At 36.8% G+C, this 120,732-nt stretch overlaps 3 protein-coding genes across 4 annotated transcripts; 2 read left to right on the forward strand and 1 right to left on the reverse strand.

Annotated features, from left to right (window-relative positions):
* Window positions 1–993: 993 nt before the first annotated feature.
* Window positions 994–24,942, reverse strand: LOC121411865 (RNA-binding protein FUS-like). The gene is made up of 8 exons (XM_041604748.1): window positions 24,859–24,942; window positions 8,740–10,140; window positions 7,820–7,942; window positions 7,019–7,201; window positions 6,326–6,466; window positions 5,096–5,233; window positions 3,611–3,732; window positions 994–2,106 (listed from the first exon to the last, which is right to left on the reverse strand). Exons 2-8 carry the CDS (start codon window positions 10,082–10,084, stop codon window positions 2,053–2,055), a joined length of 2,106 nt encoding a protein of 701 aa, XP_041460682.1. The 5' UTR covers window positions 10,085–10,140; window positions 24,859–24,942; the 3' UTR covers window positions 994–2,052.
* Window positions 24,943–25,033: 91 nt separating this feature from the next.
* On the forward strand, window positions 25,034–30,492 carry LOC121411866. Of its 2 annotated transcripts, none has more exons than XM_041604749.1 (3): window positions 25,034–25,326; window positions 27,614–27,828; window positions 28,192–30,492. In XM_041604749.1, exons 1-3 carry the CDS (start codon window positions 25,155–25,157, stop codon window positions 28,804–28,806), a joined length of 1,002 nt encoding a protein of 333 aa, XP_041460683.1. In that variant the 5' UTR covers window positions 25,034–25,154; the 3' UTR covers window positions 28,807–30,492. The 2 variants fall into 2 exon arrangements, with proteins under 2 accessions (XP_041460683.1, XP_041460684.1); XM_041604750.1 differs by lacking the exon at window positions 25,034–25,326 and adding an exon at window positions 26,354–27,322.
* Window positions 30,493–41,575: 11,083 nt separating this feature from the next.
* Window positions 41,576–118,348, forward strand: LOC121411867 (E3 ubiquitin-protein ligase HUWE1-like). Its single transcript, XM_041604751.1, is given in 80 exon segments — window positions 41,576–41,641; window positions 45,932–46,011; window positions 47,312–47,404; window positions 53,589–53,795; window positions 54,080–54,153; window positions 54,762–54,903; window positions 55,311–55,391; window positions 55,969–56,016; window positions 56,392–56,460; window positions 57,748–57,847; window positions 58,137–58,237; window positions 58,819–58,880; window positions 61,082–61,173; window positions 61,945–62,025; window positions 62,302–62,390; window positions 63,044–63,145; window positions 63,623–63,845; window positions 63,996–64,097; window positions 65,169–65,249; window positions 65,504–65,610; window positions 66,354–66,531; window positions 67,151–67,242; window positions 67,663–67,865; window positions 68,292–68,349; window positions 68,491–68,667; window positions 69,904–70,149; window positions 70,745–71,403; window positions 71,716–71,838; window positions 72,412–72,485; window positions 73,022–73,179; window positions 73,743–74,066; window positions 74,440–74,550; window positions 74,875–74,967; window positions 75,337–75,533; window positions 75,947–76,028; window positions 76,352–76,492; window positions 77,323–77,441; window positions 78,220–78,298; window positions 79,033–79,200; window positions 79,752–79,908; window positions 80,244–80,346; window positions 80,704–80,944; window positions 81,310–81,496; window positions 82,007–82,165; window positions 82,554–82,810; window positions 83,248–83,502; window positions 84,139–84,367; window positions 84,769–85,104; window positions 87,791–87,855; window positions 88,228–88,366; window positions 88,719–88,835; window positions 89,443–89,552; window positions 89,804–90,017; window positions 90,756–90,833; window positions 91,376–91,589; window positions 92,332–92,597; window positions 93,005–93,249; window positions 93,886–93,976; window positions 94,925–95,132; window positions 96,383–96,474; window positions 97,069–97,386; window positions 99,347–99,404; window positions 101,718–101,764; window positions 102,192–102,415; window positions 102,726–103,026; window positions 103,387–104,462; window positions 105,418–105,610; window positions 106,222–106,334; window positions 107,209–107,357; window positions 107,779–108,131; window positions 108,537–108,679; window positions 109,264–109,509; window positions 109,999–110,317; window positions 110,320–110,409; window positions 110,655–110,988; window positions 111,763–111,975; window positions 112,770–112,875; window positions 113,923–114,222; window positions 114,605–114,795; window positions 115,403–118,348. Coding segments are annotated over 79 exon segments (13,821 nt in total). The 5' UTR covers window positions 41,576–41,641; window positions 45,932–45,966; the 3' UTR covers window positions 115,506–118,348.
* Window positions 118,349–120,732: the final 2,384 nt, after the last annotated feature.

Here is a 120,732-nt window from a genome sequence, read left to right on the forward strand (position 1 = left end):
CATGAAATCTAAGCTGGAAAACGATCACACTGTAAATCACCAATACAGATAAGCACATGTGGAACAGCGTATCATTATTGCTTGGAAAAAGTGCCGACAATTTCCTTGAATGCCATGATTATTGCGCTAATTTCTAAGCAATTACACAATTTCTTTCCAGAATCATATCTTTTATCTATGCAAATGGACACCTGGGTGGTCATTTTATTGGATTCTGTAGGAACCCATTATGAAATCATTACCACAAATGACATCTATCTTTAAACCGGAACCAACTATTCTAATCTCAAGCTGTAATGATAGCATTTACAGCCCAGTTCAGAAGGCCGTTCTAAAGTGCATCTTGACGGTTACAAATATACAAAGAAATTCACTTTATGAGGACTTGTAAATAATAAAACATTCTTTTCTCATACACAGACAAGTAAAAACAATATAAATTTTAAACATGTAATTTTGTACATGTATTTCATGATGTTGTTAAAATATATAACAAGAAATACTGAATAATGATTTTGGTATGAGATCTAAAAAAAAAATTCATATGAAACCTGCCCAACTTTCTTTGTGACTGTGTACTTAATACAATATATCAACCATGAAGTCAGCATTTTCCTTAAAAAATGTTATCTTAATTGTGAATTGAGAGAACTTCAGAATTTGATATTTTTTTTCTCACTCAAATTTTTGTCATACAGCCTTTGCAACCAGAATCATCCAGAATTTGATCCAATATGTCATCAAATACATCATTCTAAAGCAACTATATAGAAGGACCACCTGTACCAAAAATTTGGTTTCCTTCGAAAAGAATTTCCGATTGAAACGTGCATTAAAGAAACTTGTCTATAAAGACAATATGCTCATACAGACTTCTTTTTGTGTATCTCTTCCAGGATGGTCTTCATCCAGGGCCCTGTTGTACAAAGAGTTACAATTGATCCGATCAATCGTAACTCTATTGAAATCCATAAGTGTCATAATTTTTTCTACGAAAAATTTGCACAATGTCCTTTTTATCAATCGTAACTCTTTGTACAACAGGGCCCAGGTTTCACTCTATTCAAAGGTACCATGGCATTTTAAAAATCTAATAACGAGACTAGATCAAATGAACTGGTTTGGAAAGCAAACAAATCAGATGAGGTTTTTTAAGAAGCACAGTGAGAGAGAGTTTATAGGTTGAAGCCTAGCCATAAAGTAAGATGTTTTCATTTGCAAGCTTCATGATGCCAGAATCAGCTGGATCAAATCTTTCCCACATGTATTCAGGTGTGGTTTTTATGATTCTTGTCACCAGAGAGTGAAATAAAAGCAAAGGATAACTGATCTACATCTAACCGAGTACTTATTTAAGATACCAACTCACATAATAGACTTACACAAAAACATTTCCACATTCACAAAACAAATGAGTCAACAGTTCAGTAATGCATGTAATATATTCTTTACGTGTCTTCAGGTAGATGAAGGAGGATGAAATCATTTCCATCTGAAAATACTATTACTCATCTCAAGCGACCTGAATAAAATACGGCTAAGCAAAGCCAATGATTGAGATCCTGAAAAACTGTAGGTTTATTTTTTTCCTTACTGGCAAACAACATGCTTGGAATTGGCTCTTGTGATATTTACAATTCTGTGCAATCTATAATATCACTTTTCTGAATTTAGGCTTCTTTTTATCATCAGCCTGCTTAGAAATTATTTTAAAGCAGCACTGTCTTAACATGTTCATCATAAAAATCGCACTTACAAATATCCCAAAATATCATACAAAACTATACATTGAATAGAATCAATACGGAAGCTTTAAAAAGCCAATGACTTGATGAGATAGTAAGATAAGTAGCCTCATTATATCGACATGGCAAGATAAGATATCTTACCATCTCATCAAGATGATGTCACTTTAAAGCTTCCATATCTCAGTACATTAAGATAAATCCGATCTAGCTGGTTTCTTCAACCATTTAGAATTGGAGAGGTGGCATATCGGCTGTACTTTCTTGTAGGCTTTGCTGTATGGATGAATTTATATCAGCATCTTGTTTAGTCACAGATCTCGAACCTGGGTGTGTCCATCGCTGTTTCTGTTTCAAAGAGCTATAAACATAAACAGACAGAACCACTTCATTTGACGATCATAAAGTAAATTTGAATTTCATTAAAATCAGGTGCACATTATGAAAGCATTTTGAAATATTTGTATCGAATAGTTTATGGTATAAGAAAGACAGATTGTATTTGTAAGGAAATACCCACTAATCATTTTATATTATGTATATCATGAAATCTCAAATATCCTTTGCTTTGAAAATATTGCTTGATTCTTTGTGAAATATAGTCAATTGGGTGTTTTAAGTAAGAACAATCAAATTAACAACAAGTGGAATGCCTCTGGCCATCTCACCTGCACACGCGATTCAACGTAGCAGCAGTGCTGACTTTGAAAACTACTATAACTCGCACAAGATGTTCAGTGATACTTGGTTGCTCTTATTTCCACGTTTTATGAACTAGACCAATACACTTACAGAGATAGGATGGTAATTCAACAAATACCCCCAATGTGGCCAAAGTTCATTGACCTCAAATGACCGTTGACCTTGATCATGTGACCTGAAACTTGCACAGGATATTCAGTGATACTTGATAACTCTTATGTCCAAGTTTCAAAAGTCAGATCAATAAACTTGCAAAGTTATGATGGTAATTCGACAGATACCCCCATTATGGCCAAAGTTCATTGACCTTTGACCTTGGTCATGTGACCTAAAATGCGCACAGGATGTTCAGTGATACTTGATTACTCTTATGTCCAAGTTTTATGAACTAGACCAACATACTTTCAAAGTTATGATGAAAATTCAACAAATACCCCCAATTCGGTCAAAGTTCATTGACCCTAAATGACCTTTGACCTTGATCATGTGACATGAAACTTGCACAGAATGTTCAGTGATACTTGATTACTATTATGTCCAAGTTTCATGAATCAGATCCAAAAACTTTTAAAGTTATGATGGTAATTCAACAAATACCCCCAAATCGGTCAAATTTCATTGACCCTGAATGACCTTTGACCTTGGTCGTGTGACGTGAAACTCATGCAGGATGTTTGATGATACTTGATTAACCTTATGTATAAGTTTCATGAACTAGGGTCCATATATTTTTTAAGTTATGATGACATTTCAAAAACTTAACCTTAGGTTAAGATTTGATGTTGACGCCGTCGCCGTCGGAAAAGCGGCGCCTATAGTCTCACTCTGCTATGCAGGTGAGACAAAAATAAAGACAAGGATGGCTCGAGGCGCTCGATATATTTTAGTGCTATGGTTCTTTTATTTCTTTATTTGTTCAAATTAACTTGTTGGTTGGGTGGACTCCACCACTCACAAAATGGACAAGGAAAGTGGAATGAGAAAAGGCGGAACAAGAGTAGGATGAGACAAAGCAGGATGAGAAAAAATTGAATGAGACAAAGTGAGACAAGAGACAAAGTTGGACAAGACAAAGTGGGAATGAGATTAAGTAGGATGAGGCCAAGGGGGCAAATATATAATTCTTAGATTTATCTCATGGTATAAACACTCATTGTAATTACCTCTTCATTTTCTGGATTCAAAGGTGTCTTATCAGTTTGATTCTGTGATGTTGGTTTTGACTTCATCATTGGCCGTGGTTTCCGAGGTTTGCTTTGCTCCATCTTTTTCATGTGTTTTTTGCCTGATTACAAGAATAATACAATGATATCATGATATTCTTATGCCAGTAATTCAGATGAAATATAACAACTTGATGACTCTATATAACTACACTACTGATTCATTTATAAAAGCTCTGGCAACCTTGATAGTGATTCAAAGTGTTATTCCTACTGGAAAACCATTTACTTGATTATACGGGTATAGTTCAAAACAATGGCATGATTTCTTGCTGAAGAAATAAAACATCGTGGCAAGTAACATTTAGAATTTTCAACACATTGAATAAAGTATTTAGTCCTGTGAGGAAGCTGTAGACCAGATTCTACACTTTCAATTTAACAACACATGGTGAAAATATATATCACTTTATTCCATTTATTATCAGTGTAACAAAATAAACAACAAAAGAGCACAGAACATCAAAGACTATTCTTTCAGAGGTCATTTCGTCATATCCGTCTCCTTTGACTATGCAATGTAGTGGACAGACAGTTACAGACCTCTGTGTTTTTAAAGAGTTAAGTTATTTTTATATAATATTGCATAAATTATATCTGTTTCAATCCACCAACTACTTATGTTGATTGTATAATCTTTATCTTAAGAGTAAGATTCGTGTTTGGATGCAGCTGCAAGTGCAATGACTAGCTGGTCAACTACTGTCTGAGAAGCTGATATTTTGTGGCTGCTATACACAGGGTTTACAATAATAATAATAATCATAATTGGCATTTATATCGCGCTTTATCAATCTACGACTGTTCAAAGCGCTTCACGCTTTCCAAGCAGCCTGTTAGGCGCAAACTTGCTAAACCAACTACAATGACGGTTGTTTCCTACCGGTACCCAATTAGCACCTGGGTGAGAGTGGCAAAGTGTGGATTGACACCTCTGATTACAAGACGAGGGTCAGAACCGCTACACCACCGGGCTTACAACACATGAATTTCCTGCGGAGGAATTCGAAGTGGCTGCTATAGGCAGTAGGCTACTATAGACAGGTGTTCACTAAGACAGGTTTGACTGTATGTAGCTCATGAACAAGAAAAGATCTAAAGCCTTGTTATTAAACAAGACAATTATAATTCTCTATCTTCTTTTAAATTAGTTAGTAGAATTAATAAAGAAGGTTTAGAATTACCTTCAACTAAACAACAATAATATGATGAAATAGAATGTCAGATATGATAGTAAATATGATTCCTAACAATTTACCATTCAGTTCTAATTCTGAAACTTCTAAAGGGTGCCGTAAAACTGAAATCATCATGAAATTAAACTCATGAAATTAAACTTATGAAAGCAAAGACACCAAGGTGTACTAAACACATTATAAGAACAAAAATATTCCATCAAAGTTTAAGGAAAGATTCATGACTTACCAACCAAATGCAGATTCAGCGTATAGGTGTCTGTAGCTCTGATGTTACATAGCTGACACATAAACATGCTGTCCGCCTTCGTGGTGCACGATTTGTTTGTTCTCTCAATATTTTGCACTGTTAACTTGTGTTTTTTGCCTGAATGCAGTATATTGAAATGAGAAATCAAGGAATGCAAATGGCACTTGGACAGAGAATCAGAACAAAAACGATTAGATCTTATCCAATAATGATAATGCTGAAGAATTTACAATGAAGACAATTTAATAAGAATTCAACAATAAATAAATTAAAGACCCTGCATCACTGGCGGATCCGATTTTTATTGACATACTGACAGGTACAATACAAAACATTAATTTTCAGAGAAAATGACATTTAATAATTTTTACCATACAATGTACAAAAGCTGCTCCTATATGACGTCACAAATCAAATACCAGTAATTAAAAATTCTAATAACTTGTTTATTCTCTGATGGATTTTCCTCAAACATTCGCCAATATTTTGTAAATATTTTGTCTGCTTTTTTTACAATAAACTTTTTGTCAGGGTGAACTTCCCCTTAAATGATGGTGCTACTGTTTCACTGGGATGAGCAACCTTGGAAGTTTGACCAGTCAGAAAACACATTTCAGTCAAATTGGGAGTCGTAATGGGGGAAAATGCTATGCAAGATGACCTACATGGGCTTCAGAGCAGAGGATTATCTTTTGTATGGGGAGAGGGCAACAATAGACCCAGACCTGCCAACCTCTGGGAATGAAAAACTGTATTCTGTGATAAAAAAAATGTATTTTTCCCAAAAAAAGTGTTATTTCATAATAAAATGCTTGGCGCACTCGCTCATCGCAGCGCTCAAGCTGCATGCAAGCTAAAATGCGCACTGCTCTTGCTGATGAAAAACATAGAAACATGTGTATATCTTCACCCTGGTTTGAACAAAATAATTTTGAAAAAAAAACAAGTTACCTGAAATTACATGGATCTAATAACCATATTTGTGTACATTTTACGAAATAGAGATGATATTTCTCAATAAATTACGATTTTGTAAAAAAAAAAATTTCAAAAAAAAACGCACATTTTTAAAGAAAAAACGTACTGCTGTATTTTGGTTGCAAAAACTTACTAAATACGCCTAAAACGTACTGGTTGGCAGGTCTGTAGACCCCCCCCCAAAAAAAAAACAAAGGAAAATCCTCTGCGCTGATGCCCATAATTACCTACCAAGGAAATGGGCCTCAAGAAGCTCAGGAGATGTGGTGTTGATGTTGCACAGGTCACAATGGAAGTATCTAACTTCTCCTGGTACCTTGTCTGGATTGGCGGGTTTCCTCTTCTTTCTGGGGGGTTTCACATTTTCATGTTCTGTTGATGATAGGAAATGAACTTGACAACAATAATTCGTTTCATTCCAGCACGCTCAGGCTGGGGGAATTTTTGCATGATAAACACAGAATCTCATTAAAGAGTATTTCTTGCTCATCATCTTTTATTTTCAATTTTAATATACCTCAATCCAACCAAAGCCCTTGCTCTTTAAAAAAATACAGTAGGCATCAAGCTGCAAGCCACGTTGACAGGACCATGTCTAACTGAAACTGTAAAAAAGAAGGTAACAAGATTACCAGCAGACCATATATTTTGTAACTATTAAAGAAATACACATACAAATTCGGGAGGAAAGGGCCAAAACCAGAATGATAATTTTTCATGCTTACCTAACAGAAGACGTGTACAAAAAGCCTACATACATGGAAATATATATTTCCCTTTTGATATGAACAGCAAGTTAAAATGTCTGGTTCAAACAAAGACCCACATTTTTCAGTCAGGCAAACTTTATGTTTGCTTAAGTGTCATTTAGTAGTCAAAATTTCAAAGAGATAACCCGTCTATACCACCACTAAAACAGCTCACCAGGACGTTCGTTTGATGAAGCCTTTTCTCCTACATCGGGAGCATCCGTCTTATTCTCTGTGTCCACCTCTTGTTTCTTTTCATGAGGTACCTCTTGGTTTTCACCAGATGATGCTGCTGCAGCAGCTTCTCCTTTCTTCTCATCACCTGTTGGAATCGATCTTCCCTCAGCTTTAGCTTTGGCTACAAAAAGAACAAAAAAAAGAATCAGGGAGAGTTTCATCAAGCAACTTGCCGCCGATCATCACTGAATAAAATTTACTCTAAGACAATCAGAAGCAGGAATTGCAGTAGCTTATACAAGATGGCAATGAAAAATCCCTGACATTGCCAAAAGGTGTATGGCTGAGTGGCTTACCCGCACATCATGTATTTGAATATTTCTAGCACATTTCCTGTAAGACTATCCGACCTTACACCTGGTAAAAAAAAAATAATTTGAATGATTCCAGTGAAAAATAAGGCTAATGACAAATATTTAGCATGTGAGAAACCAAACTAGAACATGATTAGAATCACGAATGCTAATCACAGCCACGATCACAATAGTAATCATCATTAAAATGATGATTCAAGATTCAAATGTGAAAAGACCCTAAGAGTGCTTCACATTACCGAGGTCAATTGATAAAATTCTAGATTGTTTAGTTGTATCCCATGTAAAATCTGTATAATGCCTGATTAGGCTTAGCTCCATAAAAATGAATTAATAAGGAGTATATATCAGTGCCATATCAGTTATTTCCTGTGAATTGCCTATAAATCTATCCAGTAACATTTTAGAGAATTATAGCTTTATACCTTCTTCAACATTCCTTTTGTGCCTGCCTCCTGCCAGATGTGATGTAATTTGTTGAGGGGAGGTGTATACAACATCACATACCTCGCACTTCCCAGTGCTCAAATCAACAGTTTTCTTTAATTCTGAAAGAATATGTCAAAGAAATGATGTTACTGATAATAATACTTATAAAACAGCTCCATTGATCAAGGCACACAGATTCAAGCTCAAGCGGCTGTTTCCAGCAACAGATAAGAAAGGATACCCCCATTGGTACACGTACATGTACAAAAATAAAATGTCATTTCTGCAATATTTTGTCATACCAGAAAGGCTCACTTTGTTCATGAATGAATGAATGGTATGATACTATGATTCCCAAAATACATTCTAATTTTTCATCATATTATTATACAAAAAGGATGAGTTTATTCTGTAATCTGTATTGTTACATGGATGCATGCATTATATCTCTCAAGTCAAATTGTTTGCATTTGTAAATTTCCAGATGAAAATTTCTTCATAGACTGAGTTAGAGAAGATTGTAAAATGATTTCTTGAGGTTTAAATAATAAGCTACAAAATTCAGTCTCAATGACACTATCTGGCTTTGAAAGGTGCAGGAGTAGTAATTAAAAAAATAGCCCCTAAGACAAGTGCTTCTGCGTGTTGCCGGCATATTCTCCACTTCCTACAGGTAGTAAGGGATTACTAAAACGGTGAATTTTAAATTTCAACCAAGATATGACTTTCCACCATCCCCATAAAGCTATATCTAAGTTTATACAAGCCTGGCAGATATCAACAGACTCTCGTCCTCCTGTACTGGAGATGCATTGCAACTTTTATTGATGGCAAGTTGATGCTCCTAACACTGTGGGTTACCCTCCCCCCCAACATAAAAAACGGATAAAAAGAATTAAAAAAAAAAACAGCCTACCTTCTTTTTTCATATGAGCTTCAAGTTTCTTCAAGTGAGGCTTGCCTTTATAGTGGTCATTGGCACATCCAACGGAGTTGATTGTTATATTACAGATTTCACAGACTTTGAATTGTCCACGGGTCTTAGCGAACCTTTCTGGTCCAGCAAGTTTCCCATCAAATCCATATTCTACAGCATTTTCGCCAAGTTTGAATTTCTGAGGAGGTCCTCCTGCTCCTGGACGGCCTCTAGAACCCCTGCCACGTCCACGTTGTTCTTTGTTGTTTCCTCTCCATACCCGTTCTCGAGACCATCCTTGCTCTGCACCCCATCTTTGTTCATTAATCCCTGCTGTCCCCTGCTGATCGTTTTGCCATTTTGCTTTCTTTGCTGCAGGTCCAGACCCACCGGCTCCTTGAGGCATTCCCCTCTTTGCTGACCCTCTTCCTCTTCCCTCTGTTCCACGACCTCTTCCCCATGCGCTGCCTTCAGAACCTCTTCCTCTTCCGCGTGCACTGGAATTAGAAAATTGACCTCCACCTCCAAAAGGCATTCCCCTCTTTGCCGAGCCCCTTCCACGGGAATTATCACCACGACCGAATCCCTTCGAACCTCGACCTCTTCCTCGGTTGGAACTATCTGATCCTTGGCCCCCTGTTCCATGCCCTCGACCTCTTCCCCATGTGTTCCCGTTATAACCTGTATCTCCATACTCTTCAGCACCTCCATAGCTTCCCTGGGGCATTCTTCGCTTTGCTGCTCCCCTCCCGCTGGACTCATTTCCACCCCGCCCACGACCCCTTCCTCGACTGCTTCCTCCTCGACTGCTTCCTCCTTGACTGCTTGCTCCTCGACCTCTTTCCGGACTATTGAAACCCTTGCCCATTGTCCCATAACCTCCCTGAAAGCTGCTATCATAACCTTGGCCACCCGTCTCGCCATACCCCTCTTGATAACTGGACCCATCATTGTAGTTCTGACCTGATGACTTCCATCCGCCTTCGTTGCTGCTTTCACTATACTCTTGACCCCCATAATATCCACCTCCTCCTGTCTCAAAGGATGAATCAAATTGACCATACATCTCACTATCATATGCACCGCTTCCATAAGACTTACTACCATACATACTGTCCACAGTCCCACTGGTGCTATATCCTGCTAAGGTACTTAGTGTAGAAGCGGTTGCGCTATACTGCCCTTGAGCCATCTTTGGCTTCGTGTCTGATGCTGCCTTTGTATTCTGGTCGGTCAGTGTAGTTATTGCTTGTAAGCCTTGTAACAGATTCTGAAGATGCGCAGGTTGACTGTCAAACAAGTTTGATGCAAATGTTGTTAGTGAAGTGTCATACTGAGAGCTCATTTTTGGTGCAGATCTGTGGGATCCCTGACATCAACCCTCTGGGAAAGATTTCCTCTGTAGAATATGAAAATAAAATGAAGAATAAGAATAATGATATGATAGTGTTATACTTTATTCATGTAATTATTTCTATTTGATTTTATTAGATAGAGAATTCTCACATTAACATGCAATAAATTCAATAAAATTCAGTTGGATAAATTTACACATGAATCATTTCAAGATTTCTTTTATCTCATCAAAATGCAGTTTTGTATGCGTGTTTACTCTCAAACTCATTTTTCCAAAGGTTCTTCATGTACTGAAACAAAGTTGGCCAATCGAAAGTTATGTTGTTGCCATTTTATATTGTGATTGCGTGCACTGTAAAATTGTATTTTTGTTTATATTCTTTTCATTGAGAAAGAGATTGAGCTGCAAAATAGCATGATTTCAACATTTAAAGGAATTTGTGTAAATAATCTGGGTGTAGTGGCATGAATATAATTTGGTATATTTGCCAATATTATGTACTGTATACATGTATGTATATTGTATACAGAGTCAGAGGAAAGAGAAAGTAAAAAATGTCAATGCAAGATTGTACACAGCGCATTGCTTATTGTGCTCCTTGATTCAAAGAAGTTCAGAAGATGAGTCATATGGGTGAACATCACTTAAAGGGGAAGTTCACCCTGAAGAAAACTTTGTTGTAAAAATAGCAGAAAAAATAGTAAAAAATATTGGTGAAGGTTTGAGGAAAATCCGTTAAAGTGTAAGAAAGTTATTAGAGTTCAAAGTTTTGGATTTGTGACGTCATAAACGAGCAGCTGCCTCATGTGTTATGTAATATAAAATGTATGAATTTCAAATTTTGTATGGTTCCTGATGACTTAATTTTGTTTTCTTTTCATGATCGGATGTGAAATGATTGTCTATTGATATACAAAAGGTACAGTGAAAACTATTTTCAATTTTCTGAGAAAATGGCATTTTATTGTTTTTTTACCATTCGCTATGTAGGAATGCTGCTCGCATATGACGTCACAAATCAAATAATTGAAATTCTAATAACTTTTTATTATTTGATGAATTTTTCTCAAACCTTTGGCAATATTTTTTATTATTTTTTCTGCTATTTTTACAATAAACTTTTTGTCAGACTGAACTTCCCCTTTAAAGAATAGAACAAAGAAAGATTTAGAGAAATTTGGTATGTGCAATATAAAGGGATGAAACAATTATAGGCCATCACAGATCACTTCTAAACTTCCAAAAATGTGGAAATAGCACAATGCTGCATATTAAAAAGGAAAATATCGCAGAAAGGAAAGATTTTGAATAATCTTAAAAATCATATTGGGAGATGATTCAACATGTGAATTTTGAGCAAAATTCAGATTTGAAATCTCCTATAAACGGAGGAAATCGTAAAAGTGTGTGGGAAATATTGCTGTCCTCTTTTGCCTTTGTATTTCTTTAATGGCATTGACTTGGTCTATGTCATCAATTCATCATACACTTAACTTTAAATACCTGTATTTGTTTGTAAAAATTATCCCCCACTTCCACAAGATGCAAGGATATGACCCCCCCCCCCCCCCCCATTACACCAGTGTATTCAAAGGTTCTTCCTTTGATTTGTTTATGATCAAAGTTAATTGTAACCATATTTAAAAGTCACTGGTAACATGAAATTCATAAATGGATGTATCATAAGCATAAAGCAGTGTCCAACCATAACATGGAGTGAAATCAAGCCTCAAGGCTTAGCCTCAGCTGTAAGACTCCTGCTGAAGTCCTGCTTTTGCAGACTTTTTCTTGCTCTAACTTTAGTCTTCCCCAATACATTCAAAGCCTGTCCATCTAACTTAATTGGCGATAGCCTTGAGGACTCTGTGATGATATTTTGAAATATTTTACGTATACTTTTTCATCAGAGCCTTATTGGAACACCTTCCAATAGATGAATAAGCAAGCCTATACACCCACATGGATTTCTAGGCTAGGCTATACATTGGCACCCAGTTCCCTGCCTTATTAATCTCCCGGGGGTGCCACTTACATTGACGAGTGGATACCATGCGCGACCAAAAAAACACGTAAAAAGGATGTCTTTTTCACGATAGGGCACGTTACGTACGTAACGTGATAAGGGTGTCAAAAACACTAAAATAATGAAAAAAGGGTATCTATTTCGCTAGGAAAATTACGTGTTTAGGGTCGAATTTGCCGGGATGATAAAACAAAATTAAAATGTTTTATAAAGGATGTCCTTTTTGCCCCAACACTTTGTGTTTAGAGTCCGATTTGCGCGAGGTGTAGAAGTTGGGGTCGTACTTAACCAAATAACGTAAAGCTGACGACCGAAGGACCCCTAACAATAAAACATTCCTGTACTTGTTTAGGGGTTCATTTCAGGGAATATTTGCCAAGAGTATCGTTTTGTTTCCAATCCTTGTTAATTAAGGATAGGGTTTCACACGCCAATACTTGTTAAGGGGTGCATTTTCAGAATATGGAAATTACGTGTTTAGGGTGCTTTTTGAGACCCCATGGTCGCGCATGGTATCCACTCGTGAATGGAAGTGGCCCCCCGGATTAATCTCTCACCAGTAGAGGAGCACGGCCAATATGGGAGACTCTCCAAGAAGGGAGACAATTTCCAATATTGGAGACTTGCTTTGCAAAAGAACAAAATAAACAACATCAACAAAAGCATAATTTTTTCCACCCAAAATTTTGTCTCGCTGAGGTCGGAAGCCCATTTGTTTTGTTTGTGGATGACAACAAAAGTAGATGGTGAATTTTTAAAGTAGACTGTGAAAAGGGGTAATTTTTCATGAAAAACCTGCTTATGGGCAATTCCATGAGATGGGTGCCATGGGGTGAAAAAATAAATTCATATTTTAGAACTTGTCACCCACCTAATTTTGTTCAGTACACTTCTGGGCATATGGAACAGCAATTTTTTTCCAAAAATTCCATCAAGAATTGCAAATATTGATTTTTGAACTCAACTAACAACTTTATTGAGAAAAACAGTAAAAATTTACCTAAAGAATTCATTTGAATTAAAAAATAATTAAAGAATGGTCAGCAGTTGTTTAGTTGATTTTTAGAATGTATGGAGCATTAGTTTTGAGTTGCCAAAGACACAAAAGTGTCTTCCAATCCCATGAGTGGGTAAAAAGTATGCTACCCCATCGCTTGAACCAATGTAACATAACAAAAAAACTGAAAAAGTTAGATTTTTTAATATTCCCTTCCATTCAAAATGTGCCAATGGAAATTCTCTTCATACTCCTTGTACCTGATAGGAAAAATAAAATAGGAGCTGTATGATGGGGTGTCCAAACTTCGTGCACTTTTCAAAAATATTCATCAGGCTTAATTTTGTCCACAAATTATTCATAATTTATACAAAACCAATTCAAGAAATAGTAACCACATTGACGGCAAGATCGTAAACTATAAAATCATGGACGAAAATGTAAAGTAGGTCACTGGTTTCGCCGGTATCGCGATCTCAAAATTCTATTCCGATCGGCGAATGCGGGCTGTGCTGGAAAACCGTTCAGAAAAAGTGTGACCTAACTTCGCGCACCAAAGCTTTTGTGGAGATTTAAACAAAGACTCAAGCTCAAAAAGTGAAATATTTATATCAGACTGATGGCAAAATGCTATGGAATCGGTTAGTACCACATTTAACTCACATTTTTTATGATTTCTGCTTGTAAAATGGTGATATCGTGATGCTTATTGCTTTCTTCAAAACGGGCGCTAACGGTGACAAATTTGCCGATCTTTTGCCACTATTTTCATGAATACTGGACTAATCCTTAAAAAACTTTCAGCGAAGGGTAATTTTAGGTCGCTTTTCACATTGATGATGTCAGATTTTAAGGATATTGGCTAGATTTGGAGATAATGACCGTCCGCGAAGTTTGGACACGCGCGAAAGTTTGGACTCACTGCCATATACATGTCATGGTATTACAATAAATGAGGACCCAAATATGTAACATGAGTAACGATGGTGTAACGTGAGTTGATGTAATATTGTGATATGATATTGATGTTTTTCACAGGCTATGGACTATGGTACAGTATCCTTTAGTTTTACTGTAAACTATGACCAAGGGGTAAAAACAAAGAGTTTGGTCCATTAATGGGACACAGTCTAGTCTCCCATATTCTATTGGCCGTGCACCTCTACTGCTCAATCAGTGCAACTGCCACTGCTTACACTTTTATAGATGGTAGACTGTTAGTGTAGGCAGGACAACAAGAATTTCAAAATGTGTTTGTTGTCCCCAAGAATGATATCAAAAAATTTCTTAATATCTAATTTGTCATGTGAAACCACTTAAAACTTACGTAAAATTCATTAAAACTGCAAAAAAGAGCAATTTCATAGCACCAACATGGGTCGAATAAGTCATAGACATCGTGGGTCCCTGTTTATGCACTGTCCTTACTATCGATAGTTTTAAACGATCACGATGTGCTCGCTAAATGCGCGCGCCCGTCGGCGTCTGCTAGCCGTCCTCTGCTGTGACTCTCAAATAGCCCCGCATGTGCGATTTTTAGTCAGATCGTCCCATATGCTGTTTTTCATGTTAGTACATAGATGCGTGCGCGTTTTTTGCGGACGCAGATCATGTACCCATCTCCGTCGTCTGCTACGGCTCTCTATATCAGTCCAACTTGTGAAATGTGTTTTCTGGTGTATTTTCATTTGGTCTACATGCAGTTTGCCCACTTGTCATTTGGTCTAATGCCAAATGGGCTAAACCCATTTGGTCAACTAAATTGCCATTTGGTTTATACTTGGTCTAATTCTCATTTAGTGAAATGTCCAGTTGGTCTAATTTCAGCAATATTACCTACATAATTATATATTTTTTCAAATACTGGTACATAAAATTGGCTTTATATCATGCAGTTCCACATTGTAAATATGTATATTCATTTGGTTCACATGCAATTTGCCCACTTCTCATTTAGTCTATGCCGAATGAGCTAAAGTCCTAAACCCATTTGGTCTACACTTGGTCTAATTCTCATTTTGTGAAATGTCCAGTTGGTCTAATTTCAGCACAACCTAGGCTACTTAATTATATTTTTTTAACTTATATACATATATTTTAGTCTTTATACATATACCAAATGGGCTTGACCCATTTGGTTTAAAAAAAATTCTAATTGCCATTTGGTCTACACTTTGTCTAATTTACATTTGGTCTACACTACACTTGATCTAATTTGAGTCCAGTCCAGGGTCTAATTTCAACATGACCTACATCATTATGATTTTATACTTTGTGAAATATATTGTTTTTTTTTTATTTATAATTTCATTTCACCTTATAGTTTTAGCATTGGTTTCCAAATAAATAATACTTGAACAGTGGCATAATCATGATAATGGAGCCAAAAGTTTTGAAAGGTGTATCGGGTAAATTTATTAAGTTGCAAGCAGAAGCAAACAACAAAAAAATGTTGAAGCGAGGGGGGGGGGGGGCATAATAAGTTCCATCTTTTATATATATATTCCAGTTTTAATTAATTTCCTTTATTTTCCAATGCCAATCATTTGTTTTTGCTTGCTAAATTTTTTAAAAAATTATATGTTCTGTTCTATCTACAATTTTTACTAATGATCCTTATTTTACTTATTTTTCAGACACATTCGCACCCGAACCGACTCTACAAGGGAAGAGAAGGAATTATTGAACCCCTTGAGAATATACAGGTCAAGGGCTGTAATAGTATACAGGGGCACTTCCTGGGAGTTTAATTTCATTTTAATTATGTGTTTTCAGGATTTTTTTTAGGATATCTAACATTGCAGTGAAATTATTGCCCCTGCTGATAGTTTTTCAGCTGTGCATGCCCCTCCTTAATTTCAGTGAATAAGGTGGGCACTGCCCTCTATGATTCATTTTGAATTTTAATGGGCTCCAAAATGCAGTAATTTATAAATGATAGCATAATCTTATTTTGATAAAGCATTTTACTTAACGGGGGGGGGTGAATTTGACTACAAACCAGCCCCCCCCCCCCATGTCAAGGATTAAATTTTTGGAAAAAAAAGCATATATAAAATAGATATAGTTATTGCATATCAGAATATTATTTTTCTTCATGTTTTCTCAATAACTCTAAGCTGTTATTGATGAATTCTTTCTTTAACAAAAATAAGCAATTTATCCAAACATGTCAGTTTCATTTGGTAGACATATGCATTGAATTTACCAATTCAGAATATAAGGTATGCAATCTTTCATAAATGTTGATTTTTATCACTGGTGGATCTGGGGGAGGGCACATCTAGCTCAACCCCCCCCCCCTTGAGAGCTACAGTCAAGATGTAATGAAAATACGCAATTTTCATCAAAGAATGCCCCCCCGTAAGGCCCTTTTTTGCTTGACAAATTTTCATCCTGAAAATGTGCCCCCCCCCAGGATAAATCCTGGATCCACCACCCCTGGTTTTGATTAAGTTTACATGTATTTTCATTTTGAAAAAAAAAAATTCCTAGAGATTTATAAACAGCATGATTTACACTGAGCATTTCATACACTTTGTGCAGAAGAAATATTATCTTGAGAAATTTGGTTATTAAATTATGGAAGATACTTTGGAAATGAAATTACTTTATTGCAGTTATGTCTTACATTGTATTGTCATTTTACTTGATAGAAATTCATTATTTTTTATAACCATGACAGTGTTATAAATTCATATTTGCTAAATTGTAATAATCATTTTGATGTTCCTTCATCTTCATGAAAGTATGAATTCTAGTCATCTGCTTCAGTCTGCCCAATGAAATGGTTACAAAGGGCCTAAGCATCCCTTGTCATTTTTCAATAATTAAGTCAGTAGTCAAGTAAGGGGTCAGACAGTTTGGCTGTATTATATTTGTTTAATTGTCTTACTAGTGTCAATTTACTAAACTTTTTCTGCTTGTGATTGAACCACCAAATTGCCAGATAGTACCATTTTGTTGGGCAGACATTAATATTGACTAGAGGACTTACTTTCCAAACCAACCTAAAGATAATATGATACTTCATGTATTACAGGGGTATATTGCCTCCATTCCATTGTTGGGATGTATGCTATGGGCTGGGTAATATCATCTAACTTGTCCTGGAATAATCATTCTCTATAACAAGTTCACAGACAAACGGAGATTCCACTTCAGCAACTCTCAGTTGAACATCAACATTCCTGGCATTGGTGGGGGAAGCCAAAAATTTTAGGGGGGAACCGCCAAAATCTTTTGACCCCCCCCCCCCGAAAAAAAAAAAAGATAGTGACCAAATATTATCTGGGGGGACACAGGAAACAAAATTGAAAATTGACAAGCCAAAAAAAATTAAAAAATAAGGTTATCAACAAAAAATTGAGGGGATGGAATCGTCCCCTCCCCACCTCAAATTTAGGGGGATACTCCCCCCCCCCACTTCCGCCGCCTTCCTGGTGCTTGGAGATCTGCGAAAGGCATGCTATAACATCCACTTAAGTTCCATTTCCTTTCATGTTTTTTTCCTCTTCTTAGTGAGCATCTCCAAGTGTTCATATTTTTTCAGTGTCCTTTTTTAGATTTATCAAACTCAGTTTTATTACCTGATAAAATTCTATCCCAAGAATTGAACACTTTGATCAAATTTGGAAGTTCAACTTAATGTAACTGACAATATATAACTGAAAATAGAAAATAAAAGGCAAAAATAATAATTATGAGAAAAATAATAAAGAAAAACAGTTACTCAAATCAAATTCACTCAAAACCATACACTAATGTACTCTCCTCAAAAAATCAGTTCTCACTTTTAGGTATTGATCATTCATTCAGTCAATAAAATAATAAAAACAGAGACAGGAGGTCCTCCTCAAAATAAACACAACACAGAGTCTCACATACACACTACACATTAAGAGTAAAATCAGTTTGTATCTTTCGTGGGATTTGTTTTTATGTAAATCTGGATTCTTCTTGTTAGTAGGGCCTTAGGTCACTCTGACTTGAACTTAAAACTTCCAATCTCAAGAAGGCAAGATATCTCAGTAGATAGTCATTGTCAAGATGTTTAGGAGTTCAATCTGGAGGTGAGGTTATGGGTCATTTCACACTAAGTGTACACTTTTAGTCTCACTGGGGGTCAAAAATGAAAGTTGTTGTTGGGTGAAAAAACTTCACAGATTCTGAAACTTAAGGATATATACCTTTAATATCTAAAATTACAGAGCGTCAAGTCCATTTTTACATGTTTAAAAAGTTAACTGAAATACGGTAAGAAAAATAGGCGTCTGGAGAGGACATTTTGTTTAACAAGAAACACATCAACTTTATAACCCTGTAACTATTATACAAATGGTTTTGTGTTCATTTGTAGGCATCTGTATTGCTTATCAAATGTCAATATACTCATTTCACCTTCACGCATTCTGTATTCTGCCATGAAATTAGTGTGTGGTATGGCAAAATGAGAGACAAAGGGGTAAAATTTATGTAATAACATCATGGAATCCATTTTTTTTCTTTTGATATAGCTTCAAATTTGAATTACACTGTTTTATTTAGGTCTGAACTATTTATTTAGGGGTCTAATTATGAATTAAGTGGGAGACCTAATCAAACATGAGCTTCCAAACCTTCATTTATCTCAGTATACTGGAGAGGACAATTGTTTAACAATATTCCCTACATGTATGAACTCCAAGAATGTGAGTTAATATGTGAATAACTGTGCATCAATTATATTTTATATAACATGCCAAATGTTACTGCAATGTTACAGAGCAAAATGACACATTTGGGAATAATATAAACTACAAAGTTTTCACCTTAAATGCAACTTAAATATAACACGTCAGAAAATATGGCCCTAATTTGTTTAAGTTTTTAATAACACACACTGACATATCAAATAATCAGTATTTTATCATTAAAGTGATACCTCTGAAGTTTCTTGGTGTGTTCATTATTAATGTTATTTAGATTTTTGTAGTGTGAGCCCTCGAAGTGTTACTCATTGATAAGTTCTGGAGAGGACATTTTGTTTAACAGTTTATTTGAATGCAACTTTCTTGCTTGGAACTAAATCATTTGACATTCTTTGCTTAAGAGAAATGCAAAGTAAACATATATACCCTACATACAACAATATAAGTAGTATTTACAGGTGTAGGAATTTTATCTAAAACATCAGCATATATTATCCAAACCAACGTTCCTTGTATATTTAACAGCTGGTGCAGTAGTAAATGATGAATGCTTAAAACACTTAAAATGCAGCCCATTTGCCTACATGAAAACTTACACAGGTGTCCTGAAGTATTATAGGACAATGTTTAACAAAGTACATGTACTATTAATTATTAAAATACATGTAGGCCTACCTTTAATAATACTGGCATAGGCCTTTCTTTTTTCATAGTTATCAGGTCTTCATGAAAAATAACGTCACATAAGTGCACATTTAGCACCTGCTTTTCTTTGACTATGTTAAACAAGATTAATGAAACATTTTTTTTATTATTTACCATTATTACTATAATATTAGTAGTAGTTGTAGTAGTGTTTTATTATTATTATAAAAAATGGCATATTGCTGTTTTTTTGTTATCATTATCATTACTATTATTATTAATAACATTATTATAATTATTATGATTATTATTATTGCTATTGCATTCGAGTTCATATAGAACAGTTAAATGGCAGTATGGAAATGCAGAGAGTGACTTAATACCCCCGTCTTTGGTTTTTTTTAGCTGAAGGAACTTAATTATTTTAACCAACTTTAAGAAGAAACCCTGAAAAGTGTTGCACTGTAGAGAGAGAAAAAAAAAGAAGCTAAATCTGCAAAGAGGTCTCCTTTCGACAGTGCTAAAATTTATGCGATATAAACTACTAGGCTACTACTAAGTAGTAAACTCCCACATAATTTGTGCCTGTGGATTTTTCAAAAAACTATACATGTGTTGCCAAGATGATATTCAAAGTGCACACTGGAACCAAAGACAGAGGCAAAGTGGTCTGCAGGAAAACTTGACTCCTGATTGTATGTGACAACTTGAATCACACAAAGAACAAAGTGTTGGCAGTCTGATGGACTAGCAATGCTGTTTAAAAACAGTATATTTGCTGAAGCAATACCAGTTCTTAAAGCCAGACAACAGATCAATCTGAAGTAAAATTTCTTGCGACCTAGCAGGGAAAAGGTCCAGTTTTAAGGGATCAGGGTTTTATAAAGCATGATGTCTGAATGCAGGTAAAACACAAAAGGCAATTGTCACGAATGGTTCAATGTCTTCCACTCCTGTTGCTGCTGCATCAGGTATGATGAATTTCTGTGTTTCACTTATGAATCAAAGCGATCACAGAAACAGAAGCCTTATTCTGCAGTCATTTTTTCAGAAATCAAAGCCTATCAAATAGAATCTTTTCAAGGCGCATGGGGAGTTTGGCTGCATACCAGCTCCTGGAAGATGCTCCTCTTGATGAAAGTAGCATGCCCACATCACTATCAACCATGAGCCATGATACTGTCCATTTCGGTGAGACTGGCTGGTGCTTTGCTCTTGAGAATGAAGGGGTCCTTTACCCAGGAGAAGTAATTGCAGTAGGAAATATGGGTGACTACCAAGTCATAGTCACAGAACGAGTGCATTGATAGTGACCAAATCCTAGAGATAACATTTTCTACCGCAAGAAAAGCTTGAAGATCAAGTAAGATAAACCAGATTTAACCAAAAATCACAGCCATTTCAGGTCTTCTGATCACACCTTTCTCAGACTTTTCATCAATAATGATGAATGAAACTGTATCTTTCGTTATACAAGTCGATATGATTATTGCATATGGCCAAATGCTTACTACCAATAATTTCTACCATTTTGGTACTACATGTACATGAACATTGCTTTGAAGTAGAAATATAAATTAAATGATTAACCTGGGTGAGAATTACAAATGGATACCAACCAATATGCATGTACATCTGCATTTGATTTTAGTTTGGTAGAAGACAAAGGGTAGCACTTTCTGTTTTCACATTTTTTTTGATTGGGGTATATTTTCTTTCACCAAGAAATGCAATAGAGAAAATGTTTTGGTCAGAGTAATTTAATTATCTTTTACGAGATTATTTTGTTCTTCAAGAACATGTAGTTATAATGTACAAGTATCATCAGATAGGTTTGCTTGATTCACGTGTTTGGTTGGATAAGATTGCACAGTTGAGTCTAGATGTATTTTAAATACTCATTTTGCTAGTTGTTAAAAAACTAATTACTAAAATCTTAAAGGACTAACTACGGTTAAAATATAAGTGTCTCCTGAGTGAACCACAGAAACTTGCAAGTAATTTAATTTTTAAAGATAATAGAACAATATTTTTCACTCTGCACCACTTCACTTAATAAAATGTACTATAAGTAACAAAAATATTTTACTTGAATGTTGACGATTAACCATATAAAATACATGTAGGTTATAAGAAACAGTTTTACGCCCCAAATATTGAATAATTATTTATCTAAATATTCAGCTTCAAGCTGTTAAAGTTTCATGGTCAGGGGCATGACAATGATTATGTAATGTGTAACATGATGAGTAAAACTAATTTTGGTAAAATTGTCAATCATTATGTTTCTAAAATTTTGAACTTTTACATGTACACTTGTGAACCTCTGCCAGAAATCACATACCCATTGCCCACTGCTTAGTATGTACATACTGTACAGTGTATGAGGCCTTTTTTTAATAAAGACATGCTCTTATTAGTAACAAAAGTTTGTATAATTTCCAAATTTTCTGATAGACTTGTTGAATCAAATTATAATATACCAAGGTGTATTAAGAAATCACACACCTCGTACAGAAAAGAGATTGTCAAACTCCATGGTAAAAAATGTGGCAATTACAATATATTCTAGGGTGCCTACAATGTGTCATTTGAGCAACATGGAATTGCCCTGTAGTAAGAACCATAATGCCAATTAGCCACCCTACAACTTTGAAATAAAAATAAATCAGTACTTAGCTCTAGATATGTGTACAAGTGACCCAAGAGTAAATGAAACCATCGTGTTAAAATAAATGTCCTCTCCAGAATACATGAAACCATACAGTTTGCTGCTTGTAAGGGTAGTATATAAGTGCCAGGATCAGCAGATTTTGTCATTTACACAATTACAAATAGTATCACATTAAATTTTCTTGAATATCCAAACATGGTGTGGGAATGTTTTCGTCTGATCCTCCTATATTGCCCAATTATATTGATAATGTGAAATATAATTCAATTGAGAATGAAATTCTTATAAATAAAATGATATTTTATGAATTATATCTTAGTGACCAACAACAGATCATTATTTTCTTACATAAAAGAAGGGCTTTTCTTGTTAAAATTATTATTTCTGTGCATTGTTAAAAAATGATGAACCTTTGTGCTGGAGAGGACATTCCATTTAACATTGCATAAGTGTGAATTACTCACCATCTATATGAATTAAGAGGGAAAAATGAATCTCATTGTGTTGAACTGGAGTATACTATTAATTCTATACCACAACAATGGGTATCAGGTTCCTTAGTGCTTCAAAAAATGAAAAAGTCTTGCGTTCTGGAGAGGACGCACTTTTAACGGAGAAATGATACATCAAAATAGCCAAGAGATAAAAAGTATCCAGCAAAATAGAGTCAAAGATTTGACATATGTCTTGACTTACATGCATTCTGAAGATTGAATTAGCAGAGTTTTTGCACAAATTTATCAATTTTATTCACTGCTGATGACATATTTGTTCTGGAGAGGACATGTCCTTTTTGTTTAACGGAGAAAACACATTTTACAAGAATATTCATAAGTTTCTCAATTATAGGTCAAATTCGATCAAATAAAGTTTATTGTATTGCTTACTAGTTGTACTTTTCCATAACATTAATATTCAACACATCTCTCTTCAAATTTATCCAAGATATCAATTAACTTTTTTGAAAATGTTGAATGAGACTCCATTTTCTGTTAAAAATGCACAAAAAATGCCGAAAATTAACAGAAAAAGTACTTGAACCATCATGAAATTGCAACTGTAGATTGGAATAGATCAGGTGCATCAAACCAAACTGCAAGTACAATCAATTGAATGTTACAAATCAGCTAAAATAGGGGAAAGTCCATTTTTTCAAAAGTGTACACTTAATGTGAAATAGCCCTTATTCATGATGGCATCTGATATTCTGGCAGAAAGAATGAGAAATAAAAAAGTGCATAAATACAATTATTATTTTTTTTCAATGCAAATTAAATAAACGAGTCATTCAAGATAGTGTGTATTTTTTAGAGGGGGGGTGATGGCATATTTTAGTCCAAATTATTTTTACTTCATTTTTTTTCCACTTTGTATTACCATTTATTCAAAAATTGCAATAAACATATTAATATATAAATGAGTTTTAATCTAGTTGGCAAAAGAAAAAACCAGTGGCGGCGGCAGTGCAAAGAAAATGCCAGTAAAAGGCAGTAAAGCACTGTGTCTGAGTCACTGACACCACGGCACTGACAGTGAGGTGAATGTTCATTTTCCAGTGCATGCACATTATTGCCCCATCATATTCACTCATTTTCAGAAAATATTTAGTTATTCCTCATATGACCATGATTATCTCCTTCATGTCATTACTCTGGTGTTTATTCATGATTTTAAATTCAGGAAATCATTTAGCAAACAAAGAAAACAAAGCATTTCTTGACTGTGATTCCGTGTGATTCAAGTTCTATTTCATTTCTGTGTATCACACGTACGCACGTACGTGACGTAATCTTGATCTCTAATCTGCTAATTGTTATGTTAATTAATCATCCCGTGCGCGCGATTAAAATGGCTCGAAATTCGACCAAATTCAAGGGCAGCTCAGCTTGTAAACCTCACTGATATGAGAAGGGCTTCCACAGCCCTTGCGATTCCCCGCGCTGCAATTTAACTGCAAGACACAGAAAGGAAATCAATTCAAGTTTCACAATCAACGGAAAATCCAGAACACTTCGAGACCCATTTTGCAAGAAATACAACTAAATAAGGTAAGAATTGAGAGCAACTCACGACACTTTTGACTTACCGACACTTTCATGGTTATTTTTGGAAGATTTCATGGAATTTGGGGCACGAAAATGACTTCGGTAGCTCGCGAAAGTCCTATGCATTACGATGACATATTTTTCATCGCACGGGAGGACAATCACAAAGAGAAAATATCATATTCATCCGCGCTGACAGGGGCTTAATTTTGACGATATCGCATCGCTATGCGATTTCACTCATTGACAAGCGGACGAAACTTACGTACAAATTTTGAGCACTTCCGCGACAGCGCCATCTAGTGACTACGGCCGTGCCTAGTTAGTGTAAGACATGCTTATTGATAATTTATGGAAGTCATTCTAAGAATTGACGCTGCTATACAGTTAACCAGCAATTTAGCTCATGTGCGATTCGGATACATCCATCACAGAAACGTGATCGCGTACATCCGCTTGCGGGATTGAGAAATTATACACGCACAGACATGCATAGGGCATCAAAATACCGACCGTACATACACCCGCTAGTTAGCACAAGTAACACCCCCTCATCTAGGCTCACTCTAATTCAGGCTCAAAATCGTATACCGGTAAAGAGCCATCAGGAGCTCTATTTAACTTCAATCCTCCTTTAAAAACCCCGATGTGATTGTGACAAAGTCTGAGTTAATAATTACCTCTGACTCTGTCTGCCTCTGTGGAGTCTGTCTACTTCAGTCATCCAGCCGAATGCAGCGCAGTTTTCAATTCGTGCCGCGCCTAGCCTAGGCGCAGCTCAGGCACGTGTGGCGCGCGCCCGGCCGAGTCACGTCTTGGCCGAATTGCCTCGACCCTCGAGCTCGAGCAAGCTGCGGCGGCGGTGCGGGCCGGCCTCCCTAGCCTAGCCTTCGCCGATAGTCACTGCATGCCGTATAGTACGGTACCGGTACCCGTAATTGCTAGCCCTGTTCCGATCCGTATACTGACTAACGTTAGTTAGAGATGGCTACAGCAGACAACGGAAGGACTCTTTGGTGCACAGGGAAAGTTGATGAGCTCATTTCACATTTCAAAGCACATCCATGTTTATACAACAAGAAAATCAGAGCCTATAACGACAAGGCAGCAAGACTTGAAGCATTCCAAAGGATTGCTGCCGCAATGAAACTTCCATGTGAGTGTGTCTACTCTAATGATCAGGGGAGTGTTTCATCAACATTTTTGTCCGACAAGTTGTCAGATCTGACAACTTTCCTTGATGTTGATTGGCTGAGAAGCACTGTTACTATGGCAACTGTCGGATGAAATGTGACTTGTCGGATAAAACGTCTGACAACTCCTTTCATGAAACGCTCCCCAGGTCTAACCCAGGGAGCTCCCGCCCGCTGCTGAGCGGGAGCCCAGCAGCCGATTGCATGAAAGGGTCTTTCCAAGGACCGTCTTTCGTGTCTCCCATCTTTTACGCTATAAGCGGAGTACGACAATACACCAGACGGTGGACTGTACTGTTTCCAGAAGAAGAAGAGTGTTTCTGAAATTTATGATAAAAAATAAGATTCGTTAGCTTGTGCTTAAATCAAATTTCATGATATATTGCATCATTTTATAAACAAATATTTTGATTTTGTTTATTTTAACGGACGAATAGAATGTTTGCAGATGATTGGTTTAAAATGCGTTTTACATGGCGCATCATAAAAGATCGGCGACACGAAAGACGGTCCTTGCAAAGACCCATTCGTGCAATCGGTCCCAGGGGCTTACCGTGCATTTGACCATACTCACGGGACTAGCGTGATTTATGGTCTAAATATTTCTCCAAATGAATTGTGAAAATAGAAATTATGCACTTACCACGATTATATGGATGAAGGTCTAACGAGTGGCAGTTTCCTGACATATTGGCACAAACTGGAACCTCAAAAAACGAAAAGTTCTCTCCTACCCCTGTCTCGATCGGCCATTTTTGTTATGAATCTTAACAAAATGGCCGATCGAGACTGGGGTAGAAGGAGAGAACTTTTCGGTTTTTTGAGGTTCCAGTTTGTGCCCAGATGTAAGGAAACTGCCACTCGTTAGACCTTCATCCATATAATCGTGGTAAGTGCATAACTTCTATTTTCAGAATTCATTTGGAGAGATATTTAAACCATTAATCACGCTAGTCCCGTGAGTATGGTCAAATACACGGTAAGCCCCTGGGTTAGATCAGGTCTAGATTCAACTACCTCTTACATCACATGCTCACAAGATAACCTTAGGATTACATTTACATGTATTTACTGAATTAATTGAAAGTCAAGATGATGTTTTGTAGCTGTCAGATCTATTGCTCTATGCTTTCAACCAGCATTATATTAAATAAAGACAAAGCAATATGGGATATATTGTTTCTATATACATTTATTATAATGACTTGATGATGAATAATACAGGAGTAAGTCTGATGGTGACTGTACTCTGAAGATGAGGATAAAATAAACTGTAGACAGATGTAGTATAAAATGTAAACTCTTCTGAAGTTCTAAAACCCGATCTGAAGGCAATCTCCAATCTATCTGCATGCTGGAACCAATCTGACTGGAGTTCAGAAATGAGCCCTTTTTATAATGGTTGGTCAAGACTCTACAGCTGTTGGTCAGCCTTGAGTCATTGACCAAAACAGTCTGTATTTCGTAACTTTACTCTGAATTTAGGGAGTGGACTTTTAGTGAGAAGGATAGATGTACCGCAGTAAATGTGAAACCCCTAAAGTGTGGGTGTGTCCGAAGTTTAGCTGGAAGACAAATGAGTAATAATTTCTTAAGAAAGTTGGAGTTTGTAAACATACATTTTCCTGTTACACTTCCTGTAGAAGTATTGATTATGCATTGATATCAGCAATCTTTGAGCATAGTTTACACTCAAATTTACACTAGGGTCCAGAACAATAGAGTGACCAAGCCAGAACAATAGGAGAACAATAGATTCACTGGACCATTTCCTTTGTTCTTGCTCGAGTGTAAAATCGAGTGTAAATCATGCTCAAAGATTGCTGACTGGGTCTGTATTATTGAATATGTGAGACATGTCTTGTCATCACATAACATTGAATCAAAAGAAATGGGAGCAAATTAGTGACAATGCCAAATATTTCAAGTGCCAAGACTTTACTGTTTTTCCTCAGCTGTGTAAGATTGGAATAGATTCCCTCCGTCCCCTGACTCGTGTTCAAAAAATTATTTTTTTTTTACTAATTCAGCAAATGTCATGGACCAGTTCACACTGGCATGTTCAAGACTTAAGAGATGTGAGGACTAACCTCAGCATTTTGCTGATAAAAGAATCAGATCCAGACTAATGCTAAAGCGATGATACATGTACATGTAAGATCTATCAAATTAAAAATGTTGTGTCCTAATATTTGAAATAGAAGCAAAACATTTTTTAGTTCTTAATATATTGTGTTATTTGTTTTACAGACCATGATGTCTACAGGAAGATTGTTAACCTGCGCTCCCAGTTTAGGCGTGAAAAACATCGTGAAGTCAAGTTTGCAAGTGAAGGGAATGCACAAGATGCAGCATCTCAAATCAAATGGATACACTACAAACAACTCAAGTTTCTGGATGATTTTGTGGCTCTGAGAAACCAAAGGGTTGACTGCATGCAATACAGCCCTGGATACAGCCCAACGGTAAATTCATTTCTATTTTGCTTTGTCAATTTTTTTCTTCCAAATCAATTTCAATAGGTTTGATAAAATATAGATTTTATATTTTGCTCCACTGCTGGGGGGAGGGGGAATTAGTGAAATTCATGTGTTCACACTATTTTGAACTTCATGATATACTCAAGACTTGACTTTATTACTTCATGGACTAGTAATACATTTACATGTATATTAATCATGTGTATGCCACACAAGTCTCACCAAGAAAATCTTATCAAGACGATATAATATATTGTGACTTGATGACTTGCAATGTGCAGTGTCAATATTTAACCAAGAAAAATGTCTGTTTCTGATATCATAATGCATTCCTTGTTTTATTCCTAGAATGGATTTGGTGATTATGATGAAAGCCTAGAAGATGATGTGGAATACGATGGACTTGATGTGGACGATTACAAAGTGGGATTAGATGACAATACAAATGAACGAACAATCGATTTGACGGCCGGTGAAAGTCCTCAGAATGAGATGCAAGCTGTGCAGAGTGAGAACTATGATTTCCAAAGACGATCTCCAATGCAAGAAAGAGGCACTAAAAGAGTCCGTCACGGTTATGATACGCAGCATCAGGAACTATCCGAGAGACGGCATTACCAGGATTTTCACAGTCCTACGCCCGAAAGACCTCAGCACCAAGTTATCGAGAACTCGTTCACCCCGAGCGGAGAGGTTTTAGATCCCCCACAAAGTGCAATGATGCAGAGGGCCTCGTCACACATCCAAAAGGCATTGTCATGCTTTGAGAAAGCAGAAGGGAAGAGCAGGGCTTCCAGAAGATATGGCGATGGTGAAGATGATGATGACATGATCTTTGCCAGATATATTGCTACCGAGCTTAGACAACTGCCAAGTAGTGATGTCAAGAGACTGGTCAAGCATCGAATTCAGAACTTGATATATGAAGCACACTGCAACCCACGCACATTACAATCATCGTAGATGGTATTTTACTCTCAACTCAAGTGAAATTCTACTATGTGCACTCAGTTAAGCCTACCCTGACATCAAGTTGTGGTTTTTATAATGCTGAAAAATTAGAGAAACATGGTAATTAAGATTTTTTTAAAGTCCAAAGAGAAACCGAGCTTCCCCTTAAAGTTTTCATCCAAATGAAGATTAAGGTTCAGGTTTGTAGACCAAATTTGGCCCTTTCAATATTGGGTGATGATGTAGGATTCTTAAAACAAAAAACAGGAGCCAACTCAATGACTCAAACTTGATTAAGTTTTACCGACAATTTTTACAATTGACTGATCATTTTATATTCCCACTCTATTGCTGTTATGATCTCAAGTATGTGCAACATGAAAGTGTGTTGCACTGTGTAATATGATACTATCTGTGATAAAAGTTAGTCGCACTCTGTACCATCTCAGATAAAAGTTGAATACATTTGTGTATTATCTCACCCCAAAAGCATTCTTAAATAAGGTAAAAAGGCTTAATACTTGGTCAAAGCTAATGTACACAGTACTACACATTTGCACTGAAAGCAAACAGGGGCTCTTGCCCAGGAGAGAATGTACTTCTTAACTCCTAAGCTTTGCTATGATTCAGCCTTTAGGTGTTTGTTGAAGAGAAGTATGCTTCCATTTATATCATTCCTTATATGTAACTGGACCATTCCCAATGTGAAATATAAAACATATGTTCATTGGAGAGTCTGGAAAAGAAAATTTCCCTCAGCCCCATTGCATAAAAGATACTATTATGGTAATTTTTCCATTTAGTGGTAACTACCATGGTGATGGTAACAATGCCCATCAGCCAATCAAAGTCAAGGATTACATGAAAGATACCATTGGATAGCAAACTTACTATAATGGTAACTATATATATAGGGTAGAGAGCTCTGGGGAACCTTGATTTAAACTACGCCTACCATTGTTCTCTTCATCCATTTCTTTCACACTATATATATATATAATTCACTATCTTAATTTAGCTACAGGTGTAAAGATAGCTTCATTCGGATTGCCCTGGAAGTTATAGTTTGTCCTATTACCTTTACCAAATTGATGGTAGATGTTTGTTTACTATTTATTACATAAACACAAACTCATAATTTCTTTACATTTTTCGATCACTTTCATACTTTATTAGTAAAGTAAAGCAATCCAGACTGTTCAGTTAATCTTGATTTTGTTGAAAGTGTGTCAGTTGGGGCTACAAATTTTACATAGAGCAGTCACTACAGTAATAATTGGGTAAAATTTAAGAAAATAATATATTTAAAGGGGGCATCTTGAAAAGTTGATATTTTCAATTCCTTATAGGGCCTAATCACTGTTTTTATCATTTTCCTGTAAAAAGAAGTACTGTTAAATGTCACTTTGTTAAAAAAAATTGCACAATGATTTCTTTGTGTTAGACCATTATTAGACAACTATAATTTCCTGAAGAAAATGAAATAACTGATTCAAATGTAAAAGAGGAATATTAATTTTTATGGACATTGTTATTAGTTAATTACTGCCTCATGATTGATATAATGTTCATCAATCATATATAAATGATTTCAAGAGTTTAGGGTCCCATTGCCATCCCCATCCAATGCAAACTTTGATTGAATCCTTGATGTTGATTGGCTGTTGAACTATGTTACCATGGTAGTTACTGATTGTTGGTAAAGTAACATAGTAACTTTTATGCAAATTGGCCTCAGACACATGAATATTTGTCATAGAATTCTTATGACTGGCCACCACATTCAGGAGGAAATGAAATTGATTTAAAAAATATATAGGCATTGAAAAAATAAAATTTCCATAAATTAAAATCATTCATTAAAAACAGTTTTCCCCTCTATAATGCTTTTGCCAAGAGCATTCAGGTCTAGGTTTGTATACTAAATGATTAAATATCCTGATTTTTGTCTCACCTGCAACGCAGAGTGAGACTATAGGCGCCGCTTTTCCGACGGCGGCGGCGGCGACGGCGGCGTCAACATCAAATCTTAACCTGAGGTTAAGTTTTTGAAATGACATCATAACTTAGAAAGTATATGGACCTAGTTCATGAAACTTGGCCATAAGGTTAATCAAGTATTACTGAACATCCTATCAAAGTTTCATGTCACATGACCAAGTCAAAGGTCATTTAGGGTCAATGAACTTAGACCATGTTGGAGGAATCAACATTGAAATCTTAACCTGAGGTTAAGTTTTTGAAATGTCATCATAACTTAGAAAATATATGGACCTAGTTCATGAAACTTGGACATAAGGTTAATCAAGTATCACTGAATATCCTGCATGAGTTTCACGTCACATGACCAAGGTCAAAGGTCATTTAGGGTCAATGAACTTTGGCCGAATTGGGGATATCTGTTGAATTCCCATCATAACTTTGAAAGTTTATGGATCTGATTCATGAAACTTGGACATAATAGTAATCAAGCATCACTGAATATTTTGTACAAGTTTCAGGTCTCATGATTAAGGTCAAAGGTCATTTAGGGTCAATGAACTTTGGCCAAATCGGGGGTATCTGTTGAATTACCATCATTCATAACTTTGAAAGTTTATTAGTCTAGTTCATTAAACTTGGACATATGAGTAATCAAATATCACTGAACATCCTGTGCGCGTTTCAGGTCACATGACCAAGGTCAAAGGTCAATGAACTTTGGCCGAAGTGGGTGTATCAGTTGAATTACCATCAAAACTTTGAAAGTTTATGGATCTGATTCATGAAACTTGTACATAAGAGTAATCAAGCATCACTGAACATCCTGTTCGAGTTTCAGGTCACATGATCAAGGTCATGTAAGGTCAATGAACTTTGGCCATGTTGGGGTTTTTTGTTGAATAACCATCATCTCTCTGTAAGTTTATTGGTCTAGTTCATAAAAAGTGGACATAAGAGTAACCATGTATCACTGAACATCTTGTGCGAGTTAGAGTAGTATTCAAAGTCAGCACTGCTGCTATATTGAACCGCGTGATGCAGGTGAGACGGCCAGAGGCATTCCACTTGTTTTTTTTTAATTTCACTTTCAGTAAATGTACTTTATTCATGACATTAAAAAGCAAAAGGTTATTAGAACCGGTAATCAAAATGTGCATTGTAAATTTCATTAGAATTCTATTATATACCAAAAGAGAGAAAAAAATTTTTTCCTAAAGAGATTGAGAATATTCTTTGATTGGTTATATTGGTAAACACCATGTTATAAAAAGTAAAATTTTAATGATATTTACAATGCATATTTTGATTTTTAAAACTGTAGATATTGAAAATATATATCAAACAAAAGAGCAATTAACATAATCTATCAAAACAATATAACCAGCCATGATCATTGCAGTATCAGTGAATTATGTGTTAAAGGACAAGTCCACCCCAACAAACAGTTGATTTCAATAAAAAGAGAAAAATCTAACAAGCATAACACTGAAAAATTCATCAAAATCGGATGCAAAATAAGAAAGTTATGACATCTTAAATTTCACAAAACAGTTATATGCACATCCTGGTCGGTATGCAAATGAGGAGACTGATGACATCATCCACTATCTATTTTGTTTGTATTTTATTATATGAAATATGAAACATCCAAATTTTCTCCTTATTGTCAAGTGAAACAATGATTAATTTCTCCCTGAACAAGTGGAATTGGCATTGTTTAATACTATATGGTTCGGTCAACTTGGTCCTTATTGTCAAATCTGTAAAAAATGAAATATTGTATATTTCAAACAATAAAAAACAAAAGAAATAGTGAGTGATGGACATCATTGACTGACTCATTCGCATGACACTGAGTTCTACATATCACTGTTTTGTGAAAAAAAGCGAAACTTTAAAATGCCATAACTTTCTTATTTTACATCTGATTTTAATGAAATTTTCAGTGTTATGCTCGTTCGATTTTTCTCTATTCAATCCAAATAACATCTTTCTAGGATGGACTTGACCTTTAAGGTATAAATTGTCTAATAATAGTCTACCGGTAATTTATTGTCTAAATAATAGTACAAAGGTCTAATAATGATACAATATCAATGTGTTCAATGCATTATTATATCTTTAATTTTAGAGGGCATTATATTTTATGAAGGAATTATGTTACAATTAGAATTGTTCAAGTTTAAAATATCCAGTGGAAATTATGTCATATGAATAATTCTTTGTTTAGCTTTAAGGGTCTAACAGCCCATCAACATTGCATTTTTTATCAATTTTTCAGAAAATGTATTTCCATGCAGTGTTAAAAAAGTTATAATTGGGAAAATTGAGTCCTGAAATATCTGTACGTACTTTGCAAAAAAATGCAATGGAAGGTAAGATTTCATGATGACTTGCAAAGACACAAATTTATTAAGGGGAGGGTAAACTACTAATTCAAAATAAATCATAATGACCTTGTTTTTATTCAGCGCATTCTTGAATTACTGTGACTTGTTCCTCAGATTTTTTCTATTAAAAAAAAACAAACTTTTTTATCAAAAGAATCTTCTTTTCAGAGTGGTCTAACTTGCCTTAATTGTTCTTATCATTTTACAGGTACAGGTGTGCCAATTTTGCTTTATTGCAAGAGTTTCTTTCGGTTGTGGTTGTTTCATTTTTGTGCTTGTTTAGGTTTCTGTGGTTGTTGATTTGATTGGGGATGTTTTGCAAATAAAAAAATCTATGTTTTGATTCAATTCAATTTCCTCTTAAAGAAATAACAATACAAATCAATGTAGTACAATATTTAATACATATATCAGTGGGGGTCATAAAAAGCTCAAATTGTCTTATTGAAAAAGATGCCATACAGCAAAGATAGAATTACACAAATTAATACAATTTGTAATTTTGATTTAAAAAAAAAGCATGACTAGAAGAAAAGAATGAGGGAAGCATACATTAATTAAGTCTGCATTGATCAGGTAAAGTAAGAAAGAGGTGTCTTTTATACAAACATGTAAAATGCTTTACAGTCTCACTATTTTTTAGATGAAAAGGTTTAGATGTTTCCTGACAGTAAAATTTGTCAAATTATTCTTTTTCATTAACAATCGTCTTTGGAAGGAATAGTAAATTGTTTTGTCTATTTTACATTAAAGATTTTCATAGCAAGGTTTAAAATTTCACCATTGCCTTGTAGAATTCTGCAATCGGCCTTGATATTCCCATGCTCCACATGTACGAATAATACAGTGTGTCCCATAAAATGGAAACCAGGGTTCTAATTAATTTTTCCCAGCAATGAAATCTATTCATTTACATCATTATCACCATCGTAAAGTGTGTGGTACCTGATTATTATGATATCTGTTATCTGAAAACTGATTTCTTATTTTTCTAAAATGCACTGTATTTCTACCGCTGTCTTCTGCATATTTCTTTGTGTCACGGCATTGACACTGGAAGGTATTTAGAAAACAGAATGGAGTACTGCGATCCTGTCCTACAATCTGAGGCTTTTCAGTTGATTGTAATATCTCTGTGTTGTGGGCATGGCCCTGGGAAGCGAATGTGCTGGGGGCGCTTTAGCAACCCCCCCCCCCCCAAAGTTTTCTTGGGGGTGCTGCATGTATTATTCTTCATAGGAAGCACCCCCAGATATTCTGGAAGATGTGTGAAAATGTAACAAAAATAACCTTTATTTTTCAGTGAAACCGTTATTTTTTTTTTTTGGGGGGGGGCTTTCAAATTTCTCGGGACCAATTTGACCTCCTTGTAGTGAAAAACTTTTTTTTTCAAATTTACATCAGCACCCCCAGTAAGAAAAATATCATTCCCACGACCCTGGTTGTGGGGGTGGGTGTTTGAGAGAGTGTGTGTGTGTGAGGGTAGATGCAATGTTTGTGGAATTGAATGGATGCTTTCCCCAGAAAAAATTGCTTTGTTAATAAATACATTCAAACAAGCAGAAAAGTGAACACTTTGTTGAAATTGAATTTAAAAAAATATAAAAATTACAAGATTTTGAATGATGCTCTCTGCAGTCCCAGATTTACAAGATGGAGTGAGTTAGCTTTGCCCACCTTTTACCTTTTATGCTTAGATAATTTTTCAAAGAAACTTGAAAAACAAACTTTTTGTTTTAGGAAAGGCCTGGCCTGTAAAATAAAAAAGATTAAAAAAAACTACCCCCCCCCCCCCCCCCCTCCCCCTTCGTGATAAATCCTTGATCCATTACTAGATGCCAGAACCCATTTTTGTCTGTTTTATTTTGTGATATGACATTACAAAATATTGCAGATTTCATGTTTTGGAATCCTACAGAGAGAAATGGGCTCAGGACAAGGACATACACTCACCTTTTTGCATATATAGGGCCCATCATTTTCCCAAAATAGTGCAAGATTCAGTATGAATAGCATCACCACCCTTTATTAAATTTCATTATTTGCTAGTGAAAACGAGCCGTTTCTAAAATATTAATAAACAAATAAATGAATGAAATAAAGAAAAAAAATCGGCTATAGAAAGAGTGAGAGCCCATGGTCTTGGGAACCGGGGTGCTTCGTGGATCATCTTCCACAGGCAGCCGCAGCACCCCCAGGAATTTCGGACGGTGTGACAAAATGAAGAAATGACCCTTTATTTTTTTTTTTATTGCTATTATTATTTTTTTTTTACAGAAATGCTTGTCATATTTCTCGGAGCGAAAATGACATGATCATTTGGAGTGAAACTTTTTTTTTTGCTTGTCAAATTCACACCAGCACGTCCTGTTGGGCCCTGTGAGAGCCCCGGCTTTTATATCAGCCAAGTGTAGATCGAAGTTGTCCTTTTTTACCTGTTTCTCGAACACCTTTTCATTCTTCGCTCTACCGGTTTCCCTCTTTTGCTTCTTATTTCTTTCTCACAATTTCCCGTTATTCATTTATTCTATCCCTTTCCATTCTTTTGCTCCTATTCTTCCCTCTTGAGTCCCCCGGTTGAGTCCAGCATTCTTTCTCCCATTCGTTCAATCTCTCCCTTCACTTCTCTTCCTCCTCTATCTTCTTTCCTTTCTCCGTTTCCTTTCCTTTTTGCTTCTCCGTCTTTTCCCGAATCGGTTCCCACATTCTTTTCTTTCCCGGCTCGCCCTTTCCCAACTTTTTAATTCTCTCTTTAATTCCTTCCTTACTCTTTTCCCTCCCTCTCCCCCTTTGTATTGAGGGGAGGGGGCCTGGGCCTCCTGTAGTTTCGCGCCTGATGGGGCAGAAAACTATGGAAGCTTAAAAGTGCCACCGAGATGTTGAGATAATTATCTCGGGAAGTCGACATCTTAATAGCAAAAGATAAGATGACGAGATCCCGGATCTCATCATGTCGACATCTTTAAGAATTAAGAGATGATGAGATGACATGATCCCGAATCTCATCATGTCAACATCTTTTAGAAGAGATGATGAGATGACAAGATCCCGGATCTCATCATGTTGACATCTTGTAGAAGAGATGATGAGATGACAAGATCCCGGATCTCATCATGTTGACATCTTGTAGAAGAGATGATGAGATGACAAGATCCCGGATCTCATCATGTTGACATCTTGTAGAAGAGATGATGAGATGACAAGATCCCGGATCTCATCATGTTGACATCTTGTAGAAGAAATGATCAGATCACAAGATCTTGGATCTCGTCATGTCTACATCCAGTGGAAGAGATGATCAGATGTCATGATCATGGATCGAAGATCTTGTCATCTGACCATTTCTTCTAAAAGATGTCGACATGACGAGATCCGGGATCTTGTCATCTCATCATCTCTTCTAAAAGATGTTGACATGATGAGATCCTGGATCTTGTCATCTGATCATCTATTCCACAAGATGTTGACATGATGAGATCCGGGATCTTGTCATCTCATCATCTCTTCTAAAAGATGTTGACATGATGAGATCCGGTATCTTGTCATCTCATCATCTCTTTCACAAGATGTCAACATGATGAGATCCAGGATCTCGTCATCTGATCTTTTGCTATCAAGATGTCGACTTCCCAAGATAATTATCTCAACATCTCGGTGGCACTTTTAAGCTTCCATAGAAAACTGCCAAAGTTAATGTTCAAAAGAGCACTATAGTCGTTTGCCGGGCTGTTTGCACGTTTGGTGAATAGGGTGTATCAAACTTATCAAAAAACAGAGGGAAAATAGATACAGGTATACATTCTCAACCCTGATTACCTGGAAATGCTATATATTTCACTCTGTCAAAAAAAAATCATTTTAAGGTATTCCTATGATCACTTATAGCCTAGGATGGACAGCCGGCGCCAAGATTTATAGCGATGGTCTACATGGTGAATAATACAAAAATCCAATTTTGTGATAGATTTTGACATATCCAAAGAATAATATATTTCACTCTTCTCTCTTTAGATTCCTTTTTTGTGGTCTGTACGCCACTTTGAACTGTGGGCGCAGTATAGCACATGTGCTAAAAGTTGCTTTAAGTCCCGAGCGAGCGAAGCGAGCGAGAAAAAAAATCACCTTTTCATGAGAATCTAACTTGAGCTCTTTTTTATATTCAGTAAATAAATTCATATCCTACAATTTTCCTTTGCTTTTCTTTCCTCCTTTTTTTTGTTGTTCTTGTTTGTAGAACTTTTCGGGGCCATGGCCCAATACACAGTTCTGTCCGTTTGGGGTCCGGGGCGGAGCCCCCGGAACTTCTTGATATCAAAGCAATTTAAACCTCGCAGATTGCCGCTATTTTAATCAAATCGCGGGCATATATACAGAATATAGCTTTTACACAACACATTTATTCCACCCAGTTGCACAATGAACCAAATATTTTGAGGGGGCAAACATAGCAATGTGGGAAAATTTGTAAAAAGTCGTCAGCGTGCAAAGCAAGCTAGAAAAAAAGGCCTATTGAAATTAACTTCTAATTTTGTGATAGATTTTTCCATTATACAGCAAATAACACATTTTCATTGTTTCCATTCATTTCATTTCACGTTGTCTCCTATAATTTCTTTTATTTCCTCTTGGGTGTGGATCCAAGACCCCCCCCCCCCCGCCTGTATGCTGATGATTGAAATTGATTGAATGGGGGGGGGGTATAGAGCCATTTGAAGGTTATAAATGAAGAGCCCTTACTGCGTGGGGTCAGTGGGGCAAAGCATAAAATTAGCACAATGTTGTATGCAGATAATCTTTCTTTCCGCTCTTTAATTTCAATCATCGGCAGCCCGGCCGTGTTAAGTTTTTTTTACTGTCCCTTAATTTTCTGTTTTCCAATTTAGCTTTAAAAAAAAATACATTCTTCTTTCGTTTCCCGCTATTGTTTGCCATTTTGTCAGCTTTTAATTTATTTCCCATCGTGCTATTGCATTACATAGGCCTATTTCGGAATGATCTTTCTCAAATGTTCTTCTTTCGTATAGATATTCCTTCTTTCCTTCCTTTTCCATAAAAGAGTTTTTCTTTGTTTTCTTTTCACTTTTCCCTTTCCTTTTCCTCTTTTCCTTTTCCCCTTTCCTTCCCCTTTCCCTTTCTTTCTCCCTCCTTCTTTTTTTCTTTTCCCCGGTTTTTCTTTCATTTTCCCGGTGAAATCCGCCAGGCCCGGGGGGGAGCTTGCCCGGGCCCCTGCCCTAGCTCCCCCGCCTGTTACGCCACTGGTTGTTGATCGAAGAAAAACATGCTAACAAAAAGGGGATAACTTTTTAACAAGTTTTTCGGTACTTTGATATCTCAGTGTCAGGCGCGCCGGAACACTTTCAGTTTTGGGGGGTCAAAATCCCGAAGGGGGCACAATATTTTTGAAAGCGTGAGTTACCGAAGCGATCGAGCGGGAGAGGGTGTGGGACCCCCCCCCCCCCCCACGGTAAGGACTTTGTGTAAAAACGGAGTATAAAAGTTGCGTTTCTAAGAGCATTCAAAAATAAATTTCTTGAGAATTAAACAGTCTTGGAGTTCTTTTTGCTCCTTCTGTTTCCCCCTTCTGACCCAGACTGGTGTTTCTTCATGATCAGGGTCGCAGTTCCAGCAAATTACGAGCCTTATTGCAAACGAAATTGTTTCAAACCAATGTAATATATAGGCCTTTTAAAGACTCTAAGATGACAAACATGACCGTATACGCAGCCGGGGGCCGCCGATCGAGAGGGCAGAATTCACAAAATTCACCAAAAGTGTGCACGAAATCCTTTAATTTTATTCTAGAAAATGCAGAAGCTCCCCCATCACCATGGGCGGAAATCCCAGGGGGGACATAATATCAAATGTCCCCCTACTATTTGTGCTCTTTTATTATGGAAAAATACATAATTCAAAATCGAAATTATACACGTGTATCCTCGAATTTCGAAATATATTAACAGATAGTTTTTGTTAAGAACTTGGTTAGGAAAAGAAAAGGCATACCGGCCCAACTATTCTCGAACTCGCATCTAGCCCTATATGCCAGCCAAAGAGTGATGACATTGATGACATCGATGGCCATTGTCAATTTCATATCTAATAAAAACGACGAAAAAAATTGCCTCTGGATAGTGCATAGATGGTAGACGAGGATGTTCCATACCCAGTAAAATCATACCTTTGTTAAGCCAATTCACTTTCCCTTTATTCCAAATTTACTTGGAATATAAGAATATTTTCATTGTTCGCGTACTCAGTACAAAGAATAGTTTTCATGAGTTATGATTAATCCTTCACAGTGAACTTTAACTATGTTTAATCCCCAAAAAATTGTTTTTAAACACTCTATTAATGAAACTTTTATATTCCATTTTTACACCAAATTCCTGCCGTGGGAGGGGTCATCATAGGTAGATCAAGGGGGCGAAGCGGCGGAAGGTGAGGAGAAAGATAAGAAGAAAGATAGAACCGGGAAGAAAGTTCAATGATGGCAGGGAGGGGAATAATTGGAAAAAAAAAATTCAGGTCATAGTATAGAAATAAAAAAATCGATCGCGCTTTTGCATAAATACACAACCATCTCTTTATTTCAAAACGTGCTTGATTTTTTTTCACTTTTTAGATCGAAATATATAAAATCAAATCATTTATCTAAGAAGATACCCATCTTTTTCATTAGTTGTAGGTTTAGATATTTAAAAAAATAGCTTGCCATTCGGTTTTAGTCTGAAATGTATTCATTAAAAGGTTAAACGTTATCACACTGTAATAAGATGGAAAAGGGGCTTATCAAAGGTATGTTTCACAGAGGAACTGTTCGTCAAAAGACGCGAGGCTTACTATGATAATGTAATTGCCCCATCATCATCATAGGATCATAGGATGCATCGGTTAATATATTTTAAAACCATTAATGCGAGCCCAAATGGGGAGCCGTAAATTTTTGATAAACTTTCATAAAAATGGGGTTTTAAGTAGCTTGTTGTAGAATCAATATTGAGACATATATAACGCGCCAATCAAAATGCGAGCGTGGAGCGCTAGCTGATACGTTTTGACAATCAGACCTGAAAAGGGATATTTTGAAAACTTTATGGAATACACGAAAATAATAAGAACCTTATAAATCAAAATTTGCGAGCGCGCAGCGCGAGCAGAAAATGTTAATATTTAGACCATAAACTGACATTGTTACAGAGCACATTTTTTATTTGGAAATCACACAAAATAATGAAAGTTCGATTTCCGAGGTGAAATATGTTTTGTATAACAAAGTTTATCTTATACGTTTGAATTGAGTTAACTCAATAATAATCATTTCGAGCAGAATATTCTCAAATCACAATAGAAACAGACTTTTTAAAATATGAACATAATAAAGAACTGATTTTCATTGTTATATATCCCTTGCATCAGTGGCGTTCCTGACATATTTCGTCGGGGGGGGGGGCTGATAATCATTGCCCAAATATCAACTTCACAGTTTTAAAATAATATAAAAATATTAATTGCGAGCACGAAGCGCGAGCTGATTTTTTTCCTACAAATTTAGACCTAAAACGATACATTTTGTGCACTTAATTATGAATAGGATGGGTATCTTCCGTAATAAATTATGAGACCACGAAGCGCGAGCTAAAAATTTGATATTCCGACTTATAAGAAATGGATATTCTAAACACTTTTAGTAACCAAGAACAAATTGGTTTCTAAATGAATAATTGATTGATGCGAGCGCGAAGAGCGAGCTGAAAATTTTAGATATCCCCCCCTGAAAAGTGAACATTCTAAGCACTAAAAAAAACCTCTGAGCAAGATGGTAGTTAAAAACAATTAATTGGTGTGAGTGCGAAGCGCGAGCTGAAATTCTTTGATATTTCGACCTGAAAACTTGACATTCTAAGCACTTCATTTTATCATGAACAGGATGGAATTTTATGCGAGTGCGAAGCTCGAGCTGAAATTATTGATATTCCGACCTAAGAACTTGATATTTTAAGCAATTTTTGTAAACGTGAACAAATTGGTTTCTAATGATATATTTTTCATCTTTTTTTACTTTTTGTATTCCGACCTAAAAAAACGGACATTCTAATGGAAATGACAATTTTTAGGCAGAAAAGTGCCTTCATCGTTTACTTTTGTCTTTAAATAATTTATCATTTTTCTACTTTCAGGGGGGCACATTGGGGAGGGGGGGGCAAAATCTCGTTTTGCCCCCCCCAAATATTATTTGGGGGCAAGTGCCCCCCCCTGCCCCCCCGCTTCCGGCGCCCTTGCACAGTGTACCAAGCATCATTTGTGATAAATTCAGCATTGGCCGGGAGTGAAGGTCAAGCTCAGATCAGAGTGCAGCGCGGTTATTGGAAATTTTTTTTTAGAAAAATTGCGCTGCACGAGCGAGCTCGCTCGAACATGAACATCCGGGACTTTTCAGGATTTATGTATGCGGATCAATATGGCGGCGAATACATGTGAGTCGTCATTTCTGTTTTTCTTTCTTGTAATTACCTTAGAGTTTATGGTTGGTAGTCTTTAGGTTATTGAATTATAATTTAAACATATATGTGTTATAATGTACCTGCTTCGGTTTTATTTTGCCACTAATTTCTCAACATAAATCATTTTTTGGTGCGGCTGTGTGTCGGTGAGTCTTCATTCTTCGTGTGCGAGCGACTGCGAGAATTGAGTCTGCGGAGATTGAGAATGGTGGTGTGTGTTAGGGCAAAATAATGCGTGCTGTGACTCGGGATGTGTATTGGCTACTTAATGTTGGGTTCGTTTGCGGCTTGGGAAAATGAGTTGAAATGGATGAATTTCATTAAACTTTGGGCCTTATCCTGAAATAAGTCACCTCTCTTCTCGTGTGTGTGCGCGCGTGCTCATCTTGGCCTGGTTGTGTACAAAGTCAATGACAATCATGGCCCATGGGAGAGGAAAGATTCAGACAGTTGCCGCTTCTGACAAAATGAACAGGAGGAGTGAATGGAGTGGCGATTTAAACCAGGATAATGCCAACTTAAGATGTTTAAGTAGAATCTGTGTCTTACTATTTAGGTAGAATAGAATTACTCGGAGTAACTTTACAAATACAATCCAATATAATAAGGCAATATCGATTATGAATATGAGAGCATGTAAAACGTTAGTCATGTTAGTTAAAATAAAATCTCTGCCGAATCGAAGATGGTGAAGGCGAAATGCGCATGCGCGGAGGTCGCTGGTCAGGCGCATGAGTATTTCAAAAGATCAAGATCTCTATGCAAATTACAAAACTTTCTAAAAAGGCAAACATGGACGGCATCTTAAAGCATGATCATGAAGTGGAGGAGGAGGACTTGCCATACAAATTGAAAGGCAAGCAAATTGAAGTCCTTTCCAATAGTATCAAGTTAAAAAATACATTTTCATTTGCCATCCTCCTGGCTGGTTATGGAGAAAGTGATTGTTATGGACTTCAAAGTTCTAAGATCGGTAATCTACTCTTTTTTAAAAAGTTTTTATTGGGTTTTCATGATTTTGTGTAACAAACAATATGGCAAGTTCCCCCAAGTCTGCGCAGTCCCAGACTTGGGGCCCACCATCATACAAGTAATTTAAAAATAAAAAGAAAAAGAAACAAGAAAAAATAAAAGAAAATAAGTCTGCGCAGTCCCAGACTTGGGGCCCACCATCATACAAGTAATTTAAAAATAAAAAGAAATAAGAAAAAAATAAAAGAAAAAAAGTCTGCGCAGTCCCAGACTTGGGGCCCACCATCATACAAGTAATTTAAAAATAAAATAGCATACGGTACACAATAGTTTGCATTAAAAAAAGTAAAGCTTTTAAACAGATAATATGTGATGAACATGTTGTAAAAGCAGTCACTTTGTCTCTTCTAAGTATTCCTCAACCCCTGTAGTAAAGTAAAGGCAAGAATGTAATAATGGAGGGATAAACATCAGGTGATTTACCCGTTATTAGAGATTAACAAAATTCCATCCTCAGAAGGCATATTAAGATATTCTTCAGTTACAAAAATTAATGATAGACTGCATGGACAAGAGCATATTTTGCCTTCTTACTATATTTCTGAAGAGCACAGAAGGCCTGAAGGAACTTATGGTTTCCGATCATGGCTTATATTTTTGTCATCGGGTCAGGTGTATCAAGATCTGACTTGGGTGTGCTGTCATCATCACCTGCGTTACCATGTTGATCGTCGCATCCTGTTGGCTCTGGTTGCTTTGGCATTGCCTTTCCGTCTCTGTGCCTTGACCTATGAGATTTGGGGGTAGTGGAGGTGCTTCTCCAGTGGAAGAGACTGTCCAACATAAGAACCTGAGGTTGACGGTGTTGCATCCCCATAGGGACCAGGGGCCTGAGTTCTTGCATCATTTCCCTTCTCCTGTACTTCTCTCTGTATACAGAAGAAGGTGCTAACTTCTCCTTTTTTAGCAAACTGCTTGGAGAATGGGAAGATCCCTGTTGCTCGAAATGCAGACTTCACCAACTCCTTCCTTCTGCTAACTTCCTCCCAGGGTCTCCTGAATACACTAGCAAATGTTTACTTTGTTACACATTGGCACGGGTTAGCCTGTCAGAGTTCACGCACAGCTCGCACCCATGCTGACTTTAACTGCTCGAAGAAAGCCACCTCGCAGCGTTGGATTGTGTGGCTTGCATGGGCTGGAAGGGGATACAACTTCATTTTGGCATTGCTGTAAAGCTTGTCAACCTCATATGTAATGTGGCTACTATGACCATCAACAAGGAGTAGCACTGGTTATGGTATTTTATGATCTTCGACCCACGGGATGAAGCTATTGGCCATATACTCAAAGAACACTCACTATTCATCCATCCACATTCACTTCTCTCAGGCAGGCTTCGGGTCGATCCTTCAACTGATTTTCCTTGAACCTCTTGCCTGCTAGTACAATCGTCAGTGGAAGGACGCAGATGTCGATATCGTCGCTAAGACTTTGACCTGGGATTTGTTGCTCGACCCAACGGAGCTGACAGTACGGCTCCCCTTGGTGGCTATCACTCTGGACACCTTCCTACTCAGAGGAAAGCCACTTTCGTCACAGTTGAAGATTTGTGTGGGAGAAGTGAGAATAGAAGAGCACCCCTTGCTGACAAGGTAGTCATCTTGGTCTTCATAGAACTTGTCCATCTTTTCTTCTGTGGCCACCGCTCGTCTGCCAGCTTAGGATGTCTCTTGAAAACCCCCTTTAGCCACTTCTGTCCTGGCATGCCGTCCTTGAAGGGTGTTTTTCGGTTATCTTCTGTTACTATCTTCTTGACAGTCTATTGAATTGAGCAATGACGATAAAGTAGGGATAGTCGTCGTAAATAATTCTCTGGACATGATCACGTAGCCAAAGTAGATGCAGGTAGCATTCTGACGATGAAACTTAAGTATGTCAGCCATATTCTAAACTACAATTTAAAACCACATTTCTTGTGTGTCGGCTCAGGCAGAAGGGCTTGGGTTCAAAACCTGGCAGCTTCAGATCAAGAGACATACAACGATGGAGGTATCCTTGCTTGGTGATTAACAATTGAAAGGAATAGAGCAACGTCGATCTGGTGCAGCGACAGTGACTGCCGGGCCCACGATTAAATAAGTTCAACATTGAAATACAAAATACAAATTGAAATTATTTTCTGTGTTACCATTATTATCATCATAATTATCATAATCATTAAAATTATCATAATCGTTATTACCATTATTGTCATTATCACTATCATTATAATCTCAACCATTATCAATATCGTCATTTCTAATAAAAAATATCAAAGCATAAAACAACTTATAATATAGAAAGAAATATGTTGCAATGGAAAAAAGAACAGGAACAAAAAGAATGGTTTCCGAAAATGTTAATTTCGGACAAACGGTTTTTGTGAATATTGATGTTGTGGTTATAGTTAGTATAAGTATAAACAACTCACCTGATGTCCTTGCTCTGGATGTTGAGATGCATCATCTATCCTACCCTCATCGCTAAGATTACTTACCACATCTGCTCTTCACTTCGGACGCTCATCCAGACCTATATTCTTTGTCTTCAACTCTTTTGCTTCCCGTTACCCGTTTCATTTGCTTAACAGTCCTTTCCAAAGTCATATATGTCTCCTTTATTCTTTCTCATCTCTTTTCAAACTCATCTCCTCTCTCTTCCTTGACCATTTCGTTTAAACATTTTACTGTTGTCTGTTTCTTCTCCATTAGTGGTACTTTGGACTCAGACAGCAATACTACAAGGGGAAGGAATATTCAATTCTGTTCATTTATTTAACATCCTTTAACATAAACAATCACATTAACAAGAGCAAAAATGCAATATCCAAATTTAAATCAATAATGAATAAAAGAACTTGATTAACCATATTTTGCAAACAATGAATAAAATGGTAGAAATGTAATGAAAAGAAAATACAGTGAATGTATTCCAAACACAACATGAAATCCATCATTATTCACTAATTTTTGGATTAGGCCGACCTGTTGTAATTCCAGTCGGTTAATGCCGAATCCTATTCTAGCCATCTGCTGGGCCCATTTGGCTTTCTTCACCTACTCTTAGAAGTTCAAATAAGGGCAAGGCCCTTGAGTGGATTTAATGGGCGTCTTTCCAGCAACCTGAGGAGATAAGGTACATGTACATGTAAGGGCATGGCCTCTGATCACTGCTGATATATGAAAATGCTATGAGTTCCTTGCATGAAGATGTAAAAAAACATTTTATTTTATTAATCTCCCAATTCAGTCTCCTGATTGTGTGGTTCACAAGGAAGATTCATCATGAAGATTGACAGGAGTAAACTGAAGAAGAGCACGTCTGAAGTGGTAAGTCCCTGTCACATCATTCCATGCAAGCCTTGCATGTTGACTTTTGTTCCTATCTTTAGGTCGCCTGCATTGACAGTATCTTGAACGCAGATGCCCGCAGGGTCGCATGCAAGTCTGATTTGCATGCAGAAAAGTTTTGAACATGCTCAAATTTTGTTGCGGGTAAAAACACGGGCAATCACCTGCAATTCACTTGCAAGGCTTGCATGGAACGATGTGACAGAGCCTTCAGGTTTTAATGAATAATATTTGTATATATTTTTTATTTTAACTTCTATACTATACTGGGTATATTACTTCATACCCTTCCTCATATACCATTTTTTTGTCTTACGCATAGCAGAGTGAGACTGTAGGCGCTGCTTTTTTGACGGCCGTGGCAGCGTCAATATCGAAATCTTAACCTAAGGTGAAGTTTTTTAAATGTCACCGTAACTTAGAAAGGATATGAACCTAGTTCATGAAACTTGGCCATACGGGTAATCAAATATTACTGTACGTCCTGCCTGAGTTTCAAGTCACATGACCAAGGTCAAAGGTCATTAAGGTCAATAAACTGGCCATGTTGGAGGTAATTACTAATTTGCTGTCATAACTTTCTAAGTTTATGAATATAGTTTATGAATTATGGACATAGGGGTAATCAGGTATCACTGACAAGTTAAGGTCAATGAACGTGGTATTTTAACATTATATGAATGGTGTATTTTGTGAATAAGTATTTTAGAGTAATCATAGCACTGCTGCTATATTGAATTGCATAATGCAGGTGAGACTGCCAGAGGTGCTCCACTTGTTTCAATTCTCCGAAATTTAATAATAAACAGACAACAAGTGTTTAGGCTTACATACTGATTGGTTTCAAAGATCACAAATTCCTGACACATCATTAGAGTCAATCTCTGTGTGTCATATGCTGCTGTTCTGCGGCCGTGCACAAGCACGATTGACGGGAATCCTTGATAATTTGTCCCTTTTTAAGATAGTTCATCGTGTCTTTCATTTGAATAGAATTTCAAGCTATTGTTGGTGTTTTTCTAGGAAAAGATTGGTAACCCGGACTTTCCAACTGGAACATTGTTTCTTTTTTTAGATTTCCAGTTATTCCATCCTTTCAAATTTGATGCATTACTCCTTTTCAAAGCTTCATGAATCTGAATGATGTGTCATAGAATCTTTTTCATACAATAGGGTCATTGTGACATTTTTTTTTCTTTCCTCTGAAAATTGGTTTTACTTGTTTTAATGCCCTTTTCATAAATATTGAAAATGATATCCTTTTTCCCCATATTTACAGCCCTTCGACTGCCAGGCTTTGATTGAGAGACTAAAAACCAGTAGTGATCTCCTGTCAGAGCTACAAGGAATCAAATCCTGGAACTATGGCAAGGTAAGTAATAAAATTATATCACGAGGAAGTGGTATTTGTACATTAGCTAAAGGTTGAATGATAAGGGGGTTATGGGTTATTTTTTGTTTGGGGGGGGGGAGAGCACAATAGCTCATCAAATTGTGTGCAAAAGTCTATAGGGGAAGGCGGGGTAAGTTGAGCATAGGGGCAAGTTGAGCCACCAGCCCCAGGCCAATAATGAATGAGTCAGACATTGTGGTGGTGTCATGTATTAATGACCCATAGCATAACCCCCAACCCCACCACATTGTTTCCAACTTTGAAACAAAAAGTAGTTTTTTAGAGTGAAAAATATTAATTTCAGCCAAAAAAGTAAAAAAGAGTGTGAAATAGATAAGTGCTTTATAAACACTCACGTCTTTAAATATAATAAAGACATGATAACAACATTATTAGTCCAGGTACGGATCTTCATTCCTGTCATAGTCTTTTACATGATGGATGCATAATAAATGTGTGGATACAAAATTATCGCACTAAGTTCGGACTGGGGTAAGTTGAGCCAAACAGCATGGGGCAAGTTGAGCCATGGTAATTCCTATGGTAATGTATCTTAAAAAACAAACAAACCATAAAAATTGATTGAAATGCAGGCTGAAAGGAGCAAATTTACATGACTGCTCTTTTCCTTTTACAGGATGTTAGTATTTATAGAGAATTAGCAAGTGAAAAGACTAAACAAAAAATAAACATGCTGGTTCTCCCCCATACATTTTGTACATAGTTTTTGTGGCTCAACTTACCCCAGAAGGCGGCTCAAACTTACCCCATATATGGGGAAAGTTGAGCCATTTGACATCGTTTTTTTCAAAGGTCACGATGACTTTCAGTGTGGGGATAGAAAGTTATATAAAGGTGGAAAATATTTCAGAAGAATTAAATTTCAAGGCAAGGTACTTATTTCGACAAGATTATTAATCATATCAATTCTAACATGCAAAAAGCAAAACTGTCACAACTTACCTTCCCCTACTGTACATGTGTTATCTACATTGCATTGGATGTCTGACATAATATGCAAATGGTAAAGTGTGTGTAGGTTCTGTATGGGTTTATTTATGACTTTCATCGTAATGTTTTACATTTGCTTTCATGTGCTTGTGCAAGTGAAATTGTTTTGTAGGTGTTTTGATCATGTATTCTTGATTAATCTGGAAATCGTTTCCACGGTCTCTTTGTTTATATAGCTCAAAGATCGTTGAAAAATTATCTACTACATTAACATGATTTTATCCAGCTACATGTATGTCTCTTCTCATCATGAACTATTGTGTCGTTCCACAAGTGACAAACTGTCTGCTGTATTATTAACTAAGTTACAACTTGGCCTCGTCTTACAAAGAGTTACAATTGATCTGATCAATCTCAAGTATATGGAAATCCATCAATGTCATAATTTTTTCTTTTGGAAATGTCCTTTGGAAACAAAGAGAAGCGTACTGAATTGTCAAGAAAACAGTGTATGAATATATGTCATTTCTAGAAAATATTTTGAACAAACATGTATTTCAGATGTTGACATTGCTGGCTTTCCATAGTTACAATTGATCGGATCAATTGCAATTCTTTGTAAGACGGGCCCCTGTCCTACAAGAAAACCAGTATAACTGATGCAATATGTTTTTTCTTGAATCCAGCCAAACTTTGCATAATATGCTGTGAGTGAGGCAGAGTGGGCAACTAGCGTAAGTAACGGTGTATTAACCGCACCCGTGTATTAACCGCACCCCCAACTTTGGACTAAAAAAAAAAAAAAAAAAAAAAAAACTCACATTTACATGCATATTTGAGGTACGAAGAAACAAAATCTAAGTTTTTAAGATTTCAAAGTATCCAAAGAGATTACCGGTATGCAGAAATATGCTGTTCTTGATCAATTCATCTACAAATGTTAGAAAGAAAGAACGGTCCCGACAATATTGGCAACTTACACACTCGCTCACCTCACAGTCACAGTGTACACACACAGCACTGCCATTACATTGCAAACTACGATACAGTACAAGTCATGCCAGTACATCTTATCAAATTATGATCTGTGTCTTTCCCAGCGTAGGAGGAAGAAACATTCACATTTCTTGCATCACAATCTCACAATCACTTTCAGAAATTTGATGTCTTAGCATGAATTTTGGATACGGGACAGGAAGGTTCAAGAAACAAAGAAATTGACATTTTTTCCAGTTGTTTTTTACGGCTTCGTGCCGTCTCTCTCGTGCGTGGTTTACATGGTATCTTATGAAAAGCAAACAGGAAGGAAAAAAACAAGCTGGCGGCGCGAAACGGGACTTTGAATAGCGCCAGCTTAAGTCGCACTATAACCACATTACAATGCAATCTCTAAGCACACTCAACTCTCGCTCAGCGGTGACAAAATATTACCGAGTATGCTTGGTGTCTCTTTTAAATTAGCAAGAGAACTTCACTACTTTGAATCAAGAATAAAGTCAAAATTAGTGTCATGAAGGTGGGCGCGTTTGTTATGGACAACATTTATCGGTAATTAATATTGCAATAATCGCTTCCCATTACCCGCAGCTCATACCCCTCAATACGACATTGCCTGGGCGGCTACGCCCGGCCACTCGATGTGTTTGTGAACTGGCAGACATCATACATGTACGGGAGGGGTTACGGCGGGCTAGCTCAGACCCGTCACCGTGTATAAACCGCACCCCTGACTTTTGCCTCTATCCCGCCGAGAAAAAGGTGCGGTTAAAACACCGTTACTTACGGTATTGTACACTAAAAATATTATTGATAAATGCATTAAAATATTAAAAAAAAACATTTTTAATACAAAAAAATAAATTTTCTGAAAAAATTCTGATAGATAACATCTAGTAATGATAAAGTCCTACATGGTTGAATATCATATGAAACTTGTAAATTAAATTCTTAAACTTTGATACATGTAATTGTAGTGAATTGTATTTGTATTCTTTACTAGCAACATGGGTAGTGCTCTGGTGAACCAGTTGGTTTAACTCAGCCCTTATCATAAGTAGTAGTACTAGTAGGGACAGTGATTTTCTGCGATCGCGGAAACGGACGGAATTCACGGAAAGGGCATTTTGAAACGGAAAGTGGGATTTCAAATGGGAAATCACGGAAAAACGTATTTTCCCTCAATATACACAGAATGGCAACAGTAATTACTCCAAAATCAACAAAATGAGAATGTTTAATGGCCACTAAACCCCAGAAAACATGATCTCACTTCGCTACAATCATGACAATTCACACATCGTGACTGTGCTCGAAATCGGCACACTCGATTGTACCCCGCGAAAAGTTTTTTTCAAAATAAACATAATGACTCAGGCCTACTTTGCTGAAAATAAACATTTAAATGTGTGTTCTTTTATAATGTACATGATTCTCAATCGCTATTTTGTATGACCTTTAAAAATCAGAGTAGTGCTGTCATAGTAAAAAAATTATAAAATAAATTGGGCAAGCAGTTTTTTCTGTAGCTGTAGGGCAAGCAAATTTTTTTATCACTTGCCCTGTCTGGCAAGTAAAAAAAATGGTTTTTGTAGAGGCCTGTTAAATAAAATTGATTTTTTTTTTGTTTACTATTGTAGTCATTAGTTCATTGCATTGTTTCAGTGTGTTTTTTTTCCTCCTCACTTACTTCATGTACTCAATTCTTAATGATCATAAACACATCCCTTATTTTCCAATTCTTGGGAATATTTTGTGGTTTTGAGTATTGTTTTTTTAGGATTGTTTTTGCCAGGTGTAATTCACTCTACGTATATGTATTGCTACCCTGTTTCCCTGCCGAGTATTGCACACACTGTAGCTACATGTACATGGATGAGTCATCCTGTGATGATCACAAAGATTATCTGTCTATAAATAACTCATTCAGGGGACATGTACATGACTGTGTTGTGAATTGGAACTGTTTATCAGTTCAGACATGTACAGTACATGTCGGCCTACATGTAACATGTACAGTTGCTTGTGTATATTATTAAGTCAAAATGAGAGGAACGATCATTATTTGCCATGCCTAAATGATAAAACATTAAATACATGCACTTTGAAAGGTCAATACAGTATTTGCCCTACTGGTATGAGGTTTACAAGACTGGGATGTGTGAATACATGATGAATATTAAATATTCCTGATTTCATCCACACAATAACATTACATGCTGTGGATTTTTGAATTGTAAATATGGTGCACTTTATTTTCATCAGATTATTAATTGTATAGACTATTCATTTCTTTATAATAAATTCATATTCCTTTTATTCTTCCATGTATTTGTGTATTATTTTGAATTAGTTATCAACATGCAAGTTTTATGAAGTTAATCAGTTTATTGTTCTCATCCATGTTGATTTTATAAGAGTTTTCTCTACTTCCTGAAAAATGATGATTGGCTGAATACAAACTCCAAATATATTTGTTTGTTTTGTTACTAAACAATGCATATTATAGAGGACATGCTAAATGCAATTATTTATTCAATCAGTATTCATTCTTTTCTGAAGCTTAAAGTGCTAAAGGGTAAAAGTGATTGAAAAATATATCAAATTTATTCCAGTCAATGAAGTCTATTCTACAACTTTTCATTGACTGATTCTTTGTGAAAATATGATATTTTTTATAGGTCAAGTCCACCCCAGAAATATGTTGATTTAATGAATAAATTAGGAAAAATCTAACTAGCATAATGAGAGTAATCAAGTATCACTGAATATCCTGTGCAAGTTTCAGGTCACATGATCAAGGTCAAAGGTTATGTGAGGTCAATGAATTTTGGCCACATTGGGGTATTTGTTGAATTACCATCCTATCTCTGTAAGTGTATTGGTCTAGTTCATAAAACATGGAAATAAGAGTAACCAAGTATCACTGAATATCTTGTGCGAGTTATAGTAGTTTTCAAAGTCGGCAATGCTGCTATGTTGTATCGCGTGATGCAGGTGAGACGGCCAGAGGCATTCCACTTGTGTGAAATTAAGAGAAACCTTAGAATGCCATAACTTTTTTTATTTGCATCCAATTTTGATGAATTTTTTAGTGTTATGCTTGTTGGATTTTTCTTCTTATTCCAATCAACTTTTTGTTGGGGTGACTTTGTCCTTTTAAAAATAATCGTACAATGTGCCTGCTCTTTGTTTTCATTTTTGTAAATAAGATATTTTGAATATTTAATGTGTTCATTAAATATCAGGAGGTTAAAGAGGTTGTCTCTTGAAATGTTTTGCTGCAGAATGGTTCCAAAAACAAAATGTGTATTGTTATAATTTGTCAGTGATCATAAGTTATAGTATTATTGAAGGAAAATGAAACCTTATGTAGCTTGTGCGAAAATAGAATAATCAAGGAAACAGATCATTGAAAGTTTAAGGAAAATTCAATAAGTAATAAGAAACATGAGCATTTGAAATTAAGATCATTATTGTAATGTAGATCCTCCCATGTGGGATGTCACATATGAACAACTTTGCCACTATTGTATATATTTCACTTAAACTGGCTCTTTTATCTTATCTATCAGTAGGCCTATATCATGTATTTCTATAGGAGGGCACGTAATATAAATTTTAAAAGAATATACACAAAGAGTTTGTATCACCATAAGAAAGATCAAAAAGAGACATTTTGGAGGTATAATCTATCATAGGGAAAGTTGTTCGCATGTGACATCGCAATATTAAAACTTTCTCAAACTTTCTTTGGTCTTCTCAGATTTTTCTGTTTCCACACAAGCCCATTTGTTCCAAAGGATGTATTCCCCTTAAAGTTCGATCTCTATATGAAATTCAAGTACATGTAACTATTTACTAAATTCGAAAAACAAAATGTCTTTGAATGTGTGTGCTCCATTTATATGTTGAAAAATCTGGGCAAGGATCTTAAGTTTCTGAACTTCTGCCCAAATTCACAACTGAGGTATGAATTCTTGGTAAGAGCTGAAATCCCCTAAAGCACGATGAATAAATGCAATTAAGTATGTTTGCTTGCAGTCTATAAATGTTATATCAAATTATTAGTATTTTGGGGGGACATGTATGGTTGGAAGGATTTACGTGGATTGAAACGGTGAGATAGGTACATGTAGGTGGCTGGGTGTAAGTTATCTTGAATTCGAGCCTATATGTCTCTGGTATTCTATATCATCTGTTATTCACATTGCAGTGTGAGCTGTACCATTGGGTAGATGTCTTGGACAGGTTTGATGGCATCTTAGAAGAGGGTTGCTCGGCACCACCTGACCAGCCGTGGCGACTGTCATGTGACCAATCCCAGAATACCCGACTGCGGGACTCTGTACACAGTGTGCTGACCTTTACAGCTCTGCTCATAGAACACAGCTTCTCGCGGCATCTATACAGCTCAGTTGAGGTAAGATGTGATCAAAGCTGTTAATGTGAAGCAGTAAATTTAATTGTTCTCAGTGCTTCAAAGTCAATGGATGCAGATACCTTGCTATTTTTAGTCTGGAAATGATCATGTTTGATTGTTCGCAGTGCTTCAAAGATTATTCAGGTATTGTTTAAGATTTAATTGTCTGAATATTTAAATATGATATTAAGACTCATAATAAATCACATTTTTTAATTATTACTTGGTCAGTGGTTTCATGGTTATGATGTAATATATTTTCACATTGATTTCTTGAATTACAGCATCTTACAACTCTTCTAGCTTCCAGTGACATGAACACGGTATTAGCTGTCTTGAACTTGGTCTATGTTTTTAGGTAAGGTATTAAACATTAAATCATTGCCATATTGATGTATCGCTAATGAAATTAGGGTTCGATTTTGTGATGCATAAATTGTAATATCTTGCAAATTGTCATTCGCCGATGATATAAATGTTAAGTTGGCTATGCATTGTTAGGGAATGATGACCTAATGTGAGTGATTACAACCTCTATGAGGTTAGACATGAGAAAGTATTCTTTTTTTTCACAATTACAAAATTGCAGCTGTTTTGAAGTAAACCTTTGCTTGCAAGGCTGCATCTTTAACTACATAGTCTACAACAAGGGTCTGATGAAGCTGAAGTAAAATATGTGAAAAAATACAATTTTTCTCATTTTGCACCATTCAGGTGAATTTCTTCAGTGCACCATGAAGCAGGTTCCCGAAGTTGCAATTTAAACATTGTATGAAATACCAAATAATGGAGCATTTATATCGGGCAATTACTTTACCGGGTAAATGAAATTCGAATCATTCCGTTTAAGGGACATTGAAGGTAAAATTATATTTATAGATATGCATGTGTGTAATTGCAAGAATTTCACAATTTTTCTTGATTTTTCTCCCTCCTTTCCTCTTCTCTCTCTTACACATAATACAGTAAACGGTCGAACTTCTTGATCAAGCTGGGTGCAGAGAAAAGACGGGAGCTTTTCAGTCGGCTGACCTACCTAGCAGAGAGTTGGGGCGGCAAAGAAAATGGCTTTGGCTTGGCAGAATGCTGCAAGAAGACCTCAAAACAGGTGATGGTCGGAATTTGTTTGAAAACAGTGTAAATTTGATTGATTAATATTGAAAGTCTAGCTAAAGAGATTGTTATTTCAGATGGAGATGAAATAGGACACTCTAGTTCCTTCTGTTTTATTATTCATAATGATATTATTGTAGCAAGATCATTCTTGAGGTTCATTCTAATCGATGAATGCGTTCTTGCTATTTTTTCTTTAAAGTTTTTCTTAGTAACAAAATACATTGAAGGTTGAAAGAAAAAAAAAAATCATGTACATCTTTATGTAGTATACCTCAGCACTTCTTAAACATTTTCTAAGTAGGATATGTCAACTGAAGTTGTTGCGCCTTTGATACATAAATGTCTTTGATTGTATCATTTGTCTGAAATCTCATGTCAATTTTTTGTTATTTCTTATAGGGAATTCCTCCAAGTGCCACAACTCTCCATTTTGAGTTTTACTCAGAAAATACAGCAGAAGAAAAGGTGTCGTCCAAGAAGGTAAAAAAATATTTTCTTGTATCTTGTTTGATTATCATATCAAATGTATGGAAAAAAGCCTTTTTTTAATTTTTTTAATAATTTTTTTTTGTTTTCATTTTAACAATCTAGCTTTATTATATAAAAAAAAAGAACTTGTTTATGTCAGTGAAATTTCAGCATTAGATCTCTGTATCAAAGACTTCAATTTTGTAGCTTGAAAATTGTGATATTTAGTGAATTGATTTAATGATTGATTTATCTTATATCATGTTAAAAAGCCTAAGTAATTGCGATTTTCCATTGGAGCCATGTAAAACAAGGGAAATATATTAGTAAACATTTAAAAAAAATACAGAGAGCAAAAAGAAGATGTATTTGAACACAAGCAAAGTAGAAAAATGCTTGTAGATATAAAACCCCCAAATATGACAGGAAATTAAAATTACGAATTTTATGAAGCAGGACACATCTTATACTCTATAGACATTTCCCTCTTTTTTCTTAGAGAATAATGTGTCTTATCTATGGTCTGTATGAAAAAAAGTTGTATGTCATAATTTCTCATTTTATTTTGTACCCTTGTCTCCATTTGTAGCATGCGGTCCAGGCAGTTACAGTCCTTCACTTGGAGCATGTAGACAAAGTGAGTAATGAAAGATTGAGAATGGTGCAACTTTCTTTGAAAATTTGGATGGGAATTCACCCGATTTCGAAGATATATGTAGCATGAAAGTAAATCTTGAATAGTGGTCATGAAAATGTAAATTTACTGAAACTATGTAAACAAAATATGTCATGATCCTTTGCATTTTGCCATGCAATTGTACAGAAGGTGCCTTATGTGTTCAACGAATGTATTTGATGATTTATGTAATTTTTTATCAGTTGTAATGTTTCCTGTTTAAAAGGATTAAAAGGATTGCTATATTCTTATCTCAGGCATCTGTCTTAATAATTTCTAGTATTGATGATCCTTTGTGTTTTATGAAGTCTGTATTTACTTTCTCTTTGTAATCAGCTTTCACATGACCCAGTAGACATTATGGAAGATCAGCTGTCACAGCACAATGTACCAAAAGACAAACTGGTGAGTCAAATAGATAATGGCCTGCATTCTGAAGTCAGGTTCAACTTAGACCACTGTCTAACTCTGTGCTAAAATTATGGGGAGCCAAGCGTTTAGAAATTCTGTTTATATTGTATATTTCTTATGTTTTACTTCTTCGTTTCCTTTTGCTTTCATTCCCAGACAATTATGAACAATTTTGATGTCATATGAGTTAATATATTGAACATGTACTGTTAGCGATTTGTGCTCCAATTGGCTCTCCATAGTTAAACCACAACTTTATACCAGGCTTTAATTTAAACCCGAGTTCAGAATACAGGCCAATATGTCAAGATATCATGGAAAGTAACGGAAGCCTATTTCATTTGGGTTTGTAAAAAATCTGTTGTTAAATAAGATTATTGGAAAAGAAAAGTATTCAATGATATGAACCATTAGGTAATGTGATGTGAAATCTGATAGATGGAGCCTAGTTGTGATTAATTTCCATTTCAACTATCATGTGTTATTGTGCTGTTAGTTCAGTTTTGTGGGTGATGCATTGATAACCTTGGACAAGGCATTAATTACTATTACCAGGACCTTTGAAGGGGACTTAAAATCCTTGTTCCCTTGTATTCAAATGTCGATACCAACCAATTAATTGTATATCACATTGCTTTATAAACGTTTCTTTAAGAAATCAAACAATCTTACCATCTGTTTTGCTAGTAACTAAATTACAATGGTGTAGGGTTTTTCAGAATAGATACTAAGACCCGAATTCACAAAGGTGGTTTTGAAAACCCACGGTTAAATCCATGGTTTATGTAGATTTCCTGTATAAATTACGCTTAATTTAGCGCGTATCGGGCATGTATATGTAAGAAATGTCCAATGCTAATGCACGCTTTTGTCAGAGTGCGCCAAATTGACGCCTGTTACCATGGTTAGACACACTATTTTATTCACTGTTTGAGTCAACTGTTTGAAGAGTGGACTCATTATTCAAAACAGTAGACACATGAATAAAATAGCGTGGATAACCACGGCAACAGGCATCAATTTGGCGCACTCTGACAAAAGCGTGCATCAGCATTGGACATTTTTTTATATACGTGGTAAAATAAGCGTAATTTATACAGGAAATCTGCATAAACCATGGACTCAACCGTGGGTTTTCGAAACCACCTTTGTGAATTCGGGCCTAATAGTATATGTTCAGTGCTGGTGTGTTCTATCATGCATTGATTACTAAAAATATATATGAAAAAAATGATATTTGTTTTTAATAAAAATATTCTATTTTTGTTTTCATTGATACAGATGCTTCTATTCACCCATATTCGGCTAGCCCATTGCTTTTCTAACCATCAGAAGCGATTACAGTGTGTACAAGCTAGGCTACAAGCCCTCTCTGTTCTAGGTGAGTTCATTAACTAAATTGAAAAAAAAAATCCAGATGAAACTGCTTGTTTTATGCTGTTGACAAAGGAGAAGTATTGCCTTTTTACATTTATTTTTGTTCTTGATATGTCACCAAATCCCACAAAGGTTTTTCTTAGAATGACATTTCCAATTTCAATGCTGGGACAAAGACATTGTCTGTTGGCTGGATTGTTAAATCTTCATTTCTAAGAATCAAGAGTGATGTTATCTGTCACAAAATTCATGAAATAAGAACAATATGCTAATTTCCATGTTATTTCTTTCAGTATATTCAAGTGCAATCCAAGAAATCTCAAGTTCTTTGTTATATAGTGGCCTCATAGAGGAATTAGTCGATGTTCTGCAACTGGAAGATGCTAAGCTTGTGGTGAGTAATTGCACTCATGTTGAAAGAAGTTATACCATACATAAAATAATACAGTATAGAACTGCAAGGGCTATAAGCAAACCTTTGACAACTCCTGTGGGCTTCATCAAATTAAGTTATTTCTCTCTCAGTTCTTTAATATCTTCAAATAAATGGATCAGAGATGACAATCCTCTTTAGCTACAAGAATATTTAATCTTTTGCGGCCAGTTTTGTAATCAATTATTATAACACCATCACATGCACTGTTGTTTTTTCTGTACTGAGGGTATATTTAATATGCACATGAATGCTGTAGTCGTATACGATATATAATTAACTTATATAAGGAAGTCTGTGAAACGCTTCCGAAAGGAAGGACATTTTATACAGTTCCAGTCCTTCATGTACGTGCACAGGCTGAACACTAGAATTGATCGGTATAAAAGAAGAGGACCCCAATCTTTATAACCCAGTACTTTTGTACATAGGCAATAACAAAGCCTGCATCATTATTTCATAACATATTGGAAATGTTCACAGAAGTGTATTCAATCTTCGCATCATCTCACGAGATTTGCATTTTTTTTTATTGTATACAGGATATAAAATCTGCTTCTCTAAGAACTCTGACATCAGTCATTCACCTAGATAGAAATCCAGAGTAAGTAGAGTTGGATAACCAAACAATTTGATGTCTTTTGAGAGATGTGTTAGTAAACACTTCCTTTGAAGTAAAAAATGATATCAATAAATTATTTGTAACATGTGTTGTAAATGCCTTTAATGCTCTTCTCTGCTTCCTCATTCCAAATTGATAGGGAACCAGCAGTCGGTTTTCTATGGAAAAATCTTCCATTTTTTTTTTTTATAAAACTATTGATTTATGCAACACAAGTTTATGTATCATGCATTGCGGTAGGAATAAAAGTATGCTTCTTTAGATAGTTTTGAGCCAGATTTCTTCCAATGGCACTTTTCAACAAGTTATTCTTCACAAAACATTGCTGCAGCTTTGACTTTTGTAACAGGTGGTAGGTTTTAGAACTGTTGTTATCAATAGAATTTATTTGATGTTGGTTATTAAAGGTAAAACACATTAGTTGCAGCGAACAATTATTTCATGAGAAAGTCATTTAACCCTATCTAGGCCGGGGTATTTTGGGAGTTCATATGGCCGGGGGGGGGCCTGGGAGGCCGTCGACCGCGCGATCGCGTCGAAAATTGGCATGCTGGTTGCCTGGGACATAATCTCCAAGATTGTATAGTAATTTTTTTCGTGCGAGTCTCTATTGAGTGATTATGCTAATTTATGCGTAATTAGTATGCAAAATCATACTTTTTCCTCTAACTCCCTAAATAAAGCTCCAAATGTACTAATTTTTGGTATAGAAACTCTGTGTGGTGTTCTTAGCAAGTGTACATGAAAAAAATTGCGATATCAAATCATTTTCTTATGTATTTTATTGTTTTTTGCAATTTCTTATGTATTTCTTTGTTTTTTGACCTTTTGTTTTTCATTGTTTTTTCAATGAAATTTGTTGGGGACTCTTCTGTGATCATAAAAAGCATAAAATAAATACATTTAGAGCAGCAAAACTAAAAATAATCATACATTTATGAATTTTGGTTGAAAACACAATTTGCATTGACTTTGTACACGAAATCACGTTTTTGAGCAATTTTCGGTCTGACATGCACTTACATAATGTTGCGTAATTTCGGAACCACGTACCCGGAGGACGCAAAGTTGGTCTCAAAAGTTGCGCAAGACTTGAAAGTAAAAAGTCAGCGAGTGGCGCGCTCAAAAAATTTCGCGTGCGAAAATATTGCGCGATTTGTTGAGGGGGGGCCTCCGAGGCCCCCCCCGCCTAGATAGGGTTAAATCAAGGTTAAAGTGATTGGTTAACATTGGTTTGACTTTTGAAAAATCTGAGCTAGAAGGTCACACTTGTCACCTGTGTCTGTGATATGTTCCAAAAATGAAGCCCAGAAAAAATTGCGTTCGAAAATGATTATTTAGTGCTTCAAAAATTGAAATATAAAGTGACCGGAAACACCATCTTAATTTCATCCTATACACTTATGTGTACTATTTAGGTGTCTATAAGACGCCTATTTACAAAATCGGGTTTGCCCCTTAGTTTTAGCATTTCATTCTCAATAATGGTTGTTTTCAGGGTTTATTAGTTCTAATACATGCACTTGTACACATGTTTCATCTTGGTTTGAGAATTTTTTAAATCGGCTGCTCACAAAGTTAAATAATACCTTTAATTGTCAAAGTATTATACATCTAGATCTGGTACATTAATGTAAACATATCTTTGTAACATTTTGAAGTCTTGGCTCAAAATCGATAATTCTGATGATCCCTTACACAGAAAAGCATATGTGGGACAGTGTATCAGTATTGCTTCGAAAAAATACCCGACATTTTATGGAATTCCGTGCTTATTTTTGCTAATTTCTCAGCAATTACATATTTTCTTCCAGAGGTATTTGGCACATATTTATTATTTATACATACAAACACTATGGTGGTAATTTCATTGGATTCTGTTTTAACTCATTTTGAGATCATTACCACAACTGGGGCCCATTGCAGAAAGAGTTACAATCGATCGCAACTCTAAAATTCATGCGCAACTTGATTTTCAACCAATCAACAGCGCGCATTTGGGACTTGCGTTTGATTTTTTGACTTGCGTTTAAACGCAACTCTTTCTGCAATCAGTACCACAACTGGTATTTGTTTTTGAATTGATTTATTCTCATAGAATTCTGTAGCACTAAACTACAATTTGCATCATCTTGTAGCATCAAAATATTTAAAGATAACTTTTGAATGTATTCCTTTCTCAGCAGGCTAATAGGCATAATAGATGCCACTGGTGCTGCTTCTTATCATGGTTTTCTTCCTGTCATGGTTCGACAGTGTATACAAGCCATGATCGGTAAGACCCTTTAATGATTAATTTTCATACATATAATGGATTATATTTTTATAATCCTCTACACTCTAAAAAAATATTGGGTAAAATCCTCCATGAGGGTAATTATGTGTCCACCCAACATTGGGCATTTCTTTGGGGCATTTTTATTTTATATCCAGTGTGATTAAAATTTTTGCCCCTTTCTAAAAGTAATTGCTGCATAGTTTTTAACCTTACTGGACAATATGCTTTCCGCATAGGGTAAAATACTACCCTAATTTCGTTGGAAACATGATTACTCCCGTGCTGGTTAAAATTTTACCCAATATTTTGTGTACTGAATTCTACACCTTATAATGATCAAACCAACATTCTCATCTGCTTTCATTGTAGATATGAAGGATTTCAGTTTCTAATTGAATCGTCCACTTCCGTAACCAAAGACTTTCACATATGTAATTTTTATTTTCTAGTGTGTAAATGTGAAGTGATGGCAATGTAATAATGATAGTTACATTTACCTATCACTTATTACACTTTGTTTCTCAGCGCGTTACGTTGCAATTATTATTACCCTGGTCATCTGATCCTGGCATGACCGCACACAATGAATGCACTTTCTCCACTCCCAGGGGAGCATTCCAACAAGAGTTCTTAGACTCAATTGCTTGGCAATGTAGAGGAATTTGGGGATTCATCATGATCACATGAAGAAAAAAATATGCATAGTATCCAATTCTTGAATCTTATTTGTTCGTATTTTCAAAGGAAAATTGTTTTAATATATTGCAGATCCAAACATGGAGTCATTCCCGCACAGCCTTGCCACTTCTCTCTTCTCATTCTTGTATCACCTCGCCAGTTATGAAACGGGTAAGAAATATATTTCTTTCTTGTTGGTTACTGTGCCTGTGATAATTTTCAAGGAAATTTTAAGGAAGAAAGGAACCAATACAACAATACAAATCTGTATGAAAAGTTGCTTCAAATGCAAGATGTGATGTTGTAACAATAGCAGTATCCATTATGGTTAAGTATCCAATTTCATATGTGTTGTAACTACAAGGAACATGTGCTGTATCAAATATCATCTGAAATGGATTGGTCTGTTTTATATGTGTTTTTTCTTGTTCTTTTTTTTTGTAATAGGTGGTGAAGCTTTAGTGTCCTGTGGTATGATGGAATCTCTTCTGAAAGTCATCAAATGGCCAGGAGAAGATGAACAGTTGCATACAACGGTAAGAGTTACTGTATTCATAAACAAAAAGTAGAACAGTTTCTTAGATAGTTTCTTCCCTTGAATGAATTATTATCGTGAGTTAAAAGCAAAAAAAAAAAGAATTACAGCAAATTTCCTGCGCTTATTTGTATAATTAATTCATTAAAAATATAAAATACACCTGTGCAAATTTTTGCACTGAAATAGCCCAGTTAAATTAGGGTAAACATACTCTTTAACATACTCTTCCACATGCTGTTCTGAGTTCCTTATAATAAATTTTGCTCTATAATGTGGCCTCAAAATGTGCAAGATGCTGTCTTTCGCAGTTGCATGTATGATTGCATGTATGGAGCGTTGTGGCCCAGTGGATTAGTCTTCGGACTTTGAAACAGAGGGTCGTGGGTTCGAATCCCAGCCATGGCGTAATTTCCTTCAGCAAGAAATTTATCCACATTGTGCTGCACTCGACCCAGGTGAGGTGAATGGGTACCCGGTAGGATTTTTCCTTGAAAGCTTTAGCGCCTATATGGTGGCTCAGCTACAGCCGGGGTAATAATATGATACCAATTATCAAAGCGCAGTAGAGTATATGCACATAGTAGCTGCGCTATATAAATGGACCTATTATTATTATTATTCATTGTGCTCTATCTTTGTGTTTTACTCCAGTTTGTAACAAGAGCTGTCCGTGTAGTTGATCTGATCACCAATTTGGACATGGCAGCTTTCCAGACCCATGGTGGACTTTCCACATTCATCAACAGATTAGAGGTAAGAATCATTTTTCCAGGGGGGGAGGTGCACTTTATAGAACTATCATGAGAACTCCACTTAAATTTGTATTGAAATTACATGTGACAAATCTTGTTGGAAAAGATTGAATAATGGGGATGTAAGCGAGTGACGAGGCATATGCCCATTGTCTTGTAAATTAATTTGTTACCTACTGGAACTGTATGGTCCCTGTTCTCGGCCAAGCCAATTGGAATTACAGAATATAGTTGTCAACAGGTTCATTATTGAAATTATGAAGTTTCTTATCCATTGGCTTGTCCTTGTGACTTTTCTCCTCCCAACACATGGGGAGTGTTTCATAACGCATCTTGTGAATGGTTTTCATTGACATATTTGCTCTGAACCAATCAAATGCAAGAATTTCAGTAGCTTATAATAGTCGGTGAAAATCCTGGACTATTTGTTGCATAAAGTGCTCCGCTGATCATGATATTACTTTCTTACCTCCTACAGCACGAGATCAGCATATGCCGGAGGGACGTACCGTACGTCATCAAACCAACGATAAGAACATCCCAGGATGTCATCCACTCCGCCCCACCCTCGCCATTCTCAGAGGACAGTAGCACCATGGAGACAGATAGTCCGTCGGATGGACAAAGGGTCAATGAGGGCGCTTCCACCAGCGCTGGGACTGGAAAGGAAGAGGGGTCAAGACCTAAGAAGGGTAGATCTGGTGAGTTATATAAATCTGTTGATTTTCAAAACTCTTCTTTAACTTCAACAAATGAAATAAGGATAGAAATGCAGCATTGGTAATCAAAAGTTATATTAACCGAGATGGAAAGTCATAGTCTAATTGACGATATGACATTTTTCTTTTCAGCAACCCAGTGTTTTCCACAGAGAGCAGCCCTGCTGAAATCAATGCTCAACTTCCTCAAGAAAGCTATCCAAGATCCTTCTTTCTCAGACAGCATCAGGCATGGTAAGCATTCATTTGATTACAATTTTTCTTTTGACAATTATTCCTTTTAGCTTTGACCTAGTTGATTTTGTTGTTCATGTTGTATTAACTATATATTTTTTCTCTTCAAAGTGCATTTCTTAAGTCTATTCAATTTTGATTAATTCACTATTTTGGGATATTTCATCTGGCTGTTATTCATTGAGTCATCCATTCAGTTATAATGCAAGTCAGACCTTCATTTTTGAGGAGCGCAATCGCGCCGGCGCTCCTTAAAAAAATAAGGAGAGCAAAAAATCGCGCTCCTCAAAAAACAAAAAAAAATTGAAAAAAAAATTGCTAAAATTTTACATTTCACATCTTTAAATCCATGAAATAGCCTTCTTTTTTCCATAATTCCTTGAAATTACTTTGATTTAGTTGAAATCTATCAGAAAAATGAAGAATATTCAGCTCTTTCCCGACTGATTTTTTTTAATTTAATCTTGGTAAATATTGCAGTCCCATGTAGTCCCATATGTAGATTTTCATGGCAACACCATGGAAGTCTACATGTGGGACTACAATATTTACCGAGGTAAGTTCAAATCAGAGTCGGGGAAAGTGGTGAATATTCTTCATTTTTCTGATAGTTTTCAACTAAATCAAAGTACTTTCAAGGAATTATGGAAAAAAGAAGGCCATTTCATGGATTTAAAGATGTAAAATGTGAAATTTTAGCAATTTATTTTTTATTTATTTATTTTTTTTTTGAAGCAGGAGCGCGTACGACATCTTGTAAACATATTGATGTGACCCAGGCCTAGTTTCACCACAGATTAATTAATAGCTAACACAGCTATTGCATATATACATTGTTAAGAAAAATCTACAATTTATCAGTTTTGTGACATCCCAAATTCTACATAACTCCTGGGACATCACTGGAAGTCATAGAAAGCAGCATTTTAGTCATGGAAAAGTCATGGAATTCTGTTGTCAAATTTCTGTGGGAACCCTGTTATTTGTAAAATTCATTCGTGATCAGGATTTCACATGCAGGAAGTCAAGTTGCTTCTCTGTAAATTTTTCTTTGTTTGTTGTTTATTACAGTAATGGATGGTTCATTACCCAGCTCATTAAAGCACATCATTAGCAATGCTGAATACTATAGTGCATCACTGTTTCTATTAGGTAAGCAGTTTTATCCAATTACTATTTGAAATTATTTTCATTTTCAGTTTTTATTGTTACTTCTGTGAAAAGAATTGTTATATAACTGGTGTCTAAGAGCACTTTCCTTTGTGAGTACAAACATTCATGCGATAAATATTTTTTAGGGTATGCAACTTTGTGTAAACTTTCATGTTGATTGAATGTGTGTGTAGAAGAAGTTCGAAGAGAAAAAATGAATTTCAAGAGAAAATCTAATTTTTTCCCCCCGACAGCTTGCGAGTTAGTCACTGTGTATGTGTTTCAAGAACCATCACTTCTGTCATCTCTGCAAGATACAGGCCTCACCGATGTTATGCTGCATGCCCTTCTTATTAAAGATGTGAGTATTCCGTAACTTCATGCAATCAACTTCATTGTCTGTAAGATTTTCTCTAAGTGATAAAATCCTGGGTCCCGTAACACAAAGGTTAGCGATTAATCGTACACTTGAATTTTACGATTGATTTTACATTGTAGTCGATGGAATCAATTGTGGAAAAACATTCTGCGATCATTGCTAAGCTTTGTTTTAAGGGCCACTGATCATAATTATGTTGAATATGTTCTCTCATTTTGGCATGTACTGAAGGGAACTTGTCGATGAAAGCCACCTTGGGATATTTTTCTTGTCTCTCTTGCATTGCCATCATATTCTGGCTACACTAATTGTTTCACATAATTTTTTTTATCAACCCTTGGTGATGCCTTTGTACATAGACTGCATAATAATCTTTTTTGAAGGAAGTAAATCATTTTTTTTTTGAGGGAGGGGGGATTTAAGAGCAAGACATCTTTACTTTATAATTCCTATGGTTCCATTGAGCAGGGGAGCATTTCATGAAAATAACTAGTCAGTGACAAATAACGATTAGAAATCAATCTGATCATTTTGGACTTACTGTTTGGGACTTAGCGATGTACAATGGATGTTATTAACTAGTCAGTGATTCTCATTGTCTCTTGTTAGAAGCTACCAAAGTCCTTGTATCTCATTGGCTCAGAGTTGTCAGTGAAAATCACACTATTTGTTTCATGAAACCCTTCCTGATCTTTTAGACTGTTTTTACCGTCTCGTCTTTGCAGGTTCCTGCAACCAAAGAGGTTTTGGGTTCCTTACCCAACATCTTCAGTGCCCTTTGCCTCAACACAAGGGGTCTCGATGCATTCAACCAATGCAAGCCATTTGAAAAGCTCTTCAAGGTCCTTCTGTCGCCAGTGTACCTGCCAGCCATGAGAAGAAGAAGAACAAATGATGCATTAGGTAAAGATATTTGTCAGTGGCAAATTTATACCTGAATATTGTAATATGGCAGTGGCCGGCCGAACGAAAGTTCCCTAGCATGTAGCAAACTTACATGACTAGGATCCTCCCAGCACAGCAAAGATAAAAAAAGTACATGAAACTCATGATATGCACTTACTGTTAGTTTCTTTGTTTACTGTATTGTCCTGCTCAGCTCTTGTCCAGACATGGACCCTGTGTATCCAAAGCTTGAAAATTTTCATTCATCACCTCCAAGTTTGTATAGCTCACCTTCAGTTAACTACTTGTTTCTCATTTGGGAAGACTAATGAATTCTCATTAAAATGAGTTCTCCTCAGAATACCTTTGAATAACTGATTACCAGTACTGACCGCACAGAAACGTCGTTGGTGCTAACAATGCGCTAACAGAGACCTTGTTACAATTGGTAATGTGGCAGCGATGCCTATGTTACAACAATGCATTACTTACACATTGAAATATAAATGTTTTGACTTCACAATCCAAAAGATGTGACTGGGGGCTACTGTTAGGCTAACAACATTTCTGTGTGGCCACCACTGATAAACGAGGCGTTTCCTATGTAACTACAATGTTATTCTCATTGTATATCTAGGAGACACCGCATCATCTTTAGGTAGTGCCATGGATGAGTTGATGAGACACCAACCTTCCCTCAAAGATCATGCCATGACGGCTATCATCAAGGTTAGTTCCTTTACTTGTATACTTCATCCTTGGTAGGAAAGTATCATTTGATAACCACCACAGATGCAGATGAAAGAACAAGAAAAGATTGCTAAGGATACTCCCCGTTATAAAGCCACCCTTAACAAGTTTGTGGATTCTATGCCATCAGGGCATCTCAAGTTACTTGATGATTTTTTTTTGAAGGGTAAAATTGGACATCGATGATGCAGTAGCTGTATTATACCCTTGTATCATATGCAAATATAATATTTTCAATTTGATGGACATTGTCTACTTCATTGCATACCTTTGAGCCCTTATATGAGAACTTGCAACTATATACTATTAACATTATCTCAATCATATCATATATTCTCTTTCTCCAAGTGCATTGTGAGATTAGTGATTGGATTTTTTATTCAATGTTTCAAATTTCAGCTGATGGAAGATATATGCAGCATGGGGCACAACCCCAACATCGTGTGCAGTCGATCAGCGGTGAAGGCCAAGACACCGGCATCTAGTCAGTCTCAGGCAACCAATGGAGATGACACATCTAGTGATGATGAAGATGAAGAAGATGAGGTACCAACTTCAGTCCGGGAGCAAGAGTCTAAGATGGTCACACCCGTCCAACCTCAGTAAGTTTAATGGTGGATGGATGGATGATGGTGGTGGTGATGATTTGATGATAATGATGTTGATGATGAAGGCAATGATGGTGATGATGGTGATGATGGTGATGTGGTGGTGGTGGTGGTGACAGCCTTATGAAATCCTCTAACATTTCCTTCTTTAAAGTTCTTCCTTTAAGTGCATTGTTTTCCCCTTGCAGTCATGTTCACAGACTGTTGAGATAAAAGCCAATGCAATATTAGTAACATAAGACTTGTTACATAGTCTGGAGGTTATATCATGGACTCCAGCCAAGTATGTCTTATGTGACATTTACATTAGTGCATTAGCGCTTGTACATAAGAGTTCCTTTTAACTTTTATATTGACAACCTTAGAAACAGCCCTTGAAAAAAACATATATACAAATTTTTTTATAATCTCATCTTTCAGATCCACAGACCCAAATGAAAAGACTCCTGTACCTCTAATGGACTACATTCTCAATGTGGTAAGTTCTTGAATCTCTTCTATAATTAGATATGCCAATTTGTCATATAGAAGTTATATTGAATCTTGGCTAATATAATTATTTCATATGTATTCTTGAATTTCAGTTCGACGAGTATTGCTTTTATCTTTTCAATCGCAGATGAAGTTTGTGGAAGCTATCCTCTGTAATAATGCAACCGATGATCACTGCTGGGAGTTTGTGAGTCATCGTGGTCTGGAACCCTTGCTCAAATTCCTACGACTGCCCAACCTACCCATAGACTTTCCCACCAGTAGTGCCTGCCAGTCCGTTGCCAGTGTATGCAAAGCCATTCTGGTAAGTCGAGATATAACATTGCTATGATTGAATCATTGAACAGTTAGCAGGAAGAGATAGTCTATTATTAGCGAATAGGCATGAGTGCGATGGTGCGAGATTTCGCATGAGGTGAAAGAAAGATGCTCTATTCAACGAGGCGTTAGCCGAGTTGAATAGAGCATCTTTCTTTCACCGAATGCGAAATCTCGCACCATTGCACGAATAAGAATATTCGCTATTTGTGTTGTACAACGCCTCAGAATCTAGCGAAAATATGAAAAAAAAGAGTTTTTCCCTCCAGTAATCTATGAAAAGGGAGCAAATATACTGAAAGCGAGAAGCAAAATCCCACAAGCCGGGCCCACACAAGCGCGCATGATCTTGGGACAGCATTGCGCATTTAGCAGCGGATTGTACGCGCATTGTCACCTTATTCAATGAAATCGCATTGTGACGTCACCTCCTAAAGCCGTGCAATGGTACATTTTGGATGGTACGTCTTGTGTGCAACGGCACGAATGTGTGACATTCAGCCTCCCATTTCATCGCTTACAACGAGCTAAGTAGGCGTTGTACAATCTGGTATGTTAGATAGTAGATAGACATTATCTATACTGTTCACTGCCATTATTCACCACTTAGAAATCATTACCGTCAATGACCTGCATTTGCAGCACAAATATACGCTTTTATAATGGTGCAAATACACTGGCCCGTATGCTGAAGTCGGGTTTAATTTAAACTCTGGTTTAAACTTGTTGTTAAACTATGAATAGCGAATTGTGGCATAAATCTCTAACAGTATAATTTCAATGTATCCGCTGATTTTTCTCGAAAATCATTTTTAAGTGTTTTGTAAGGATAAATACGATAGCTTTCTTCACCATTCATGAGTTGAAAAGGGGAAAGTAAATATAAGAAACCTACAATATAATGAAAATTTTTGACATTTTGGGCTCTCCATAATTTTTGCATAGAGTTAGACCATGGTCAAGTTAACCCTGACTTTAGAATACGGGCCACTTTCTATAACTGCACTTCACCCCCTCCCCCCCCGCCAATTCCATTGGTAACAAATTCTGCTCAGTTGATTTTCTTTGTCAGAAATAAAAAAAAGAATCTGTAACAGAATTTATTTGTTAGATTTTGACGATGGGACTTGTTATTTTAAACAGCTACTTCATGTTAGATAATACTTTTGGTTGGGTCTCTGAAATATCACTCTATTTCTTGTCACCATTGTGTTCATGACAGTCACTTGCAAGAGAGTCTGGTGTCCTGAAGGAAGGCCTTCTAATGCTGAAAGAAGAGCTCACTGCCCTGAAGCCCCTCCAGCTCCCCCTGGAGCCCCCTGGTGGATCCATCCTTCTTAGGGAGCTCGTCAACTCGCCAAACTTCACAGGGGCTCCCCTTGGAGCTCCTACCACCCCGCTCCTCAGGGCCATGGTCTCGGCTCACTCCTACGTCACCATGTTAGTACATGTTTGCAGGGTTGGACAGGTGAGATTTCACTTCTTGAGATTATACTAGAGAATGAAACTTGTGTTTCAGATGCCAATACATCGTGTGAGAGTGTAATGTTTTCTATATGTGCAGTTTTCAGATCCATGACAGCTGCTCCTGCAACAATCGCTTCTGTAGATTTTGACACAGTAAGCTAAACATAAACCTTAATCATTCTGAACCAAATACCCTATCAAATTCCTCATCCTTTCCCTATATCTTCAGAGAAATTTTGGAGGAGCAAATGTTGCATTACCACAAGTTTAAAAAACTATGTACTGCTATGTAACATTGCAATCAAATGTACTCAACTTGTTCGTTGTTTGTTTTGTTTTTCTTGGAATTGAAATGATAAATATATATGAATTGTATTAATAACCTAGAAGCTTTCCATATATACATTTGAGAGTATTGAAGAGACATTGATGAAGTTTATTATGTAAGAAAAAAAAGGAGAATAATAGAAAATTGTAAATTATTCTATTGTCCCCTGAAATGTTTATTGGAAAGTTTTAATGAATGGTGGGATTATCTTTACTTTTACCCTTATTCATATTTTTCATGTCCATGTTTTGTTCCTCTCTTTCAACAGACTGACGTAAGGACTATTTCAGTCAACCAGTGGGGATCAGATCTTGGACAAGAGGTTTTACGTCACTTGAGTCATCTGTACATTTCATTGGTTTGGGAGAGCATAGTTCTCTTAGCACTCTTCACCCCTGGCACCCTACCAGAGGGCTGTGAATTGGGCAAGCTTGAACGGGAGAAGCTTCTCCCCAAAGACTTCATCAAGGACTCCTCGGATGCTGCAACTCCTGCGGCATCTGCTTCAACCAGTAAATCGGAAAGCAATGCAAGGACTAGTGAAATAGATCCGGTCATCGGATCGGCTAGCACGCTCATGGACGTCAGTGATGCCCTGTCAACCATGGAAGTGGACGATTCCAAAGAAGGGCCCAAGGACCCCAAGGCCAGGCCCAAACCCAATGCTCAGATGCTGCAATTGGTGAAACAGGCCATGCCAGTGCTCTATGCACCTTCTAGACTTGGAAAAGCACTCTCTGAGTTGTTTGGTTTGCTTGTGAAGCTTTGTGTCGGATCGTCGGTGAGACAGAGGAGCAGGCAGCATCTGCATCCCAATCCTAGCCCTCCATCGGAAGCAGCCAGGAATACAGCCAAGGTTCTCATGGAACTGCTTCTCAACAGTCTTTCATGGACCCCTCCACCAGCTAGCCCACTGCCAAAATTCAGGTAAATATTTTTTTTATTCAGATTTAAGGTTATATTGTTTTGCATTTTCAATCAGTCAACCCTTTAAGAATTTTTTTTTATCAGGATCTTGAGAATATGTAGCATATTTCAAGTGATAAAACAAATATGATAGGAATCACGGTTTTGTCTTTTTTTTGTGCAGTCAAATCCATATGTACATACCACGGAACTGATGAGTGCATGCTATGCAACGGTAATACTGTCTATCGGATATACAATTTTCATTTTGTGGAGAATTAAAATTCATATCCATTATGATATTTCATTCAAACCATCTTTATTTCTTCCCAGGGTAACATTCTACATCTGTGCTGTTAGCTTTGCATCTCCTATGCTGTTTGATGAGAAGAAGAATCCCTATCACCTCATGCTACAGAAGTTTGTCAGCACAGGAGCTCATGCAGCCCTCTTTGAGTAAGTCTCTTCGCTTCAATCATCCGGTTTAGAGAAAGATAATTGAATAAAATAAAATTGTTGCTTTTTTGCCTCATTTGCGATGCTCCTGACTATTGGCAGCTGATGTATGTGAGGTTAGTTATCTTTTAAATCCATGAATTCTGACCGAGCATCCATTTATGTATGAAATTCTTGTTGACAAAACTGATTTACCCTAGATACATCAGCCAAAACTTACATCACCAGTGGGCCGTTTCATAAAGCTGTTCGTAAATTAAGAGCAACTAAAAGAACGACTGGCGATCCTTTCATGTGGTAAATGATGTTCACCATTTTGTTCATTGGTGATTATTTAGCGCGTAAGAAAGGTTCACCAGTCGTTCTTAAAGTCGCTCTTAACTTACAAACAGCTTTATGAAACACCCACCGGTTGACTCCATATCTGTACATTTAGAGAATAGCTTTACAGTCTAATGGAAAACCTTTTTGATCAATTTTGCTTTTGAATTTCTAAACTGGTATTACATGGACCATGTGGTTCCAGTAGGCAATGGTTTGATATATCCACATGTTTTCTGTTTGTCTATATAGTGCATTCCATTGGGCAGTCACCATGGGTGGTAAGATGAGAGCTTCAGAATGTATGGAACATCCAGACCTACCAGGTAATAGCATTTTTTCATGTTACCTACCAGGTAATAGCATATTTTCATGTTATGCTCTATTCCAGTTTTCTGAAGAGACCTTTTCAGATAGGTTTTGCTATTTTTATGGAATCATTCTGGTTGCTTAAAATTATTGATATTTAAGATTTAACTTTCGAATTACAACCTTTTAAAGAGGCCCATACAGAATTTCTGTGTTAAATGGGAATTAATGAAGTAGTGTTTGCAGTGAGTATTTTGTAACAGCGGAAGAAATTGTTTATTGCACAGTATTAGCATGGTTAGCATCATTTTTCGCCCCACTCATTAAAATTGTGTATCTTTATATGTTTATGTGTTTCTACATAAAGGTTTTGTGGTAATAATGCTAGAAATGCATTGCTTCTTATACATGATCAAATCTTTTCCAGTAAAAAGTGATATGGATGCCATCCACGTAAGTGTTTTGTCTATTGATTTTTTTGCCTTTGTGGTAAGAACCTTGTGAACAAGTATTTCATTCTAATAACAATTATTCTCTTATTTCAATTATTTAGAGGGAACAGGAGAGTTCATAGATGCATGGTTGTCTCTCATCGAGAAGTTAGTGAATCCTGAGTCTGTCCTGGACTCTCCTCATGCCATGCCTGCCAAGGGTACAGTTCCCGGTTACACACCCTTCAACCCTGTCCAGTTCCTAATCAATACACACAAGGTAAGAAATAATGGAATATAAAAGATTACTATACTTTTCAGAACCAACCCAATGAAATCTATATTGTAAAGTTTAAGTGGATGTATTAATCCAGTGGAAATGATCAATCTTATATATTTTATTCAATGACAATATAAATGACTTCAGTTTCACTTTTCTCGGAACTGAATATATTGATATTGTCAAAGTACTTTTGTTTTAAGTAATAAAATTGCCTCTAAAACAACATGGATACTTATGTTCTAGTTGTTGATAGTTTTGCTGACAATATTGTATGTAATTACAATATTTGCTCTTTTTATTCTGTTAGCTTTTTGCCCCTTTCCAGTATAGGGCTGAACAATTTTGCCTTTGTAGTTATTCAAAGAAAAAAATAATTGTGGGTGGTGATATATTGTCTCCTCAATACTTAACTCATTGAAGTTTCTATCTCATGCTGTCTTAGTGTTATTGTCATAATGCGCATCTCTATTTGAATTATTCCAGTGTAAATTAAAGAATATTGAATTTGTGTTTCAGTTTGAAAATTACGAATGAGTTCTTTTCCATTTTGTCTCCTCCAGTCTGCATTCAATGTGATCATGAACCTCTGGGGCTGCCGCTCCCTCAAATCTCTTGGCAACCGGACGGCAGAGAGCCTACTGGCCATCCTCTGTCATATCGTACGCGGAGAATCGGTTATTGCTGAGCGGGTGAAGCAGGCCAAGAGCGAGGAGGCTGGGAGTAGTTCTGGAGAAGCGTCATCGTCGGGTGGGGCTAGTACGTCTTCAGGATCAGCTGGTTTCAGTAGGGCAACAAGGGGTTTATTTGAGTCTGGATTCTTGACGGGGTTGAGCAGGGGCAGCACCAGACCACGAGCCGAACCCAATGAGGAACATGTCAGACAGGTATGAATTTCTCTCATTGTAAGGGATGAATAAATCAAAATTTCACATTTACCTCAGTATCCATGAATTATATCATGGAAGCCTTGTTTGAAAAATGTGTTTGATGCTTTGACAGATTTTAAACATTTGCATGTGCTTTAGAAAAGATGATCTTGTCTTACTATGAGTATAGTTTGAACTACACATGATTAAATTTTCATTATTTGCAATTGTGTATTGATCAAAGCAGTATTGAATTTGTTCATTTTCCCCTTTACCTCCTATGTTCCAGCTATACTTGCAATTTCACTAATGTATAATTTGCTCTTATTGATAATTCCTCATCGTATTTCAACTGACATTGCATTATTGTGAATATTGTTTTATCTGTCAGCTGATGGATATGGGCTTTACAAGGGAACATACACTAGAGGCTCTACAGCAGTCGACCTCTCTTGAGAGAGCAGCTGAGTGGGCTCTGACACATCCACCAAGACTTCCACAGGTGAGTTTATATTCCATCCACTATGTCAGCAGTGGATCACAAGGTTTTCATAATTGATTTGATGATAAAATTGGAAATGAGAAAATGGCTAGATAAACCTAAATTAATGATGACAGCAAAAATTGTGATTGTAGCATCCCACAAACCATGTCCCCCCCCCCAGTTTTCCTCAAGTCGTGAGCTACGAAGCCAAAACAATGGCTGCAACTCGCTGCAATATGTCAAGTTCTGGCTAAATACATGACATGTTTATTTGTACTTGTAGATGATGGACACAAAAGAAAAATATATTTGCCACTGATTGTTTTGTGTCTTTTGCTTTAGACCTTTGGAACAGGACTGAGTGAAGAGGAAGAAATGATGCAAGCCATTGCCATGTCTCTTGGAGAAGCCATCCAACCTTCAGTTGATCAACAGGTAATATTTGTTCAGGGGTGTGAGAGTTCAGATTTTTTATCTGATTTCAGATTTTTTTGTTTTGATTTTCAGCTGAATTTCAGCTTGTATTTGGCTTTCCTCTGTACAAAAAGTATGGGAGCTCTTTCTATTTCAGACTTTTTCAATACTCTTCAGCTTTTTTCAGTTCTTTTTATTTGTGACCACTCACACCCTGTTTGTTCTTGATTGAGAGCAAACTTGCACTAATGTAGTTCTTCGATTGTACCATTGATATATCAATGATCAGAACCTTTATGGAAGCAACTGTCCTCCATAATACTTGTGAACTAACAATGAACAAGCGCGGCATGATAAATAAACACCTCATATTTTTTTTCTTTTTTTCAGGAGGAGGAGAAGAAAAAGAAAGAGGAGGAAGAGCGTAAGAAAAAAGAGGAGGAAGAAAGGAAGCAGAAACAGATGGAAGAACAAGATAAGATTCCAGAGGAGGCTCCCCTTGATAAAGCCATCCTCAATGAGTTTGTGGATTCTATGCTACCAGGATGTCTCAAGCTCCTTGATGATATACCAGAAACAGTCTATAGGTAAAGAAAATGTCTCCCCCCTCATGGTTTTAGGGTTAAATTGGTTTTGTCACAGTGGGGGGATGCAATTCACACCTGAGTCAAACACCCTTACCCCCTCCCCCTCCCTCCACTTTGAAAAATTCAGTACATTAAAATTTTAAATCAGAATACATACCTAAGTAAGAATTATGTATGATATATGTGATTGATGACAATTATTGAACACAAGACACACTTTTGTGAGTTCTCAACTAATTTATTATTCTTCTTATATTCTGTCCTTTTAGGTAAATGACATCTAACAAATGACATCACAAATGTATATGCAAAGAATTCTCCAATGATGATTTTTGACAGTGTCATGACTTTAAAATTCTATATGAATTAGTTGAACTAATATTCCCTACTTTTTCATCCCTGTCTTTTGACAGAGTGTGTGACTTACTAGTGGTGGCCAATAATAGGAATGGCACCGAATGGAGGGATAAGATGCTTGAAATGGTCATCAATCAGGTAAGATTCAACTTAAATTAATCTCTTTCATTCTTCATTGAAATGGGGGGTATTTACTTTTTTAAATATATTTGCAGTAAGCTCAGCTTAGCATGATCTGATTTGAATTGTTGAATTATTCTCCATTTTTTTTTAATAGATAAATCAAGTTTTCATTAGTATCTCTGAAAGAGGAGAGAGAGGGTCTCCTATGGTAAATAATTCTCCCTATGACATATAAATTTTATTAATGTATTTGGTCCTGGCACCTATCCCTAAATTACGAACTAAACTAATTTGTGCTTGTAATTATGAGAGTTTTTTTTTATATGTGTATGTTTCAGATTTCCGAGAATGCCAGAATGTTGTGCAATAGTTTTGCCAGTATTTTAGTGGACCCTTCCAGTGTTTCAGACTCCAAGATTATTGATAACCTATCGTCATGCCTGGCTTCTAGAATTCACCTCCTCTGCCTCCTCTTTGAGGTAAGTCATCATTTTGTATAATTAACTGCAGCGACAGTGAGCAATTTAATTTTCAATCCTCATCGACACATGACCTATTTCATCCTCATCCCGATTTGCTGTCTAAAGACAACCTTTGAAAGCCTAAGTTTGGGCGTTAATGTGTAACATACACTTTAAAAGAATAATGTTTCACAGTTACACTATCGCTTCTCTTCATTCACGTCAACAAAGCATTTCTTGAACGAACTTGTTGAATGTTTTGTCCAACAGTTACTGGAGGAGTTCTCAGCCATTCAAAATCAAAGAGAGTCGTCAGAATCCTGTCCTCAATTCAAATCTTAGGGTATTATTGTTGCAAGCACACATTAAACAAGAAGACACTTTTCCATAAAAATTGCATGTCCACTATGGATGTGTAGATGTAGACAAATTGCATATTCATAGCGGTACTTTAAATTAGATATTGATCTGAATCTATTGAATTCTCAATAGGACCCAGGGGGGCCGTTTCATAAAGCTGTTCTTAAATTAAGAGTGACTTTAAGAACGATTGGTGAACCCTTCTCATATGCGCTAAACAATCATCAATTCAATACCATTCACCACAAAAAAAGTATCACCAGTCGTTCTTAAAGTTGCTCTTAACTTACAAACAACTTATGAAACACCCACCTGACCTTGGTATGCCATTTTACAGTGAAGTCACACTAAAACTTCCAATAGGCCACTTGTAATGAATTTCTTTTTATTCTTCAATTTATGTGGCAACATTCCATTTTCTTTGTTGATTGACCATTCATATGATTTAAACTATAAAAAAATCTTCATGTTTTGTGATTTTTTTTCAGGAGATCCGGATGGCTTGTGCTCAAAGGGTGGAGGGATCAAACATCCTTGATACACTCATTACACTGCTATACACAGCACAGAAATGGATGTCACAGATGAACCTCACTAAAACACCAAAGTAAGAAGCCAGATCATCCTTTATCATCTCGACCTAATCTGTACAGTTTTTTGAATAATCATTAGAACACCTCCCTACCAAGCTTCTATATGTTATGTTCTAATCGTTATTTACCAAGTTGTATGTCAACGTATGGGCCCATCGTGTAAACTTTGCCATAAAAGGCAAATTCTGTGGAATCCATGTTTCCTCATAAGTTAGAGCTTCTTAACTCTGTAACAGGGAAATTAAAACATTTAGTCGACATGTTCGTATTTCAAAACAAAAAATTACAAACAAAAAAGCATATTAAGTTGTATCCTTTGCATTTTTAAATTCACTTATCCATTTTATTTGTTCATGATGTATTGATGATTTGAAGATGTTTGATACTTGTATGTGACATCCACATCCGATTTTTGTGTGATGTAAAACACAGCTCTATGAATTCTCCTTTTGTTCGTTAAAATTGTGGAGCGTTGTGGCCCAGTGGATTAGTCTTCTGACTTTGAAACAGAGGGTCGTGGGTTCGAATCTCAGCTATGGCGTTATTTCCTTCAGCAAGAAATTTATCCAATTCCTTGAATGCTTGAGTGCCTAGGCAGCAAAAGCTAAACCCGGGGTAATAATAATAGCAGGGCCCGCTGGGAGAACAGTTTTCAGAACTGACGTGGCTTCCCTGGGTCAATATTATAATAAAATGGATGTTCAGTAAGGAAAATGTTGTAGAAGATGGGAATGTAATCTTCATTTTCAACCCCAAATTGAATTGTATGTTTTTATTTTGTTTTAACCAAAGGTGGATGGGTCCAGCATTGCTTCTTATTGATCTCTATGAGAAGACTGTTCTTACATGCAAGAGGAAGGTGGCACAGCAGGTAAACTTACATCTGCCATATTTTTTAAAAATTATTATTAATTTATTTGTGAAGGAATGTTGTTTGAATAGAATAGAAAGGAAACAGGCATATCACACTTAAAAGCTGTTTATGAAGTATTAATAAAATGATTATACTTAATTTCACTTCACTTGGTTGTAGTTAGTAAGCGTTTAGGTCTGTACTATTGCAGATAATCACAAGAAAGAATTGAGAATTGAGGTCCAACTCTGTTGTAATTTTGCAAGAAGAGTAATTCTACTACTGGTAAAAGTAATTATGCCAAGAAATTGTTTGAAAATAAAGTTAAATATGTAAGTTAAAAGTACATATTGTATGAGATATCATTTTCAACAATGTAAAATAAAATGTTTGAATGCTGGTTTATGGTTTGATGGTTCCTGTTTCTCGTTTGAGATAAATACCAGTTGTAACGATCTCGATATGAGTTCAAACAGAATCCAATAAAATGACTACCCACGTATTTGTATTTATTAATAAAAATATGCCAAATGGCTCTGGAAAAAAATGTGTAATTGCTGAGAAAATGAGACGGTTTTCCATGAAATGTCGGATATTTTTCCAAGCAATATTAATATTCTGTCCCACTTATGTCTTTTTGTGTTAATTATCCCCAGAATTGTCGGTTTTCAGCTAAGGTTTCATAATTTCACAAAGACAAGTTGATTTGAAAGGATTTTTCATGAAATAATTTTCTTTTACCTCTGATATAGGGTGCTTCACATACCTGGAAATGGTTTGATGACTCCACTGGACGCTGGTGTACCTACAGCCGTAGTAACAATAAGACCATAGACGACGCATACTGGGCTGGCAAACCTAGCGTGAAATTCACCGCTGCCAGGAGAAGATATGTTGTCCACTTTAACACCATGATACAGGTGAGTATCTATAAATCTGCAAGGAGTGTTATGATGTTGGCTTGATTTCTAAGAAGAGTTGTTCTTGAAGCTATTTTACAACCTCCATAGCCATGATTAAATGAGCGCATCTTCAGTAAAACTGGTGATTGGAATGTCCAAACACAAGGTCACTAAAATAAATTTCCTTCGTGAATTGTGCTCATCTTGTCGGTTGCATAGGGCCTCAATATGTTCTTGGGAAAAACACCCTTTGATTTCTGATAGAAACAGCGCGAAAACTTGTATTTTCCTAAATGCATTTCTTCACTTCATTGTGTTCCATGTTACCAATTCTATCCAAGTGCCTAATTTAAAAAGTTCAAATCTGCTTCATCTGGATTTTACTGAATTTTTGTCAGTTTTCCATTTTTTTTAATTTTGACTTTGTATTGAATTACTGAATTTTCGTCTGGCTTACCTCCTCTGTATGTATATTTTGTGTTATTAAAGTGATATCTTGTATTTTCTTGTTTACCCAAATGAGAATTACCTTCATTTTTTCCCCCTTTATTCTTTTAAATCTTGTATAGGTAAATGAAGAGACAATGAACAAGAGACCTATTATGCAAGCCTTGCCCACACCAAAGACTGAGGACGACAAAGCAGATAAGAAAGAGGACGATGGTGAGAGAGAAGCCAAGAAACTCAAGACCAGTGAGAGTCTGGAATCGGCTTCAAAAACAGAAGGTAAAGAATCAAGTATATGTGAAGAGCATCTAAGTTTTTTTTTTTATTTTTTTTTTAATATAATGAAAAACATCTATGAAATGTGCTGATCTGGTGATGACTGATGTACTGTTTGCTATAAATTTCAATTGCTATAAAGTCATGTTTTAAAACAATCTTACATATCATTATAGCCGGTAGAATTTAAATTCAGATTAAGACACGTATTGGATGGAATGCATGCAGAACACACAGTATTTTTATGGTAATTGTGTCATTGGCGAAATTAAGTTGCCAGAGTAAAATCATATTTTCATTATGGTTAGCATTCTACCTGAGTTGTATTTTTTCTCCAGGTGCAGGAACGAGCCAAGATAGTAAGGATGAATCCATTGCCAAAGAACCTGAAATCGTTGAGATTCAAGGATTAGGAGAGAAAGAAATCCCAACCCTCATCAGGTATACCATCCCTCTGTCTTTTCGCTGATCTAAAAATAAATGCAATACAATATAAAAAAAAAAGGAGAGAACACCTGGCCACAGGTAGAGTAGGTCCGCATTTGCTGAATAAAACACCTTGGTGTGCCAGCCCCTTTCAGTTCATCATATCATATACTGTACATAGTGGTGTTTCTCGTAAATGACACTTTTAAATGTACTGTTAACGTGGAACATTTCATGAAGTGGAAGTATAACCATTTTGCAAGGAAGATGCTGATAGGTCTCTTTGGTGACACATATGCTTTCAAATTGAAAACAATGTCACGTTACTGGCTATCCTCTATTGTAATTTTTTATAATTTTTGTCTTTCTCAGAGCATGTGTTGGATTAATAGGTGTGCCGGTGGATCCAGACACCATGCATGCGGTGCTGAGGATATGTCTACGCTTCACCCGGGATCATTCAAGTGCTCTCCTGTTTGCCAAGCTTGGTGGTCCCAAGCTCTTGCTGTCTCTCACCCAAGCATCCTCCTTCAATAGCTTCCCAATCCTAGCCAATCTACTTCTTAGACACGTCTTTGAGGAGAAACAGGTGCTTCAGAATACTATGGACAAGGTAATTATCCAGCTTGAACACCTCAATGATAATGATGATGGGCATTTGTGTAATTTTTGTTCATCAAAATAAAGGATATTTTAGAGAGAAATTGATGGCGATTTCCTAAGAACACGAGTTGAAGAGTCTTGATATAGGTAAGAGTTGAACATAATATAACTAGCGTAGTTTTTTTTTTTTTTTTACCAAAGAACACTGAAATTAAGTATAAACCACCTCAAGACATACATATAATTTTGTATTATCTTGTCAGTTTACATTTCTTTATATTTAAGAAAGGAATGGAGGATAGTAATATCCTTCAGTTGATTATACTATTGGAAAACTGTACCTCATACAAACATTCCTTCCTTTTGTATTTACAGTTAATCTATGCAGTGGCCAACAAGGGAGTGGGATGCAACACGTGCAATGTTGCTCTGGGCAGCGTGGGATGTCGAGAAATGAACTTTGTTCTGCGGAAGCTTGGACCCCTGGCTTGTCGCGACCAGGAGCTCTTTCTCAACTCGGCCAAGGGTAGCCTCAAGATCGCGCTCCCACCTGCAAAGAGAGGTAGGTTTCCTACACAATCCAAGATCATCTGTCTCTAGTTATGAATTGTTTTTCAATAGCCGTGATGTACAATAATAATGATATGTAGGTATTATTAACCGGGGAAGTCACTTCAGTTCTGAAAAAATCAAACTTGATCATAATTTATTCAATGTTTGAAAAAAAAATCAAAGGGTCTCTTTCTTTGGCTGCTTTCTTTAAATTCATTGTGGATTAGCCTGATATTTTAATGAGTACAGGTCGCAGTGTATCAATTGTCTATAACATTGTCAAGTATATCAAAGTTGATACTTATTTTAATCATCTTTACCAGTTTTTTGAACAGTTTAATATTGTCTTGGATGTCATCCAAACTATTCAAACTCAGTATTCGATGGCCGAATTCAACCTGAAATGAATAACCATTGGGACCAACAAGGAGACTTCTATTTTGCTCTGTAACTTGTCTTTCTCAAATTGTTTGAAATATTGTTTTTTTGTGTGTGTGTTATTCTTTTTACTGCATATTAGGAGAAGAAGATGATTCTCGCTACACGGGACCTAATGCTCTACAGCTTTTAAAGGCTTCTGCCCCCAAGACCTTCACCCCGACTCTAAAAGGACCCATGCTGACTGTTCTCTGTGATCTTCTGGATGCTTTAATCGTTCCAGTCCTTCCTTCACAGCAGGGTAAGGGTCGGTCAAAGGGAGCAAGTCCTTGTTTTGAGGGCAATTAGGAAGGGAAAGGCTGTATAAATCCAACAGTGCTTGGAATCTTTGTCCTGATTTTGTAAATGTTTGAGACTATAGATTAGTTGGTTAAAAATAAATCTTGATACAATGTAATACTCTTAAATTATCTTTATCTGGTCTGGTTATCATTCATTTTGTTCTTGGGCATTCTAGATTCTAATTCTATGACTCTTTAAAAAAAAATGTTCGTTATATTTGACTCTCCTGATTAACTATAAGTGACAAATATGAAACCTCTAATTACTATTAACAATGCAATGTTTCTCTGGTCCTTATATGGTGATGTTTGTGACAGACCAATCCAACTTTATCTCTTGAATTACAGAAGACAAGGAAGTAAAGTCCAAACCTCAACCAACAGCCACTGCCTCTGCCAGTGCTCCTGCAGCCTGTGGCGTGGCGAGTGCTGAAGGGGCAGTTGCTGCGGCCGCTGCAGTATCGGACATCCAAACTTCAGAGGATATAGGAATGGGACTGAGGGAGATTGGAGACAGACTGCTTGGTATCTACAGTGGAAGGAGAGGCCCACCAAGGACAGCAGAGAGGCTCAATAGTGTTCCTGATGGTGCTGTACAAGAAGAGGTACCCAAAACTCTCTTAAAGATACTTTCTTACCCCTATTTTAGATCTTTCCTTTATTTTGTGTTTTGATTGTTACTGCCACTTGTATTTATATGTTAATACATACGTAGGTGTAAAATCTCAGTTGATTTCAAACTTTTTCTCTCCTTTCATTCCTCTTTTTCAGATTTTTATGAAGTGCAAATGTACTTGATTGGAGATTTCTCAGAGATATATATTATTTCATGCATTTGGCATTTAAACATTTTCCAAACAGACTCAATATCTCAGTATTTATGTACTTCTTATATCTATTACAGGTGGGTGTAAATTGGATAATGAATAATATGTCTACATAAGATGTTTCACATGCAGTAGAAAAAAGAATTTATGAAATAATCTAAAGTACTAATATCGATCGATTTCTTAAGTGTTTGGATCTGTATAATTTTTACCAGCCTCATGATGCATCAACATCGGGTACCGAGGCTACGAGTCCCCCAGTGATCCTGGACGCCAAGAAGACATCTGCCTCATCAGCAGGAACAACGGGACAGACAACATCCAAAGACGAAGCATCGAAGAGCAAAATCCTAATCCCAAAGTCGGCCATTTTGCGTCTGCTAGCTGAATTGGTCATGTCGTATGCAGGCATCGCACAAGCCGTGGCCCAGTACCAGTACACCGTCTCCCAGACAAAGCATGTAAATGAGGTATGTTGAAATTTGCAAAGTACTGGGAATGTAGCCAAATTGCTAAGCTCCAAACTGCATGCCTACGTTTTGTTTGAGATGTTTTGTAAATGTTTCTGATTTTATGGATGTTTTGTCATTGCTTATTTCCCAAAGATTTCAGCCATTCTTATATTTTCAATAAGGCTTCTGCTGACTCAAGCTAAATATTTTTTAGATATAAACCTTCATCATATTTTAAATACCAACATTGTCTCTGGAGGTAATTTGATTAAAGTGCAAGGGGAAGAAAGGAAAAAGTCATGAGCAAGTTAGGCTTATGCTACCTTCAAAACTTGACGTATTAGTTTTGCACAAGAAAGTGCCCTTGTTTCTTGTTCCAGTAGAAACAAGGTTTCATCCTTGTGCTATATTGATAGTCTTTGATCAATGTTTTGCCTTCCTTTTACTTTGTAGGATTGCATAGTTGCTCATTGCCATACAAGGTTCATTTGTGTTTGCATGCTTTTGCTTCTTCAGTTTGCTTCGCGTATTCAATACTTTTATTCATTCGGGACATTACTGTTTTGGAATAATCAGTAATGCACATGACGAGTGCTTTCACTTCCTGCTGTTCTGAAGCAGTTGTTCAAGTAGTTTTTATAATTGTTCTTTCAGGATAGAACCGCTCTCGAATACATCCTGGACCATCTTCTACCGCAGTGTCAGAAAGCAGGTGATAAGGACTGTCCAGGCCTAGCTCAGGTTCTGCTTGCCAGTATAGCAGCCAGTAACCATAGTCCTGATGCACAGATGCTCCTGGTCACAGAGATCAAGGGTGCGCTTGGTAGAGCCTTGGCTATGCCGGAGAGTAGTGAGAAACATTCTCGCATCCAGGCACTTACAAGTAAGTTTAAGGTTTCAGATTCAAAACATAATGTATTTTCTTAATTTTCCTGTGATAGGATAACAGAGGAAAATTTCAATGATTTTACCCCGAAAATTTATCAATTTCTCTTATGAATGCTTACATGATGTAGGAATATAAATATAAAAGACAAGGGACTGCCAATGAGGTTACCCAGTTTGGTGCTAGCAGTGTTTAAGCAAGTTTATTACTGTTGATACTCAATTAATGGAGCATGGCAGATGCAGGGAATTGAAATTTGACAATGTGATCTTTCAATCAACAGTGAGGATTTCTCTAATAATGGTTATATGTATTATCCTACTGGTGATTCAATATTCCTTTTGAATGGATTTTAAATGATAACTTCTTTCCCTTATCCTTGCGTATTCTTCCTTTAGTGTTGATCTGTGTGATGATCGAGGCATGTCCATCCTCCAGTTCCGCCCATCAAGCAACAGTGGGAAGCTCATCTTACAAGAACCAGCTTGGCGGTATGAACATCATCACCCGTCTCCTACTCCGGAAGGGGCTGGTCACGGACCTAGCTCGAGTCCCTCACTCTCTGGACCTGTCCAGCCCAAATATGGCCTCCACCATCAACTCTGCCCTCAAACCTCTGGAGACCCTGTCACGGATCGTCAACCATCCACCGGTCGGACTGCGAGGTATCGGCAGGATCAAGAATGGTGCACATATCCTTGATCCAAGGTCCACTTCTACAACTGATGCTACTGGTAAATTCTACAATTTCCTCTTATCTCACCCCGTACCTATTAATACTTCTAATCTGCAGTCCCCTAGTTTGCTGTCATCAACAGTTGAATCCTTCAGCTAGTCTTGTATCAATTGTTTGTACTATATAGATTGCTTTAACTCAGCTCTGATAGCTATGATATCTTGCCTTGCAGAGTTCTCCCTTTGATTTGATGTGGTAACCAAGTTAGTAATCTCATACTTGAATTATGTATTTTAGTTCGTCCTTTGAAATTTCCAGATCTAAAGTTCACTCATTATGCAAGTTCTTGTGTCTTTACATTTTAATGATGATAGATGAAATTAGTTGTGATGAGAAGAGGCTATTAATATGTCCTATGGATGACTGATTAGAGTGTATTGCGAGCAATAAATATTTTTCTAATGATAACCCCCAATCATTCAAATCTCATTCCTCATACTACTCATTTCATCATGCAGGTGTGGGTATGTGTATATTTTCCAACTTGCTTTTTACTTGGCGTGAGAATTTACATTTCACCTTTTTTAGCCATACAGAACTCATATGCTCTATCCATTCCTTAACAAAAGTGAAAGAAAACCTTTAAACTCCAACCCTTGGATAAAAGTTTTCAATGTGGAAGATGAAAGATAAATAAATAAGATGCTGAAAGTCTTGTATTCAAAGTCTTGCATATTGTGGATTTGAACTTAATACAGCTGACAGTGATTGCAATTTTTTGAATGACTGGGTTGTTTAGTTGATGTGCCAGATTTTCTTGGGATGGTATCATCAGGCCTCATTTATTTAAGTAAAATATTCATGCATCTTACCAGTTTGATAATATCTAGACATGTTATTTCTCAGCTTATTCTTGGCAATTTGATGAATGAAGAAGTGATAAAGTAAAAGTGTAAGCTAAGAGTTTGTCCTATCGACTTCTTTGTTGTTCAGGAAACACAGGGTTGCGTTGTGTAGCATGGATGCAGCCATCCAACGCTCTTCACTGGGCGGTGGTGGTGGTGGTGGTGGGGGCAGTGGCCGCCGTGCTCATGCAGGTCAGATATTCCTTCTGATCGGAAAAATATACATGGCATATGCACCCATTATTTATTTCTTCTCTTTAGTTCATCATTTTAATTCAACCTCTTCACGAACCTCAATCATCATCATGCATTGTTAATCACCTGTCTTCCGTATACAAATGCATGGCATTATGCTTATAGGATTTATGTATGCTATAAGTTTCCAGCTGATCAGATGGTCGTTAAGTGATGTTTATCAAATTTGTATGTTGTATTCCTTAATTCCTAGTTATGATATTCAGAGGAGAATTTTTTTTCTTTGACAACAGAATATAAACACTTTTTAGGAACCATAGTAATATTGGTTGTTTTTTTTTATATCCTTGTATGTGTATTACTTTCCTTTCCTTTTCCTTTATCCTTTTTATGTACCTGTATTTCTTGTCCATTATGTAGTAAATTCCAAACCTAGCCCAGAGAATAGTTACATGTTAAAGTTGTACATGTTGTGTCTGAAAAATGCATATTGTCTTTGTTATTTCAACTGGCACAGAGATATCCACCTTGTTTCTTCAATTGTTGTTTGTTATAACCATCCTTTCTCCAACCTCTCCCCATGTCTGTGAATCAATTATTGTGCGCTTTTTAAAATTTATTTTATCTGCTCATGCTTATTTCATATCTACTATACTTAATCAGATATTTAGTGAAATTACATTTGAAGAATTTGTTTAATAGCATGATTTTAATTGTCACCAGTTTTTTTTTTTGAAAGCTTGAAACAGAAAATATTGTGGATTTTAGGCATTATTGTTTCTTTCTTCATCTCAAATATGAAATCAGTCACAGGTTAACTCAAAGAGGTCAAGGGTTGATTGATTGAAAAGCCAGCTCCACCCAATGTATTATTTGCATTTAAATTTACATGTTTTATTTTCATATATATATATATATATCATATAAAACTATATGTATACATATATTCATCATCTTACCCTTTTCATTTTTGTCCCTTTCCTCTTGTTCATTGTCCACGTGCTGCATCATGTGCATGGCCACAATGTTATGTTATGTAGTTTTGAATGACGTCAGGTCCAAGAGTGTGAATATGCATGCAACTTAAGGCCAGGTCCCACTCGCAGACTGATGCAAAAAGTACTCATAAAGGACACAGCAGATGAGCAAAATTTCGGGACTCACCCCATTCGTTTTCATCAGCTCCAGAATTGGACAAAATTAGCGAGAACATAACGGACGTTGGTAGTATTTAGCTGGGATGTTAAACGGATGTTCATTGGAAGCCTAGCGGATGGAAGTAGATGGCAGCTCCGAATAGGTTGCTGGGGGTTTTGAATATTTTATATACGAGATGCATGCGCTTACATCCTTTCTATTTCTGCGCTACTAACGATGTATAGACGTTCCATGTACCTTATCTTTCCTCCCTCTCTCCGTTGTTCAGTAAGAACGTATGTAACACTTTAATGAGTACGCAACGGATGCATAGTGTTTTCCAACGGATGGCAAGATTTTTGTACGTTTCACATCCGCTTTGCATCTGAAAGTGCAGTGGGACTGGGCCTTTATGAAACATTATCTAGAGTAGAAGCTAGATTAGTTCTATCGTTATCTTGCTTTATTCAAATGACATTGCTATTGAATTGCCTACTTTTTTTTTAGATCGAGAGTCCGTTGCCAATGTGTTGGGAGTACAGGAAGATACACAAGATTCTACAGACCTAGATGTAAGTATTTTATACTTGAGAGTGCTTATGTCATAGGTAATTGTTTCTCCATGTGATTCAAATAAAAATTTGAACAAGAAAAATCAACCATTTAAAGTTGTGAAATTAAATGTGTTTGGTTTTATCCACACAAATTTTAATGTAGTATAATATTAGGCATGAAAATGCATTATAAAGAATGAATGAAATGTTTGTGTTGATCATACCTCAGAACTGAAATACAGAATTCATTTATGATGAAGGAGGGTAGGGTTGGAATAGGATTAGTAAATGGAGTGTAGAGTCCGGGAGGACGAGAAGAGAACCAGTTTTACTCAAATCCAGTGCATAATTTTAGTTGATTTTATATAATTATTGTATTTTATGATGCAGGATCAGGCAGATCTTGAATGCATCGTTGATGAGCTCCTTGATGGGACGGCTGGTAGGGCTGAGGTGTTAGGAGAAACACTCATCGCTACAGGACCCGAGAGGCTGGGTTCCCTCAGATCAGCGTTTGTAGATCAAGCAGGTATGTGAACTATGAGGTGGATGTGATATCTGATTCTAAGAAAGCATGAATACTTATAAGCAAGCAACCAGAGGACTGAAGGCTTAATGTCCTCTCCAAAGGACCTAGTGTTAAGGATATTATGGAATAAGATTTCATTTTTCAGACAGCTTATAAATGTAAAACGAACAAGCCATCTCAAATTCTATACGATTCCATTTTCCATGATTTCTCAGTCTCTGCAAGTTAATTTTACAAAAACCATAGGCCGAACCATAACAAATTGACTCCATTGTACTGTTTTTTCAACCTTATTTCTTCTATTATAAAGTATCCATGACCTGTATGGTTTTTTTTAAATCTCTGTTTGTAGGTGAAGCCTCCCAGGATGAGATGGTAATCACCATGACGGATGATGGAGAGGAGATGGACCAGTCTCTTGGTGATGCGGAGATGAGGAGTCAACATAGTCATGAAGGAGTCAGGACAGGTTAGTCGATCACTCCAGCCATATTACTGAAAAGAATCATGTGGAGATGATAATGACATATCTACTATGTTTTTTTTTCTATGAGCCATCATGTTGTAGCTTCTTATCTTCTAATCAAAAGAAAATATTTGTGTAATGATTATTCCACCATATTTTGTATAAATGAAAGAAGAACAATTACATCACACGTGCCACTCAAATTCTCAATAAAAGTTCAAGGTATACACGTAGTACCTCTTCTTGAGGCACTTCACTGGTCAATGGTGGACCAAGTGAAATTTCTAGTTTTTGTTTAGGGCAGATGGAAAATTGCTAATGGTTGCACTCTCTATTTTGATGGTATGATGACAGGATATGTTCCCAGAGGAAATCTCAGATCTTGGAGAATTGGGTTATTGCCACCTTAAGAATTCAAATGCTCATTTGGTTGAAAGGCTTCTGTTTGTATTGCTCCTGCAAGGTGGAATGCATATTCAACTTCAAGTTATGCTAAGTCCATAGGGTTATTCAAGTCAGGGCTCAAAATATATCTATCTGTTCTAAACAACTTTTCAAATGATCCCACTTCCCCTTTTATTTCATCCTCCTGCTCTTCTGATTATGTAAGCAGATAGAAGGTCTACCTTAAATGATGCTGTAGATGCTGATGATGACAGCGTTCAAGACGATGACTCTGCAGCTGAAAGTGATTCCGATGATGGCAATGAGGATAGACAGGTAAAAAATAACAATTTGCCTTTGTAAACTTTCTTGGTGGAATCCAGTAGTTATTCTTCTATGACAGCTAAATGTCTCATCTTTTCTCTTTATATTTTGGCTAACATGTTTGCAAAAGAAACCTTAAATGATCCACAAGATTGGCAATTGATTCGGAATCTCAGCATGCGCATTGTTAGGTATAATATTTCTCCGAACAGAGCCTTGAATTGTGAAATACTAAGTTATTTTGGGTAATCTTTAATCTTCAGGATGAAGGGGACGAAGATGAAGAGGACGAGGAGGATGATGAAGAGGAGGAAGAGGAAGATGAAGAGGACCACGATGATGGCTCGGAGATGGATGCCGAAGATTATGACATCACTGAAGATCTAGACTACTTCCGAGTTGGGGATCGCGATGAGGATATGTGGGTCGGTGACACCGACGAGGACATGTTGATTCAGTTAGATCCTGTGTTCTCAGGTAAGCCTGCATTCTTGAACACTTTACTCTGGGGGCCTGTTTCACAAAACTTGATTTAATATCAAGTTTGCAATATCGGTATAAAGCTACTAAAATCATTCAATTCAATTGGCTGATAGTAGACTTGTTATAGAAATTGAGCATTTGTCATTGTAACAAGTCCTTTATGAAACAGGACCCTGGATTTTGCATTCAATAATTATTTCTTCAGTTGATTTATTTAAAACAGTTTATTTCAACAATTTTCAGCAGTAACTACAGTGGCTGACAAGTAGAATGGCATAAGCCTTTACAAAAATTTACATAAAAATACATTCATTATCAGATAAAAATGCTCAATTTACACGAATTCTACATCACAAGAAACATAGGAAGGTTGTTTATCATGTTGGGGACGCATGTATTAAATTACGACTTGGATCCACATAATGATAAACCAAAATGGAAAATACATGCTGCCAAAAAGCATCAAAACAATGAGTTCTGACAAACCAGAAAGTAGCATGGAAGGGGGGGAGAAAAGAAAAGAGAGCAAGAGAGGGTGTGTTTGTGTGTGTGTGTGTGTGAGAGTGAGTGTAGCAATGACAATTTCTATCATACCAATATCCTTTGTAGATTTGAATGGATCAGTGTAAAGTGTACATTATTGGAGTTAGTTGGCCGGATCGAGTTGAAGCATACATAAAGACATTGTTTTATTGTGAAGTAACAAATACTTGTTTTTACTGATATTTGTAGGTGTTCCTGCATCGATAAGAACATATCAGCTTCCCGTGGCCATTCATGAAGACACTAGGAATGCAAATGATGTATCGGGTAAGTTCACTTAACTGTATTCTTGCCTTTGTCATCTCCTTGGTGCATGTAATTTCCTGGCTTTTGCCTTTGATGAATTTCAAATATACTAATACATAAATATTTCAAAAGGTTGATGGACATCTTCAAAGTAGTGGTATGAGTACATCCATGTGCATCATTAATTTGCCAATCACATTTCTGAATTGAGGGAAAGGCAATATTCACTGACAATGATCTTGTGTCCAAACACTGTTTTTTTTTTGTAGTTGAAATCAAAGATGCCCGTAATGTTGATATATCAAACTTTATTTGTCTGACTTTATGGCACTTCAGCATTGGCAAATTTATAGATAACATGTCATGAATAGTTAGCTATTTCAACCAAGAAATCCCCATATTCAATTTCAAACCCTGCATATTACATATTAAGAAGCTTGTAGTCTCTTAGCCAGGAGCTTGAAATAGTTGTTTGAGGAGATCAATCACTATCAACAGACATTTTACAATAAAAGCTCCTTTGACATCCAATTTTACAAATACTTTTTTGATTTTCCCTGCAGCTCCCAACATCCCAGTCCCTCCAAGTGTAATCTCGGCCAGCCATCCCCTCCTGGTCAGACACAGTGACCACACCAACCTGACCCATGGTGTCAGCCAGACCAATCGCAATCAGAGGGTCTCCAGGCAGAGGGTCAATCGCCATGGTACCACACAGACCGTTCACATCTATCATTCCGGAGCAACAAGGCCGCCCAACGTCCAGAATGTCCTGAGGTAACTCTTGAAATTTGTTGGATCCTCTTTCCTTTTATGCCTTTTTGTGTGTGAGTAATTGGGTGTTCTGGATGATTCATGACTGGAATGAATAAATTATCTTGTACAGAGTATCGTGTATCCTTACTTCATTCATTTGGACCAACAAATTTGTTAGATGGCAGTCGAGTGGTTTTCACAAGCTCTACGTTTAATCAAGCTAATGTTTAAAATTACATTTTCAAACATGTAAATTGATGCATGAGCGATCCATATCTCATATTTTCTAAAACTTGTTCATGATTATTTCTTTGAAAAGCAAGCCAAGATTAAGGAACCATTTATTTAGTTTAAACTCAGACTGTTGATTAGCACCATTGAAAAACCTTGTGTTCATTCTGATTAACCCATGGCTTCTTGGTGGTGCAATATCAAAGACATAACTAAAACAAAGCATCAGTCTGTTTGCCTTTCAAATTACATGGTCTACAGAAGCTAAGTTTTGGACATCATTTTGTTTTTCCTCTCTAATTTCCCTTGCTGAAGTCCTATTGACTCCTTTATTCCATGCTTTATAGTTACAGAGTTTGGGATTTGAGTTAATTCCTCCATGCATCCGTGACATTGATGTTTTGACATCGTGACTTATATTATTTTCCAATGAGTGTATATATTCTATGCAACAAATTTGTGAAAAACCTGACAAGCCAAAGGCGAGGTGCTTTCTAATGATCAGCAGGCATTACAATTCCTCCCTACCCAGGCTGCTGGGCCTGTCATCGTCCACTGACATCGTCCAGCTGACCACCACCAGCTCTGGTCAGGGCAACCAGACCAGGGTCTATGTTGCCAACTCGGGAGATGACATCAACCAGAACCGAGAGGAGGTGTCCGATATCTTTGAGGAGGGGTACAACATGGGCTACTTCAGCGGTTCCAACTTCCTGTCTGTGGTGCCACCGGTGTACAGGAGATGGGATGAAGAGAGCAAGGTCCTGGATGGAAGGAGTGTGCATGACTGTGTGCAAGGTGAGTCAACAAAACGTATCCTGAATGTGAAATTACATCTGTTTCATTTGAGATTTGATGGGAGTGGATATGCAGGGGGAGTGGTGCTCTTTCATTTAGAAAAGGTTATTTATAAATGAAGTCCTTTATTTGAATCATTTATGCAATTAGAAATGCAAAGGGTGGTCTTTCATAAAGCAAGTCTTTTATTTGGGTTATTTATGATATCACAAATTGACACACACAACCTTTTTTTTTTTAATCTGTTAATCTTTTCTGTTGTGTGTGTGTTTAAAAGGATGATCTCATACAAGGAGAGATAACTTTGCTTGGGTCATCTCATTGTACATATCACTGAAAGAGGATTTCTATGAATGGATGGAATAGATGAGGTATATCTTGTTTGCATTGTCCTCTTTTTGTTCTAGCCTTGAAGCCAGAAATCATCAGCCTTCTTGAGAAGCACCGGGACGAAGAGCTGGCAGAACGGAAAGAAAAGAGAAAGAAGCAGGCAGAAGAGGACGCGAAGAAGAAGGCAGAGGAAGAGGCCAAGAAGAAAGCAGAAGAGGCTAAGAAGGCCGCTGAAGAAGCCAAGAAAGCCGCTGAAGTAGCGACCAAGGCTGAAGGTGCTAAATCGGAGGAAGACACCAAAGAGAAGGAAGAGAATATGGAGGTATATCTGCATGAGTTTGAAGAAAAAAATAGTATTCCTTCTTGGTAGTACATTGAAATCCAACTTTGTGATTGTCACAACCTGTAGACCTTCAAATCTGAACTAAAGACCCTCCCATCTTTTCCAGCAACTGTGTGAAGAACGGGTGACACATTGGGGAAGTTGCCACCTTTGAATGTTAAACGGTGCTATATGTAAGCTGTTATTATCAAGTCTTGTTTTGAATTTGATCTTATTGGCCATTATTCTGAACTTGAGTTTAATTTAAACTCTGGTCTAAAGTTGTGGTTTAAGTATGGATAGCCAATTTTGAAACAATCTGCATCGGTACAGGCTTGTTTTGAGCACAAGTTTGATTTCAGCACAAGTTTGATTTGAGTACAAGAAACATGCAACGTTAACAAAATTTTGACATGTGTGGCTTTCCCTAATTTTAGCACAGAGTTAGACCATGGCCTAAGTTAAACCAGACTTGGGAATATGGGCCATAGGATTTATGTTTTTAACCTCTTACCAACAATAGATACTAATCCAAAATGCCATGTTTGTATAGATGATTAAAGAATGTGGTTGCCCATCTGATTTCACCTGTATTCCTAACCAGATTATATATATATTTTTATGTTTAAATTGAAGGTTGGTGAAAGCAGTGATCAGCCAAAGGAAGCAGAAACGGCTACAAATCTATCAACAACAGCTCCTTCACAGCCACCCAGATCAGGAATAGGTAAGACAGTTGCCTCTTTTGTAATTCCTCAAAAATGATGTAGGGTTTCAATAAAGACATATGTCAAGGATAATGTAAGGATAAGGGTCAATATAAACAATTTATAGTCTGTGTCAAACCTTGAAATCAATATGAAGATTTTCTGTTTCACCTTGTACAGTCTCATTCCAAATTCTCCTTTATTCTCTTATCTGGGGGCCGTTTCATAGAGCTGTTAGTAAGTTAATAGCGACTTTAAGAATGACTGGTGAACCTTTCTTACTCGCTAAATAATCACCATTGAACATTTAATGGTGAAAATCATTTACCATAAGAAAGGATCACCAGTTGTTCTTTAAGTCGCTCTATACTTACGAACACCCACCAGATTCAATGTCATTGTTCAAGACCATGTATCATTGTGCAATTTTCCTTTGTATTGTAATATGCTTTTATTGCCATCATGTATTTTGCAATTGTATTATATTAAGATGAAAGAAAGCCATCATGGTCTTCAATTCCTGCAATATATATTTTATCCTTAAGGCTGTATTTTGTAAAAAGAGATAAGGGAAGAATGAAAATCCATATTTTATTGTTCAAAATGGACATCAGAAATGAAATACTCTGAAAATTGGCCCAATTTGCCCAAGTGATCGTCGGCTCGGCAGCCGCTGTGCAACGCCAGATCGACGAGGCTCTATCCCTTTAATTGTGGAACGCCAAAGAGGGTAGCAGCATCTCCCATCTTAAAACGTCTTTTGGTCTGACGTGGCCAGGGTTTGAGCCCCTGACCTCGCGGTTGTGAGACGGACGCTCTACCAACTGAGCCAATACACCGGTACAATATATTGTGTACATCTCACTTTACCTCTGTTACCTCCAGGCCTTGTCTTTTAAAGCTGGAGTTTTGAAACTAATAATAAAAATGAAATTATAAAATAAAGGTAATTTTTGTATTTTTTACAGACATGGGTCAACTTGTTGCGAGTGTTGCCGAGTCTGCCCTTGGGAGTGCCATATCGTCAGCCCTGTCTGCCGCTACTCTTACCAATACCATTACAACATCCACTTCAACTGCTGTTACCACTACTGCTGCATCAGACATGGCTGCCACTCCAACGGATACTGCCCTGTCAGTGGCTTCGTCCTCAATCTCCAGTAGCTCAGAATCAAGGTAAAGAGCATCTTCATCACCTTCACATGGTCCTTGTTAAAAAACTTTCTAATTTTTAGAAATAATTTCTATTACTATTAATTGCTATTGTTGGCGAAATTATTTTTAATAGAATTAATTTCACCAACAATAGTAACCCAGGTAGAAAATTTTTATTTGATTGATTTCTGAGCAGTGTTAATGTGGTAGTTGATGTTGGTGTCAAATTTTCCATTTGTAGTTTTGAAGCAATGGGGTAGGCACAACTTTCCATTGAGTTTTACTGTCCATTTTATTAAAAAAAAATGTATCTAATAGTAATCAGAACAGAAGGTAAAGCAGTGCAAGGTATATGATGTTGGGCTGTTCAAATACAAAAAGTGAAAATGTGAGTTTGGAATTGCAAGTTTTCATTAGAGAGACAGCAATGTGTGCTAGGATTGTGTAGTAGGTTTCACGGTACACCATGTATCTTTCTTGGGCAAGTGCTTTTACAAACTGTACTCATTCTGAGGACGACAAGAACACACTTGTTGAAATTGTGAGATTGGGTGGTCCTTTTTCAGGACCAACACTTGCACTAGAAATAATAATAATAATAATTGGCATTTACATAGCGCTTTATCAATCTACGACTGTTCAAAGAAAGATACATGGTGTACCGTGAAACCTTCTACACTATTCTTCTTAGCCATGGAAACCTTTCAGAAGTTACATCTGCTAGGATTGTGAACACACGACGATCGTGTGATATGAAGTATTGCAGGATGTCGGTGTGCACCATTGAAAAACCTTGAGTCCGTTCCACAAGACTTGAGGCTTCTTGGTGGTGCGATAGTAAAGATCCCACCAAAACAATGCAACAGTCTGTTTACCTTCCTTTGTATGTGGTCTACAGAAGCTATGTTTTGGACATATGTTGTAATTCTTTTTTCTTTGTAAGCAAATGTGGCATTAGTGATGCTTTTACCCTTGCAGCTCCCGGCTGAAATATTTAGAGAGTTATTCATATGGATATATTTGGTGTATACTGTACATGTCGTTGGTGTTGATACAATGGTGATAATACAATTTATTTAGCACCAGACACTCTGGGACATATTCACTTCTCCTGTAGGGTATTGCATCCGTGTCTGGTTGAAGTTACCTGTTGTTTCCCTAGATTTGTTAAATTAATACCGTGGGAATTCTTATTTGATCCGTTAAAATCTGTTATTGGTCTCATGAATTTCTATGCTCTTTTTCTCCTCTCCTTGTTTTTCATCTTGTAGATTATCATCGACACCTCAACCAGGTCTAACTGGTGTACCACAACTCGTTACAGTAACGGCCAATTCCCCAACCCCGACCTCGACAGTATCAGGTAGGATTATCATGCTTGTGTACATGTGCTTTGATCCTCTCTTTGCTTGTATACTCATGGATGACGTATCAATATTTATCATTTCTCATACTGCCTGGCTTATAACATGTTCACCATTAAAGGTTTGCTGCTAAAATATTGAAATGGAATATCAGGATCAAGCCGTCTCGTAGAAAATCAGGAAAAAGGGATGAGAATTGACAACACTAGATACAGGATATCATGCAAAATCAATTGAATGACTTTCAGTTTCAGTCAATAGATTCTTTAAAAACTTATTATTTTTTAAAAACTTATAGATTTATCAGGAATTAAGCCGGTCTGAATTCTATTTATTTTTCCTGCAAATTTCTTTATTTGTAAAGCAGTTCATTGATTATTTATAGATTTTTTTTGTGAGGTCATTTATATGCCGAGGGTGTCAGAGACAATACTTTATGAAGACAGTCTTCTGTGTGATCTTATTGAAACACAGAATGATATCTGATGTTATATTTTGATGTCAATGAATAACTCTTTACGAGTATCTAATATTAAAATAAGAACTATAATGTAATCTTATCATACCATCTGCACTTGTCATTCCCATCGTAGCCTCCCAGCCGTGGGGCGTATTCCCCCCATTAATACCGGCAACTCCTCCATCATCCGATGCTACTCAATCCAATGCAACCACTACTACCACCATCACCACCACTTCCACCAACATCACCACTGCCGCCACAGCCATCCTCACCACCATGTCCACCGCTGCAACCCCTACCATGGCTACGGCAGTGTCTACCACCACATCAACCTCATCATCACTTTCATCATCAGCCCAAGCTGCTCCTCCTCCTAGACAGACCACCAGGCCAACCACCTCCATCTTTGCTTCTCTCATCGAATCAGATATGATGGAAGTACCCTTACGTAAGATATTACTCTCTTATAATTACATTTGAAAGTCAATGAAGTGAACAACTTGCTCTCTGGGTACATTTTCAAGATTAGGAAAAACAAAAGGCCTGTTTTCTAAGCTACTCCAATCGATATCGGAGATACCAGCCTTGATACTCCTCCAAAAATAACTATTTTCACATTGATCAGTACCTTGTATGAGAAACATCTGCTTCTGTAGGTAATGCGTGTAATGAATTTGCTGCCACTGAACTGTGCATAAAATGCAAAATCAATAAAGGAGCAGCAAATGTTTTTTTTGTATATTATTTGCTGTGATGCAGCTATGCATGCAATATTCCTTAGATCAAGATTTCACTGCCGACCAGCCCAGCAGGGGTTGTCGTAAAATTTATGATTATTTTTACATGTGAAATCTTACAAAATATGGCTCAGATTGCATTACTGACCCTGTCTGGCCCGTGAGCTTCCTGGGCACTGAGTGGAGCCCCTGACCCCAGTGTGAGAGTCCAACATTTTACGCTTAAGATGTGTGCTGCATGCCAGTAATTGCTATGTATTTCATATCCTCCCTGATCCTGATTTCAAGAAGTTGGTATCTCTGTGATTATGTGACTCTTCTGTAGAGACAGGGTATTCAATTAACTTATAATTAATGGTAATGATAATATTCTGTTTTGATTAAAGGCATTGTTTAACTTTGTGAGCAGCCAATTAAAAAAAATCTCAAACCAAGATGAAACATGTGTACAAGTGCATGTATTAGAACTGATAAACCCTGAAAACAACCATTATTGAGAATGAAAAGCTAAAACTACAAGGCAAACCCCGATTTTGTAAATAGGCGTCTTATAGACGCCTAAATAGTACACATAACTGTATGGGATGAAATTAAGATGGTGTTTCCGGTCACTTAATATTTCAATTTTGAAGGACTAAATAATGATTTTCGAACGCAATTTTTCAGGGCTTCATTTTTGTAACATATCACAGACACAGGTGACAATTATGACCTTCTAGCTCAGATTTTTTAAAAGTCAAACCAATGTTAACCAATCACTTTAAAGGACAAGTCCACCCCAACAAAAAGTTCATTTGAATAAAATGAGAAAAATCCAGCTAGAAGAAGACTGAAAATTTCATAATTCATGATCGGTATGCAAATGAGGAGTCTGATGACTTCATTCACTGACAATTTCTTTTGTATTTAAATGTATGAAATATTCTAATTTTCTCTAAAGTGAAACAATGATTAATTCCTCCCTAAACATGTGAAATTAGCATTGTTTAATACTGCATGGTTCATTCAAGTTGGTCCTTATTCTCAAATCTGTAAAAAAAATGAAATATTGTTTAATTCAAACAATCATAAGAAATGAAAGAAGTGAATGGTGGACATCATCGACTGTCTCATTTACATGTCACTGAGTTTTGCATATCACTGTTTTGTGAAAAATAAACGAAACTTTAAAATAGCATAACTTTCTTATTTTACATCCGATTTTGATTAAATTTTCAGCGTTATGCTAGTTTGATTTTCTCTATTTATTCAAATCAACATTTTTTGGGGTGGATTTGACCTTTAAGCACTCATTCAACTTATTCTGATTTTATGAAGCTGTTGTCACGTTCGAACATCTCCAAGGTTCATGTCCGTTTGAAGTCAAGGAATGTTTACCGAAGAATGCACTCTCAAGGATCAACAAATCTTTGTAGAAACCATTCAGTGTGACAGGTCCAACGGCCTTGTGTGATTATTAACTATGATCATTTTTGTGACCCGGGTCCTGTCTCATAAAGACTTGTTACACCAACACGTAACCAGTTTACTCTTAGCCAATGAAATTGCATGATTTCAGTAGCTTTAAACTTAATATTAAAAACAAGTTTTAGGAAACTTGACCCAGATCAGTAAAACTGTTCATCATTACTCTGTTGTGGTAAAGTCAAAATCCTCTGTTTTTCCTTTCAGCATCTGTGCCGAATCCTCAAGGTTCATCAAGTCCTATTGTAAGCAGTGGTATCACTATGTAAGTTAAACTTCTTATCCTCCATCTGTTTGTTGGGTTTTTTTTTACCCCTGTGAAAGCTTTGCATACATCAGCACATCTATGTTCATAGTGTTTCTGGTAAATTGCCGATTTGTCTACTGCCAACTCGTCCACTTATCATATTGTCTACCTTCATTTAGTCTGATGCCATTCCATCCATCAACATTTCGTCTAACAGCCATTTGGTCCAACAACTATTTAGTCTAATAATCACTTTGTCTAATCACCAGTTCATCTATGACCATGGTCTAAAACCCATTTTCTTCACATTTTTGTCCAATTTGACCAAATGGTATATGGACTAAATGGCTATTGGACCAACTGGTTATTAGACAAAATGGTGAGTAGACAAATGGCAATTAGACCATGTGGATAGTGGACGGACTGATAATAGTAGAAGAGTTGGTCATTGGACGATTTGGCATTAGACCAATTGGAAATAAACAGTTTATCCTTACCTTTGTACCAGAAAGACTAAATATAGCTCGGTTGCTAAAGTGATATGTTGTGAATGATTCACCAGTATTACATTATAGGAAAAACTATTGGTATATCCTTTAATTAATTTAGTAGGCAAATATTCAATGAGCATTGATTGTCTTAATTGTGATGCTAATATACTTGAGAAAGATGGGTTATACTGATATGCGGAAATACTTTTCATTATTTGCAGAACAACTGCTTATCAAGCACTAATACTAATACAGTATTGTTTTCCCTTTTTTTTCTTGCAGAACCCTATTGATATTCATTGTACATTTATAAATCTCTAGACTAATGTAAGATGGTTACATGAATTTTCCTTCAGACAGCAAACTATGAGCATGTAGTCTTGTACTTAAGACTACTTTGCAAGAAGGTGCAACCCTGCCGGTTCTTAACTTGAAAAATGATTCATACCACAGGATGTGTTGTATTGACATTAGGCCAAACATCCAGGGCATCCAGGTCTTACAAAGAGTTACGATTGATCCAATCAATCTCAATTGTATGGAAATCCATAATAATAATAATAATAGACAGTTCTTGTATAGCGCATAACACATTATAAATAACGTCTCTATGCGCTTCCAAAGGACTTGGATATTATTACCCTGGCTTTAGCCTCGCAGCCTTTTACAGCGCGATGGCATTTCAAGGAATAAATTCCTGCCAGGTACCCATTTACCTCACCTGGGTTGAGTGCAGCACAATGGAAATCCATCCATACCATAAGTTTTTCTACAAGAAATTTGCTCAATCTCCTTATTAAACAAAGATAATCGCACTGAATCTTCAAGAGAACGATGAATGTATGAATATACACTTTTTAAAAAATGTTTTGAATACATTTGCATATTAGATGTTGATGGCTTTCCATAGTTGCGATTGATTTGATCAATCTCAACTCGCAAGACGGGCTCCTTAACCCTAAATAGACTGGGCTATTTCGACACCTAAGAAGACGGGGGGGGGGGCTGATTCAGCCCCCCCCCCCCCCCTTATGATCCCGGCCATCGATCGCGCAATCGCGACGAAAATTGGCACACGCCTTACCCATGGCATTATCTACAAGATTATAACATCAAATTCTGCAAAAATCTCATGTCTCATTAATTATGCTAATTTATGCGTAGAATCATAAGTTTGCTCTAATTAATAAAGTAATTCCCCTGTAATGCGAATTTTTGTTTCACATACTCTAGATAGGCATCTGATCAAATTTATTCCAAAAAAATTTCAAACATCACATTTATTTTCTTATGTATTCTATTGTTTTCTAAATTTCTTATGTATTTCTTTGTTTTTCGACTTTTTGTTTTTTATTTTTTTCTATGGAAATTGTTGGGGACTTTATTTTGACCATAAAAAAGATAAAATCAATTGATTTTAAGCAGTAAAAGAAAAATAATGATACATTTATGAATTTTGGCTAAAAACACTATTTGCATTGGATTTGTACACAAATTCATGTTTTTTGAGTAATTTTGGGTCTGCATGCACTTACGAAATGTTGCGTAATTTCAGAACCGCGTACCCGGGGGTCACAATTTTGGTCTCAAAAGTTGCGCGAGACTTGAAAGTAAAAAGTCAGCGAGCGACACGGTAAAAAAATTTCGCACGGCATATTTATCGCGGAAAATGTCGAGGGGGGGGCTGAATCAGCCCCCCCCCCCCAGTCTTTTTAGGGTTAAGTCATCAGTTCCATACCGTTTCCCACTTTTGGTTTGATGTATGTTTTTCTTGACGTTTCATTTTTTTTTAATCCATCTGGATTACCTTTCTATTTTCTATATTCTACACATTTTTTAGGTCTGCTGCATCATCAGGCAGACCAGAGTCATCTGTCAACACAGCTGGTGAGAATTGATCTTAGTCAGTTTCCCCAGTACATTGCTAATAAAAACAATATATATCATAGAAAAGATCAGCATGCCTTATTTTTACAAATTGATTTTTGAAAGTTTGCATTTTTTCATCTCAAAGGCTGAATGCTGATATATTATGTTGTTTGATATTCACAGTTTTGACTGAAAGCTTTTTAATCTTTTCCTATCGCACCTCAATATGCACAAATAGATTGTAATTAATAACAAAGGGTTGAAATACAAACTATCATCATTGACCATGCTCCTTTTTCAATAGATTGATATTTCTGGTTGTTTGAAGCTATTTTTCTTTAAACTTAATGAAAAGGAATAGTAATATTAGAATTCATTTCCAGTGCCTTCTATCACCTTGTGTAATGGATATGTTGCTATGTCAATCGTTAATCATCTATCCCAGGTGTCAGCCTACCTGAGGGTGTCGATCCATCATTCCTTGCTGCTCTACCGGAGAACATTAGGCAAGAAGTCCTGCAAGAGCACCTTGGGATTCGCAATACCCCTCACCAGACTGCTTCCCAACCAGCGTCTGCCCCTCCATCGGCTCCAGGTGAACCAGCAAGCTCGTTGAGTCAGGTTAATCCAGAGTTCTTGGCTGCTCTACCACCACATATACAGGAAGAGGTAAGTCTTGAGTCTGAGTTTTTCAGGAGGTTCTTTCCGTATGTGCCCATTGTTAACTTTTTGAGACAATGTAGAGAATAATTGTTTTTTTTTTAAGAGATCAATGAACATCATGAAAAAGTTTCTTTAGATCATTACCTAAGTGGAAGAAATGAAATGATCGTTTTAGTTGCAAAGAAAATGAGAATGTTGTCATCATACCTTCCAAGTGACTATACATATTGAGATTCATTATGTTTGCATACGAAAGGTTTGAAACATAAACATATATTCTTGTTTTGTAATGAAAGTTTAAATCTCATCTTGCTAGGTCCTCGCGCAAGAACGAGCTGAACAGCAACGACACACCCTGGCTGCCCAGAGTAGCACATCTGCCCCTGTTATACCGGCCGAGCCAGTGGATCCTGCAGCCTTCATCCAGAACCTTCCCCCTGGACTTCGTCAGACCGTTCTTGCAGACATGGATGACAGTGTGCTGGCAGTTCTTCCTGCAGACATTGCTGCTGAAGCCCAGGCTCTGCGACTGGACCGTGTCCTTAGACATCGTCAGCTCATGCAGGATCGACTGCTGAGGGAGACTGGTATGCTGAGTGCTATCCTCCGCTATTCAGGTGCTTTACAGGGTTGCGGACGAGAAGGTTGTCCCATCAAGCTACCATGATGGGACACCAGTCCATCCTGATATTACATTCCCAACCAACACCAACCTAGAACACTGCATGAGTCCAGTCAATAGGGGCCATGATTGAAGGAATTGATATCCAGGGTTGCCTGAAGAAGCAGCGCCAAAATATGCTTTTATTTCAGAAGTTTTATCCTTTGCTCTTTGTGTTTGCCCTGATTTTATTTGAACAAAACCTTACAAAAGCCTTGCAAATATTTGTTTGTTATTGCTTTATTGTTTAATCCCTTTAAACGTATTAACATAGTGAGGTACATTAATTAATAAGTCTATTGTCTTATTTTTGCAGGTTTGCAAGGTCGATTAGGGCATGGAATGAACTATTATCGTTTATCTGTACCCCGGCAAACAGGCCAATCTTGGGGTTGGGGAGGTAGCAGTTCCAACCGCGGCAGCAGTCACTCACGACAGCAAGGTATGTTTAGTTCCATCACTCAAAACCAAGGCAGACAACTTGTAGACCTTGAGGCGTTGACCTGCCTTCTTGTACTCTTGTTTGTCAACGAACCCAAGCTTAATCTGGTGCGTTTGCTACGAGTGCTTCGCAACCTCAGCTTCCATCAGCCTACCAGACAATGGATCCTACAGGCTTTACTCAGCATCATGGAACGCACTAAGGCATGTAAGACACTAGGTGATGGCAAAGTAGGAAATGCAGAAACGGACGTGTTGCCCTTGCAAAGGATGGACTCTGGTTCAGGAAAGGCTTATCAGCAACCCTCCTGGCTTTCAATCAGCATGGACGCTGCCTTAGGATGCCGTGCTAGTGTCTTCAAGGTGCAAAGGTCCAGCAAAAAGAGCTCTGACAAGCAAGGATCCCTAGTTTGCATACATCCACAGGTAGCACCAATGGTGTGCAGACATGTCATGGATGCTCTACTTGCTCTAGCAAAGGAGTTTCCATATCAGTTTATTCCCATAGCGAGCAAGAAGGACGCTCTTAAAGACTTTTCAGGGATTCCTGGTTTATCAAATACAAGTAGTAGTGCCTCAAGCAACAGTGAACGCAAGTCGACACTCACTTCCAGTCAAGAAATGGGTGAAGATGCAAAGACAAGTGGAAGTCAGAGTGATTCCAAAGCTAGTAACAAAATAGAATTAGACTTTTGGGACTTACTGGTAAGACTGGACAACACCAGTCAAGGCAGAAAAGGCAAAGTTACTTCCCGCCCTTCAACAGTTCCTGCAGCGAAGGAAGGCCAGGACCCAGATACTAGTAATTCAGCACTTTCCAAATTGATGGCTATGTTGTCACATCCTGTGGTCAAGCGGAGTACAGCTCTCACTGATAAGCTCCTACATCTGCTGTCCATGGTGACTAGCTCTTTACCTGATGGAGACAAGGACAAGAACAGTAGTCTGCAGGTAAGAACAGATCATCTAATATGCTCTTCATATTTCCAAATAAATTCAATGTTTTCGACAAAAACAAATCAATAGAAATGTAAAAGTTATTCTGATTCCTTCTTTTCATCCAGAGGTCATTGAGTTTGAACCCTGGGTGAAATAATTAGATGCTTGTAAGAAGCATACCTCAAATAACCAAGCAGAATATGAGTAACTCAGTCTCAAGCAGAATATAAATAAGCTACAAAGTCCTATATGGCAATAAGCTCATCATGTAATATTTGCTATACAAGATAGATGGATAAATGGATTTTGTTCAAATCATCACATCTCACAGTTCCAAATTGTTATGAAAATTACTCATAAACAGCTCATTGAATTCATATTTTTTTTGGTGACTGTATGATTGAGTGTCTTGTGGGTTGAGATCGTATACAAATAGCGAATAGACATGAGTGCGATGGTGCAAGATTTCACATAATGTGAAATAAAGAGTTGAATAGTGCCTCCACCTTTCACCGAATGCGAAATGTCGCACAATTGCACGAATAAGAATATTCGTTATCTGTGTCGTACAACGCCTCAGAAGTTAGCAAAAATAAGAACAGTGATAAATTTTTCCCTTATGTCTATCTATGAAAATGAGAAAGAATTATTGAAAGCAAAAAGCAAAATCCCATAAACGCGTATCGGATTGGCAGGAGCAATGCGCGTTTGGCCAGTAAGCCCTATGCCTGTTGAACCCACATTTACTAAGCACAATGCATTGAATCATAATTTCTATAGTGACTTCACCTTTTTCCTGACGGTGCAACAGTACATTTTGGACGGTACGAATGTTTGACATTCAACCACCCATTTGCTTGCATACAACCATCTAAGTGGGCTTTGTACAATACATTGATTTTAATTAGGCCCACTTTGAGATTTCCGTTCTCTTACATCCACATCCAATGTTTCTCTTCTTGATTAGTCTGGTGTTTTACGGAGACCCAACCCATACTTGTCAGATGCGGTCAGGACCTCATCGAACCGATCATCTTCTATCTTGGCTGTAGCAGCGCCCTCGTGTGGGGATCAGTCAAGCAGAGCACAAGCCAGTGAAGACACCAGTAGTTCTGCCATCACTCCACCTGTAGGTAGTCCTATGGATACTGCATCACAAGGTATGTTTGACCATTGTCTTTTGTAAGATTTACTGCTATATGAATTAAAAACTTGTTGTATTGTGTGTGTTCTTGTGATAAATCCATAGCTTTAATATAGACAATCTTGTTACATGTAAAGAGTTTTTCAGCGATCTTTCAACAGACCCCAGCACATTTTGAGTGGTAAGATGTAGTGCTTCAGTTGACCCCCACTTAGCCACCTTTATTGAAAACAATGTTTAATGATTATATTGCTTTTATTCTTTTTATCAAAGAATTCTGATGAAATAGTGACAAAGTGATCTTTGATCCAGTATTAAGAACATATTGAGGAGTGGCTATATGCATCACTCTCACAATATTGTCGAAGGAACTTTAGATGGTTTCCATGGTGGATGATTCAATGTACACCATGTATTCTTTTGCCTGAAAAAGACTATCCAAACTCGGGAGCGTTTCATGAAGGACTTGTTGGACGTTTTATCTGACAAGTCCTGTTCTATCAGACAGTTACCATAGTAACAGTATCTCTCAACTGATCAAACTCAACGAAAGTTGTCAGTTCTGACAACTTGTCGTCAGACAAAAATGTTGATGAAACGATGGTTGTGATGTTCTTGAACTTGCAGAGCTTCCAAATACACAGAGTGCCAATGAAGAAGAGTCATCAAGCAGTAAGACAGAACCTTCTGTTCCTGATAAAACTCTGGTAGATGAGAACCTCCTCCAGCTGGCAGTTGAGGTACGTTCGTTTCTCATGATTCACAGTGGGAGGAATACCATGAACAGTCACAAGTGTAATGGTGCATAGATACTGGGATGTGGGATTTATAATACCACAATTATAGTCTGAGTACATGATGGGCGTCAGGCATGAGGGAAGGACATGCATACCTTACAGGAATACATTCCTTTAAATTTGCTCCAGAGCTATGTGGCACATATTTTTTTATTTATACATAAAAACACTTTGGTGGTAATTTCATTGGATTGTGTTCGAACTCATTTCGAGATTGTTACCACAACTGGTATTTATCTTTAAATTTGATGTGAATTTGATTTGCTTAGAAGTAAAGAAATATTTTTTTTTTTAAATCTCATTTCTTGTGACACATGGACATACTGTTAGGATGATTTGTTTGTCTGTCATGGTTGGAGGGTTTAGAGGGTTTTAGAGATTTAAATTAATAACACTCTTGAAAAAAATTCTACCTAATATTGGGTGAAATGGGAACATGAATGATTGGTAAAAAAATACCACATTTTTGTCAATTTGATGCAATGTTGTGATATAATTTACCCTTAAAACATGCATTTTTCTCAATATTGGGGGATGGAATTACCCAGCAAACATGCCTGTTCCCTTTCTACCCAATATTGGATCAATTTCTACTCAGTGTTTTAGAGTGAAGGGAGAGTTCACCCTCGCATCAAGTTGGTTTTAATTAAAAATGGAAATGGAGAATTGAACGAAGGTGTCAGCAAATCTTTAACCAAGAATAAAGGAGTTATCATACCAGTTCTCTACTTCTCTCAATCAGGTTTTTCATGATTTTTCTTCTTTTTTTTCAGATTATGTGTACATAATATATTTACTTAAATTTCATGATCCTTAGGTGTTGACAGCTCACACCTGTTCTGAAGATGGTCTAGAGGATGCTACCACCATGTTGATGCAATTATCCAGAGGTCATGCTACCACCAGAGAGGCTGTCTTGAGACTCTTACTCAGAGGAGCACAAGAACTTGGCCAGACACTCTGCAGGTGAGAATCTTCTTTATGATCCGTAACGACAGATGTGTCAATTTCAGTCATTCTTGGTTACTTCTCCGTTTTATGTGCAAGGAGTCTTGGCACCATAGTGAAATTAAAAAAATTGGACTGCAGTCTTTTCATTTTACGCATTCTTTTAAGTATAAAAAAAAAGAGAAATGTTCTTTTGCACAAAATTTGTATTACAGTAAGTAGGTAAGCAAGTGGATAAAAGTTTCAGTGAATAATGGTTGTATATTGGAGTTTCTTCTCTACTCATCTATATAAAGCTTTTATCCACTTACTGTTTGTTGCCTGCATCATGTTCTGATTATTCAAGTTAATAGAATAGAGTTCATTCTAATATTTTATATTTTTTTATTTTAAATATTGCTATCAACTACTACTATTTTTTTTTTCTCACCAATCACAGAGACATCATGAAACTGTATCGTCAGGTTCAGGAGTACCGCGCTAGACAGGTCCAGACAGATACGTCCCCTGATGATCCGGACGATAGCACTACCAGCATGGCCTCCAGTGCTCCGTCATCGTCCACACCCTCTCAGGGTTCCATTGCCGACCGCTACAACCCCAGCGCAAGTATCGTCATCAACGCCCCCACCACGGGCGCCAAGAGGTCAGGGTTTGAGCTTCGGCTGCAGTCCATGGGACTCTTCACGGGCAAGACTTCAAACCAGAACTTCCTGTTGCGGATGCTGAAGGTCATTATCCAGCTGCGAGATGTGGCCAAGAAAGCCAAGCGGGTGGCCGACATTCAGAGGTGTAAGTAGATATGCTTTTGTTGAGGTAAAAGATAGGGGCTTTTCTTATGACACAACTCAGGTGAAATATTCCAAAGACATTTCAAATATTCTTACATTTTACCAGGAATGTCCTACCTGACAGACATGAGCGCTATGTAAGAACTCACTATTATAAATTCCTGTTATGGTCTACTGATCAAACATTTTTACTTTGTTCGGAATGATATGTTAGCTGCATTCAAATGTTGCTGAGGTTGAACCAATCTTTATTTAAATGTCCAATGGGATGTCCAAATTTCTAGAACTATCTCCTGTACTTTGTTTGGAGGGATGAAGGGGGAGAAATAATTCATCCTTTCCATTCCTTGTATTACTGTGATTTCTGTAGTACTTATTTCATTTACAATACATGTTTTTTATTCAGTGGGTGGTCCAAATATTGCTGCAGCTGTGGCTGCTCTGGAAACCAATGCAACAGAGCTGATGCAGATGATGAGTAGACGCAGCACGGTCGCATCCAGCAGTAGACAGACTACTGATAGACAGAATAGCCAAACATCTCAGGGGGTGAGTTCTATCTTCTCTTTCATGCTTTTTTTTTTAGATGACCCTGTAATGAATCTGTTATGCTATTATGAAGTGTAAGAAAAGTATGTAACAATATAGTTTACCAATCATACATATAGTATATGATAAAATGTGAAAGAAGTATAAAATTCTGATTTTTTTTTTTTAATGATTTTGTGATATGAAATAGCTTGTTCATGTAAACTCTTCAAAAAAACTGTTTGACAGTTTAAAAATACAACTGGGGTCATTTTGCAGAGTGAAGTGTCGGTGATCCTAGATTTAGTGTGTGCGTGTGCGTGTGCGATTAAGATTTTTAGATGTGTATCAATCAGATTATTGATGCATTAAAAAGTACAGGTTTTCTAGTAGATACTGTTTTAAAAAAAACACATTCAAATCAAATAAAGTGGTTGCATGCTTCAGTAATGTATGGCAGGTCTTTTTAGATATGAGGCATTCATCCAAATGACAGATATGGAGGATCCATCTTCTTGAATAATAATAAATTGGCAAGGCTTGAAACTTAGATGAAGAAATATTTTCTAACAAATATCGTTAATTCTATTTATCACGTTACTCAGGCATCTGGTGCGGAGACCAGCTCAGCTGCCAGTACGCCATCGGGCACAGCTAACACTACGCCGGTCTCCGAACAGCCCCCACCCGTTTCCGCAGCAGCAGTCATCGACACTGGAGAGGTGGTCAGTACGGGACGCACTCTCTCTGCACCTGCCGAAACTCCCATGGAAGTAGACTCTGTTACACAGAGGGTACAGCAACTGGACCGCCAAGCATCCACCAGCACCCAGGCCAGTCACAAACCAGAGGTTCATACTTTTTCAAACTTTCACTAATAATTGCGAACTAACATTTGAAGGCCCGAAAGAGTTGATATTGATTATAAAATCAAGCATTTCCATGATTGGTTATCTAAAGCTAGTTTTTTTTTTTAGCATACTGCGGTAAAGAACATCATTTTTTAGCATGATAGAAATATTTTCCACTATTATGGTTTAGTGCTTCAGTGTTCAGGTCAGACATACAAGAAATAACCTGATGTCGGTTACCTTTACTGACATGAGCTGTCTGTGCATCTAGCTTAGTCAGTCTACATTCTGAATATGTGAAAAAAAGAGAATCCCTTTGTTTTTCCTTAAGTCACATTTTCCTTCAGAATATTGAAGTTTTCCTTGACACTGCTCGTGCTCCTTGCTTTTGGTACATGTAGTTCAGTCATACTTAGACTTTGTCATACTAAACACTTAGTAAATGTATTATATTGTGGTTATGAACATTCTTAATGTATCTTCTTTCAGGATGGTGATGACGATAGTCCTCAGCTGAGTGAACTCCTTGGCCTGGAGGAGTTATGGGACACCCTGAGCACCTGTCTGACGGAGCTCTCCCTCACACCAGACACCCATGCAGTGCTTGTCTTGCAACCTGCCGTGGAGGCCTTCTTCCTTGTCCACGCCTCCGACAAGGATTCCAGCAAGGTATCCCGCTCTGCACCTGAATCGTCCCAACCCTCCGCCTCCTCGTCCTCCCAGGCTCTTCACAGGGAAGGGCTCACCAGCAGTGCCTCTGATATGGCTCCCGTCTCGCCCATGCCGAGTACCCCAGCATCGGGATCATCCCGGCTGGGTTCTTTGCCAGGGAGAGCTCGGTCACATCCATCGTTACTCCCAACATGCCGAGTGATACGCAGAAGTTTTTGACATTTGCAGGTGAGCTACTTGATATTTATCACAATGATATTTGCCACTGCACCATTACCCCAGAGCGATAAGGATTTATGCTTTCATTATGTCCATGAGCAGCTATTGTCTAGCAGTGAAATAGGGATATAATTCTACTTGTATGTACAGAATATAGCCATTATTAGAGTTCTTATCACTGATTGTAATTCAGTCAGATTATTTCCTTTTGTGCATCTTAATGGCATCGTAAACTTTTGTTTTGCGTTTCACAGAGAAACATCGCAACGTGCTCAACCAGATCCTGAGGCAGTCCACCATCCATCTCTCCGAGGGGCCTTTCTCCGTGCTCGTCAACCACGTACGCATCCTCGACTTTGACGTCAAGAGGCGTTATTTCCGCCAGGAGATGGAGCGAGGCGACGAGGGCATGCGACGCGAGGACATGGCCATCCACGTGAGAAGGGAGCATGTTTTTGAGGATTCGTACCGTGAATTGCATCGGCGTACCCCAGAACAGTGGAAGAATCGATTCTATGTGGTCTTTGAGGGTGAAGAGGGCCAGGATGCTGGAGGGCTACTCAGGGAGTGGTACCTTATCATCTCAAAGTATGTCTGTCTTGGTGTTTTTTTTTTTTAATCAAAATAAAGAGCTGCCAAATCACCTTGATTGATATGGAGATAATTGAATGATTTGACTTGAAAATTAAATGGTATTCAGTCGTACTGATTAATACATTAAAAAGCTTCATTGAATTGTGTCTCATTTTTAAAAATCCCTCTACGTTTTTCTCAGTTAATTATCCATTCAGACTACCGTCAGTTTGTCCACTATCCACATGGTCTAATTGCCAATTCGTCCACTATTCATTTTATCTCATAACTCGTTGGTCAAATAGCCATTCAGTTCATATACCATTTGGTCTCATTGGACTAAGTGTTAATTGTGCTAAATGAGTGAAAATGAAATGGATATTAGACCACCTAGTTATGAGACAAAATGATGATTAGACAATAGAGTAGTAGGTTTCACGGTACAACATGTATCTTTCTTGGGCTAGTGTTGGTCCTGAAAAGGACCACCTAATCTTGACGTTTCAACAAGTGTGTTCTTGTCGTCCTGAGGACTACTACTACACTATTCTTCTTCGCCATGGAAACCTTCAGAAGTTACATGATAGGACAAAGTGATAATTGGACTAAATGGTTGTTGTTAAATGAAATGTTGATGGACGGAATGGCATAAGACTAAATGGAAGTAGACAATGAGGTGAGTGGATAAGTTGGCAATGGACGAATTTGCAATTTACCCTTACAACTCGTGATACCTTACCTAAAATCCCCCATTGACCTTTGGCATTTCGTTATCTGTTCCACCCACAGAGAGATCTTCAACCAGATGTACGCACTGTTCCGTACGTCTCCGGGAGACAGGGTAACCTACATCCCCAACCCGTCGTCCCACTGCAACTCCAACCATCTCAGCTACTTCAAGTTCGTAGGCCGCATCATCGCCAAAGCCATCTATGACAACAAGCTTCTGGAGTGTTATTTCTCTCGCTCCTTCTACAAGCATATTCTCGGGAAACCAGTCAAGTGAGACCCCATTCCTTTAATTCGATGGATTCACAATATGGTGCGCCGTCTGTCGGTTGCAGCGAACAGGCTACAATTTCTAACTTTGGGGTCGATATTGCATGTAGGCGCAGGCAGTGCCCAGTGCTAGTGCTTCAAAAATGAAATCCATATGGCAAGAATTCACCAAAAACGGTCTAAATTACCTCCTGGACCCTAGTAAACAGCATGTTCGATTGAAAAATCGCATGCATGCATTCACCTTAGTATTAGCACGCGCAACAGATGTAGACTTTTTCCCATGATGCATTGCGGATATCAGCCTGTCCGCTGCAACGGATGGATGGCGCACCATATTGTGAATCCACCAAATTGTTTTTTCATTCTCTATAGGAACATATTCTTTGAAAGCCATTATAAGAAAAAAAATCCATTCCTTGGTATATTTATTTATTCCTGTAGGAGAGTTAACTTGAATCCTTGAACTATGTTCTTTTGCTGTTCTTCATATTCAGCATCACTCTCATTTTGTGTAGAAGAAATATTTACATAGGAAAATAATGAGGAACCTTCAACATGTACTGTTTTTACACTTGAAATAATGCTTTCCTATTCAACATATCAAATTGATGGATATTCAAATGTTTGATAAATACCATTTTCTCATCTTTTTTTATGTGTAGCTTTTCACACTATGTACTAAAATCTGTAGTGAAATTTGAATTGACGAAAACAGCAAGAGCAAAGTAGACGGTTGATATTGTTTTAGAAACTTTACCTCTTGAAATTAAATCAATCGAATTTGATTTTGGCAGGTACACTGACATGGAGAGTGAAGACTATGCTTTCTACCAAGGACTTGTATTCCTGTTGGAGCATGATGTCTCGGACCTTGGTTATGATCTAACCTTCAGTACTGAGGTATGTATCATGCTTCAGCTGTCTGGAAGAGTTCTCTCATTCAGAGAAAGGGATAGAGCTTTTTTTTAACCTTTTGACCACCCTTTGCATATATTTTTGTAATAAAAATCTGAAGATTTAGGTCATGTCAAAAGTTTTTTGTGTTTGTGTGATTTATTTGTTTACTTTCTTTGTGTTTTGTTTTGTTTTATGGGGGGGGGGACAGTAAACATCTCTTAGTTCTTCCTGTGGTACGTTATCAATTTTCATATTACTTTTAGCTTGATTTTATATTTAGAATTGAGATTCTGATATTATCCAGAGTGTTCATTCATTAAGTGCAGGATTTTGGTAATCCGTGAATCAACCTCTAAGCATTTTCAGAACTTGCATGACAAAATGTTCAATGAAGCATTTAAATCATCACGATCTTTTTCCAAAGTCACCATTAACCCTTTGAATCCGATAGGCCGGAATACTGGCCTACAAGTAAACGCTCATTTTCCCGATAGGCCGGAATACCCGCCTACAGCCATGTGACTTCAAAAACATGGATTCTAAATGTCAGGTGATCTTTCAAAATGACGTCATCTTTCTAGTACGTGTAGGAATGTTTGGTCGATATCAATGTCGGCAATGATTTCTGAAGGATTTAGCTTAAAAAATGGCAAAAATATGCCATTTTTTCTCGTGTCGTATGTGCGGTAACACACGGTGTAATACGCAGCTAGTCGCGTGCTTACTGTGGGGAAGCAATTGGTATATCTGACTTTGCCGAAAACAGTGATTTTGAGCCCAAAACAGACACTAAATTTGATATTTCTGTTTGTAGACTAGGTCTATGAGAAGCTAAACAACTTCAGCCGGCTCGGTCCGGGAACTAGCGGGGGGAAGATGCCGTTGGGTCTCGAATCATGAGGGATTGTGAATGTGGTCGATATGTCACTTATGTGCAAATAATTCAGGGTATAGGTCACGGCCGCCCCTAATAATTCCAGCTTCAAAGGGTTAAGATGGCACTTTAACAGCAGTGTTCAGTAAACCATCTCTTTGCATGTATTTCCACAGATTGAAGAATTTGGGGTGACGGAAGCGAGGGACCTGAAGCCCAACGGCAGCAACATAACAGTAACCGAGGAGAACAAACAAGAGTACGTCCACCTGGTATGCCAGATGAAGATGACGGGTGCCATCCGCAAACAGATCGACAGCTTCCTGGAAGGCTTCTATGACATCATCCCCAAGAAGCTTATTGGTATCTTCAATGAGCAGGAGCTGGAGCTCCTGATAGCAGGGCTGCCTACCATCGACGTGGACGACCTGAAAACCAGCACAGAGTACCACAAGTATCAGAGCAACTCTCTGCAGGTAAAATTCAGGCATTTTATCGAACATGATTTGAACTTATTGTGATTGTATAATGGCTTGAAATGACAGGATACCTTCAAGAGGGTAAATTGTCCTTGCTGTTACTTAAGTATTTCAGTATTAATGAGCATGAATTGGTGAGGTAGGTAATGACAGGATAGGTATGCATTCCTTAAATTGCAGTGGGAGGAGAGACTGGCAGGTCACAGTTCTGCGTGCGCGCCCTTTTAGGCAACCCAGATTGGCTGGCTCCTCCAAAAATGCGCCTTTGAATGTCTTTGACATTATATGGCGCTATACAAATGTTGTGCATCATTATCATCACATGAGAAAGATAAAAGTTCCTCATAACGCTTTTCTTTCAAATCCACCTTGTTTCTAGATCCAATGGTTCTGGAGAGCGCTACGCTCCTTTGATCAAGCCACGAGGGCCAAGTTTGTCCAGTTTGTGACGGGAACCTCCAAGGTACCCCTCCAAGGGTTTGCATCCCTGGAAGGAATGAACGGACCTCAGAAATTCCAGATCCATCGTGATGACAGGTCTACAGATAGACTACCAACTGCTCATACATGGTAAGTGCTGCAAACTATGTAGTCAGTTTTAAAATCGACCCTATAAAAATTCAAGAGTTGGATTTTGTAAGACAAGTTTTGCGATACACAATTTCATTCTTGTGACAGTAAATTTAAAATTTGAAAATGAAAAACCTTTATATTTACCACTTTAAGCTTGATCCAAACACTTTATTCTGCCTCTGATTTTTACTGTAGATAATGAGTATGTTAATAAAAGTTTTGATTCCTATGATATAACACGATTAATAATTTAGAAACAAAAAATGATGTGTATCTCCTTTCACCAGTATGCCATTGAGATGTGACTTTAAATCAAATAAGCTATTTGGGAGGAAAATGTATATTTGTCTAGCCAAACATTGTCAATGGATTTCATACTTGTAAATGTACAATATAGGTTTAAGAATTAAAGGAATGCAGAAATCCCTGTGAAAAAATTATTAACAATGGTATTTCTGCAATTTATTCAGCAATGAGGAGAAATTTTGGATGTATCTTTGTCTCTCAGTCTGAGCTTTTGTCATACTGATTGATTAACTCAATTTAAACCACATTCTTATCCCAAGCAAGAACTCTAATTCTTGACTCTCATTTTCTTTTACAGCTTCAACCAATTAGACTTGCCAGCCTATGAGACGTATGACAAGCTTCGACGAATGCTCCTTCTCGCCATCGAGGAGTGTACTGAGGGATTTGGGCTTGCATAGAATCAAGAGAAATGATGGCCTCCAGTCCAGAACACAGTTATTTACCTTTCTGATGATGATGATGATGATCAAATTGTTATCATTCCCCTGTGCTAGGAAAAAATAGTATTATCAGAGACTATCGTTTCCTGCATCCTTGAATAAACATTTGAATGTTTTAGATAAAGTTTAAAAGATTTTTTTTTTAGTTAAGGGATATTGTAATGAACCTTTACTCAATGTCATATACCTTTAACTTAGTATTTTATACCTTATATACTAAAACTGCATACCTTTATCAATTCTGATGTGGCCATATTTTTTGGTGTATGGCAAATCAAGATTGAATCATATCAATATTATTTGTACTTAACCTACACCATAACATGGAGTATTTGGCTGATTTATTGCAAGAAAACACTTATGCAGAATGATGGCAAGAAACAATATTGCATTCTGTTTGAAGATAACAATCTGTTTATCTACTGTCCGGTATGCTGCTGATTTCAATAATTTCGCAATACATGCGTCACCGACATTCATTATCGTGAGAGGCGTACTTATCCATGTGGGGCAATATTATTTTGCTAGGTAGAAGGTGCCATGAGTGAGGATAGAAACAATTTAAGTAATTGATCTCAATGATGAAGATTAATCAGTAAAATTAATAGTGAGATCCGAGGAAGACTAGAGTGATAACTGAGGTTTATAATCTCATGAAGTACAAGATAAATATGGTAAAAACAGTGTGTTGCATACACTGTGGCCAGACAATCTCCGAAGATTAACAGGAAATAGTGACATCACGATAAGGATGAAACTGAAGTTGCAAGGATTGCAAATTATGTGAATTAAAGCTTTCCCACTCAAGCCTCATGTGATCAATTTGGTTTTCTTTTCTTTTTTTCTACTAACAAAATAATTAAATCGAAGTTCATGAAACTATATATTGATCACACAATTTTTTTTTCAAGTGATGAAATTCAAATGAGAGTTTCTGAAAGCTTAATCACTTGTATTAGAATATATATTTATAAAGCGCTTAGACACGTTCCGATGTATTAAGTGCTGTATAAAAAGGCGGATTATTTTTAAAACAGAAGTATGATGAAAGGTCTTGAGCGGTGTTGATGTAGTCTTGGATAATTCTTTGCTACCAGTATGGATGAATGAACCTGCTATTGGTGTAGTGTGTCAATCCATGTGGTAAGCCTAGTTACTATCAAGCAAGCAGGGTCTTTAGTCTAGTTATCCTTCAGGTGCTTCCTGCTCATCAAATCAAAATTTTGGTTCTTGTCAGGTGATGACTAATGCTATTCACAATGTATCAACTATGCACATACAGTGACAAAGAATTTTTGATTTTACAAAATGTGAATTGTACAAGAAGTTCATTCTAATTTCACTTTGCCAGTTACAGAGATATGCAAAAGGGAATCATTGTAACTTTTTAAGTTGTCCTGCTCTAGTTTTTTTTTTTTTACTCTCCAACCATGCCTTTCACCTGCATATGATATGCTTTGAAATATTCAAGCAATCTAGATATTCTCCCGAATTAATAGTCCCAACTTTGTTAATTGTTAGTTAATTAATATCATAAGGATACTGAATTGTAAGGAAACACAGCCAAAAGTGCACCATTGTATCTTTTCACAGATTTTTCATTTTAAGCAACCAGCTTCATGTGTGCTTGCGCATACACTCGATCAAATTATTACCACAGCTCAGGGCAGACAAAGACATTGAATAGTGGGGTTCCTTTCATCGCAAAATCTATTCTATTTACATATGGACATATATACTTGTATACACTGTTTCATATACATAATTATATAAATGACCTTTCTTAGAGGATGGTCTATATGACAGTCCTTTATAGAAGACAAGTTTGTTGCTTGAATTTCAAGCTCAAGAAGCGGTGGAAATTCAAGGTGACTTGTTTATATCTATCTGATCGGTCAGTATAATCACAACACATTAATGATTATTCAAAATAAATGTTGAATCTTTAGGCCAGTGTAAATGTTTGGTCATATTAATGGATTTCTGATCTACTTGTATAAAACTGATTTTGACTCATGATATTGGCAGTAACGTGATTTGATATCTTACATATTGCATGTTTTATTTCTATTTCTTTTTTTCTATGCCATGTTAAACAATAGATAATATCAAGAATTGTCTCTTTAGTCTATAAAATAGAAAGTTTTGAAAGAATTGAAGAGGGGTTTTTTCCATGATGTTCTGTATACAGTATTTCTCAATTGGTTCAGTGTTTATCAGTTATAATAACATTGAGAAGAAAATTGATATGTTTTTGTATCATAGATAATTTGTGAACTATGAATTGTACATTTCTATGAGGAATAGACAAGATATTCTGAGACAAATTGAAATATTTCTGAAGTCTTGAGCATTATTATTGATATCATAAATGTTTTGTTTGTATGAAAGCTCCAAAAGGCTGGATTTCCTTTATGTGATGTACAAAAAATGATAAATTCTTGCTTTGAAATGAGTTTAAAAAGCAAATTAGTATTTGATTACAGAACTTAACTAGGGAATGATTTATGCATTTGAAGCAATAACTTTATTGCATCATATCATATTTTGTTCTTGGCATATTTCCTGATGCAATTGTGATATGTGGGGGATGGGTCAGTGAGGTTTGGATTTATTGTTCTCGTTTCAGGCATTGTTGGAAATATAAGTGTGTGTAAAGAAACAAGGATTGTTTCACAGACTTGTATTCAAGGGAAACTTGAAGTTGAAAAATTGATTAAAGATTGTTTGAAAATGTTATTTAGGGCCTCTAGCCTACTGTGCAAAGAAGTCAGTGGTCATTGCCAATTAAAGATATGACTTATCGAAAATAAAGCATGTTTGAAGTTCAGTGCCTTTTTTTTCTTTCTTGAAATGACTTGTTTTGCTTAGGTAAAAGCAACTGGTCCATATCATTTGAAATCAAATCATACCTCTGAAAATATCTGCATAACTGTGGGCTAAGATTGACACTTCATATTCTAATTGTTCGTAAAAGCTATTCACAGGTGTACAAACTCCATATGAATAATGAAAAATGATATTGTCAATTTTCGTGCATCAACTACAAGCATATAAAGACATTAACACTTCTACACTTCATGATATATAATGTAACTACTTATAACACATCTCATGAAATGTTCATTAGATGAATGGGGAATATTAAAGATCAATACCAGTTGTGGTAATGATCACAAAATGAATTTGAACAGAATCCATTGAAATTACCACCAAAGTGTTTGAATGTATGAATGAAAAATATGTGCCAAATAGCTCTGGAAGACAATGCATAAATGCTGAGAAATGAGCAAAATAAGCACGGAATTCCATCAAATGTCGGGTATTTTCAAAGCAATAGTAATACACTGTCCCACATATGCTTTTCTGTGCTAGTGATCATCAGAATTATCGATTTTGAGCTATGATTTCATGATTTTACAAAGAGAAGTTTACATTAATGTAACAGATCTAGATGTATGAGAATATTTTGACAATTAACCTTGATTTTTAAAGACTTTCATGAGTATATGATCCACTGATGAGTGGTCCTGCAGATAAAAATGCCCAAGCAATTGTTAAAACCGATTAGATCATATACCTAAGCAGGGGCTGCAAAAACTGGCGATGCCCTAAATGTCTAAAAATAATATACCGGTAAACATCTGATTTGTGGGTCTTGCTTTGAAAATGTACCTTTGATAAAGGTGGATTAATATTGGCTACAGGCAAGCATTGGATTGTCTTAAAGATCAAGATTTATGTCTCGTACTCTGGAACATATTAAGAAGCAGTGCCAATGAAGGAAGGAATACATATATATGGACTGCACATAGGGATTTAAATCTTGAATAAGAGCTGCATTGTAGGGCCTACATTAAAGATAAATTCCAGTTTTGGTAATGATCTCAAAATGACTTTTTACAGAATCTAATCTAATGACCGCCCAAGTGTCTGTTTGAATAAGAAATATGTGCCAAAGGTTTCAGGGAAAAATTGTGTAATTGCTGAGAAATAAGGAAAATAAGCGCGGATTTGGTCACTTCCGTCAGGTCTTTATTCCAGCAATAATAACCACGTGCACTTATCTGTGTTGGTGATCTTCAGCGTGAACGTTTTTCAGCGTAGATTTCAAGATTTCACAAAAATCAGTTTACGTAACTGTACCAGATCTAGATCCTCGATGATGTACTGACAATTAAGCCTGGTTTTACAGACTTTCTCATGAAATCAGTGTTTACTGCAACTACTGGCATTTCTCTTTAAGGGGAAGACCATCTCAACAAAAAGTTGATATAAATCAACACAAAACAAGCACAATGCTGAAAATTTCATTAAAATTTGATGTAAAATAAGAAAGTTATGATACTAGTATTTTTAAACATCTTATATTCCCACCCCCAAAGAAAAAGTTACATGCACAACACACTGATATTCAAATGATATCTGGATGTATACACTGCTGGACCAATTGGTATGAATGCAGCGGGTGATGATTTTACACTTTTTCTTTCTATTTCATTGTCATATTTCCATTTTTATTGGACTGAAGAAATTTCTTCATTGAATCAAGATAGGTTTAAAACGATAGCAATTCAACATGTCGAAGGAGGAATCCACAATATAACAAAGGAAAATTAAGATATTTCATGTTTCAGAGATAAAAGGAATAGTTAGTGGGTGATATCACTGCCAGGGGTATCGCTGGCTCTCATTTGCATACCGAACTGGATGTGCATGCAATTGTTTTGTGAAATTAAAGGTCAAGTCCACCTCAGAAAAATGTTGATTTGAATCAATAGAGAAAAATCAGACAAGCACAATGCTGAAAATTTCATCAAAATCGGATGTAAAATAAGAAAGTTGTGACATTTCAAAGTTAATTCGCTTATTTTTAACAAAATAGTTATATGAACGAGTCAGTTACATCCAAATGAGTTTTTTTTGTTTTTTGTTTTTTATTGTCTGAATTATACAATATTTCATTTTTTACGAATTTGACGAGAAGGACCCTCGGGGAAGGACCTCCTTGCCTGAAGCACAAAATGTTAAAATAATGTAATTCCACGTGTTCAGGGAGGAATGTAACTTCATTTCACATGACAATTACGAGAAAACAAAATATTTCATATAATAAAATACAAAAGAAATAGTGAGTGATGTCATCAGTTCCTCATTGTGCATGTAACTGTTTTGTGAAATGAAG

Source organism: Lytechinus variegatus, chromosome 3 (assembly GCF_018143015.1).
Source record: "Lytechinus variegatus isolate NC3 chromosome 3, Lvar_3.0, whole genome shotgun sequence".
NCBI lineage: Eukaryota > Metazoa > Echinodermata > Echinoidea > Temnopleuroida > Toxopneustidae > Lytechinus > Lytechinus variegatus.

Excerpts from the sequence above, each read along its gene's own strand:
- LOC121411865 (XM_041604748.1), bottom strand. The coding sequence starts at position 10,084 with ATGAGCTCTCAGTATGACACTTCACTAACAACATTTGCATCAAACTTG. Across the intron at positions 3,733-5,095 it reads GCTGAATCTGCATTTGGTTG|GCAAAAAACACATGAAAAAG; the intron begins GTAAGTCATGAA and ends TCTTGTAATCAG. Across the intron at positions 2,107-3,610 it reads TGAATCCAGAAAATGAAGAG|CTCTTTGAAACAGAAACAGC; the intron begins GTAATTACAATG and ends TTATGTTTATAG.
- LOC121411866 (XM_041604749.1), top strand. The coding sequence starts at position 25,155 with ATGGCTACAGCAGACAACGGAAGGACTCTTTGGTGCACAGGGAAAGTT. Across the intron at positions 25,327-27,613 it reads TGCCGCAATGAAACTTCCAT|ACCATGATGTCTACAGGAAG; the intron begins GTGAGTGTGTCT and ends TTTGTTTTACAG. Across the intron at positions 27,829-28,191 it reads GCCCTGGATACAGCCCAACG|AATGGATTTGGTGATTATGA; the intron begins GTAAATTCATTT and ends TTTTATTCCTAG.